Source organism: Lacerta agilis, chromosome 14, assembly GCF_009819535.1.
Source record: "Lacerta agilis isolate rLacAgi1 chromosome 14, rLacAgi1.pri, whole genome shotgun sequence".
Classification (NCBI taxonomy): Eukaryota; Metazoa; Chordata; class Lepidosauria; order Squamata; family Lacertidae; genus Lacerta; species Lacerta agilis.
Window position 1 is genome coordinate 26,322,223 of NC_046325.1, and position 142,669 is coordinate 26,464,891.

Sequence of the window (142,669 nt, forward strand, 5' to 3'; positions counted from 1 at the left end):
ACAACGTGTCAACTAGTAATTAATGTCCCAAATGTCCTGGCATTACTTCGTCCTGCGTCAGCACTTGCCACAGATTAAAGTTTCCTTTTGTAATGGGATAAAATTAATTTTTAATAAAACGCCCGGCATATGTGTACAGCACAGTATGCGAGCTCATTTTAATTCAGGGTGAGCTTAAGGTCTGTCAGCTTTGGTGGAGGGCGGAGAGGCGAGGAGTTCATCTAAGACAGGGGAGAAACTAGAGGTAGCAGGAAGTCAGAAACACTGTGTGTGGATGAACCTGTTCCCTGCCTCTGTTTGGTGGCCCTAACATCTGGGACAAGAAGCAGAAGGCCATTCTCCTGCCCCCACTTTCACCTCCAAATTGTGAATCAGTTTGCAACCTGTCTACTTTGATTAAGTTAAAGGGAACTGCTAAGAACTCTGAGCTCCTTTGAGGAATGTTGGAATCTAACTACATGAGTTAAGCCCCCAGCAGAGTTATGTTGCTTATATAGGAGGTATGGGGAACCTTTACTGAACAGCAGCTCCCATCAGCCCAAGCAAGCACAGCCACTGGCTAGGGATGGTGGGAGCCGATTTTCAGCAACATCTGAAGGGACAAAGGTTCCCTGCACTTGTACTTGAGTGTGACTGAATTCTGGGAAAGTCGGACAGAATTTATTTGGTTGTGTATATGCAGATATGGCTGTACATATACAGTGGTGCCTCGGTTTATGAACTTAATCCATTCTGGAAGTCCGTTCTTAAATCGAAACCACTCTTAAACCGAGGTGTACTTTCCCTAATGAGGCCTCCTGCTGCTGGTGCCCTTCCACCATTCCGCTTCCGTTCTTAGACAGAGGTAAAGTTTGCAAACCAGGACACTACTTCCGGTTCTGCGGAGTTCGTAAACCGAATAGTTCATAAACAGGGCTGTTCTTAAACCGAGGTACCAAGGGATGCGGGTGGCGCTGTGGTCTAAACCACTGAGCCTCTTGGGATTGCCAATCGGAAGGTTGGCGGTTTGAATCCCCGCGACGGGGTGAGTTCCCGTTGCTCTGTCCCAGCTCCTGCCAACAGAGCAGTTCGAGAGCATGCCAGTGCAAGTAGATAAATAGGTACCGCTGTGGCGGGAAGATAAACGGCATATCCGTGCGCTCTGGTTTCTGTCACGGTGTTCCGTTGCGCCAGAAGCGGTTTAGTCATGCTGGCCACATGACCCGGAAATAAATGTCCAGGGGCCCTTCACCTTTACCTTTTACATTTACTATTAGCAGAGCCAGTGTAGAGGTTAGGGGACAAGACTACCTGCTGCCGATGAGTGGCTTGCCTGGGTGTCCCCCCACATTGGGAGGAACCTGTGGTAATTTGACAGAGAAGCTCTTCAAGCATACAAATCAATACCGATTTGTAAGCACAATGTGCCTGGAGTCCTAAGGGTGCTCACCTGGAAGATACATCCTTTAAGATCAGTAGGACTTACCGAAGGGAGAGCTTGTTTGGAGTCAGAGCATTAATGTGACTGACACCATTCTTATTAACAGAGGTTTTCAATCCCAGTCACTTAGTCAGATGGGGTTCTAGCCCAAGCTGGGGGGTTCCAGACAATCCTTCGGATTCTTGTTAAAAGAAACAGGCAAAGTTCATTTTTTGCAGAAGGCAAGGCAAGGCAAGAATGTTCTTGGTAGCACCCTGGACAGCTCTGTGTGGTGCTAAGGCTGGAGATTCCTAAGTACAGGCTCAGATGTTGCTTCAGCAACAGACCATCCCAGACCGGGACCTTCAGAGAGCTTCAGCACCATCTGGGTGGTTAGCTCTGAATCCTCTTTCAATTAATAGAGCATTGCCTTCTTCAGCAGCCACTGGTCCCAATCATAGAACTGTAGAGTTGGAAGGGACCACAAGGGTCATCTAGTCTACCATGACTGACCACCTCATCGAGGAGCCCCTAATAATTTCCAGGGGGACACCATGAGTGGATTCCTGAGATATCACTTTAGTCTCCTTGTGCCTTTCAGGCTTTTATGCAACCCTAAAGCTGCTTTGCATGCAGGAACTTTTCCTGCATGCAGATTGCATTTGTTGGGCTGGGGTGCTCAGTTCTCTGCGCTCCCCCCTCATCATCTCCCCTCCCCTACCAACAAAGTTGATGACTATTCTGTAACAAAAAGAGACACATTATGTTCCATCAAAACAGCCCAAAGTCATAAAATATAATTTAATTCCTCGAGGAGGGTGAAGCTGTAAGTGGTAATTATCACAAATGTTCTTCTATTTTTATGCTAACACTCTCTCTTCTCTCTCCCCGTAACTAAAATTGCCGCTGCGGCAAAATGCAGCTTTTACCGCCAGCTACAAAACCAGCATGGGGGTGGAGGGGGAGGCATTCCAGTATCCCTGGATCCACGAGATGAGGGTCAGCAGGAACCAAAATGAGATGAATGTCGCTCGCATGTGAGAAAGCGGTGATGTGGGGAATGGGTCTACACGGAAGGGTTCCCTTTCCTTATGTCAACAGGATGCCCTCCAGGTGTCATCAGACTCCAACTCCCATTAGCCAAAGCCAATGTGTCCAATGATCAGGGATGATGGGACTTGTAGTCCAGTGAGAAATGGAGGACGCCACATTGGCTACCCTTGGTGTCTCTGACCCGCCGTTCCTGCCAAATTTGCAACTTCAGCCTCTAATTAGTTCTAAGCAATGTGGTGATTGCCTCACTTAAATGATAATTGGGGGGGGGAGGAAGGAGAACACCCCTGGATGCTTCTCCTGAGTTCCCTGGATATTCCTCCAGAGTCCTTCTGGCCATTCCCATTCTCTTGAGCTGACACTCCAGCAATGGGAACCCTTGCTTGTTGCTGGCCTGGGCTAGTGGAATGACCAACTGGAGTTGAGTGATCTTCAGAAGCCGGTGCAAGATGTCAATCATTTTTTTACTTCCCACAATGCCCTGCTGTAGCATCACTCTGGGGCAATGGGCAACATTTTTAAGGGTGGGCCGGTCACATGCCCTGTGAAAACCAAGCCAAGGGCAATGGGTGGCTGGTCAGGCCCAATTGCATAGTAGCTATGGAACCTTGGCACCTGCAAAGACTCAAAGTCGAGGGCAGCCTTCCCCAACCTGGTTACCCTCTGGAAGTTGCTGAACCACAACTCCCATCAGGCCCAGCCAACATGACCAATGGTCAGGGATGACGGGAATTGTAGTCCAACAACATCTGAAGGACACCAGGCTAAGAAAGGCGACGTGGATGCCAACTTTGCTGCCACATAAACCCGGACAACACCATTACTGGTCCCAACAACATCAAACATACCATCTCAGGACTATTTAATTGCTCATCTTCCAACATTGTGTATGCAATCAAATGCCAACAGTGCCCTTCAGCTCTCTATATTGGACAAACAGGCCAAACCCTATGCCAAAGGATAAATGGACATAAATCTGATATCAGGAATCACAAGACAGAGAAACCAGTAGGAGAACACTTCAATCTCCCAAGACATTCTATAAAAGATCTCAAAGTAGCTGTCTTAATACAAAGAAATTTCAGAAATAGACTAGAAAGAGAAGTGGCTGAATTGCAACTAATCACCAAACTTAAAACCATGGTCTGAACAAAGACATTGGATTCTTATCTCATTATACATAACAAAGCTATCTTTAGCCATTTCACCCCTTGCCTTTCCCTGCAAGACTAATTGCAGCCGTTAAGAGTCATCAGCTGATCACCCATTCCCACCACCCTTCTGAGTAATACCCCTCCCCACTCCCTCACTATATTTAAGGATCTGGTGACTTCTGTTTCAGTGTATCTGAAGAAGTATGCTTGCACACGAAAGCTCATACCAAGAACCAACTCAATTGGTCTCTAAGGTGCTACTGGAAAGAATTTTCTATTTTGTTTCGTGGAGGCTTGTGTTCACATTAGCATTTTTTAAAAAATAAATCATGAGGACGATGTATCTCTAAAATTCCCTTAAGGCAAAACAGGGGTGTTGTTGTTTAGTCGTCTTAGTCGTGTTTGAATTTCCATGACCTCATGAACCGGAGCATGCCTTGGAAACTCTAATTTTCTTCTCAAAGCTTCTCCTTTTTTATGTCCATGGAGTTTTCTTTGCAAAATACTGGAGTGGGTTGCCAGTGCCTTCTCCAGGTGGATCACATTTAGTCTAAACTCTTGGCTAATACCTGTCCGTCTTGGGAGGCCCTGCACAGCATAGCTCATAGCTTCTTGGAGTTATTCAAGCCCCTTCGCCACGACAAGACAGTGATCCATGAAGGGGAAAACAGGGATAGACTCTGGTAATTTGAGAACAACAACTGGAGTGTATGATCGCAGAAAGATGCATGGCCGAGAGTGCAGACAAAAGAACTGATGGGAAGGAAGTCAAATGACCCTGTGGCTGGTATGGTTTGAGAGTAGTAGAGGGAGGCCAATGGACCCTGAAAGCAGCTTTTGGCATCTCCATGGAAGAACCTAAGCAGATCGCGTCGTGCTCTTATGCAATCACAGGCCCCGTTTGGGGCTTGGGGGAGAAGTGGTAAGAGATCGTGCCGCATACTTGTCAGGCAGCAAATCCTGTCAAAGCAAAGGTGGGGGAGTAATCTCCGCGGATAAGTTTTTCTGCAGTTTCAAAAATCAATGAAATATTATCTAATAGTTCTTAAAACACACACGTGAACGCACATGCAGCACTTGTTGCTATAACAACCGTGCGGCCTTCTCTGTCTCCCCTGTGCAAGCTGCATCTCATGTCACAGCTTCAGTCAAAGTAAAGGGAAAGTTTTCTTTCCCCTCCTATCTTCAAATGTAACCAGTCTGTCTTCACAGTTAGCCCTTTTTTCATTTCCCAGAGGTTTTAGCTCCCTGCTCCTTCTAAATGCCCATATCCACAATTCCCAAATCTATTTCCCCTCCACCTCTGACATTTAGTCTTCCGTCCAGTCTTGTATCTCTCGTTGCCTCGCTGACATTTCCCTCCAAATGACTCACCGGCGTCTCAGACTGAAAATGGCAGCACCTCAGAAACTCCACCATCCAGGAAGGCGGCTGAGGCCTGGGCCTAGCAAGCGCCATGTGACTCTGCTTAGGCCTCAGAGTCACCGTCCATCGTTGAGCTTACCCAGGCTATCTGCTTTATGGCTGGATGTGGCCAGCTTTTGGTTGGTGCCATGGTGCTGCTGCTGCTGCTGCTCCCAAGCTCTTGCATTGTTGTTGTTGTTGTTCAGTCATGTCCGACTCTTCGTGACCCCATGGACCAGAGCACGCCAGGCACGCCTATCCTTCACTGCCTCTCGCAGTTTGGCCAAACTCATGTTAGTCGCTTCGAGAACACTGTCCAACCATCTCATCCTCTGTCGTCCCCTTCTCCTTGTGCCCTCCATCTTTCCCAACATCAGGGTCTTTTCTAGGGAGTCTTCTAGTGAGCACTCAGGGCTGATTTCTTTAAGAATGGATAGGTTTGATCTTCTTGCAGTCCATGGGACTCTCAAGAGTCTCCTCCAGCACCATAATTCAAAAACATCAAATCTTTGGCGATCAGCCTTCTTTATGGTCCAGCTCTCACTTCCGTACATTACTACTGGGAAAACCATAGCTTTAACTATACGGACCTTTGTCGGCAAGGTGATGTCTTTGCTTTTTAAGATGCTGTCTAGGTTTGTCATTGCTTTTCTCCCAAGAAGCAGGCATCTTCTAATTTCGTGATTGCTGTCACCATCTGCAGTGATCATGGAACCCAAGAAAGTGAAATCTCTCACTGCCTCCATTTCTTCCCCTTCTATTCGCCAGGAAGTGATGGGACCAGTGGCCATGATCTTAGTTTTTTGATGTTGAGCTTCAAGACCATATTTCAAAAAACTAAGATCATGGCCACTGGTCCCATCACCTCCTGGCTGGTGAGCTAGCCAATGTACTGAACACCTTGCTTGCCACTGACTGTGGGACATACTTACTACAACCAATCCAGCAGTGATGTGAACCGTCATGTTCATGTGTTCCACGCTTGCCCCATTCACACAGAGTTATGGTCTAATCGGCCTTCGTCAACCTGGCACCCCTGAGACGTTTTGGGCTGATGGACGTTATAGTCCAAAACATCTCAAGGATACCTGGTTAGCCAAAGCTGGCCTGATTTTTATAACAACAGGTGAGCTGATCTCTCCCTCCTCACTTTCTAGCACTTTAGTCAGAAGTGAGCCATTGGAAAACGTCTGAAGTCAACCAGTTCAAGGTGATATGGTGTGAGTAGTGGGCAGAGTTCAGCTACACATACATCTCTGTGGGCAACTTATTGTAAAAAAAAAAAAGGGGGGGGAGATCCACTCTGCCTTCCCCGTGGCCCCCCCCCCAATACTGGACACAACTCAGCGTGCCTGCTCAGAGGCCACTAAAAGGCCGGAACAAAGGGAGCCATGTTAGTCTTGTTGCAGCAGGAACAACAAAGCGGCACTTTAAAGACTAACACATTCATTAAGGCGCAATCTATCCTGGACTAAGTTCACACTTCATCAGATAAAGTGGACTCTAGCCTTTGCGGTTCTTTCTAGGCAGTGAGATGGGCAAAAGAGCAAACCCCTCCCCCCACTGCTTAATTGGCAAAGCGCATGTTTTCTTTTCAGATGCTTCCAGATTCAGCTCCCAGCACCTCCGCTTCCAAAAGGAGTAGTCAAGGAGCACGTTCCCTCAAGGGTGATCTGACAGGGTCCGAATATCAGGAGCAGGTAGAGGCGCCGCCGGATTAAACCCTGTGGAGGCCCCTAGGCAGTCAAAACCTCTCCTGCCCCTCGCAAATTGTCTTCTAATACTTGATTGTCATATTTTTCAGTATCAAATCAATACTATCTTGATCTGTTGTTGTGGGGGCCCTAAAAAGGTGTGGGGCCCATAGGCCTACTCTGCCTATTTTGTAATCCAGCACTGAGTAGAGGCAGAGATAAATGTGGTTTAAGCCACATCCCCTCTTATATCTTAAACCCCATTCTCTCTATTTTCTATCACTCCCTCTTATTTCTGCCACCTCCCCCCTCCTCCATCTCTCTGTATTATCCGTTTCAGTCACAGGCCCCTCTCTTTCTTATTTCTGTCACCCACTTCTCTAACCCACCATTCCTCCCCACTCAGCAGAATACCAGGGGAAGAGATTATCATTTTTGCCTGATATCTGAACTGATCACTCAGCAGAAGGCTTTGGATATTAAGCCCCAGGGCCCCATGCAGATGTAAGTCTGCAGGCTGTCTGTCCCTGGTTTCAAAGGAGAAGGCAGAGAACAAGGCTAGGAAATAACTCTTCTTGAGACACTGGGCTACCCATCACAGTAGGCAGCAGTAGGACAGATGGACCAATGGCCTCATAAGGTGGCTTCCTATTTTCAAGTCATCACCACTCACCCTTTTGGGAAAGGCAGCTGGAGGATGTGCTGGGGCTAAGCTCAGCTACCTGGCTCCTTAATGCACACGGGTGGCACTGTGGTCTAAACCACTGAGCCTCTTGGGCTTGCTGATCAGAAGGTCAGCAGTTCGAATCCCCACAATGGGGTGAGCTCCCGTTGCTCTGTCCTAGCGCCTGCCAACCTAGCAGTTCGAAAGCACGCCAGTGCAAGTAGATAAATAGGTACCGCTGTGGCAGGATGGTAAACGGTGTTTCCGTGCACTCTGGTTTCTGTCACGGTGTCCCGTTGTGCCAGAAGCGGTTTAGTCATGCTGGTCACATCACCTGGAAAGCTGTCTGTTGACAAACGCCAGCTCCCTCGGCCTGAAAGTGAGATGTGCATCGCAACCCCATAGTCGCCTTTGACTGGACTTAACCGTCCTGGGGTCCTTTACCTTTTAACGCACATGCATGACTTACTCAGTTCAAATATGCACACTAAGTGGAAATGCTACTGCTTACCACCCTGCCGCCGCCACCCAGACACAAACACATGCACACCAGAATTCCTGGTTTATTTAAAAAAATATATGCACAAGTAACTAGTCCAAAGCTCGAACTTTTAAACTGAAAACAAAATACTGTCAACTGACCCAGAGGTCAAAAAGCTTTCTGGGCTGGGTTCCCCTCGCCCTTTGTCAGCTGCAACCCTAATCTTAGTTCAAAGTTCTGTTCCCCAGGATTACCTGGAGGGCTGATCATGTGTAGGGGATACTCACCGTGTAAGCCAGCCTTATAAGAACAGGCAGGGAGCCTCATAGGACTTCAAAACAGCACTCTGCAAAGAGGCTGGCATATATATATATATATATATATATATATATATAGAGAGAGAGAGAGAGAGAGAGAGAGAGAGAGAGAGAGAGATATGCTGCCTTCACGCTTTCAAGCTTCTCTCCAAAGCTGTGAGGATTGTATAACCAGGCAGGTATAATTGGCAGGCTTTCTCTCTCCCACCTCCAACTTTTGTACTACATGCGGGCAGAGTGTGCCTCTCCAGAGGGCCCTGGGTGACTCACAGCTCTGCTGTGCCCACCTGCGATGGGCTCTCTGGATAGCAACGGATGGGAAGTTCTTTTGCTCGCTATCCTGGGGAAAGGGGAAATCCTCAAAGAGCCGAAGGAAAAAGAGGCAAAACACAGAAGCATGTGAAAGGATGTTTACTAGTGTGAGTCAACACTGGGCATTTTAAAACCACAAGATTGTGGTGATCTCTGGAACATCTCTAGTGGCCTTTCAGGTGTTGATGGGCCATCTCTGGGGCTGGATTTAGATGGAAAGGCCCTAGGCTACTCCACTTTTGAGGCCCCTCCACATCCCTCACCCTGACAACTAGAAGAAAATGGAAGAGTGTTATAAGCCAAGGATGATGATGGGAATTTAAAATTTAAAATTCTGCAATTCACAATTTCTCCTCTAAAGGACATAAGATATTATTGTTAAATACCATGGTGATTTTTAAAAATGCATAAAATTAACACTGGAAAACTTTTGCAATAACTGAACTTTGTAAACCTTTTGTGGGGTCCTGGGATTGACAAGGCATCTGACCCTGGGCAGGCTGGGTCTTCCTATTATATATGTGCTGGGATTGACAAGGCATCTGACCCTCACCTGAATCTCATAGCTCTCCTGATGAGTGCTTTGGTCTGCCCACCAGATACCAGGCACTCTACTATTCAAATTAGGCCCCCGTGTTTTTGTTACAATCCCCTTCTCAATTAAGTAACCTGCTCCTCTTCCTTTCACAGATATTTTGTTGCCATTTGCAACTGTAGCTGCCTCTGATTAGGTATCATTTAACTCTTGGGGGAAATAACTAGCATCACCCATCATGTGCATAGAAGTTGCTGAACCAATTAACCAACTAGAAGAGTTACTGTTAATAGCACCAGTTTTGGCTTTGGGAAGGCTGCGGGGTGAGGTGTCCAATGTTGCTGAGGGCCACCAAAAAGGCCTTGATGGCCGCATGCAGAAACAACAAGTGGGACTCCCCCTTCTCAAGTCAGGATGCATCGTACCCAAGATGAGGCAAGTTTTATTTTGGCAAGCTGAGGCAGAAAATCCCTCTCACCCTCACAGTAAAAGTACAGCAACTATAAATTAGTTAGCCATTTGATGCCCTTTCATGACACCCAGAATTAGCTGCCTGAGGCAGCCGCCTCATTCTAGCAAATGGTAGGGATGGCCCAGCAGAAACAAACAAACAAACATAGAAGCAACCCCAGAGATGGAGTTTTCTGAGATTGTTCAAGCCTTGCATTGGCCAGGAAATGGTGTGCCTGAGTGGGAATCCATGAAAGACTGCTCTTTGAGGGCTGGTGCAAAGGAAGGAGCTGCCTGCAGGCAAACAGACAAACTAGAACAGCCTATGATGAGACTGTATTTCAGTGGTAGAGAAAGCTCTATAATCCAGAGGAACAATAGCATTATTAAATTCCACTTAAGATATAATAACATGTATTTTAAAAAATGGAAAGTTACTCTTAGTTTATCAAGTGCCTTATTAAACATTATATACAACCATGCAGGAAAGAAAAACCCAACAGTTCCCCCCCCCCCAGAAATGCAGCTTGGGGAGGGGAGATTTCGAAAGGTAGGCTGGAGGCTGTTTAACCCTTTCCCCCACCCGCTGCTTTTCCGTGCCAAGTCCCATCATGGCCCAGCTGCATATTTACTCACAAGTAAGCCCCAATCTACTCTGTGAGGCTTTCTCCCAGCAAAGTGTGCATAGCATTGCAGCCTCTGTGGCACAAATCAGGGTGGGTGGGAGAGACTTGTGCTGCCACAAGCCAGATGTTGTCAGGGTACAACTTCCATTATCCCTGACCATTGGGCATGCTGGTTGGGACTGATATGTGTTACGAGCCCAGCAACATCTGAACAGCTAAGGTTCCCCATTCGCAATTTAAACGTTCTTCATTAAAGTGAAAGAATACAGATTTTCTGGGTGCAGCTTTTTAAAATATAAAATATATTCAATTATACAGGTGAAACTCGAAAAATTAGAATATCGTGGAAAGGTTCATTTCTTTCAGTAATTCAACTTAAAAGGTGAAACTAATATATGAGACTCATGACATGCAAAGCGAGATATGTCAAGCCTTTATTTGTTATAATTGTGACGATTATGGCGTACAGCTGATGAGAACCCCAAATTAACAATCTCAACTTTGGGGTTTTCATCAGCTGCACGCCATAATCATCACTATTATAACAAATAAAGGCTTGACATATCTCGCTTTGCATGTCATGAGTCTATCTCAAATATTGAACTCCAGTAGCTAATGAAAACAATTGCTTACATAAACAAACTTTTCCATGATATTCTAATTTTTCGAGTTTCACCTGTATATAGGCCTGAGTCTATACATAGCTCTGATAATAAGGAATGCATGAACTGTTCAGTGTCTCTCACATCTCTCATACTCTCCAGGGGGCCCTGGCAAATCATTGCCTTTCAGGGAAATCTTAGGAGTTGTGTCATTTTCCTCGTGTGCAGTCGCACGTGGTGGAGCAGCGGCGGGGAGCTAGGACATGTTGTCAGACTACCATTCCCATCCCCTTCACTACAGAGTTCTGCAAGGGCAACACAGAGATGAAGGAGAGGGAGGGGGCTGCCAGGCAGTGACAACCTCCAGATTGGTTGTAAATAGGGAGGCCGGCTGAGAGCAGACTGGGTTCAGTGGGTCAGTGCCCCTTTTGCCCCAATGGACCCTCCTCCTCTGGGTAGCTCCCACTGGCTGCTTGCTCCTTGGTTTTGCCTAGCAAGAGCAAGCCGATGAGGCAGAGGAGCAGGAGCAGTTGGCAACACTGACAGCATACCCTCCAACATTTCCCCAGTGAAAACAGCGATATCCTATTCCATAATAATGATGATGATGATGATGATGATGATGATGATTTTATTATTTATACCCCTCCCACACATCTGGGCAGCTTCCAAAATATATAAAAACATAATGAAACATTACATATTAAAAGACTCCCCTATAAAGGGCTGCCTTCAGGTGTCTTCTAAAGGCTCTAGAGTTATCTCCTACTTATCTCCTAGGCTTGGGGGTCACATAACCCGCTACTGTCCAATGAAAATAGGGACATCCTAAGGAAAAGCGGGACATTCTGGGATCAGATCAGAAACCGGGATGGCTTCTGTAAATCCTTCTGTAAATCCTGGGCTGTCCCTGGGCAGTAGGGACACTTGGAGGGTTTGTAATAGTCAGCGGGTAGACTAGTGGGTGTCTAGTGGGTGTTTTGCGACCCCTCACAAAACCTGGAGCCAGCACTTTCATTAAATGAGCTGTAGCGATATTTTCCCCATTTTGTCCAGCAGAGCAAGAGGGCATCTTAATTATAACACAGAGAAGGCCGCAGCCTGGAATCCTCTCTCATTTGCCCACATCCCTCTAAAAATATATAAAGAGAACAGACAGATTTGCTCCCACACACAAAACTTCTTCTTCTTCTTCTTCTTCTTTTTTTGACAACAGTCCAGGTATGTTGAAAACAGAGCGGAGCTTCTGGCTGGACGTTTCTGTCAGGGTAAATATTTTTCTTCTTGCTAGAACGGTTGGAAGCCAGCCATGGAGGCAGTTGAGTTGCCTTGAAAAATCCCAGAGTTTCAGCTGCTGAGGGACTTTCATCCCTGCTTTTCTGAGCCAGGCTAAACGTTCTGTAATGAATCGTGCCCGCCAAGTTGTGGGATTTTTCTGCTTCTGGGAGATCCCTTGGAAAGGGACAGAGATCTCGGAACCTAGCAGAGTTCTTTTTAAAACAAAAAACAAAAAAAATTTACCACAAAACATTTACGAATGGGGGCACTGGGGTGGTAAACTGTTTTACCAGAATTCTGACGGGGACTGCCATAAGTTAGAATACTGGTTACCGGGATAAGCTTGGACCCCTGTGAAATTTCTAATAAGAAGATTCGGTTGGGTTTTGCTCATGCACAGAGCCTGACGGCCATACATTGAAGTGGGAAATGATATCCCCCCCAGGTTGTTAGATTGGCTTATGGCGAGGCTGTCTTCTCCTGTAATAGTAACTAATAATGTTAACACATTCCCTAACTGTTGATAGGTCCACAGACTCATTTTCTCCTCCTGAAAGTTGACTTCTTCAGAAAGCCTGTCCTGTTCCAACCAGCTTTGTCAGGGATGGCCCAACCTGTTTTGCCACCTGAGGCGAAATGAGAAGGTGCCACCCTGAGCACACGCAACACAAAGCGCAGCCCACCCCCCAATGAAGCTTTGCTTACCTGGGTCACACAAGATTGCACCGGGAGCCGCCATAGCCTCTCCTCTGGTGGCAGAGGAAGGGGGCATGGCAGTGGAGGCGCCCCTTGGATTCTGCTGCCTGAGGCGGCTGCCGCAGTCTGCCTCATGGACAGGCCGGCCCTGAGCTTTGTGTTAACCCAGGGATGAGGAACCTGTGGTCTTCTAGATAATGGTGGACTACAATTCCCATCTTCCATTGCTGTTGGCCATGCTAGCTGGGGCTGATGGGAGATCAAGTCCCGCAACCTCTGGAGGTTCAAAGGCTCTCCATCCCTGCTCAGAAGGGTCAACAGCACCCAAATCCCACCCTCTTGAACTTTGCAGAAAGTGTTGCGTGTCGAGACCCCAAAGCCGCCCTCCTGGGAATGAAATAAAAACACCAGGACACAGAATATAAGGTTAATGTTATTGGGCAAATTTGGCCACAACTTTATTGGTTACAGCATGTGAGCGGTATTGGCTTAGGCATTGAGTGGACCTGACTATATCTGACTCCTGCCCGCAGAGCAGGAAGTCCAGTAAGGGTAAAGCACTGATAGGGGGAGCCCCGTCGATTCAGACCAACTCGAGTTCCCCCTGGGTTCCAATGGGGTCGTGGCATGGCCCTAGCCCCGCCCCGGGCTTCGGACAAGATCCCACACCCCCGGATTCCTTTAACGAACTACCCTTAAGCTTGGAGGGGCAGGCGATGGCCAGGCCTCCCCTCCCCCATCATTAGGTCACTCAATGCCTAACCACCACCTTACAAAGTTGTGACGATTGCTAAGTGGTAGGTGAAAACCAAATGGCCCAGCCAATCTGCCAAGTGGAAAAATTCCTACCAGGCCCCTGACAAGGGCAGGTGACCAACCGAAGTCCAAAGCAAGGCCATAGTGTGAAACCTGCCTACAGGGAAGGGAGGGAGAGTGGGAGATCCGAGGAAGCGAGCCGAAAGGAAGTCTCTCGGCTCACGCCTCACCTTTTGAAAGGGAGCCCCCGCCCAACAGGAAGTGGGGAGAGCGGCTCCGCGGTCCACCGCAACTCTGCCCCACGAGGAAGTGGAGCGGATTTGTCGACACAGATATTGATTGTGGGGGGCAACCAGTTTCTTATTCTTTCCGAAGGAGAATTCAAAACAGCCTATACCAAAGTAAGGACATTTGTGATTTAAGTGTTCCCTTTCTGGATCAGAGCATTCATTTTAAATAGAGCCCTAACTATTTGAAACGGTGGGCATGTTGTGTTTGAAAACCATCCATTTATAATCCTTTTGCTTCCTACTGCAATCACTGGGACTTAAAAATACTAAACACTGGCTGCATTGTCCCCCTGCCACTGGTAAGCTCTCTGGGGCAGGGTCTCACCTTGGTTGCTTTGCACAAAATAAATGCTACTAATGCTAGTAGGCAATGGGATGTTAAAACGACTTCTCCAAGCATCAATGAAATCCACAAAGGGAAATGTTCTCACACCTCCGTCGCCTTGGGCAATGCTGTTGCCCTGACTTCTCCTTCTGCCAGCACCAAGTGTTTTTCCCCCCTCCTGTTGGGTCACAACCAATTCCTGGGGCTTATTTTATTTTGTCAGACGCCTCCAGAATAAATACCCAAGCCAAACAAGGAACGATGTGGCTGTTGGGTTAGAATGGGCCACCCGGATTAAACTGGAGCCTGCAAGCTCACTAAGCTTGTTTGTGGAGGTGGCTTCTGAAGCCAAGGTTTTCCAGTTTGCTGTGCACATCTTGCTTGCTGTAAGTCAATGCCACAATGTCCAGAGCGGCTTGCGCCCTGGGCAAGCTGTTTTAGGGGGGCACCACCATTTAATGGAGTTACTGGGCACCAGTAGAGGGCAAGGTGTTGTATCAAAGAATCGTAGTGTTGGAAGGGACCCTGAGGATCATCTGCTCCAGAGATTTACAGACTTTCCATGTTGGTGACACACTGGTTAGACATGCATCGTTTCACAACACAGTAATTTAGTTTTACTAGCAAACCGGAGGTTAAACTAACCCCTTTCCAGCCCCGCGAGGAGCGTGACACACACTGCAGCCGACACACTAACGTGTCGCGACACACGGTTTGGAAAGCTCTGGTTTAGACCAACCCCCTGCAATGCAGGAATACGCAGTTGTCCCTTACGGGGATCGAACCTGCAAACCCTGGTGTTATCAGCACCACACTCTAACCAACTGAGCTATCCATTGTCACAGGCTGCAGTGCTGTGCACATTTGCTTTCACGGGTCTCACTTCTGAGCAAACATGTATAGGATTGTGCTGACAGCCTCTGTTTCCCGAGGAATGTAGAAATGAAAGACAATGGAGAAAAAGGTGGTGACAGAAGATTTTAAAAGGCAGAGCATGACAGACAGAAAAAAGTTGAGCCATGGGTGAGGGCTTTGGCTGCAGGCTGGGCTATATGTATTGATTCTGCACTTTCATCACACAGATCTGATGTCGAGCACAGAATTCAGTACCCTAACAATCTTAGTGGTTCACCTTTACTCTTGTGTTTATTCTTGCCTTTCTGATATAAACTTAGTGACCCAAGTAAAGCCCCTCCAGACTCATGTTTTATTATGGGTGTATTCTGCAACATGGGTGTATTCTGCAACAGTGCTTTGCTGGTGGATTTGTTCTGCTTTATTAGTTGTTCTGTGATGCTTCCTCAATGCTACCATGCTATTGCTTGTCTGGAGGGGCTACAGTGGGACCAAAAAAAAACCCAACCAAGAACATTTGTGACATGGAAAGTTAGCAGATTTCAGCAGGATGTTACAGGATATGCACTGGTTGGAAATGAAGCAGTATAAGCACCCGAAAAAAATTGCAGGTACAAATAGTATTGAAAGCAGGATGCTAATGACCGCCCCAATGGCATTGTTGTTGTTCAGTCGTTCAGTCGTATCCGACTCTTCGTGACCCCATGGACCAGAGCATACCAGGCACCCCTATCTTCCACTGCCTCCCGCAGTTTGGTCAAACTCATGTTGGTAGCTTCAAGAACACTGTCCAACCATCTCATCCTGTGTTGTCCCCTTCTCCTTGTGCCCTCCATCTTTCCCAACATCAGGGTCTTTTCCAGGGAGTCTTCTCTTCTCATGAGGTGGCCAAAGTACTGGAGCCTCAGCTTCAGGATCTGTCCTTCCAGTGAGCACTCCGGGCTGATTTCTTTCAGAATGGATATGTTTGATCTTCTTGCAGTCCATGGGACTCTCAATACTCTCCTCCAGCACCATAATTCAAAAGCATCAATTCTTTGGCGACCAGCCTTCTTTATGGTCCACCTCTCACTTCCATACATCACTACTGGGAAAACCATAGCATAACAAGCATAAATACTCATTAAGAACATGGGGAAGGGCCCTCGCTCTGCTTTTAATGTTTTGTCTGCTGTTTTAGGTATGCTGAAAGTAGCCTGAAATTATTTAAATCATCAAACAAAATAAAAAAGTTTATTGCGGGACATCCCAGAACCCAGAGAAGAATGTGAGCAGGTTTTTTTGGTCAGCGTTCCATACAAACTATAGCTTTAAAGCACATTCAAAGTACATTCTTTCCCTCAAAGAATTCTGGGCCCTGTATTTTTACCCCTCACAGAGTTCCAATTCAACTACAGGTCCCAGAATTCTTTGAGGGATAGAATGTGCTTCAAATGTGCCTTAAAGGTACAGTGTGCACCCAAGGTTTCAGTGCCTTTCATATCTCCAATAAATGACAGAAGCAGAATAAATGAGTAAATCTCAATGGCTGGGAGCCTTCATTCCAGGTTATCACATTACAATTTGTTTTGCATCTATCATCCCCCACTTGAAAATGGACAAAGGGGTCAAGCGGATGTTTGAACTTTGGACAGAGACTGTACAAATGCCCAAGTTTTGTTATGAGAGTAGGAGAGGACTGTGCTCCAGGGAGATATCGCATCACAGTGTTTTTTAAACCTTTTTCCTGGATGCTTTGAAAATGGGGCTCTTTCCGGGGGGAGTGTGTCTCCAGTTGGTTTGACTTGAGGGCATATAAGGGGTAATTGTTTCTCCCTGTCTAGGATATCCCTTCAGATATTGCTGGACTCCCCGCTCCCATCAACCCAGCATGTAAGGGATGATGGGAATTGTAGTCCAACAAAATTTGGAGGGCCACAGGCCATCCATCCCACATTTCTCTGGTGAAACCAGGGATGTCCTATTCGATGAGAATAATAATAATAATAATAATAATAATAATAATAATAATACACTTACCCTTCTGATTGGGTGCCCCAGCCACTCTGGGCAGCTTCCAACATACCTTAAAACATAATAAAACACTAAACATATAAAAACTTCCCTATGCAGGGCTGCTTTCAGATGGCTCAGGAGTTGGATAACTCCATACCCTCCAACATTTCTCTGATGGAAATAGGAGCATCCTAAGGAAAAGTGGGACATTCCAGGAGCAAATCAGAAACTGGGATGGCTTCTGTAAAGGGTCCGGCTCTGGCGTTTTAACCCATTCACGTGAAACCTGTTGAATTCTGCATCTCTCAGAATTAAGGGCACTATTTTCTCAGCATTACCTACCCCACCGGGTATTTTGTGAGAATATAAAAAGAGGCTGTCGAGAAGTATGTACGCCACTTTGAACTCCCTAAAGAAAGTATGTCTGCGCCCCCCCCCATGTACCTGCTGTCATATGATGTCACACCTATGACTTCAGGTACGGGGCAGGTGGAAACACTGTTGCCCATGCACAACCAGGAGCCTTAAAGCCTGCTCCAGATGGTGTGTCAGCAAGGGAAAGCAGCCTTGGGCTTTACCACCCATTGGCTGGTGGGAGCTGGAGCCGAATCTTGCTGTTCAAGGAAAGCCCTCTCATAGCCAATGCCTGGCATAGCTCTTGCTCCCAGGTGTTCGTAGGCTGCTTGCGGTCACCCACTGATGAGAGTGAGGTGAGAGCACAGGTAGGTAGTTAAAAGAGCCTAAACCCATAACCAAAAAAAAGTGAGGATAAAATTTGCACGTGCCCCTTTATATATACAGAGATGGATTTAGGTCTCTGAGCAAATTACACTGGTGGCTGGGGTCTCTGATTCACTGTTTGCCCTGCAGTTCTGCAAGCAAAAGTTCTTTCTCTCTCTTTTAAAAACTAAGCTTTTTTAAAAAGTGGGATGGAGACAAGGGTAGGAGTATGATAATCCAGTGCAAAAGATTTATGGACCAGGAACTGCAAGATCAGGGTTCTAATCCCTACTCAGTCAAAAAACTTCACTAGGTGGCCTTGGGCCAATCAGTGCCTCTCAAGCCTAGCCTGCCTCACAGGGTTGCTGTAAGAGTAAAATGGGGGAGGAGAACCTTGAGCTCTTTGTGTGGGGGGGGGGGTATATAAAACATGGGTTGTGAATGTAAAAATTACCATATTTTTCTGTGTATAAGAAAACGTTTCGTTTTGTTTTTGCTTTATTTGTGTGGGGTTTTTTGGTTAAAAAACTTTGAGATCGATTGCCCCCCCCCCAAAGGTGAGAAACTTGCCGCCACTATCGATCGTCTGGATTTTCACTTCTAGAGATATGGCAGCCCTAAAGATTTTGTTTTTATTTTTAAAGAAAAAGGTTCCAAAAAAAAATAGGGGGCATCTTATACATGGAAAAATACAGTAATAAATAAAAGGTGCCAGCACTAAAGCACTCTGCACATGTTCAGAGGCACTCTCTTTTTCTTCCTCATTATTTCAAACCTTTCCATTTCAGTATGTCCTGGGGCTGAAGACCTGAACCTAAAGAAAGGGGGATCCTCTCAGGCTAATGAATCGAAGCCTTGCCAAAAGAGCCAACTTTGGGTGTTTGCTTTCTTTTCCTGGTCACCTCCAGAGCTCTGCTCGTTCACACACACAGCTGAAGGCGGTGCAGTTGGCATCTTTTGACTGGCGTCCTTTTAATGGGCACCCAGCCGAGGGCTTGTTAAGAGGCTGAGTCCTCCTGTTGCCCACCTGCCTTGGGAGAAGAGGATTAAATAATTCAGATTGCCGCTGGAGAGCAGCCAGCTGCCCCTCCCCTCCCCTCCTCTCCCCACCCCCTCCCACCTTCTCTCTTCCCTGCCTCCTCCTGCCCTCGCGTCTCTACCTACACAGTTCCCCAACGCAGCAGGAATGAGGTTTGAGCTCAGCTACCCTCAGTTGCCTTTCGCAGAAAGGGAAGTTGGCACCGGGCACCTCTGCTGCTGTGGCTGCTGTTAAGGGGGGGTCCGTCTCTCCAAGGGAGCTGGATCCAGAAGAGGGCTGCTGGCAAGAGATCAAGAGACCCCCATCCCCATCCTTCACAAGAGGGGCAAAGTGAGTCGGGGGGGTCTTCCTTGGCGTAGGCTGGAAGAAGACACGGGCTCTGCTACAATGGACCCCAAGGAGAGGAAGAAGATCCAGTTCTCTGTGCCTGCTCCCCCTAGCCAGCTGGACCCCAGAGCGGTGGAAATGGTAAGGGGGACAAGGGTTAGGGTCAGGGTGGCGGCAGAGGCGGCTTGGGACTTAGGGATCAAGTTGCTGGGAAGTGTGAGCTGGCACTGATTTGCCAGAGTCTCTCGCATGCAGTCTTTCAACTTGCAATGCAAATAAGCACATCCAATGTGCTCAGAGAGAGAGACAGAGAGAGAGACGGGAAACACAGGAACTTCGGTCTTAAAAATATATATTACAGGGAAGGAAGACTTGCTGAAATCTGTGGGACTTATTTCCAAGTCCTCAGGTTAAGTGCGTCTATGAAATGCCCTTTGTACGATGCATATTTCTTATATTGAATGTTTGTGTGGCTCCCACTCTGAGCATTTTAGTGCTCCCTTTTTAAAAAACGTGTTAAGAGTTTTCTTGCGATTTGCATCATTGCAGTTTTAACTTTTTGTAAGCCTTCCCAGAAACCTGTTGAAGAGTGGGGTGTATGGACCAGCTAAGTAAGAGAATTGAGTATTTGAAGTGAGATAGGAATGAAGCGTTGTGTATTTACGTAGGGATTTAAGTGACTTGCATGCAAGTAACACCTGTGAATGCAAGACCAAAATGAACTAATGAACCCAACCAGGAAAATACAGTTAATGCATTTGACATGCACTTTATTTCCTTCTTCCACAGGTGCACATACATGCCCAGATGTGCCCTGTTCGCTCTTCTTGCACAACCACCCCTGAATCCAAGCTTATTTATAAAATAGGCACTTTTTTTCACGATGGACATTTAAGTATATATTCCTGCACACCCCACATTCAGTGTGCGTCCAAAGTTTCTTTTCATGCTTTTATTTTTACTCCAATGAGCAAATTCTCACATCAGGTGCAAATCCCGGCTTTTCACACTTGCCTTTGCGCTTTCTGCAATTTCACACTTAAACCGTGCAATCAGCACTTTGAAAATTGTAACTTTTGTCCAGTTTTTGTTTTTGTTTTTTTTACAACCATGGTTTCTGGTCCTTATGGCTTTGGAAACTTCTCAGTGGAAGTGTGAGGACAAATCCTGGCGGAATCTCTGAAATCAGAAACAGGGCTCTTAAAAACAGGATCTCCAGAGATCAGGGGGTGGAGCTTCTGCTCTCTACTCTTTGCTCCTCCCTGTGACCAACTGAAGACAATGTGTGATACAAAATATGCAAACACACCATATATGTGTGTTTGCAGATGCACACTTATTCAGAATTTGAGTTACCTAGATGCAGATTTCACTCTCTCTCTCTCTCTCTCTCTCTCTCTCTAATTAGTTAATTCCACATGCCCACATAGTACTTGTATACATAGCCTCCAGCCAGAAGTTTTTTGTGAGCGGCATTGAGCAAATAAGTCACTGGCTTGCAAATACTTACAGCCTATCTCTTGGGTTTGTGTATGTAAGGATATGCACACCCACATCCACACATGCACAATCACAATGTAATTTGCACACTAAAAGTGCTACAGAAATTATTATAATTTCTAGGGCCACGATCTTGTAAGAAAGATGCACTTTCGAGTGTGAGAGTTAAGCACGTGTTTAAACCTTTCTCATGGAAACCAGTGGAACTTAACTGTATCAGTGTTGACGCTATCAACTGTACAGCATGTATAACAGTGAATCTCCCTTTCTCCCTGTTCTAGCCAATCCATGCTCTGTGTGTGTAAGAGAAAGGGAGATTCACTGCCTTCCACTGGAAGGGACTCCGTGGGGCATCTAGTCCAACCCCCTGCAATGCCCAGTGTGGGGCTCGAACCTATGACCCTGAGATTAAGACTCTCATGCTCTACTGACTGAGCTATCTCAGGAGACTGTTAAATCTTTGTAGAGGGGTACTAACAGCAACCAAAGCAAAGGAGAATCTTTTTAGACGTTTGAAGACTAACCAATATATGGCAGCTGGTGTAAGCGGGGAATGGATTATAGAAAATATATTGCACAAAGCTGTCAGCTATATATGTATACATTCCATGAGTGCAGCTGCACAAAATTGTAAATATGAAATGCTTCTTGCAGCGGGTGCAGCTTAATAGTTAACACCACCTTCTACTTTGAAGGGTCCAGCCTTCTCCAATAACCTCTTACTGCAGTGGAGGTAAAGGTAAAGGACCCCTGGACATTTAAGTCCAGTCAAAGGCGACCATGGGGTTGCAGTGCTCATCTCACTTTCAGGCCGAGGGGTCTAAACCACTGAACCTCTTGGGCTTGCCGATCAGAAGGTTGGCGGTTCGAATCTGCACAACGGGGTGAGTTCCTGTTGCTCTGTCCCAGCTCCTGCCAACCTAGCAGTTGGAAAGCATACCAGTGCAAGTAGATAAATAGGTACTGCTGTGGCAGGAAGGTAAACAGTGTTTCCGTGTGCTCTGGTTTCCGTCACGATGTTCCGTTGCGCCAGAAGCGGTTTAGTCATGCTGGCCACACACGACCCGGACAGCTGTCTGTGGACAAACGCCAGCTCCCTCGGCCTGAAAGCTTAGGGCCTCATCAAACCTAAATCCGGCTCCTGCCCCTCAAATATTTTATGGGGGACCAAAGGGACCTTGGCTCCTAGGAGTTGACTCCTACGTCTGGGGCTGTCCCTGAATGCCCTTCCCCTTCTGCATCAGGCAATTCACTCACATCCCCTGAAGATGAGGAATCTGACTCCAGAGTCACCATGACAGAAACACATGCTGATAAGAAGGTGGAAAACATCAGGAAGTATTCTTTGTTGCACATTCACAATGATTTGTTCTCATTATGCTATTGGGGCGGTCACACGCAACCCAGCTGCCTGCTCCTGCAAAGTTTTTTTTAGAGTTGGTCACATACTTCCTGTCCAATCGGTACACATCCTTGTAACTCCCTGATGAAATTCCATAACTTTTCATACTACGGATGTTCTGGTTTATTTCTGTCTTGCTTTTGTTACGCCATAGCCCCTCCGGACAGCAACAACACTGGGGGAGAATCGTGGAACAAATGAAAGCAGAATAAACCCACCCCCTATAATCCACTATGATTGTGTCAAAAACATGTTGCAGAGTACGATAAAACAGAGGTAACCCGAAAAGTGATGGGGTTTCAGCAAGAAGTTTCCAAACAGGCACTGACGGAAAAGGAAGCAATGTGAACTCCCCAAAACTTTTGCAGCCACGGGCAAGATTAGCAGGGTAGCATATTATTATTATTATTATCATTATTATTATTATTAGGCTGCCCCAATATCATCACAAGCACAAATAATGAAGAATGCACAGGGAGGGGAAAGGATGTCTTAAGTTTTCGTAGGGAAATTAAAGTCCTTCCAACTCTTCCCCACCCCAATGTTTTCTTGTATGTTGAGCAACATAACAATAATAGATTATGAAGAGTTGAGCTGGATGCTTTTTTCCTCATTCACATCTGATGTGTCTTCATTTCCTCCCCTCTGAGCAGCCAATGGAGACCAGCAGGGACCCAGTCATGTTCTCTGGCATGCAAGGCAGCTCTTGCCAGCCAATTCAGCTGCCTCCTCCCAAGATCCAGGCATGGGCTCCCTTCCCAAGCCACTTACGTAGCCGAGGGAGGCATCCCTGAAATCCGGGCACCTCTGGCAATTACCTAGGGCTGCTGCGTTCAAACAGCACTTTATTCCAGTTTCCTTACCTGATCATTTTTTTTTTGCATTTTACATCCTCTTTCACATAAAGCAAAGGCCACTTCTCTGGCCACCTAGCAGAATCTAGTTGACATTTAGCCACTCATCTCCCTGTTAATTGCTTCCAGAAAATTTCATTTGTCCGCAACCCCGTTAACCTGGAAAACTGCAGGACGAAATGTGGGGTTGGTGGTGTGGTTCTGGCATAGAGGTCCTCCCTGCTGTTTCCGTGTGTGAATCGTGGGGGGGGGGGGACAGAAGTGCACGTGCACATGAAGGGTGGGTGGGTGTGGCAACGGCGTGTTCGATGACGTCCGCTGTTGAGCCACACCACGCCCACCGGTGGGAATGAAATGTAGAACAACACGGTGGTATATCGGTCAAAAAGCCACAGTTTCGTAATGCAGCAGGTTGATGCGATGTGGAACTAATGTTACGGACGGGGACAGAAGTGCTGGCATTTCAGCTAGGGAGACAAATGCAGCCTCTGTAGCTCAGTCGGTAGAGCAGGAGACTCTTAAGGTCAGGGTCGTAGGTTCGAGCCCCATGTTGGGCTAAAGATTCCTGCATTGCAGAGGGTAGGACTAGATGACCCTCGAGGTCCCTTCCAATTCTACAGTGCTATGATTCTACGATTCCCCATGTCTGAATGCACCCTAATTTGCCTCTATGGCCATGGAAGCAACAGGAGAGGCAAGCCAAAAGCAGTACCTTAAATTGTGCCCACAAGGCTGAAGGAGGACAGGGCAGGGGTGAAATTGGTGGTCGCTGTGATCATTCCCAAATCCAGGATTGGGGCCCTAGTTGAAGCTCCCAAACATGCTCAAAGGCTTGTCTCACAGAGAAGATCTTGGGGTAGTTGGCTTGTGAATTTGTACAGGCAAAATTGGCAGGGTCAGTGTGTTCTAAGAACCTCACCCTAAAAAAAAGAAAAAAGAAAAAAAGAATGCATTGCCCATCTTTTTCTTTCTCATATTCCTCTGCAAAACGTAACAAATCCTCCATATGATTTCCGTTTCAGATCCGCCGACGAAGACCAACTCCAGCCTTGCTGTTCCAGCTGTCAGAAACGTCATCCCCTGGTGAGTCTTAATTCTTCTTATCATGCCAGGATGGGGGAAGGAGAAGAGGACAGGTGGCCTGGAGTGTGGACTACTAGACAGGCCTTTGGCCTTTCTTATATACGTCCACAGTGGCAGCATTTGAATATGTATGAACATTCAAAAGTGGTTTATATCAAGTCAGAATGTTGGCCCATCTAGACCAAGAGTGAGGAACCTATGGCTCTTCAGAAGTCACTGGACTACAATCCCATCATCCCTGACCATTGGCCATGCATGCTAGGGCTGATGGGAGTTGTAGTTCAGCAACATCTGGAGTGCAATGTTCCCCATTCCTGATTTAGATCCTTAAGCTGGAGATAGCAGGGGTACAGGCAGGGGTTAGGCAGGAAAACAGATAACAGACTGTATGGCAAAGACCTCCTTTTGCAATAATAATAATAATAATAATAATAATAATAATAATAATAATAATAATAATAATAATCCAGACACTGTTTTCTTGAGAACAAAAATGTGTTTTTTTAAAAAATCTTTTTGGGACAAGCTAAACAACCTTCCTTCTGATTCCTGTTCTGGATTTATAAGATTGCTCCATATGTACGATAAGATGCATACCGAACGTTTCAAAATTGTTCAGATGTCTGTAAACCCCAGTAACCCAAGGCTGTTCTGGAGCTGTTACATTTGATTGCCTTGGTTTTACAGCTTTTTTTTTTTGTTATTTGTACAAATGACGTCAGCCAGAGAACTCTGGTTACAGAGCAACTCAGAAATACAACGCCATAGCAATCCTTTACCCTGCCCCCCAAAACAACCACACCTCTGTCAGGTTGGCTGGTAAAATCTCCAAACTGCAGATAAATAGAAGTTAGAAGCCGAGAATTTTGTGGTTTAGGGGTATAGGCAAATGCCTTGTATCAAGCCAGATGATTGGTCCGTCTTGCTGAATAAAGTCTACGGCATCCTTCGTCAACTTGGTGCCCTCTAGGTGTTTTCAATTACAACTTCCTTCAGGTTGGCGAAAACCGGTAGGTGCTGACTGGCAGCTTCACAGACAGGGATTCTTCCAAGCCAGGAGTCAGCAAACTTTTTCAGCAGGGGGCCGGTCCACTGTCCCTCACACCTTGTAGGGGGCCGGACTATATTTTTTTTTGGGGGGGGGGAAATGAACGAATTCCTATGCCCCACAAATTACCCAGAGATGCATTTTAAATAAAAGCACACATTCTACTCATGTAAAAACACCAGGCAGGCCCCACAAATAACCCAGAGATGCATTTTAAAGAAAAGGACACATTCTACTTATGTAAAAACACGCTGATTCCTGGACCATCCGCGGGCGGGATTTAGAAGGTGATTTGGTCGCATCTAGCCCCTGGGCCTTAGTTTGGGGACCCCTGTCACAAGCCCTACCTGGAGATGTCGGGGCGTGAACCTGCTGCAGCCTTCTTTATGAACCCTCAGCTGTGACCCTTCCCCACCTAGTGCGTTTGTGGCTGGGGTGAGACCCAACCTGGAGTCTGGCTAGTTCGCAGTCTTAGCTGCTACAGTACATTAAAAGGTAAAGGTAAAGGGACCCCTGACCGTTAGGTCCAGTCGTGTCTGACTCTGGGGTTGCGGCACTCATCTTGTGTTACTGGCCGAGGGAGCCGGCATACAGCTTCTGGGTCATGTGGTCAGCATGACTAAGCTGCTTCTGGCGAACCAGAGCAGCGCACGGAAACGCCATTTACCTTCCCGCCGGAGCGGTACCTATTTATCTACTTGCACTTTGCTTGCTACAGTACATTAGCTGCTTAAAAATAAGTGATATATTGCATAAACACATGCTAAACAACTTAAAGATTCAGAAATCTTTTGTAAGGAAAATGCAAACTAAGAACCAAGGAAGGGAAATACCGTCCCCTGTCCCCCCCCCCCGCCCCAACATGGAAAGCAGAGGCAATATCCAGCTGCCCCCCTTCCTCCCCATAACAAGCCTTGCTTGTCAAATTGCATTGCAGGAAAGCTCATCGCTGGAGTTTCTTTCTGTGCTCAAGGTTCCATCCAAGCAGCTGGAAAATAAGACTATGTTCCTCAGTATCTCTCGCTAGAGGGGAACAGCCTTCCAGCCCTTGGTAGTTCCTTCTCTGGACAATAGCCTTCCTTGTTGTACAGGGACAGGCAGGGCATGAAGGACAGAATCTACCTATTGCACGGGCTGATTCCCTCCCAAGGAACATTCCACAACACATCCTCCAGCTATGTTTATGTGGCCAGGAAACTTTCACAGTCGGAACGGTGGGTGAGCAGCGTTGTTACTCAGCTGCAGCTGGAATTTGCCAGTGGTTGGGTCCGTTCCGGAACTCAGAATTGGGCCCCGCGAATGCAGTTTCTCACAGCGCACATTGGGGTGTCTTAACACACAGCGGCTTAATTTCTGAAATGAGACCTTGCGTGCTTCCAGACTGGGAGGCTTTATATCACACATAGTGTTTATGAGCGTGTGATTGACGTATCTTTCGCAAGACCTCTGTATTATTATTATTATTATTATTGGATTATTATACATGCACTGTGCAGAGGTCCAGAGCGAACACTTCCTCTGAGCTGCCTTGCTGAAATTCAGATGTGCCTTTAGTAAGCAGCAATAAGTGGAAATAGAAACACTTAATCAAAGAAGAGTGTGCTGGATCAGGCAAAGCGTCCCGTTCTCACAGTGGCCACCCTGTGAGAAACCTGCAAGCAGGATTTGACCAAATGTGCACTCTCCTCTCCTGTGGTTTCCAGCAGATGGTATTCAGAAGCTTTGTTGCCTCCAACTGGGGAAGGCAGAGCACAGATCATGGATCATGGCCCTTTCCTCCATGAATTGGTCCAATCCTCTTTTAAAATCATCCAGGTTTGTGGCCATCCCTACCTCCTGTGGGAGCAAGATCCGCTGCTGAACTATGCACTGCATGAAGAAGGACTTTCTTTCTTTCTTTCTATTTATTTAATCATTTTTTCGATACAAACATCAACCGCAAAAGACACATACAACAAAAACCATAATAACAATAACACAATTTGACAATTCAGATTTGAATACACTGATATACCTATGACTACACCTTTTTTTAAACAATATTTCCCCACCTCTCTCTCCTCCCCCTACTTCCCATCGCTATCCGCCTTATCGCTTAAATATTCATTCCAGATTTCTTCATATTTATCCATTCTTATTATTTTGCGTCGACATGCAATTCGTTCGTGTGCAGCTAATCTGTCCATATTATCAATCCATGTGCTCAATGGAATCTTTTTGCGGCTCTTCCAATTCATCAAAACAAGTTTTTTTTGCTTCTAATATAGCACGGCACATCCATTTTTATTTTTATTTTGACCCCTTGAAATCTCCCGCGTTTCTGGAATTTCTTTTATCTGTCCTGAATCTTCCAGCATTCAGCTTCATTGTGAGAGGAGAAGGGGGGGGAGGAAAACTTTTCTCCATCCACTTTCTCCATGCTGTGCATCCCATAAGGCAGTGTTTTTCAACCTTTTTTGGGCAAAGGCACACTTGTTTCATGAAAAAAATCACGAGGCACACCACCATTAGAAAATGTTAAACCACCATTAGAAAATGTTAAAAAATTTAACTCTGTGCCTATATTGACTATATATAAAGTAATTTTTCAATTTTTCCCACGGCACACCAGGCAACATCTCGCGGCACACTAGTGTGCCGCGGAACAGTGGTTGAAAAACACTGCCATAAGGAACAAAAAAGGCATGGTTGTGCTCAGGTGAGGAGCAAATGGAAGCAGCGGTGTGGCGACGGAGCCCACCCACAGAAATGTCACATAACAAACAGCCCGCCACAAAAACCCACGTGTGATTGTGGACGTACACAACAAGCATTTTTTTTTTTACTGATCTGAAATCCAGGTGGAACCACTAAAAGGCAGATACATTGGTGGCGGCAATATGTCCACGATGCAAAAACATCTGAGCAGTTCTGCAACAAACTCCCATCAGTGTCAGGAACTAGGCAGAGGAGGAATGTGGTGTAGACCACCTCCCCAGCCTGACTCTTCCAGAGAAGAAGGAGACAGTTCAGAATTACAACAGGGGTTTGAGGGAGGTCACAGCTCAGAGGCAGATGAGGGGAAAAGCTGGGGAATTATGGGAGAGGAGGAGTAAGAAGAAGAAGAAGAAGAAGAAGAAGAAGCACCAGGGGAGCAATAGCTGATGGACTCAGTGTCTTTAGAAAGCATTCAAAGACACCCCCTTCTCCCAGAACATGATGAACCTTGAAAGTAGGAGAGCAAAGAGCTCAAAGGCAGAGGGCACTTTCCAGCACCCATAGCGATAACTCATGAGGAAGTGGGAGCGACGGAGGGGGTGGGGTTTCACTCGGAGCAACACCATTATTCCGAGAGGCCACATTCCCAAGCCTCTCTCTGTGAATATTGAATAAATGCAGATGGTAAGGATTTTTCCTTGTCTTGTCCATTCCTGGCAACCTGCCATGGGGGTTGGATCCTCGGCTGCCTGACAATCAGGAAGCACTCCTAGCCATGTTCATGCAGAGGTTACCTAGGTGGTAATGTGCCCACAGAGACCTTCTGTGCTGCCCACACACTCCCTTAAATTAGACTTGAAAGAAGTGACTCTGTTGTAGCCAGTAAAATGGGTGTGCTTGGTCCTTGGGTGTGGGTGGTTACCTACATTTTTTCACCTGTTTGCAAATGTACCCATGATTGGCGACCCCTTGCTAATGCATTCCCATAAGCCATTGCTTTCACTCTGGAAGATCTAAACTCCAGGTAGCTACATACTGGTGATGGAAAGGAGCATGTGAGATGCAGGATGCTGCCTTGTGCCAACTCAAACCACTGGTCTATCCAACTCAGTGTCACCTGCTCTAACCAAGCAATGGCCCTCCAGGGCTTTAGGCAGGAGTATTTCCCAACCCTGTCAGAAGATACCTGGGCCCTTATGTAAACAACGAATGTGCTCCACCACCGATCTGTGGCCAAACGTACAGAAATGCGTTCCGCGGAGCTCAGGCACATTACGCAAGGTTTTGATCTCTTGGGGATCATGGACACGTTTAATTGGAGAGGCTCTTCTTCACACAGAAGATCTGGGCAGCTCAAAACCAAGACACAAACAGTATTTTTTTAAAACGTGAAGATAATTTTCAGAAAAACAAGATACACAGAGAGAGCACTGTTTATCCCTGGCAGTTGAACATTTTTTTCCAAGCCAAAAGGTCTGGCAGAGGCCCAGGATGAAACCTGGGTTTTGGCTAACCACTGGAGAGTGAGTTCCAGAGTTCCATCTTTCTGAGTCCTCTCCTTGTTCTAAACTCCATGCTCAGCTGATCTAAAAACAGGGATAGGAACCTTGTAGCCCTCGAGATGTTTGCTGGACTACAACTCCCATCTTCCATGGCAATTGGCCTTGTAAACTGGGGTTGTTAGGAGTTGGAGTCCAGCAACAGCTGAGCAGCCAGAGGCTCTCCACCAAAAACATGGTGGGGCAGAGGGCAAAGTGCCCAGATGCATCTTTAAGGAGCTATGGAGAAGAGGGCATTTTAGCAGCCAGGCTTGGTAGTCCTGGCACTGTTCCTCTTGGAAATGAAGCTCTACCCCTATCAAAATACCTTCCAACATTTCTCCAGTGAAAATAGGGACTTCCTATTAAATAATAATAATAATAATTAATAATAATAATTTTACTGTTTATACCCCACCCATCTGACTGAGTTGCCCCAGCCCCCTCTGGGTGGCTTCCAACACATATAAAAACAAAATAAAACATTAAACCTTTTTTAAAAAAAACAACTTCCCTATACAGGGCTGCCTTCAGATGTCTTCTAAAGGTTGTATGGGTCACTTATCTCCTGGGCTATGGGGTTGCATAACTCCATACCCTCTGACATTTCTCTGATGAAAATAGAGACGTCCTAAGGAAAAGCGGGACATTCCAGGATCAAATCAGAAATCGGGATGGCTTCTGAAAATCCGGGGCTGTCCGTGGAAAATAGGAACAATTGGTGGGGTGGGTCTGTGTTCCCAGTTGCTGATTTTGAAGAAAGGCCTGTGCGTTGGATTGCGAGAGGGGTGGCTTCCCCACAAAAAAAAGGAACGGTTACAAAAGACTTTTGGCTTGCACTGACTTATGCCCACCAGTAGCTCAATTCACCAGTGGACCCCATGAAGCTTCTACAGGGAGGCAGCTGCTCCCACGCTAGGCATAATGGATTTAACCAGATTATTACTGCTGAATAGGAGGTAAAACATTCCAGCCTCGTTCATAAATCCAAGCAACTGAGCAAGTACTCTCTGAACATGACTGCAGGCAATTCCATGCAGCAAAGCTGTTTGCGTAAGGGGCTCACTGTGCTGTTTGGGGTGGTTTAAAAACATGCTGATGATCTCCCATGGTTTGCAGAGGCGCTGTTGAAATCAACCCAATGCGGGGAGCCAGTCACACAAATAGATTGCTGTGCCAAGCTGCCTCCGCACAGTCAAGTTGCCAAGTGGTCACCTGCCTGGTTGCTGCTTGAATGCATGAATTAGACGCCCTGTGCCACCAGCACAACTTTGACACGAGGCGCCTATGAGCGCGAATCAAGCCCTTTGCACCTCTCCCGTTGTCCTGGAGCAGGCCTCCGCAACCTGGTGGCCTGCAAATCCCATCAGCCACCGTCAATGGTCAGGAATGATGGAAGGTGTCCTCCACGACATCTGGAGGGACACCACATTGGCTATTTCTGTCTCAGATTGAGGAAAATTCAGGTTGCAATTCTATGCCTCTCTGTTGTTTGTTTTTACTGACACTTCTCTCTTTTCTTGTTTCTTTTCTTGTTTCTTCACCTGTTCGCTGCAGAAGATGAAGGTTCTCCATACCAGGTCAGTACCACCAGTTATACGTAGGCGAAGAAGGCATGCAAAGGAAAGGAGAAGTTGGGTGAAAGAGGATACAAGGGCATATCTGGTTTAATAGTAATTCCTTGTCCCCAGAGATTCCTGGAGACGTTGGGTTGCCTGTCATGCTTATATCTCAGCTTTCTTCCATCCTGATGGAACGGAAGTGGCACAGGCAGGACTCCTAGGTGCAGGGGTGTGCAGCGAAATTTTTCGTAAGAGTTAGGAAGAGTTAGGGCCAGAGGCGCCAGCTTGCAAGTGCAGTGTAAGGGCAACATTGTGGACGCATGAGTATTGCATTTCCCTCCCTAAACAGGGCAGAAGCTTCCTGGGCTTTGGGAAGGAGGTGCCAGGCCTCTGACAGGATGCCAGAGCTCTGCTGCCTCCTTCCCAAAGTTGGGCAGGCTTTGGGAAGGTGGCAGGAGGGCTCTTGGACCCCATCAGAGAGAGAGAAGCAAGTAGCATGTCCCCATCATTCTTTTTTTTTTTTGGGGGGGGTATACTAGGTGCCTCTTAATCAGAGCCGGATTTAGGTTTGATGAGGCCCTAAGCTACTGAAGGTAATGGGGGTCCTTTATATGTCCAGCTGTCCTTTGTCAACAACAAATTGTTGTTGTTTTTTCTGTTGAATATATGCTATAGTAATTTATGGACCTAATAGGTATCTAAAGCCATTTGCACATGTTGCCATGTAACCAGTCCATACAGAATGTAGGCACCCTATATATAGAAATGAGCAAACCAGTGATATTTTAGGGAGCAGGCTAGCAGGCAGCGCCCATTACTTACATCATAAGAGCCTACACAACACAAAACACTGTTGCTGTATGTAGGTTTTATTTTATTTGTTTTTTTATCTTGTATTTTGGAAATGTACATCCAGTTTTCCCCCCTTTAAATTTTTTGGGGGGTCCCAAGAGAGTGTGGCCCCAAAAAATCAGTGCTGTGCAAAAGCTTCAGCCCTCCATCTTAATTTAAAATGGCGCCCCATCGTAGCCAAACATGGACAGAAACCTGCTTCTTGACCTCAGGAACCATCATGAAGACTTTGGTTCAGATATCTCAAGAGGTGTCCAACAGATAGCATTCCAAAATACACAGTAAATTTCACAGTAATGACACGCCAGCTTTCTTTCAGGGAAGCTTGTCACCCATCATTGATTTCATTGTCTACATAATGATAGGATTCTGAGGTGCCCCAATTTTCTCCAGAACACATTCTGAAAAGCATTGCTGCATTATATTCTGGAGGAGTATGTTATACGCCGCCCAAAACAGTGTGCATTTTCACTCTGCACACGTGTGTGTGTGTGTGTGTGTGTGTGTGCCTGCCAAGGAAGGAGGCTGCTTCTGAATAAGTGTGGGGTGCTTTCTACCCCTCAGTGCTGTTGAGTAAGCACAGCCAGCCTCCCCCTCCAAGTATCTATGGGTGTGAGGAGGCAGAATTCCTGAATATGGAGGAGTGGTTGACTTCCTTACTGCTTCTCTGAACAAAGGCTTAGAACATTTTCAGGTGATCGGTTTAACGTGGAAATCAAAACTCTGGCTTTTATGCAATCAGCGGGTGGGGAAATGGTTCTGCTTGAGGAATATTGCATTTTCGCAGCGTTCAAGCTTCTGCTTGCATGAGTGTCAGAGACAGCACATGAGAGCCAGTGTGGTGTAGTGGTTAAGAGCGGTAGACTCGTAGTCTGGTGGCTTCGTGTCTCTGCTCCTCCACATGCAGCTGCTAGTTGACCTTGGGCTAGTCACACTTCTCTGAAGTCTCTCAGCCCCACTCACCTCACAGAGTGTTTGTTGTGAGGGAGGAAGGGAAAGGAGAATGTTAGCCGCTTTGAGACTCCTTCGGGTAGTGATAAAGCGGGATATCAAATCCAAACTCTCCTCCTCCTCCTTTTTCTTCTTAAATGTGGGGTGGGAATTGTTGGTTCAAGGTGAGTAATTCTTGAAATAGGGGGAAGTTGAGGTTTTGTTTATTTGCTAATTAGTGGATCAAGTGTATTTATTTGTTTATCATTTGGGTATTGCTAATATTGTTTGCTACTATTTATGTGGCTTGTTCCCCCCCCCATAGATGTTATATGTAAAATTAATGTATGATATGATACCCCCCTTTCCCCTATAATATTATGTATTGTGTACTTTTCTTTGCTGTAAATCACTTGGAGACCTTCAGATGACAAGCGACTAATAAGTTTAAATAATAATAATAATAATAATAATAATAATAATAATAATAATGGTGAGCAACTCAGGGTTTTTCCACACCTCTGCTTGCCCCGCTGCTCCCCCACCCCCAGGGAAACTCTTTGGCGCTAAATCCAAACAAATGGCAATTGGGTTTTCTGCAGACTGCCGTTTGTTCCGATTTAGCTCTAAAGAGTAAGGGAAAGCCTGGAAAGCATGGGACAAGCAGAAAAGATACTTGGACCCGTGCTTTCTAGGCCCAGGACAAATGGGAGTGTGGGTGAGCCTTTAGCTTCCTGCGCTGTGCTGAATAGCAACCCTTAGCTTGCAAAGAGGAAACTCACAGGAGAGCTGGAATGAATTAACCCAGGAATTCTCAGACTTTGTGCCAGTGCATGCTAGTAAATTATTGTGGCGAGGTCAAGTAAATACGTAACAGAACCCAAAATACTTGATGAGGGGTGCCAGCTCAAATAAAATAATCACAAGACGCAGCGCATGCACACTATTTGAATGGCAATGCCTATCAACTGGGGGGGGCAGGCCCCCTCAGATGTTTTACTTGGGAGAGGGGTGAAGGGACCTCAGCCCTAGTTGGCTCCTAGGTACTTGATACTGTGGAGTCTGCAGCAGTGTAGCTAGTCGCTCAGGTGCCCAGGGACAGGGCAAGCCATCCATGGAGGCGGGGTGAGCTGGGTGAGGCAGGGCGGGGCTCTCTGGGCGGAGCCTGCATGGAGTCTGCCCACCGCTCCCTGTATGAGTCCCTGCTCTGAGGTTGCCTCTTTCCACCAGCCTTCACTGGCTCGCTGATTCTCCCTCATCTCTGCAGCAGAGCGTTCAATCACACTTGGCACAGAATCACAGCAGAATTATCCACCCTCAAAGCAGGCTGCACATGACTGGCGTCTCTGCTCAGGTCGGCATTGCTCAGGTTGGCAATTCATTTAGATACTTCAGCAGGCATCAACTCTTGGCAACCTGTGAGACAGTTGCTGGGGCCCCAGCACTCTGGCAGACCCATTGATACCTTGGGGTCCATTATTATTATTATTATTATTATTATTATTATTATTATTATTATTTTCTGGCCTGATGTTCTGAAAATCAGCAGGTGTCTACATCCAGCCCCCTTTTCCCCACAGTGCCCCCAACCTAATATCACTGTGAGAAATTAAGTGTGCTTAGACCCATCAGCCCAGTCCTGCTTGGAGCTAAGGAAGTCCATCGGGCCCACTGACAGAAGAGGGGGCCCACCCAGGGCCCGTTGCCCAGAGCCCCCACAAACCTGTCAGACACAGGAGAGGATAGAACCCCTTGGAGGGGAGAAGTAAGGCTTTTGGATTGTAAAAGTTTGTCCACATTTGAGCATTATTTAGCTGTTAATCAAAATCCACCCCTGCACATATTTACATTTGTATAGGAAGCAAAACTTTGGTCTTTCCCATTCATACCAGTAGGCATTCCCTTTTGTGTTTGTCCTTGCCTTCTCATTTGCTGATTCTATTGTGCCAGTTAAGTACCTACAGGGTGTGCGTATAAGATAGCTGTGCAGGCACCTTGGTGGTTTTTTTTTTTAAAAAAAAGAAAATTCCCCACCCAAGAAGTCTACAAAAGCCCACACTCAGGCTATTGCAAATTGCTTGTACAGTTTTCTGTAAAGCTGAGGCATAGGAGCCAACTGCTAGGGACCACCCCCATAAAATATTTCAGGGGCTGGGGGGCCCCCAAAGTCATTGGGCATTCCCATTCAAATGGTGTGCTGTGCCATGGCTTGTGATCAATTATGTGGTGCGGGACTTACTTGCCCCCTCCCCAATACAGTATTTTATTCAGGTTGGCATCTCTGACTGAGGGATCAAAAGAGTGTGTGTGTGTGTGTGTGTGTGAGAGAGAGAGAGAGAGAGAGAGAGAGAGAGAGAGAGAGATCTTCTAACACACCTGCAAACACACAGTAAACTCCATTGTGTGCAAACCCTGAGAGTGAAGTCAGAATGAGTGCTCAGTCAACAGTACATTGGTACCTCTGGTTACGAACTTAATTTGTTGCAGAGGTCTGTTCTTAACCTGAAACCGTTCTTAACCTGAGGTACCACTTTAGCTAATGGGGCCTCCTGCTGCCGCCGCACCACCGCAGCGCAATTTCTGTTCTCATCCTGAGGTAAAGTTCTTAACCCGAGGTACTACTTCCGGGTTAGCGGAGTCTGTAACCCGAAGTGTTTATAACCTGAGGTGTTTGCAACCCGAGGTACCACTGTAAATAGTCTAACCTCCCTGCATACTCTGCGCAAACAAATTGGGTGGGAGGGATGCTCAGTAAGCAGGTCGTCTGCAAGCAACTGTTTCCCAAAATGTTTTTTAAGATGGAGAGGAAAGAGAACAGCGGCACAGCTGCCCTCCTGCCACACAGGAAGGCCACCCCTGTGGCAAAGCTGACACCCCCTGTGCTTTGAACAGCAGCCTGAAACTTAAATCCAGCACGTGACACTTTTCGCTGTCGCTTATCTCCCACACTCGGAAAAGCTTCGCCTGCTAAATTTCTGTGTCTGCCAAGCCAGCTGCAAAAGATGAAATAGATGAGGCAGGCACCCTGTCCGTTGGTGTGGCCTGAATAATTGCTCTATTGTTTTTTGAACTGAGAAATGAAAAAAACCGAGAGTTCTAAAAAGTGGCAGAGAGACACAGGACACAATTTGAACTGAATGTGTGAATAATCCTGTTGCTGAGGGTAGGGAGAGAGAACTGGCTGACTTTGGAAGGCAGAGGTAGACTTTTCCTTTCTTCAGCTGCTAGGTATCCTTCAGGCTCCCCCATTACAGTCCCTCCAAGTGTCCCTATTTCCCAGGGATGTCCCTGATTTAGAGAAGCCATCCCAGTTTCTGATTTGACCCTGGAATGTCCTGCTTCTTCCCTATTTTCATTGGAGAAATGTTGGAGGGTATTGAGTTATTCGACTCCCGAGCTGCCTATATATGGATTTTTTTTTTTTTTAAATGTTTAATGTTTTATTGCATTTTTATATATGTTGGAACCTGTGCAGAGTGGCTGGGGCAACCCAGTAAAATTATCATTATGGAATGGGACGTCCCTATTTTCATCGGAGAAGTGTTGGAGGGTTATACCATTATTTCAATAATAGTAAGCGGGGGGGGAGGGGGATAATGAAGGCCAGAGGATTGCAACAACTGTGAGACTCTGCGTCTCTTCATTGAATGCCCTTCGCCTGGGCATTGCAATCTGCAGTTCTGCTGCGCTAGAAGACTTTGGAATTTACTCAAACAAACAAAGAATGCCCCATTGGAAAGTCTGGCTCGTGAGCTTATCCCACCCCTCTCTCACACACACAAACACACCCAAGCCTGCAGAGGAAATTTATTCCTGCTTGCATTTTTCCATGACTTCCCCTTGATCTTCAATCACATTAAATTCCTCTTTAATATGCGACAAAGTACTGTTCTGGAATGGGATCCTGGGGACAGCAAGTCAGGAGCCAGAAGCTTAGTGCCTTTGAGAAAGACTGGCTGCTTTTCAAACTCTCCCCATGACTTGTCTGTTGTTTTATCAGATTATCCCTTTAATCGCTGAGTGTGCCTCCCCATTCCCCATTTGGCAGCTATTTTTTGCTTTTTTTGGAGGGGGAGGGAAAGGTAAAACCCTTGGCAGAGGTCAGACAGAATGCATACCTTTTTCACCTGTTTCCCAACCCCAAAATGAGCAGGGAACATGGACATTTTCCAAAATGTGATCAGAGCTTTCGTCCAGTGAACAAAAAAAAAAAACACCAAAAAAAGGAAAGGATTTTGCTGGTTTCCAGAGCTGGATAGCTAGGTAAAGGCTAACTTACATAGCAGTCAAAAACTGCTTTGAAAAAAACTTTAACTGTGATTAATCATCTGGGTTTTAGCTCATTCGAGTAATTAAATGTAAAAGTTATTTCCAAAACCTATATATTTTCAGATTTCTTTTTTTAAAGGCTACTGAAATATTTAAGCTACCAAAAGAACGTGTGAGAACTCACAGTTCAATGCAAAAGAAAGGCCATCGTTTTTATATATGTAAAAAAAATAAAAATCCTTCCATTCTGTATTACAGTTACATCACAAGAACCAAAATAACCTCAACAAAGTGTGAACATAATTCTCAGCCCTGCCTTTCAAATATTTCCATCACCAATTAAGCAACTAACACTTCAGTTGCTTAATTTTCTGATTAAAGACTGCAAACTTAGTAATGCGGATCTTATTTATTTATTTTTAGTTCCATTTAAGAAGCCCCCTCTAACGCCATAAACCCTCTCCCTTCTCTGTGAACTGGAGTTCAAGGGAGGAAGTGGGGCCAGTGAAATGACCTGCTTCGGGCAGCACCAGAGAAAGGAGAGAAGAGTGGGATGGAATAGATGAAGGCGATATTTAGTGTCTAAATGATGCAGCAAGGAGACATTTCAGGGGAGGAGACTTTCCTGAGGGCTCTGCTTCAGGGTCCCACAATGCCTTAGGCCAGCACTGGTGAGAAGGACAAAAACAGATTCTCTTTTCCAAGAGAAGCACACTTCCTGCCACTTCTGAGGATCATTCCTAGGACTGTTTCAGCAATAACCCTGCTCCTGCTTTTCCCAGAATGCCTCTGTCCACACCGCCCCTTTTGTTTTCCCTGAGGTAAACAGGTGTCCTCACTATCCTCCAAGTATTACCAATGTGGGTCAACTGCCCTGTACCAGATTTTCCTCCTTGGGCATTCCCCCCCACCTCCAATAAAACTCTTTACTGTTAAAAAATAAAGCTTTACATTTTTTTGTTGCTGCAGCTGTTCACAGCCACTGTTCCCTCCATCTGCTGCTGCATTTATTAACTTACAATAATGTTTATTTCACTACTTATTATTACATTGATATCCCATTTCCCCTTCAAGGGAAGCTCTTTGGTGTGGCGCATGGTTCTTCCTCTTTCCCCATTTTATCATCAAAACAACCCTGTGAGGTAGGCTAGGCAACTGGCCCAAGGTCAACCAGGCAGCTTCATGGGTTGAGTGGGGATTCGAACAATGATCTCCCAGGTTCTAGTCTGATGTGCTAACCATTACACCTCATAGGCTCTCGGGGTGCTGACTTGAATAAAATATTGGGGTAGTCCAGGTAATAACCTGCCCTGCATAATCGATCACAAGATCACACAATTGATGCAAGCCATTTGAAAGGCAAGACCCATCAACATTGGGGGGGCAGTCCCTTCAAATATTTTATTGAGGGTGCGAAGGGACCTCTGCCCTTCGGAGTTGGCTCCTATGAATGCTCTCCCCCTGTCAAAGTGTGTGTGGTTTTTTTAAAAAAAAATAATACTTACTAAGTTTCCATTTTATAACATATACATACAATCTTTGTTTTTTCACAAAGTTCATGAGCTCAAAGGAGCTTGAAGTGATGTGAAAAAACAAAGTCAAAGTGTGTTTTTAAAGGCTTTCTTCTCCATCACCATGTGATTTCCAGCCGATCAGGGATAATGTTGTGAATGTGATGGTGTCATAGCACCATTCTGCGCAGCATTGCCCTCTTTCATGGCATGAGGGGAAAGTAAACGCATCTCCACTGCCGAGGCATCATGTTCAACATGCTCTTCCTTGACATACGACGCTACAGTGAAACCATCACACGCAATGTGTAGGCCTGGTTGTCTCGGCAACAAGGATGCCTTCTCCCCCCCTCCCAACAAATCCTCACAGACCTTTTTGTATATGATTTTCTCTCCGCCACCCCTATCCCACACGAAAGGTGAGGCACTTCTGTATTAAAAGCACTGCCTGCCTCCTTTGGGCTCAACGCCGCTTTCCAAATCCGTTGCGTTTTGCCTCTGCGCTGTGCACGAGGCAGTCTTTCAGGCAAGGTTTTGAGGCTGCCGAGAACAACATTACAGCCAAAACAAGCACTGCTAAACAAAGGGAAAACATATTTAAGGAAAACCGAACCTAATTCCAGACGCTGCAAAGGAAACTTAAAAATAGCAACTCTCCGATCTCCCTTTGTTTTATTGAGACACCCTGAACAGCTACAGATGGGGACAGGATGCTTCTGGCCCTATAAAAATTCTCTTGGGGAGTCTTAGTTGTGTGTTTTGCTTACACTCATCTGATCAGTTACCATATTTGGCGTTGGGAAGGAAAGTTCACCAGTGTCAGATCAGGATACCTCTGTGTCTTTCCAAACAGGAAATCATGTTATTGGCCAATGGGGCCGAGATTCCTATTCCTTGGAATGAAAGGGGATGCATCATTCCTTGCTGGAAAGCAGAATAGCCAGTGCAGGAGGTTTATTTTCTAGTAGGTGTGTGGCCCAGCGCAAGAGATTGGGCAAGAGATTATCACAGTGACCCCTTGTAAGGAGCCCGTAACTAGGGGCTGAAAGATCGGTCAGTTTCAGTTCTCTCGTCTTCCGATCTTAAACCCAGTTCTCCAGGTTTCTGGAGCAATTTGTTTTGTTAGAGAATTGTATCACAAAATTCTGACAAGTGCAAGTCTTTAAGGATAGCTGAGTTTTGGCTCTCGTGTTGTTTCAGTTTGATATATGTGTCCTTAACTCCAAACTGAATCGACTTTCCTATTTCTCCCGGTGACATGGCAGTAAACACTTACGCAGAGCGTTTAGGGCATAGCAACATAGAACGTTAAATGTTAAATGCATCATGGATATTAAATTATAGGAATTAGGGGGTCCTTCCAGACAGGTGTGTATTGTGGGCTGACAAGTGCTCCTCGTACATGCAACTTTTTGGCAGAGCCCATGCAACGTCATTGGTATCAAAATGCCAGCCCCTGTTCCTCCTGCAATAATAATAATACTTTGGATTTTCACACATTCCAGGGTAAAACATCTGGTGGTGCTCTCCAGAAGTTGTTGGACTACAACTCCCATCATCCCTGACCATTGACCTTGCTGGCTGGAGGCTGATGGGCATTGTAGTCCAACAACATATGGAGGGCACTATGCTGCCTATCCTATCCTAGACCTGTTTTTGTAATATATAGAAAACAAGCATTTAGAAAAACCTTGCAGGCAGTAGGCAACCCCTTAGAAGTGTCTTTCTCCTTTCTTGCTCTTCTTAGATTATGACTGCTATATTATCAAAAAACATGGTGCGCTTTCCCTGCATCCGAATTATCATTTTAGTTACCTGCAGTTGTATGCAGATTTAACAGATGAACTCATCATCACAGTTAATTGACTGCAGTTTCTTTAATTGGGTTATAATTGGCATTTATTTGTGTGCCCCTCCACAGGAGGTCTGGAGGGTGGCAACATGAGAATGGGCCTTTTCTGTGGTGACTCCGATTGTGTTGGATGCTCTCCCCTGGGAGGGTCACCTGGTTTCTTCATTGCATATTTTCAGGTGCCCAGCAAAAACATTTCTCTTCAACCAGGCCTTCAGCTGTTAATCAATTTATGGCCTGTGTGTGTGTGTGTGTGTGTGTGTGTGTGTGTGTGTGTGTGTGTGATTATCTTTTCCTCCTTTTACTATTATTATATAATGTATCTTGTGTTTTTTGCTGTAAACTGACCTGTGGTCTCTTGGTGAGGGGAGGTATATAAATTTAATTAATTGTGATAGCCGTGTTTAAAACCTACAAGTTTCAGAAGTCACTTCCAGTGTCAAAGAGTTGGGGAGCAGCTGCTGAAAACAAAATAAGAAATGCGTATCCAAACACTCAGAGCCCTGGATCAAAGCCAATAGTTTAATTTAACAAGTGTTTATTATGTTGATTTGTTAAAAAAATAAAATATCGTGCACCGTCACATTCCCCATTCTTTGGGAAATCTTTGGAGAGCTGTGCCTTTGACCTGATGGCTCTGTTTTCTTTTCCCAGAGAGCTTTGGGTGAAGGCTACCACCTTAAAAACAAAAGGAATGCCCCCTGTGTCTACACCCCACCTTCTCTTAAAGGTAAGGTAGCTTTGAATTGTTTGTGACTTGCAGTTTTAAGTATTAATGCAAAAGGGCTGGCTTCTGTCTACCCTGAATTGTCCACCATTTGACTTCATTGGATGCATCTACACACACACACACACAGAGAGAGAGAGAGAGAGAGAGAGAGAGAGAGAGAGAGAGAAAGAGAGAGAGAGAGTCCACTTGCGACTTCAGTCCATACATAATTCCCCAGAAAAACATTGACTGCAAAAGCCACCATCTTTGCAATCTGTTCTTCTTCTTCTTCTTCTTCTTCTTCTTCTTCTTCTTCTTCTTCTTCTTCTTCTTCTTCTTCTTCTTTCTCACAGTTGCATGAAACTCCCTTGCTGCTACCCCTCCCCGTCCCCCAGGCTGCTGGGGAACTTGCAGTTCTAAGGAAACAGACTCCGCACGCACTTGATTTGGATATGTGAGGTGCCCCCTCTCTTCCCACCCTATGGTTTTATTTTTATATTTTTTCATAAAGAGTTGACAACTCCATCTGCTCGGAAAGCTAACCATTCCACAGCAGCGAAGGTGACCTTGGGCACACACAGAGAGAAGGGCTGGGGAGGGAAGGAATATGTGTGGGTGGGTGGGTGGGTTTATGCTTGAACCAGACTTTGCATTACCGGTACCTTGCACCGACTTTCTTCGTTTTGGATTAACAGAACCAAGATGCCAGGGAGATGGGGTGACTCATAGCAGTGTGTGTATGTGTGTACAGTATATAAAAAGGGGAGGTGGGAATCTGATCTGGTCAGCAAGCCAGAACCTTATTCTCCCCTACCCTTTGACAGGTGGCCAGGGTCACCCACCTGTCAGTCACCTGATGATGTCACAGTGGCATCAGGCATCTATACAGTGCTTTGAAGCGCTGCTTATTAACAGGCTTGAAGCTGCAAGAGTTATGACTCCAAGCATGCTTTTTTGCAGGACTGAGTTCCCCCGTGGAGAACTCAGCCCTGAAGCTGATGCAGCAGACTTTTAAGTCACCCATCAGTTGTTGGGTGGTGACTTCAGGACTACTTTCTGCAGGGATCAGCTGCACAGTCAAGTTCCCCATGTGAAGCTTGGTCGTACAGCCTGCCCTACACCTGGCACAGCATATTATGTGGGCATGGTTTGGGCAAAACAGCCTCACAGGCCAAACTGGGACCCGTGTCAGGACAAATCTAGCCTGCAGGCTGGAGATTCCTCACCCCCATAGAAGACACCTTCTAGGGGCTGAGGTCCCTTCAGCTCCCCCAATAAAATATTTGAGGGGGTCACTCCCCCCCCATGTTGATGAGCCTTGCTATTCAAATGGTATGCATGCACTGCACCTTGTGATCACTTATGCTGGGTGGGGCTTACCTCCCCCCCCCCATATTTTATTCAAGTTGGCACCCGTGTTATGAACTATGCTTCTGTGCATTCCTCCTTAAGCCATGCAGCTTTTAAATGCTCCAGCCAGAACATATAAAAGTTTAGTTTCTTTCCAAAAGGTCTCAATTTAAGAACAGTCTGTTCCAAGCGAAGCCCAACTTGGAAGTGGAAGAGGATTAAATGACCCGCTCCCCTACCAGTCTCTCAGTGGCAGTGTGCCCTGCTGTACGGAGGACAGTCCTCTGTTTGAAGGACTTGCAGAGGCTGTCCTTTCAAAGTATATTTTAAAGATAAAGAACCCTAAAAAGCATGAGCAGGGAGGGTCTTGAATTTGCCCATCAACAGCTAGCACCTGAACAACAGCCCGAGCAGGTACACAGATCACCTGGCCTCAGTTTCCCCACCATAGTGAGATAGCTCAGTTGGTTAGAGCATGGTGCTGACAACATCAAGGTTGCAGGTTCGATCCCCGTATGGAACAGCTGCATATTCCTGCATTGCTGGGGGGTTGGACTAGATGATCCTCAGGGTCCCTTCCATGATTCCATGATGTTTTCTCTTTCTCTGTAAACAGAGTAATGATTTCTTCATTTGCATTTATGCACAAAAATCAACATGTGCCAGTTTTATGCAAATCTCCCTCTTTCTTTGTGTGCAATGCATTCCCACTTTTTAAACAACGCATGAGCAGCTTCTTCCGGCAAACAAATATATAGATATGAAAATGTTGGGAACTCGGAACTGTATGCGATTAATGACACGTGAAATCTGAGCCAGAGAGTCCTCGATTTGAGATTAATTCATAACGCTGGCCTGGATCCCTTTAAGTGGGTGCTTCGTTTCAAATGCATTAAGTCAGATATACCCCAAACACTATCAGGCTCCTTTGCGGTAGATGTTGGTATCAAGAAAAGGCCACTGATAATTAATGGCAAATTACCACAATAAGGTTTGTCTTCCACAAAAGATGACCCTCCAAGGATCCCTATTCACCAGGGACAGTCCCGGATTTTCAGAAGCCATCCTAGTTTCTGATTTGGTCCTAGAATGTCCCACTTTTCCTTAGGATGTCCCTATTTTTATCAAAGAAATGTTGGCTGATATGCGTTTTGAACATACCAGAAAGAAGTTTATAATCAGTGTGACTCCCTCCCACAGTAGATGCAAAATTAATGACACTTCTTGGTCATCAATGATACTCCCATTATATGTTTTCAACTGTAGGCTGAATTAAGCAGAACCTTTCCTGGCCTATTAATCACCCAAGCCCCCTTGGTGATTTCCTAAAGGAAATATCCAGGTTGAAATCATTGCATAAACTCTCCCTCACTAGAGCATATTCTGGCATTGTTTAAAAACCTCCCACCCAAGTAGAGATCTGAAGGCTGAAGGCAAAACTTGAGTTTGACTTCAGTAATCCCTGGCTCCCTTGGGAAGGAAACAAACAGAGGCCTTCCCTTTTGAATGGGAGAACTAAAGAACTCTGGTTTGCAGCTACATTTAACAACAATGCAATGAAATCAGAGTCTGTTGAAACTAACATCAAGGTCTCTGCTGAGGAAGGCCTCTCTTTGCTGCTGCCTTCCAAAATATAACAGCGACACAAACAGCTGATGAGGATCACAGATGCTGGTTTCTTGAAAGCGCAATACCTGAAATTTCTGGAGGTATTCCAAACACTTCTTATTACCTACTTTACACACACACACACACACACAGAGAGAGAGAGAGAGAGAGAGAGAGAGAGAGAGAGAGAGATATTATGCGTCAGTGTGTCACTGCAGTTCCTTCCAAGCTCTGGAAGCCAGCCTCAATTTAAATTATGTTTAAACTCGCTGTCGGTCACATTAGGAAAACATGTTATTGGCGTCAAAGTTAAGCCAAGTGTTGGTCCCTGAGCATACATAAGCATGCTCACATCACAGTCTCCTGGGCCATTAATCCCTGGCATGCTAATATTATGCACACAAATGCCAGTGGGCCAGTTCATATGTGAGTCTGAGCACATGGAACACCATACAGGTTAAGGTTTTTCTAAAACATGCCCCACATTGTACTTAAACTGACCCTCATACCTCCAGCACCTTGTACTTCTGGCTGTGCATTCCCCAGTGTTGCTGATATCCATGCAGCAGGAGGTTGCCACTGACTTCTTACCACCGACTTTTAGTTCTCATTGTGTCGACTTTCAACAGACAATCCTTACTCATCCCTTCACAAAATCAAACCCTTTCTTTTTTGCTTTGACACATCGCCAGGTAGAAATGAAAGGCAGCTCGAAGCATGGATGCGTGCACACACACAGAGCTTTCGATCCTGTCGTTTGCATTTTCCAGTTTTAGCACTAAGGTCAGCAGCAAGAACGTCCACTCTTCCCCTCCCCCTGAGTGACAAGTGGCACTAACTTCCCAAACGGAGGTTGGAAGCGCCAAGGCAGTTGGAGGCCGATGTGTTTGACAACAAAGCCCTATTTAAAGACCTTCCCTTGTGCTGCGTTCCTCTTCCCACAATCTGCTGTTTGTGTCGTGAGCGCTGCCAATAATCGGCAGCGTTTCCTGCAGAACGCAGCCTGGAGAGGAGGGCATCCCAGGAGAAAGGGAATGGCTGCAGCAGGATTCTCGACTCTCTCCAAGGCTCAAGTCCACTTTTGGGTGGTGAAGGGGAGGACAGGGAGGGGAGAACTTGTAACGAAGTTCTGCGCTAGGAATTCTCTATCCAACTTTGAGTGTTTGAGGAAGGCGGGTTAAAGTGGGAAATGATGCAAAGAGGATGTTGTAAGAATTTAAGGTTATATATATATATATATATATATATATATATATATATATATATTCATTTGATGGGTTTTGTGGAGGGCAAGAGGAGGTAGGGGGCAGGGTCCAGGATGCTCAGATTACTGCCACCAGACCTCCCCTTTCACGATGTGTCCATGATGTATGGAGGGGTGGTCTTGAGCTGGAGGGGGGCAATTTCAAAAGTCTATATAGGAGCTTGCGCTCCATTGTTCTAGGTCTTTTGCTTGCAAAACACCCTGCTGCAACAGTTTCTAATCAGCAAGGCCTTGCTTTGGGAGACTCGGTATTGTCTTTGTCTTTGTGCTGCGTTGCCGGGAAGGGGCTCTTCCCGAGGTTATGGACTCCCTTCTGGAGACGGACCCAGTTACAGAATTTTTATAACAAGGAACAACTGAAATGAACATAGGAATGGGGAAATCAAAAGAGTTTTACCTACCGGTATATAGAAATTAGGCTGAGCAGAGCGCTCTAAAAATATGCAAGACGATTACTATATTATTAGCTAAGATTATGATTGCGGATGCCACTGGGCTGTCAGTAATTTGCAGGCAGGATTCAAGAGTGTGGTGAAAGAGCTCTGGACCCCCTTCAAATGTCCTTTGTATTGTGCATTCATGGAGATTTCTGCTCATGATAGTATCGGGGCAATTGTACACCACCCCACTGTCAATATTGTTTGTGCCTGCAGATGTTTTGGGTGAACATAGTCCTTTTGCTCCAATCGGGACATGTCCAGTAGCTTTCTGCTTGAAATCCTGCAACTTTTTAAATATTAATAATAATACCGTAAATGTTCCGTGGCTGGGAGGGGGTGGGAGAGGGAATGTCCTCTTTTCATTGCACTATAGCGCAGGAGTACCCTTCCAAACCACAATAATGCAGGAGTGCCGTGGTGGCACTGCGTAGCAACTAAAAAAGCTGACTGATGTGTGGGCAGTCCAGTATAAATCCACCACCAATGCACTATTATTGCATCCAGGATATTTGGCAAAATACTGTACATATGCAAAAGCAAATCCACTTAAAAAAAGAAGTTGTGTTTTTTTTTGCCATGCAGAAAGATGACAAGGGAATGCATTGAAAGGTGGGGTTTGAAACAGTGACTAACAGGAAAACTTATAAAGACCCCACAAGCAAATCCGAATGAATGCTCGTTGTCATCCAGCCACCCTGAGAACAGATTAGATCAGATGTTCAACAAAGACTGCCAAACCCCCACATAGCTCAGTTGGGTGGAGGATTAGGCTTGTAATCTCAGGGTCGTGGGTTCAAATCCCATTTGGGGCAAATGATCCCTGCATTGCAGGAATTGGACCAGATGGTCCTCATGGACCTTTCAACTCTTTGATAAGCTCTGTGGAAGGAAACTGGGATGAATGCCAGTCATCATACATGCCTTTAAACCGGGGGCAGGGAGCTGTGGCCCTGGGAAGGGTGTGAATGTGGCCCTTCAGGCCTCTCTGGGAATTCTCCCCAGGAAGAGAAGCTCACTTTGGTTCGAGCCAGTGCAGTTTTTAGATAGGTGCCTGGGTCGTGTCATGGGTCGAAGGCGAACTCCCATCTCACGAGCAGTGGATCAATCTGCCGTAAGCGGCTGGTGCCGCAAACCTGACTGGTGTTAGGCGAAGGAGTCACAGGCTGGGCTGATAGAGATCAAGCCAGAACTGGGGGGCTGGGGGCTGGAGATGAGCAGTCTTTGGAGTGCACATGCCCCCGGTACTGGAAACGCGCTGGCTGTCGGAAGAATGTGAGAAACGGCATGCCAGAATGGGCTGTGTGTGTGTGTGTGTGTGTGACATCCTTCCTGTTCTCCGACAGGGAATGCTCACTGCCAGTTGCTCGCCCCCCACAAAGTGCTGCACTCATCCATTTCCCGTCAGCCTTTGCTCTCGTCATCACTCCCCCGCACCTATTGTTCGCACCTGTCTTTCTCTAATTCTCTTCTTCTCTCCCCCCACCCCAAAGCTATTTGATCTTCTGAGGGGGAGTTGGCACATTGCCTTCCCACACATACCTAAAGCTTTTACATTGTTCTTCATGGCTGCTGCTTTTAAAGGGGCTCTTATCTCTCCTTCCCTCCCAGGGAGAACTAGGGTGTGGGTAGGGGGGGAATCTTGAAGCCGTGGCGCAAGTAATGAGCTGTAGTCTTGCACACAGCTAGGCTTGTCCGCTCTCCCTTGATGTAAAAGACATAACGATGATGAGATAAAAGGCAAATTGGGGAACTAGAGAGCTCACCCGCTTTTCCCCTGAAAAAGCGGTGTCTAGGAACCATACATAGTCACCTAGCAGTACTGCTCCCTAATCCTTTTTTTTAAAGTTAAAAGTAGTTGTGGAAGCCTGAATTAGATTGGAAGAACTGCTTAACCCTTTGCATTCCAGCCATTTCCCCCACTAAGGAAAAAACAAAAATCCTTCCTCCCCCCCCCCCATTCACAATGCTTTCTCATTCACATGGTGGGGAGGGGAAATGATATAGGCACCTGTCTTCCCCCGCCCCATGGGCACAGGTGGAAATGCCTGCAGATTAGCTCAGTTTGGTAGAGCATGAGACTCTTCTTCCCAGGGCCATGGGTTCGAGCCCCACATTGGGGGGGGGACAGATTCCTGCATTGCAGGGGGTTGGACTAGGCAACTCCAGGGGGTCCCTTCCAACTCTAAAATCCTACGATTCTGTGAAAAGCGAAAGGTGACCAATGCAGAGAAAGAAAGGATTAAGCACCTCCCCAGCTCTGCTGCTCTGTAGATCAGTGATGGCCAAACTTGGCCCTCCAGCTGTTTTGGGACTACAACTCCCATCATCCCTAGCTAACAGGACTAGTGGTCAGGGATGATGGGAACTGTAGTCCCAAAACAGCTGGAGGGCCAAGTTTGGCCATCACTGCCGTAGATCAAACATGCTGCCAACCTCCCAAAGTATCATACTGTACAGCATCTTGCTTGTCCTTAGCAGCATTCCTCAAGCTGTTGCTGATGGGACCCAGGTCCCTGGCTGGCTCTCCCTGCTGTGTTTACATCCCTGCTGTGTTTACATCTGTGAGGTGTGGCATATATGATTCTCCCCATCTAAGCAGCTTACAAGGCTGCCAGAATTAGGGCAGTCCTACCTGCCTCCCCAGGGCATCAATGACAGCATTACAGGTGGAATTTATGTCTTTGTGTGCATGGTATTCTCCAGAGTACAAGAGGAAACGGCATGTTCACATTACTACTTCCTCCACACCCAGTGCTTTTAATTTTCGAAGCCGCATTCACACGGCATTAGCCACAATCCGTATCAATCCTGTAGTTTCTAGTGGGGTAGGAGAGCTGAAAAGAAATTCACATCTGGGCCAACCAATGCACCCCTTTGGTTTCAGATAGCACATGGGTAGACGAGTCTAAAAAGCCCAGGACAAAAAATTTCACGGCCCTCCATCAGCTGATGGTGGCTCACTTTCCAGCAGTAATTTATTTAGCGTTAACTTTGGAAGTGTGTACTTGATTCTCACCAAACGAAGCCTCTGAATACTGTATATATTTTGCTCTAGGAGGCTCAAGGATACTTTTAGGCAAACTAAGATTCTCCATACTTTATTTTAAGACTTTGGGAGGCAAATGCAAAAGAGGAGATGCCCTTGCACCTTCCATAGCTGTGCAGAAGATGGGATTTCAGCCAGGCAAGCAGACGTTGGCGAAATTCCCTCTTCTGCAAAACTGTTCCCTGTCGCATCTGGACTCTCTGATTTGCATGGGTATCTTTTCAAACTCATGTTGCCCTGGCTTCTATCTAGTCTTGGTCACCCCTGTTCTCAATAGCACAGTCATGTGGGGGAACACCCTTTCTGCAGATTTTGCAAAAGTCTGCTGTCAATGGAGGGATGTGGCCTTGTAATCTTAGCTCCATGCGCCCTTTGTCCCTAGCTAATGCAAACACAAGTAACTCTTAAGTCCTCCCTACAATGCACAAATCTGGGATGTCGACATGAGCCTTAGCTTTACGTTCCTGCCCCACAAGCAAGCTGCAGTTTCCCCTTCACAGAGCTACAGTTCCCAGCACCCTTAACAAACTACACGGCACTTTAAATGATGGTGTGGATCTGCCCTACAGCCCTTCTTCTCCTGCCTGCCCCAGGGCTCCAGTCTTTGGCCAGATAAACAGGTTTTTAAAACAAAAACAATCCCTCACCCCCCCCCAGCCCAGCAACCTCCATCAGGATTGCAGGTGGATTTCCACACTGTCAGAGTAAATAAACTACTCGGCTAAACACACCCCTGTCCCTTTCAGTCGAAGGATTGCTGAGAAGCGATATGGCAGCCACCTTCAGATATCTCAAGGGCTGTCACATGGAAGTTGGAGCAAGCTTGTCTTCTCCTGCTCTGGAGGGCAGGATTCAAACCAACGGCTTCAAGTTACAAGAAAGGAGATTCCAGCTGAACATCGGGAAGAACTTTCTGGCACTAAGAGCTGTTTGACAGGGGAACGGCCTCCCTAGGGAGGTTGTGGACTCTCCTTCATTGGAGGTTTTTAAGTAGAGGTTGGGTGGCCACCTGCCATGTATAATCTGGTTGGGATTCCTGCATTGCAGGGGGTTGGACTGGATGACCCTCAGGGTCCTGTCGGGGTTTGGGTGCTGGAGCTCCTCGTGCACGGCCTTGGATTGGTTATGCACGAGGTACCAGTTGCGGGGAAAGTGGCCAGCGTTCCGCGTGCTTTTGAGCACGGTCGCCGGCCAAGCCTCACAGTCTGAAGGATGATGAGTAAGCCAATTGACGACTCCGATGAAGTGTGAGTTCCTAATTGCCTTCTTTAATGAACAGTTGCCTCGTGAAATAAAATATATACCCTGACTCTGAATAGACGGACCAGTTTAAAGAAATAAAAATTTTACTTTACTCCCCCCTTTAACCCCAAAGGAAGACAGACACCGGTTGTATCTTTAGTGGCTTCGGCAGAACCCGCGTAGGCTCGTCCCCTAAGCTAAGTTCCCCTAAGCTTAAAGACCCTGCGCGCCCAATCTTCCGCGAGGCTAACTAAATAAACTAAAACCGAAATATCTTCCGCAATTCTAGCCCTAGGCTAAACCTAAAGAAAACCTAACTAAGGCTAAACCGAATGATCTTCCGCGATCTAACTCTAACTAAAGAAAAACCCATCCAACCCGTCCAGCCCGCTCCTAGCCCCTTAAACTAAACTTGACTTCAACTAAAACCCAACGAAAAGAACATAAGAAGAACGTGCGGTCTCGTGCTACTCCTCCTGCCTAAGCGGGGTGCCTCTGCCTTTTATTAGGGAACAAACGTGACATCATCATTAGTACTTTAACCAATAAAATCACTGTTGCTGCCCTCCAAAAGGGCGGGAAGCAAGTTTAACGCTCATTAACAACTTTGAACATGACCGGATCTACAAAATAAAGGCGGATTAATCTTGTAAGTGAATCACACTATTCATTCATGCTTTCACTTTCACTTTTGCGCGCAATTATACCAAAAGTAAACCTTGAAAAAACCCATAAAATAACCAATTAATTATGAATCCATGGCGGATCCGTGAAACGTATTCCGACATATCATCTTTCTTTTTTTGTTTTAAATTAAATTAATTTTGATTTAGTTATATAAAAAAAAATTAGAGATATCATAAGCATTTATCTTGACACAAACATTACCATTTGCTTCGATATAAACCTCGACATGAAAAGGCAAAGCGTCAACAGTGCTGACAGTGTCCACATCAAGACTGTGATATAAACACCAGCAAAACCATCAACATCCACCCCTTTCATAGGAGGAAATACTTGTACAATAATGTAGCAATAAAGTCATGAAAATAACAAACCACTAGCCAAACATAAAAAGTGATCGATCCGATACACTGTAAACCTTTTAGGCATATATAAATACTTCAATACGTAGTGTAACACAACAAATCACCTCATAAGCATATATATTTTCGCGTGCAGCATAAAACAACAAATTACTCCCCAAACACAAGAGAGGACCTGATACAGGTCCAAAATTAAGAATAACGGATAACGACTGCCCAAACATAAGAGAGGTCCCGATCCGGGACCCAAAATTAAAGTATAACTAGAGCTGGGGCTACATGGCCTACCCAGACCCCTCCCCCATTTTTTTTAAATTTTTTATTTGGAAACTAAGGAAAATGGATAAGGAAACATAAAAGGGTTGTGGCTCTGAGGCTACAGAATCGAGGGAACTTTAGATTCTGGACTTACCACAGCGACCACAGGTAACGGGGAACTAGGGTCCGATTCCAGAGAGGGGATTTAAGCCACCTATGTACAAGTGGTTTTCGCCACAAGAGGGGATTTAAGCTACCTACATAAAGGTGTCCCAGCCAGGATGAGGATTTAAACCATCTACGCAAGGGTTTCCAGCGAAACGAGATGGGAATTAAACCAACTACATAAAGGTCTCCCATCAACAGCAGGAAACAGAGTGAAGGGAAAAGCTGGGAACCTGGTTTACTGCCAAAAGGTAGCATATAGAGGGGTATTCTTCAAAGAAAATAGGGGTACCAAAAGGGTAGGACGCCACCAGACTTGACACATGTATCTTGAACAAATCCGAGAATGACCAATTCTTTGACCAAAGGAAATATTTCAAATAAGGCATATAAGTGTTACCACATTTTGAACTACAACTTTTGCAAGCACAACGTGGAGATTTAGGATTATTGAAATAAAACATATATGTATAAATATGTCTATGACTAGAACTGCACAAAGACGATGCTTTGACCTTACATAAACATTTCCATATCATCAAAGTTGTGACGCTCTAAATGGAAACCATTTCAGAAAAGCTTTGCATATATAAACATCCATATCATTAATTACCAAGCTATATGGAAAACACATGTAATATGCGAGGCGGATATTTCAAGAAGCATACAAAGGCAAATATGCAATTTTTACAAGTACAATATAAAGTACAAGACAGGTTTAGAACTGCAAAATGGTGTTGGAGAGGAGGATGAAGACGATGAATGAGTTGCCGGTCGTCTTCTTCTCCGACTACACATGACCATGTAGAAGAAATAGTCCTGGAACTCAGGAAAAGTTCATGGAGCTCAGGAAAGTACTGAAACATCGAGTTCTGAAGAAACAATGATACCTGTAGAAGAAAGGAGGTTAAGCAAGCAAATCAAGGTGATCTGCTAGTGAATGCAGGTATGGGAATAACTGGAACAAATCCAGGCAGCCAGGAACCAAGGGGCTGCCCAGAGGCAAACAAAAGGCATAGGTTGAGGATAGTTGAAGAGTTGCTGCATTTGACACTGGAAACTAGTGCAGTCAAACAACGAGGTGGATATTCTCAACTTGGTTCCTTAGCTCTCCAAGGGCGCACACATCTGGCAGGCACCCAAACAGCCTTTTCTTCAAGGGCAACGGCAGCATACCCACGACCCCAAGTGATGAGTGGAACTGGTCCTCGCCATTCAATGTCAGGCAAGAGGCGATAAGAGACCAAAGGTCGAGGAAGCTGTTCTTCTTTCTTGAAGTGGAGATCCACTGGGGAATGAGGCTTGTTATGTGGAAAGAGAAGAAAATTTAAGGTGAACAGCACCTTTGCAACTGCCAAAGGGATCTCCGAGGCTGGAAGGTGACGTCCTGCGGTCTGTTTGTGGAGCAGAGTTTTGAAAGTGAGGTGTGTCCTTTCAATGAGAGCTTGGCCTGTCGAATTAAACGGAATCCCGTGGGATAGGGAAATATTCCATTGCACACAAAAGTCATTAAAGGCCTGAGAAGCATAGGCCGGGCCATTATCTGTTTTAATGGCTTGAGGTTTTCCCATAACTGAAAAGGTTCTCATGCAGTGCTGTATGACGTGCCTCGTAGTTTCTCCCTTCAGTGCTGTAGCCCAAATGAAACCTGAAAAGGTGTCCACTGTGACATGCAACTTAGACATTGGAGCAAGGGCTGGGACATGTGTCACATCCATCTGCCACAGCTGATTCGCCTCCGTGCCTCGAGGATTTACAGCGTCAAATGGCAAGCAGATAGGAGACTTGGAGCACGAAGGGCAGCATGAAATAATGTCTCTTGCTTGTGACATTGGAATGTTGAAGGTCTTGTGTAGAACCTTTGCTGATTGGTGGAAAGTTTCATGGCTTGTCACAGGATTGTCGAACAAGGAGAAAGCTAGAGTCCTGAGGGCAGCGTCTGCTACTGCATTTCCTTCCACCAGGAATCCTGGAAGGTTAGAATGAGAGCGCAAGTGTGCAGCAAAAAAGGGAAATGAACGTCTCTGTAGTAGTTCTTGAAGCTGTGCGAACAGATTAAAGAGATTTTCGTCCATGGACGGAGACAGATAAGCAACTGGAAGCGATGATAACAGTCTATATACATACTGAGAATCCACAACGAGGTTGAATGCTTCTGCAGTGAAAGTTCTAAAAGCGAGAATCACTGCTGCCAGTTCCGATCTTTGTGCTGAAAGTTGTTTCTCTGTAAACACAGTTTTCCATTGTCCATCCTCCTTCCATGCAAGGACACCATAGGAAGAGGAGCCATCTGTGAACAGAGTTTTTGCAGTGGGAATAGGCTGAAGCACCAACATGGATGAAAGGTGATAGTTTACTTGTTGCAACAAAGTGAATCTTTTGTCCTTAGGAGGATTATACAAGAATGAACCGACAAAATCTGCAATAGCAATTTGGAAACTATCTGAAAACTGAATCAAAGTTAGTACTTGTTCTTGAGAGAAAGGAAGGTAGATGGAAAGCAGATCATTTCCACTCAGGCGAATTGCACGGCCTCTGCACTTAACAAGGAGATCAGCAACAGCGTCCATACTGGGGTACACATTCCTTTGAGGCGTGTGCGAAAGATGAATCCACTCCACGATCGCCACCTTTGAGGAAGTATCCGGAACGTATAAGGCTGCTGTCGGCAATCTTGGTGTAGTGAAGATAGCACATGAAAGAGCGCAGTTGGCTGTTGGCACACGATCTACAGCTATTTGGTGCAGTTTTGTGTTTACCCCTTGTAAAGCAAGACGCATCTCAGAAGTGCATGGAATAACATCTGAAGGAGATGTATGTCCCTTAAGAGCAGAAAACAATGGCGAGAGTTCAGATGTTGGAACTGCTAGAGATTTTCGAGCCCAGTTTATCTGTCCCAAGAGATGCTGCAATTGTGTTAAAGTAAAGGATTCTGGAATGACTATGCTCGGCATCTCTGGCAGGGCTGTATCTTGAAGCAGTCTGTGACCCAAGTAATGAAATGGAGCAGTGCGCTGTACCTTTCCTGGGGCAATACAAAGCCCAAAAGAGTTCAGGATGCGCGTAAGATGCTCAATATGATGCTCTGAGACCTTTTCTCCATGGATCAAGATGTCATCCATGTAATGACAAACTCTAAGGCTGGATATTGTGCTCTGAAAGGCTGTAATGCGTTATCTACAAAGTTTTGGCAGAGAGTCGGCGAATTCACCATTCCTTGAGGGAGTACCTTCCAAGAGTATCTGGAAGCTGGTCTGGTGTTATTGAACACAGGTAGAGTGAAAGCGAACCTTTCTTGATCTGCAGGTGCCAGTGGAATGGTAAAGAAACAATCTTTAAGATCGATGATTGCAAGCTGATGGTTTCTAGGAATGAGGTTAGGGTTAGGAAGTCCACATTGAAGGGGACCCATTGGAACAATTTCTTTCGTTGATTTTTCTCAGGTCTTGAAGCAAACGCCATTTTCCACTTTTCTTCTTGATGACGAAGATTGGAGTGTTCCAAGGGCTATTAGAGGGTTGCACACGATCCTGGTGTAGCAGCTCTTTGATTAGGGCCTCTGCTGCAGCGAGCTTTTCTGACGTCAGCGCCCATTGGTCGACCCATACAGGGGGTCCTTCCTTCCATGTGAGTGGAAGAGCATGTACTGGCGCTGATGCAAAGGCCCACATCAAAAATGCGTATGGACAACAGTTCTTGCTTTAGACAATAGTCTCTACCCCAAAGGGTGATAGGCACATCCATAACAAGTGGACGGAGCTGCACCATGGAGCCTGAGTCTGACTGGAAGGTAATCGGATGCACACTCTGGTGGGCGGGTTCGAAACCTCCGACTCCGAAGACTTCCTGGGTGACAGTCGTTGCCCACTGGTCAGGCCAATCCTTTCTGGCGATCACTGTAACATCTGCGCCTGTATCCAGAAGACCCTTGATCTTTCGTCCACCCATTTCTAAGACGAGATGAGGGCGTTCTTCTGTAATCTTGATTAGCGCCATTGCTGTCTGAGGAGGCAAAGAGTCTACAGGAGCTGTAGGCGTAGAAGTAAGCAAATAGAGTCTGGCAATTTCCAAACCTTTTGTTAGGACACAAGGAACAGTTGAAAATCCTGGAATCAGCAACTGCGATGAATCTGTGATTCGAACTAGGCCTGCAGTCAGTGTGACTGTGGCAGGGAGGCGATCCATCCTAGGCAGGATAAGGCAAATTGAGGTGTCTGGGAATGGACCACGAATGGATGTTGGCAATTGCTGAGCAAACCATGGATTTGAAAAGTAACAGTCCTCTGTTAAGAAGAGTGGTATACCTGGGACAGAAGAAGCTTCTTGTTCTTCGTTGGCAGTGTTTGAAGATATCTTTTTGGCTTCGGGTTTTTTGCACTGCTGAAGTTGGCAACTCTGAAGCTGCTTGGCGTTGAGTTGGCAAACTTGAGGTTCCTCTGTTGGTAAAAGTTGCTGATGCTGTTGAACCTGCTGGCATTCAGTCAGTTGTGCATCAAACTGGCAGGATGGAACTTCTTCTTTGACACGAGGCAGTAGAAGTTGTTGTTCCTGATAGTTGTTTGGTTGTGGCGGGCTGAGCTTAAAAGCTGGAGGTGACACAAAGGTGTGGACATTGTTAACTGGAGTGATGCTTAAGCTTCCACAAGAGGGAGCTGGCTCACTCACTTGCATTCTTGGCCACATGGAAAGTGATCATCAGCTGGGTTGCAACTTGAACACTGCTGTTTCATCAAGGGCAAATGTCCTTCAATGACAGATTGACCTTGATTTGAAGATGAATAAAGCTCAGGAGTTGCGAGATTGATCTCAGTAGGATGTCCTCTCAACGTTGAAGGCAATTCTGCGATCAGAGGCTTGACTGTGATTGCTTGCTGTGAAGCAGGATCAACATCAGCAGGAACTGAAAGGCGGTCAGCAGAAGGTGAACTGAATGCTGTGTTCTCTACTGGAACCCTTTGAATAGGTAAGGCAGATGATGAAACCTCTGGAACCTGAATGCTTGATGAGGTCACATCTTTCTCTGGACATCTGAAGAGTAGATATCTCTCTGGATCACTCTTTTTTCCTGATGACCTGGATAAGGAGTAGCGTTGTTCACCTTTCTGGGATGGTTGACCTTCATGATGTTCTTGAACTTGCACCCTATTGTTTTACCGGGGCCGGGGCGCGGCCCGCAGAACCGTTTCCCTGAACTGGAGATGAGGTAGGTGATGTGTTTTGTGGATTCAAGCGACAATCATTCGCCCAATGAAATCCTTTCTGACAGATGGGACATCTCTCTGGCGGCTTGGCAGAAGGCCTTGGCGTTGTTGTGCACTGCGACCGGAAATGCCCATCGCCTCCACACCCATAGCACTTCTTGACTGGCGTAGAGCTGTCTTGACGTGGCATCTGTACCGCAGCTGCCAAGAGCTGTGCTTTGTAGGAGTGGGTACCGACATTCTGGCAGACGCGTAGCATCTCAGTCAATGTGGCATCTGGACGAGCTGCAACTGCTGTTAGGGCATTCTTGCAGTCATCATTGGCATTTTCAAAGGCAAGTTGTTTTGTCAGCATGTTTCTGGCATGACGATCTTCTATCTGGCGTTCCACTGCAACAATCAGGCGATCCACGAAGTCCCCATAAGGTTCTTTTGGACCTTGCTAACTGCAGCGAATCCTGATACTGAGCTAGCATCTGTGCGATTGGGTAGTCTGCGCCAAGCTTTGACTACAATGTCTGCTATGGTGACAAGTGCAGCATCAGGTATGGCTAGCTGTTGATTGAGATTGGAGTAATGTCCTGATCCTGTGAGCATATCTTCTGTGGCAAGTGGCGTTGCACGTCTGGCTGCTACTTCTTTCCACTCTTGCAGGCACAGAAGAGCATCTGTAGGCGACAGGAAGGTGCGAAGAATCAACTTCCAATCAGATGGCAGAAGTCTACTAGTGGACAGTCCTTCAAGTAAACTTCTAGTATAAGGAGCTTGAAGTCCATTTTCGCGTATGGCTTTTCGCAGTTCACGTAGTGTTTCAAAAGGAATGGCTTGATATCTTGCAGGTTGTCCTCCATTAGCACGAATCACTGGAAAGATGTGCATTGGATCAGCACTAAAGTCTATTTGTCCCAAAGCTGCTTCCAAAGCTTGGGTTCTGCAGATGGGCTGCATTGCTGCTGGATCTGTAGGTGGCATCAGTGAGTTTAAATCTTCTTGATGCTTTCCAAATGATGAGCCACTAGATGGTGCTAAAGAGTCTTTGACATCTGGATGCCTTGAAGATGGCTGACTATGAAGACAAGATGGCTGACTTGAAGTTGGATGAAGACAAGATGGCTGACTTGAAGTTGGATGAAGACAAGATGGCTGACTTGAAGTTGGAGCATAAGGTTGTTGGCTCTGTACTGCAAGTCCTGGCATCTGGATCATCATTGTTTGGCTTTGCTCTTGTCTTGGAATCTGCATTGGCATTGGAGGTGCTGAAGGGTTGGTAAATTGCTGTTGTGCTGCTTGCATTGAAGCTTGGATTGCTGTTGATTGGAAATCAGCTTGCTGCAAAACTGGAGCTGCTGGCTTGAGCGCGGCCTGCAGGGCAGCAGGGTTTGCTGGCAAAAAGGCTGCTTGCTGCTGCTGCTGCTGGATCGCTGGCAAAAGCGCGGCTTGCGATGAAGGAAGCGGGACCGTTGCTTGGAGCGAGGTCCGCGGCTGCTGCTGACTTGAAATCGCTGGCTGGTAAAAGGCCTGCGATGACTGCTGAGCGACTGGCGGTGGGGCAGTCCGCGGCGGGGCTTGAAAGGCCGACGGCGTCTGCTGCACCGGCACAGGCGGCAATGAATCTGGCAATGACAAATTGGACAAGGGCGAGTGCGTGTACGACAACGGGCCTGAACTGGCTGCTGCGAGGGGGCCGAAAATGGCACAACCGCAAGCGGCAGCACAGGGGCACTATTAAAAGCAGTATTTCCTAAATTCACTGTTCCATTAAGCAAAACATTTCTTGGAGCGATTTGTTGAAAGCAGTTTCTTACTTTGCTCCATACTAATTGTACAGGAATTCCGATTTTCGGTTGGCCATAAATTCTAACCCGATCCTTTCCCATGAGGCTAAATCTTTCGTTCCCTCCTTAGGGACCCAGGGACAAATTTCCCCAATGGTTTTAACTAAAAGCTCTACTTCTGATTCAGAGACAGGGTGACCATTTCTTTTCAAAAGGTACAATAAATCTTCACAAAATTTACTTGAGCAGTTGAGAGTGAGGAGCCCATTTTTTTAAACACTTTTCAAAAACTTTTCCTCCCCCACCCGTAGGCTTCTACTAGGGGACACCGGTTCTACCCGTAGGCTTTAACCGAAAAACCTGGCACCCGTAGGCTTTAGCCAGAAAACCTCCACCCCCACCCGTGGGCTTCTACTAGGGGCTACCGGCCCTACCCGTAGGCTTTGACCGAAAAACCTGGCACCCGTAGGCTTTAGCCAGAAAACCTTTCCCTCCCACCCGTAGGCTTTTTCGGGAGACACCCGGCCCTACCCGTAGGCTTTGACCGAAAACCCTGGCACCCGTAGGCTTTTGCCAGACCCTGGCACCCGTAGGCTTTTGCCAGAACCCTTCCCACCCGTAGGCTTTAGGGAAGACCTTACTCTGCCCGTAGGCTTACACTAAACTCCTTGCCGCTCTACCCGGGGACCCCGTGGGGCAAAATATACGCGCGCGACTTCTATTTACACTACTTTGGGTAAGCGGTGGATTCGCGCTACTGCAGCGAAATCCTGGATAAACCGGGCCGTTATACCTCACCTCTCAATGTCTATTTCCGAGCCACTTCCGATATGTTGCCTTTAACCGGAGTCTTCGTGGAAGCGATTTTTGACTACGCTTTGCCTCACACGGGGCACCACTTGTCGGGGTTTGGGTGCTGGAGCTCCTCGTGCACGGCCTTGGATTGTTATGCACGAGGTACCAGTTGCGGGGAAAGTGGCCAGCGTTCCGCGTGCTTTTGAGCACGGTCGCCGGCCAAGCCTCACAGTCTGAAGGATGATGAGTAAGCCAATTGACGACTCCGATGAAGTGTGAGTTCCTAATTGCCTTCTTTAATGAACAGTTGCCTCGTGAAATAAAATATATACCCTGACTCTGAATAGACGGACCAGTTTAAAGAAATAAAAATTTTACTTTACTCCCCCCTTTAACCCCAAAGGAAGACAGACACCGGTTGGTATCTTTAGTGGCTTCGGCAGAACCCGCGTAGGCTCGTCCCCTAAGCTAAGTTCCCCTAAGCTTAAAGACCCTGCGCGCCCAATCTTCCGCGAGGCTAACTAAATAAACTAAAAACCGAAATATCTTCCGCAATTCTAGCCCTAGGCTAAACCTAAAGAAAACCTAACTAAGGCTAAACCGAATGATCTTCCGCGATCTAACTCTAACTAAAGAAAAACCCATCCAACCCGTCCAGCCCGCTCCTAGCCCCTTAAACTAAACTTGACTTCAACTAAAACCCAACGAAAAGAACATAAGAAGAACGTGCGGTCTCGTGCTACTCCTCCTGCCTAAGCGGGGTGCCTCTGCCTTTTATTAGGGAACAAACGTGACATCATCATTAGTACTTTAACCAATAAAATCACTGTTGCTGCCCTCCAAAAGGGCGGGAAGCAAGTTTAAACGCTCATTAACAACTTTGAACATGACCGGATCTACAAAATAAAGGCGGATAATCTTGTAAGTGAATCACACTATTCATTCATGCTTTCACTTTCACTTTTGCGCGCAATTATACCAAAAGTAAACCTTGAAAAACCCATAAAATAACCAATTAATTATGAATCCATGGCGGATCCGTGAAACGTATTCCGACAGGGGTCCCTTCCAACTTTGCAATTCTATGATCTCACCATAGTGTGGAATACAGAACACGTGACCTGTGTGGCTGCTCAGGCTGCTGTCCAGCTGCTAACTGCAGATGGGCGGCTTCAGGGTCCCTCCTCCTCCCCACCGTCCTGGGGTTGTTTAGGTTTAAACTAGAATAGGACCAGGCAGTCCTTCAAACAGAGGACTATCCTCCTTAAATTAGGACACAGAGCCACCCTAACTCCACTATATGCAAACTTCCAATTCGGCCCCCCACCCCACCGAAACCTTAACTGATGAATGATGAGGTCTAAAGTATGTTTGACCTTTGGTAAACAAACAGCAGGGCTTGTGTAAAGGAACGCAAAGGAAGGTGTGTCTGCAAAGAGGGTACGAAGAGGAAAAAGTTGACACTACCAAATGAAAAGCCTCTTCTCAACAAGGAAATGATTCTCTCTCTCTCTCTCCCTCCCTCCCTTGTGGCTATTTTTCTTCCCCAAACAAGGTGAATCACATTCCTCACTGAGGACTAGGTTCCTGCCAAGTTTATTGAACAAGGAAACCATTCCCTCCCCCCCCCCTTTGTGCAAACTTTTCTATAGAACTTTAAGCCAGTTCAGGTGGTGTGGGAAAATTCCCGCCCTGCCCTGTGTGCCTGCTGTACTTTCTCAAAGAACCAATCTCTTCTTTTTTAAATAAATGCCCATCGATGTTCTTTCGATCCCATCAAAACCGAGTTTCGTCTGTCAATTGTTAAGGTGCTCTTATTGTGGGGCAGTGTTTCAATTATCCCCTTCAGAGATTATGTGATTGAAAAAAGGGATAAGGTTTAAAAACAACAACAACTTGCTGATCAGAATTTTCAGCTGTCATGGAATGTTTAGGGACATTCTGATTGCTGAGGGTGAAGGAACCAGATACAGAATTATTTATAACACTGTGGTGGTATCTCTGAGAAAACTGAAAGGTCATTTTGGCTGGGGGGCGGGGAACATTGCAGTGCCCTGGGTCAGGGAACGGAGAATTTCTGGCAGCAGGGGGAGAGTATAATAACTGGGTTATTAATGAGATGATGTCTGCTTTGGGGTTTTTTTTCAGTTTTAACAGACCTGCAGATGTAGAAGCTGCAGCAGTGGTTTCTCTTGCTCCTCTCCCCGCTCAGTCCCTTTACCCCATGCTCTGCTCCCCTCCAGCCAGATGAAGCAAACAAGCTTCTTCTGTGACCCCCCAAAAAGCTGGAGCGGAGGTTGGGCAATCGGACTCGTAGGGAGTGGGGAGGAATGGAGCAACATGGCCACGGCTTCTTGTGCAGTTCTGGATTTGCCAAAGCCACAGGCATGATCTTAGGCTTGTGTGATCTAGGACCCCACAGTCCTGTATTTACAGAAGCCGCCCCAGTTTCCAATTTGATCCTCGAATGTCCCACTTTTCCTTAGGACGTCCCTATTTTCATCAGAGAAATGTTGGAGGGTATGGAGTTATGCAACCCCCTTTAGAATACATCTGAAGACAACCCTGTATAGGAAAGTTGTTTTTTAATGTTTAATGTTTTGTTAGGTTTAATATATGTTGGAAGCCGCCCAGAGTGGCTGGGGGCAACCCAGTCAGATGGGTGGGGTATAAATAATAAATTATTATTATTATTATTATTATTATTATTATTATCATCATCATCATCATCATCACAGTCCCATGGACCTCTCCACCTGTACTCTGAAGTGGTACCACTCAGATATTCAGGTTTGCCATCTCAGAGATGCCAAGGCAGATGGTTCTGTGAGGTCAACCAGGTGATACGTATTAGATTCCATAAATTTATTTCGACCCACCTGCCTTTTAAAAAAATGTTGATTGTTTCCTTGCAGGCCACTTTAATAAATTCTGGCGATTCATGCAAAATTTCTGCAGACCTTTTACTTCCTATTAGGGTGGGAACTTAACACATTGTGTTTTGTTTTTTGTTTTTTTTAAAAAGGAAATTCAGCACCAAGAAGAGAAAAGGGACACGGATTTGCACATGCTAATACATATATAAAATATACCTTAAATAGAAAATACATCTCACTGGGGTGGGAAAGACTGTGTCTAGGTACCTGCCGTGAGCCTGCTCAGTCTGGTTTTTCAGGTGCTCAACTGTTGATAGGCTATTTCAAGGCCTCCTTAAGTGATAGCAGGAGAAGGTGCATTGAGTGGATGAAATTCTGGAGTTGCTAAACACAGCAGAAGACCTGAGAGGCAAAGGGCAAGACAGGGAGAGGAATAAAAAGGACATGCAGGGTTTGGAATCTGGATGGGCTGAGTCTTGCCAGAGGAGGTTGTAAGGATCAAGAGGAAGGAAATAGGATGATAATTGAGGACTAGGGGAAAGAGGTTGATGTGCTCAGAGCATCTCCTTTAGCTGCAATTGTGAGTCTTAATGTGGGGCTGCTTCAAGGCGGGAGTCGGGGGGGGGGCAAGACAGCAGTAATTCACAAGGTGTCAGTGAAATTAAATTCATTATTCGAGGTTCTCCGGTTCCAAACTCCCATTTCTCTTTGAGCGCTCCTAATCAAATCTCACCTGCCGAACTTTCAATCCCTGACAGCTGTGGCAGCGCCTAGCGCAAAGCCATTTGGAATCCAACAGTTCCTGGACGGATGACGACTACCCTGAGGATGTTGAGGAGGACGAGGAAGATGAAGACGAGGAGGAGGAGGAGGAAGCTCAGGATTCAGATGACACCGTGAGGGAGATGCCCGGCTTTTGCAAGCCCGGGGGTAAGCAATGACAATAGTAAGCAGACACACAAGAGGTGGGGGAAGGAGTCTGTGGTGCCAGCAAGGGGAAGCAGAGAATACCCATCTTGAGCTTGGCATGGCTGGGCCTGGCAGCTTCTAGGTAGCTCCTACAGCGAATGAGCCACATGTCTATTTGTTCTGGAGACATTGTGTTGGCTTATTGACGTTATTACCTGCACAGCACCATCTTAACACCATCGTTGCGTTTGCCCTCTTTGGTCAGTATAGTAAGAATGGATAGGGAAGGGAAGGAAAAGGAGAAAGGAATAATAAAACACATTACACTGTAGGAGCCCACACAAAACCCGGGGGGGGGGGAGTGCAGGGGTATTTTCTGGGAATTGCAGAAAATTGTTTTGCGCTGCCTTGAGTCTAAGCACCATAGCAAAGGAAAGGAAAGTTTAATCATTCATCTGAAACCACCACAACAGAGAAAAGGATATGCCTAGATTATGTTCCATAGGAAATACACACACACACACACAACCCTTCAGACTGAAGGCCCATCTAGCTAGTCCAACATCCTGTTTTGAACCACATGCTTCCGGGAAGCCTGCAAGTGGAGTATGGAAGGCCCAGCTTAATAACAAATCATTTTCCAAGCCTAAAATAGATGAATACTTCCCCCACTCATCTGCCTGCACTGCTACTGGCAACAGGAAGCAGCCCAGCTTTCATCTGCACACAAACACGGATGTCAATGCTGCTGGCATACAGAGAGAGTAAGCTGGCCACTTACCCCAGCTTCCATGTTCTTCTCTTCTCTTCTCTTCTCTTTAGCAAACTTCTTGCCTTCGTGGTTGCATGCAGAGAGCCCACTCCCCAATATACCTGTATAGGGGAAGAATTTACTGGAAGCTCAAATTTACGTTGCTCATCTCCCTAGAATCCAGTCCTGCTCCTAATGTCTATTTGTAATCCAAGTCTTGATCCTAACTGCCTAGCCTTATTATGGGTGCAAATGTGGACCCCTCGCTATGACTTCACCACTCCCGCCTGCTCCCTGCCAAGCATTTATTTCCCAGTTTGTTAAAACCTAAATTTGCACACAGAAGTAAATGTGCAAAGATAACCAGCACAGACCTGAAAATATACACCGTCCTCCAATACATCTGAGTTAGTCATCGCAGTCCCATGCAACCGGGGGAATGAATTAGCCATGACTCACTTGGGTTCCGCTGCTCAGCCATGACTCACTTATCTGGATCAAGGCCATCATCTGCAAAGTGAATTTGAAATTCATCAGTTGGGTTTCCTTCAACCCAAAACTTGGCTTTTTGTGGAACTCAGCTGCATGCATGCTGCCTGCCTCTTCTAAATCCTACCCTCGAGTCTTTCTTCACGAAATGCATAGTTCTTCCATTCATTGCCAAATCGTTTTAGCACTTAATTGCTCTTAAAAGGATAGGATATATTCATAGGCAGCAGGTCTAGTAGCCATGACAAGCCAAATGGAACCTCCACAATTCAAAGCAGTATACCTCTGCAGGTTGTTGGGGGGGGATAGCAAGTGATGGCCCCAGCCTACTTTTGACTTCTCAGGGACATCTGACTACCTGATGCTGCAGATACGCCATGTCTAATCCAGTGAAGCAGCAGTGTTCTTAATCAGAAACACCAAAGAGTCTTGTGTCACCTTAAAGACTAACGCATTTATTGTGGCATAAGTTCGAAGGCTTACGCCGTACTGAATTCAGCAGCCGTCGGGGCTCTTGGGTTGTTGTTTTTGCTGCAACAGTCTAAACACGGCTGGTCCCCTTGGAAGTTCTTAATCAAGAAACTGGCTTCTGCCATCATAATGGTGCTGCTATTTAAAAAAAAGTTTTGGCAACTATTGTTTCAGACATTTCTTTTCACTCCACGTCAAAAATAAATAAATCATCAAATTATAATTCTCCGTTTTGGCATTTACCCTCCCCTACTCCTGAGTCTTGGTTGAAAGATAGAATTCCTTCCCCTGACTTCTCCCCATTTCTGCCGCTGCCGCCCCCCCCCCCCCCAATAAAATGGATTTGCTTCAGCCTGAGGTGATAGCTCAAAGGGTGCTCTGGAGATTAGGGAGGGGCTGGTTCTTGAGGTCAAGTCGTTCTCAAGCAGGTGGGCTGTTTCCATGGCGATGCCTCTTCTATTTAAAGGCCTTTCTCCCCGCTGTTCGCCATGTATCCCACTCGCTGGGGGGGTTCGCTGCATGTACTGAATACATTTCCCTTCATTTAGCACCTCTGCTGTCAGGGAGAAAACCTGTAAATGGTTTCCTCCCCCCCCCCAACACACACACACACACAAGCTCCTTACCCCCAATGGGGGAGAAGCTCCTAGTCTCCTAGGAAACCCGTCTTCCTCAGCAGGAAAGAGCTGTGAGATGGGAGAGGTGGCATCTATACAAGGCATCTTTCTCTCTCCCGCCTCCAGCCCCTTCTGTCCACATATTCACTGCCTCTTGCTATATCAGACCAAAAGGTCTGGAGTTTTGCGGGGGGGGGGCGGTTTGCTAGGTGTCCTACAGTTGTTGTTTTTTTTTAAAAAAAGCAGGCTTCTGTGGATTTCATTTCAGATCATTGGCGAAATTGTGGCCACATGGAGCCTCTTTCAAAACTGCGGAGTGAGGGAGGGGGGGGAGGCAGAGAGGAGGACGATGCCAAGTTGGTACGTGGATGTGGCTGGGGTTCATAAGATCCTAGTGTGAGCTTTGTGATCACAAGCTGACTCTCAGGCTGTGTATACACACACACACATTTACTCTGCGTCTAGTGGGCTCCCATCCCAAGTTTGGGAACTGGTGTACATATAACATTAGCCACGATTCATGGTTTCCTGCAACATCTTGTGAAATACTGTGCTGGATGTGTGTGTGTGTGTGTCCCCCCCAACCAGCTTCAGCCTGCAATAAAGGGGGAAAGAACTAGTGCTAACCATGTTCTATGCCAGTGGTGTGTTGACAGCGTCAGTCTGGGCAACCACAGGGACTGGAAACTTGGTTTCTTTTCTTTTTTTTTTCTTTTCAAAATGCTGCCGCACAATTATACTTTTGTGTAGCGCCAGCAGTGTGTACAGGGCACTGAAAAGGCAACGGTGTTTTTGGATCTGGCTGAGATGGCAAAGTTTAACATGTTTAATTAGAGAAAAACCATACTGACATCTGTTAAGGATTGGAAGTTTCGTATGGGCTTTTTGTGCAAAAAAGAAAGCGAACTTGTAATATTGGATTTGAAGATTGAAAAAATACTGGTTTGTAGATGATAGAATGGCTGGATTTTAAGGAATGGATATTATATTGCAGCTTCAGGACAGAAACCTGGAAGTCCTTTGACTGTCTTTCTTTAGTTTTTCCTTTATTTTCCTTTTCTCTCCCTTTCTCTCTCTCTCTTTTTTAATCCTCTCTTCTTCTTGTCTTTTCTTCTTTCCTGACTTCATTCTTTTTTAGACTAAGTAGCTGTTTATCTTAGCATATTATAAAAAAGATACTTTGAAATGTGCTTTTCGGGGGGGCGCAAGGGTATGCATACCCCCCTAAACATTTTGTGAATGTTTACTGTATTTTGTCATTTACTGTATTTATTTTTCCTGATTTGAACTATAAAATGGTGATTTTCTTGCGTCAGTATGAGAGTACCCCTAAACATTTTTTTAAAGAAAAAAGCACAGTATCTATGAACGAAAAAAAGGGGGGAGATGTTTTTGACCATGTCTTCCTTTCCCAACTCATATTTCTTCATTGTCTATTACAGCCATCCCAGTTGGGCCCAGCTTCCAAGGCAGCCTTGCTCAGGCAATGCACTGGTAAGAAAACACCTTCCTCTCATGTCAGATCTGCATCCTAGTGATCTATCCTGGTTGCATAATCAGAGCAATCAGCACTGGAGCTGTCCAAAGTCAACGGACAACCGCCCTGTGGGCTTTGCGTTGTGCAAAAGAGGGTTTCTCTTCCCCTTCCATGATAAACTGCATGTGCCAATAGTCTTGCAGACTATTGTGAAAGTTACAGGAGGCTCTGCCCATCTTTTTTCTTCTGGTTGCCTTAATCGGAACATATGAGGAAGCTCTGGTTAAATAGCGAACAAGCAAGGAGACTTCGGTAAAGATGGCGTCAGGTCAGAAAGTTGACCTCCACAATCACACAACTTTAACCAATTTTAATTTGGTTTTAACCAATTATTTTATCAACCTTTTTCATAACTTGGAACAAGCAAGGAATGCCTGCCAGTCTTACAAGGGAAATCCAGGAGGTGCCAAATCTACATCAAGTGTTTTAAAATGTAGAACTTACAAACTGAATACGCATGATTTATATAGCATTCCATGCAAAGGCATGCCTAGGGTCCCTTGCGCCCTTGGCAAGGACCTCTTTTGTATTCTCCCCCCCAAAAAATCTCTTTACCCGCAATAGCCACATTAGAAATGACAACATTTTATGCTACCCAAGTACGCAAAGCATCCAGAGTGAGGGCGAGGCGAGGAGGAAGGGCTGAAAAATTGGCACGCCTTTGTGCCATGGCGTGAGAAGGATGGGAAGCTTTTCCTGGGTTTATCTCTCCACACTAGAAGCAGCACTGCACCATATACGTATTCATCATACCACCCCCCCCATAGTCTCTATCTACCTTCATACCATCCTGCCACTTTCCCTACCACTCAGCTCCCAGCTTACACAGGTAGCTGAGGCAAGGAAGAGAGGAGATCTCTTGGGTGTTATTAGTCCCAGGTTCCTAGTGGCAGGAGCCCAGCAGGAGTGGCAAGGGAGAAGAATGTTGAAGAGCTCAGCCTCTCAATCAGCTGATATATATATCCCTAGATTATACACTCCTTAGATGCAGCTCAGGAATGGTGTGCTTGAATGCTCCACCTTACCTCCCCCAAAAATCCCAAACCCATATAGAAAAATGTAACACCTGCTGTTTCCATTACTGTATATGGGAGTACTCTTACATGCATTTCCCATCTGCACTCTGAAAGTGGTACAGTCTGGCTGGAGCTGTATTATGGTCCATGTAGTTTGGCTCAGAGTTAAATATATCTCCTTCTGATCCGCATCTGAGATGTTCAGCACTTTGACAGAATGCTAGATTGCTGCTTTCCGCACATGTATTGCATTCACTGGGAATTGTGTGGGCGTGACTTGTTAATTTACTTCCGTTATCCTTGGCTCTTAATAATTTGCATTTTTTCCTTCCATCACTAAATGATCTGTGTGTATACTCTTGGTGTTTTTGATATCGACCACCTGCTTTTCCTTTGAAAGCACAGAGCAGCGTGCATGGGGCTCCATCACAGTACTGACCTTAGCTTCCGCAACGCTACAATATCAAGTGCTCCCAGATTTGTTCATTGGTCCATATGTGTGTGTGTGTGCGTGTGTGTGTGTGTGTGTGTGTGCTGCCTTCTCACTGTTCGGTGTGCATTTGGCAACCGCTGGCTGTTGCTTATGGTCCTTCCAGATACGGCTTAATACTGCAAAAGATTGAAACAAAATTTTAAAAAATCCTTCCAGTAGCACCTTAAAAGGTAAAGGGACCCCTGACCATTAGGTCCAGTCGTGTCCGACTCTGGGGTTGTGGCGCTCATCTCGTATTAGTGGCTGAGGGAGCCAGCGTACAGCTTCCGGGTCATGTGGCCAGCATGACAAGCTGCTTCTGGTAAACCAGAGCAGCGCACAGAAAACGCCGTTTACTTTCCCGCCGGAGCGGTACCTATTTATCTACTGCACTTTGATGTGCTTTCGAACTGCTAGGGTGGGCAGGAGCAGGTACTGAGCAACGGGAGCTCACCCCGTTGCGGGGATTCGAACCGCCAACCTTCTGATCGGCAAGCCCTAGGCTCTCTGGTTTAACCCACAGTGCCGCCCGCACCTTAGAGACCAACTAAGTTTGTTATTGGTATGAGCTTTTGTGTGCAATGCACACTTCTTCAGATACTGCAAAAGATTGTTGTTGAGAGATTGCTGCAAAAGACAACAACCAACAACTTGCATGTGTGAGGAGCACTGATCCCACAATAAATATATATCTGGAAGCACCCTTGGAGAAGATTGCTGTTGCTATAAAACCAGTTGACTCACAAAGATGCTGCAGCCTCTGTTATCCTACCTGATAACGTTGCTGCTGGATGCCTCCAGATTTAGTTAATACAAGACCAACAAGAAAGACCGCATCGTGTTTAATTGGAACACACTTGTACGTGAGTCTTCAGACTAGTGAAAGAAGCACACAGTCAGAGGAGACAACATACCGTTTTTTCGCTCTATAGGGCGCACCCCTCGTTTTAGGGGAGGAAACAACAAACAAAAATTTCTGGTTTTCCTCTTCTAAAAGCCATGTTGTGTTTTTTGAGGAGCAGCTAAAAGTTTTGCAGCTTTTTTGCAAAGGGGGGAAAAGCAAAGAGGAAACCCCCATTTTATGGGTTCAACTCACATTTCCTGCAGCTTCTAAAGGAAAGGGAGCCTTTTCTACAGTTTCCAGACAGATATCTAATCAGCCAGTCATATGTCGCGGGGAAACAACACCCTCCCTCTGCAGCACATTCAACAATGGAGGCCTGGGCAAGGGGGGCGGGGCCTGAAGGGAGCCAGGACCTTATCTCTCTCCCGATCTCTTGCTGATCAGCTGCTGAGCAGGGTCCTTTCAACACTCCCCTTTCTCTTTGTAAATAAAGAAGCATGATCCTCTTTGGCCCCTGGCATTCAGCTCCAGGGACCACCAATCCACTCCATAAGACGCACAGATATTTCCCTTACTTTTTAGGAGGAAAAAGTGTGTCTTAGGAGCGAAAAATACGGTACAAGCGCGAGAACGCACACAATGGGCATTTGTGGGTAGTGAATTTCTCTCTCTCCTTTTTCCTCTTCAATCACCATTGTGGAGCCTGAGAATCTTGGAAAACAAGCCCAAAGAATCCGAGCATCCCGTCTATCCTGCACTCTCCAAATCACAGAAACGGAAAGGTAAATGCGTGTGCGACAACTGCAGGGCTTAAGTGAGATTTATCCCTCGGGTTATATTGGCGAAGGCAAAAAGCTTTTGAGAGTTAAAGATGGCATGGCAGGAGCATCGTTACCCACAGGGTACATAGTACCGGTACTTTGTGCTGTTGTTGTTGTTGTTGTTACCACCCCACCTTTTTCCCTGACGGAACTCAAAATAGCTTACAGATAAAAATAAAAACCACTAAAAGCATAGGGGGGAATCATTTTTAAAAAACAATTAAACATTGATATATTAAAACTATATAATATATAAAACCTTTTAAAACCATACGAATAATTACAATAAAAAACAGCACGGCACCAGCCCTTTCATTCAAAGCAGTCAGTTCCCAAAAGCCTGTTGGAACAAGAAGGTCTTCACCTGCTGGCAGAAGGACAACAAGGAGGGAGCCAGTCTAGTTTCTCTAGGAAGGGAGTTCCAAAGCCTGGGAGACACCACCAAGAAGGCCGTCTCCTGTGTCTCTGCCAAGCACCCCTGTGAGGTGGCAGGAGCAAGAGAAGGGTCTCCCCTGAAGATCTCAAAACCCAGCCAGGTTTGTCTGAGGAAATAGAATCCTTCAGGTAGCTTGGACTAAATCTGTGTAGGCTTTATAGGTCACAACCAGCATTTTGAATTGTGCCTGGAAACCGACGGGTAGCCGGTGGAGCTGTTGTCGCAAGGGAGTCGTATGCTCCGTACGACAAGCCAGGTAAACAATCCGACTGCAGCTCTTTGAGCCAGCTGAAGTTTTCTGAGCACTTTCCAAAGGCTGCCCCCCAAAGAGAGCGTTACAGTAATCCAAATGGCATGTAACTTAAGTCGTGCGTCGCCGTGGCCAAATCAGATAGCTCAAGAAGCGGGCGCAGCTGGCTGTGCACGAGAAGGTTATGCAGGATTCTGATGCTCTCCAAAAAAAAAAGTTTTGAAAGCTGCGAACAATGGCAGTGGTGGGCAACTCTCTCTCTCTCTCTCTCTCTCTCTATCCTCTCTCTCTCTCTCTCTCTCTCTCTGCCTTACCACTGTCAGCTGCCTGTAGGAACTCTTGTCCTTCTCCAGCCACAGTCTCCATGGAAACAGAATCATAGGCAGATTGGTACATATTCTGTGAATACAGAAGAGGACTCTCTAAAATGTTGTGGTGTGTGCCTTGCCTTCTCCACTACAGCCCCTTTGAACAGGAACCTTGTACCATTTTTGAGGACTTAGAGACGAGCGCTTTTTTCCTTTCCCAGAATCCTCTGCTGCACCATATAGTGGCCAAGAGTTAAATGTCAGGGATAGCTGCCAGCCCTGAACATCAAGGTTTCATTGCTTATATGCTTGGGGAAGAAGAGTTTTATAGGCTTGTGGTGGTTACCCGCTGGATCCTAGTGCTCTCCTCTATGATACTACTGGGGATGGTGGACAACGGGCAGGATGAGGCCCACCAAGCCATTTGAAGTGGCCTGCTCCGGTCTTCAGAGATCAGTCTGTGAAAGGCAGAGACAGGGATTGCCTTCCTTACTGCAGTGTGTAAGGCTTCTCAGTTGCACAGAGAGCCTTCAGACACAGAGACTATTAAAGCTGTTTGATCAGCAAGCATGTTAAATATTATATACATACATGACTTAACAGCGAAGGCAGTTGAGGTTTTTTTTTCCCATTCTGTCACTGCAAAGCTTCATGAAACGAGGTTTTGTCCTATCCGCGTGAAATTTGGCATAAAGAATATGCCTTGGGTGGGTTGAGGGCAGCATAATATGGTGAAATTTCAGAAAATCCTGGAGATGAATGACTGAATTAGAGCAGCTCACACTTTTTGCGTTCAGGTTCAGGCACCCCATGTTCCCTGCCATCATCATCATCATCATCATCATCATTATTATTATTTATTATTCTACACAGCCAAAGCATACCTTACATTTGCCCATTTGGGGCTGTTTCCATTATGTCGAAAACTTGTGCCCGTTTCAGGGATCTCCCTTCTGCTGGTCAAAATCTGCTGTGTATAAATCTGGAACCGTGAGGTTTCAGAATTCCCATTCTAATCAGTCATTTAACTAAGAGCCAGTTGTTCAAAACATTCCTCATTGCCAAACACTGGCTCTTCCCAGAGGGAGCTTGCTTCCCAGAAGAAAAATGGCCATCGCCAAGGAGGCGGCTGCTGTGGAAGACGGTGGGTGGGAGAAAGGGAACTGCTGTGCTTGTTTTGGTGTGTGCAAAGTGCTGCAGCACGAGTCCTGGGTGTGCTTGTGAGTGAATTGCTGCTGCATATGTGTGTGAGAGGAGAGTGTGTGTGTGTTAGACAAAGGGAAAGCTGCCATGACTGAATGGGATTTGAAGCCTCTGGCTCCACACACCCACACACCCGCCCCGGGTGATTCCTGCTGCAACTTCTTTTGAGATCTCTGCCCTGTTTCTCAGCAGTGGATCATGGCCCCATACATTTAAAGCAAGTGGCTTTCCCTCAAAGAACCTTGGGAACTGTAGTTTGCCCCTCACAGAGCTACAGTTTCCATGATTCCTGGGGGGGGGAGGGGTTGTTGCAAGCTATTCTGCCTTAGCTTTAGGCACTTAGGGTGATAACAGCAATAGACTGCATGCGAGGCCTGGTATTGTTCTGGACCCATTGAGCCAGCTTATTATCTTTATCATAGTTCGTTCCATGGTTGAAGAACCGTATCAGGACTATAATATAGTCCACTACAGCAAAAGCGGGATAATGTTGAGATAATTATAAAAATGGTCTCCTTTAGAGGGCTGATGTAATATTACTAAGATAATACAAGTTATTTTGACATCTTAAAGGGCAGTATAATTCTTATGTATTATACAGGGTGCCCCCCCCACTCCCACTCCCACCACCAGAGGGGGGTAATGGAATTCACTGAATGCTCTTTTCAATAAACGAAATAAATTCTAGAGGTTTTTGTAACCCTTCAGTTTAAGCAGAGGCAGATTTTTTGGGGGGGGGCAACCGGTTTGGCAGCACTGGGTGCAGAGCCTGGGGGGGGGGCACAAGGGGCATTGCAACAATGAGTTAGAATGGAAGGCGAGAGGCAGGAGGTGCCAAATTTTGATGATGTACAGGGCGCCACTGAAGTGTCAGACCCCAAGGTCCACCACTGGTTTAAATCTTTAACACAATTACTGAGTGTCCTTCTAAACCAGAAAGGATGCAATTGCAAGTTAAGGTACCTGTGCTGGTGTATCTATATGGGGTCTAAACAATATGGGATGTATCAAAACTGAGGCTCCTTAGCATTTCCACGTTTTCCCGTGGCACACAAGTAATTTTTCAGTTCCCTTTCTCTTTAAATGGAAGGGGTATTTTATCCCAGAATTAACTTGCAGTGAGGTGTGAATGCCCTCGTTTGATCTCTGCTGCCTAGAGCTAGTGTTCAGCCTCCAAACAATTCCCCCGCACCTGATCTAGCCAAAGCTGTTAGGCCAAGGGCTCCGGTATTACCAGGCTGAGCATCAGGGAAAACACCCCAGTGCTGCTGTGGAGAGGAGAATCACTCTCTCTCTCTGATCTTCCAACCATTTTTTGGCCACGGTCCGCCAATGTGGCGGTGGCGCCTTCAGGCCACAAGCTGAGGGTTAGCCACCCCTGCTCTAAAGGATGCTTGCAGGGCAAAATATGTTTTGTCACTTCTTGCTCGTCACCGTGACACTTGTTCCCGTCAGGTGGGCAGAAAGTATCCTTTGCTGGATCCGTAGAGGAAGTCCCCAATGAATCTGAGCAACCGGAAGGTGCTGAAGGCGAAGCCCAGGACCAGCAGAACCAGGAGACAGAGGTGGGACCGGAGCAGGGAGACCCGCCACTAACAGGTAATGTAGCTGAACAAAGGAGCTCTGTCTCTGGTGGTTGCTAATCAGCACAGTGCCTAGCTTAGTCCTTGGCTTTTAACATGTTGCATTTCTAGTGTTGCAAAAGGTTTTTTTTAAAAAAAAAAAACTTGTATGTTTTGCCTGTTTGCCTCACAAGAACCCTGTGGAGTAACCTGAGTAAGGCTGAGTAAGGGGCTGATCCATGGGCAGGAAATTTTGTTTATTTGGTTTTTCATATTAAAGTTTTACAATCACATATCCAACATCCAAACAAGATTACAAAGAATCTCCTGGACTTCCCTCCTCCCCTCTGTAGGTCCTATTGTAAATCATATTGTAAATACAAATCTTTTACATCTCCATTATGTCCAAAATTCACCATTGAACTACAAGTGTTATTCCAATCCTACTAACGATTCTAGCTGTTTACAATGGTTTTCAAGATAAATTATAAATTTCCCCCATTCCTTATCAAAATTTTGGTCTTCCTGATTTCTGATTCTTCCAGCCATTTTTGCCGTTTCGGCATAATCCATCAACTTAATCATTCTTCTCTTTCCGTCTCTGGGCCTTCTATGAACTATTTTAAGTTCACTTTACAACGCAAAGGAAAAGTATAATGCTGGTTTAATACTGTGTGACCACCATCTCTCAAACTGGGACCTCTTCAAGAATTTGCTGTGGATCACGAGATTATGCTCTGTGACGTGAGACATGAAAGATAATGACTGACTCAAGCCCCCCTCCCCCCGTGAGTTTCACACCAGGGTAGTGATTTGAACCCTGATTGCCCTGGTCCAAGCCCAGTGCTCCATATTCCATAATCCACACTGGCTCTGGTTTAAAATCATGGCTGGGAAGTGAATTATCTATTTATAACTAAGAGTATTTATCTCCCACATTTGGGCCCTACAGAGTCCCCCACCAACCCACCATCAGCAGGAATGTCTTCCTCACCCTCAGCTTCCCTATACAGTATAGCTTAAAAGTTGCCTTAGCTGACTGGTCTAGAACTACCTGATTTTCAAGGGTCTTGGTCTGCATTCGCAATTAGCCAGGCGCCACTCGGGTTTTGCGACTGGCAACCAGCCCTTTGCGACTGGATGGAGATGTCTGGGCACCCCCTTTGGCGCCTAGCATCTCCACTTGCCTGGCTGCAGTCAGCTGATCTGCCAGGCACCCCACAAAATACCCGATTCGTCCAGCAGCGCAGTCAGATGGACAGGGTGCAAAAAACAAATTGATGATGATGTTGGTGGTGGTGCTGTGGTCTGGGTGATGTTCCATGTCCAGAACAGAAATTAATCCAGTGAATATGATCATTATTCCCTGTTGTTGTTTTCAGCCTACAAACAACACAGAATGATTATGTAATCAGTGGTGTTTCCCCTCCAGTTTGCACCGACTTCCCTTTGCATTGAAATGATTGGTGCAGAATAACATAATGATAATGCAATTATGAAAAGTTCAACCACAGTGGGCAGTGAGACAAACAATGTAGGCTTCATCAGAAGCTGGAGTCCTGCACGCGACTGATAAAGGGTGGAACGGAAGTTGATGCCTTCTTAATTCCCTAACTGTGACAACCATCTCATCCCCTCTTTGCTTTGGATTCTACAAGAGAAGACTACTTTTTAAAAGTTACCGGTAGTTTAGAACCCGTTTTGACTGTCACTGCCATTCAGCAGGAAACCCTGGGAATAGGAGCCATGGGGAAAGAGCAACGGGCTTCTTACATGGAAATGTCAGCACCTTCGCAAATGATGGCTGCCAGAGGAAAAACCATCTTTAAAGTGATTTGAAACTGTTGTAAAATTTTGGCATGTAGATTCCCAAACTCTCCCCCCCCCCAAATGCTTATGTTTTTCCTTTCCTTCTGTAGATCATGTTATGGAACTAAGTCGCTCTAGCTGCGAAGAGAGACCCCCCTGCGCTCTTAGCGCCGAAAACCGTTCCTCCCCACCCCCTATCCACACCACCACCTAGCGCAAGCAGTGAAGGGTAGAGTCGGGAGCTGTCCCATTGATGGAAAACTCTCCTTTTTCACCAAGATGGATTGGATTATTTCCTTTTAACAACTATCTTCTATTTTCTGTTCCAGATTTGTCTTTCATTTCGCAGTGTTTGGTTTGTGTGAATTATTTAGCACAAAGGGAAAGGAAGTGGGAGGGGAGCCACAGTCGCTGGTATCTAAACCCTCCACATTCAGAAGGAATATATCATCTTTCTGACGGCCAGAGGCTGAGCACGAGTGACAAGAGGGTGGCTATCTTTACTGTGCCTTTGCTTGTGAGGTTCCGGGGGTTTGGGGTGTGTGCATATGAGCTGTCGTTGTCCACAGGGCTGCTCGTTCGGTGTAATCCAGGATGGCGGTTCTTAACACTTTTTCACCCATCCAGATCTGAAATTCTAAAACTAATATGTGAGACCAGTGAAAATAACCAGGTAGCTGGCCTGAAGACCATTGTTAGATTTCCAGAAATCAAGTTTGAAAATGCACAACTCGCAACTGATAAGCTGGAGGGGAATATCTGGAATTGATTCACTTCTGAATCCCTGCCACCACCACCTCTCCCTCTCCCTCTCCCTCCCCCCCTCTCTCTCCCTCTCTCTCACCTGCCTCCCCAATGCCCCATTCATCTCTCTGGAAGCTGCAAATTAAAATCTAATCATTTTGTATAGTTGAAACTGCTCTCTCTCCCTCCCTATGTTCTTAGACCCTTGCTCCGCCACCTGTGTATTGGGCAATGCCTTTCCATGTGCCTCTCTGCTCTATTAAAGCTTTGTAAATAAACGAGATGTTTGAAGAGTGTTTTATGGAGGGGTGGGGGGAATGGTCACCAGCCCCGAGTAAGCCAGCCCTTCCTCACTGCATCAGCCAAGAATGACAGAAGGAAAGGATTTCATAACGGCAGGAAGCGTTTATCTTTTGCAAATCAACCCTAAGTGCATGAGCCATGATTCCTGGACAGGAGGACAGGGTTCGGGAGGTAAAAGGCTTAATTCCCAATGATTCCCAATGGGTGGACTAGGATACTCCCAGTCTCTCCATCTCCCTTAAAACAGTAACTCTTGCTGCCAAAAGGCAGACCAGCTAAAACTCTTGTGGTCTGGGATTTTGTGATATATATTTTTTTCTGCAGGAAAGAAATTCAATGGCTACTTAACACTTGTGCTTCCAAGACAGCCGCTACTTTTTTGTGGGAGGAATTCAAGCCGATGTCGGAAATTCAGGTGTACGCAATTAAAACGAATTAAAGGGCTCAGTCACCCTGTGCACAATAAATCTGCTTTTAAAAAGAATCACAACTTTTTACTGTTTGGAAATTGATGAGGAAATGCCTTAAACAGTGGATGGAAAGGTATGTAAATGACCCACAAACCAGGATGTAGGACAATGTTCATTGTTGTGTAACTTCCTTGTGGCCCAATAAACATCAACGCTCAATAAAGATCGGATATAATCTAACTTCTGGGTAAGCTTCCTTCAAGCAGCTCAGGATGCTTACAAATAGGTAAACTGGAGAGGCCCTCAATCAGCAACAGTTGACAGGGCTGATGGATCATTTACAACCTCCCTTCATAGTCTGCGTAAGAGATCCTTACATATTAAATACAGTAGTCACCTGAGTTTTTGATGGGGTGAGGCAAGATCATGATGGCTGCCTGTACACTCCTCCAACAATACCTATTATGTATGTATTAAACTTGAAAGCTAAGCCTGCTGCTTGCTTGTGTCTGGTACAATCATGCACACCTTATTTGAGAACTAGATTTAAATCACCTCCCCTAGCATGAAACCACAGGTATTCCACACCTATCAGCTGATCACCCATTCCCACCACCCTTCTGAGTAATACCCCTCCCCACTCCCACACTATATTTAAGGATCTGGTGACTTCTGTTTCAGTGTATCTGAAGAAGTGTGCATGCACACGAAAGCTCATACCAAGAACAAACTCAGTTGGTCTCTAAGGTGCTACTGGAAAGAATTTTCTATTTTGTTTCGACTATGGCAGACCAACATGGCTACCCACCTGTAACTCTCCTAGCATGAAATTGCCTGTAATTGTGAACACTTGAATATGCAGCGTGAAATTTATACAAACATTTGTCTCCCGAAATGTGAAAATGAAGGGGGAAATTTATGTTTTGAAGCTAATATTTCTAAAATTGTCTGCAGCAGAGCATGGCATCCAACCCCATGCACGCAATGTGGCTCTGTGACTCGCCCGAGCAAACTATGAATCACTTGTTCATCTCTCCTCAGACAGGCGTCCTTGTTTTCTGTCTGTCAAGTGATTGACTTTGTACAACTGTGTATGTCCACTAGGTGTTTGGTTGATTTCCCCCTCCACTGTCCCCCCCATCCCACCCCACCCAGACTCTGCTCTCAGTACAGCTACACAGGAAAAATCTACTCCCTTCTAATACTTTGTGTTAGTATGGAAACAGGTTTTTTCACGCCAGCTCCCAGCTGGGACCGTGCATATAGCAAAGGGACATTGTTGTTGCCAGAGAGCCACTTGCAAGTCGTCACTCGGCCTTCTGCAAGGAAGTGAGTAAAGCCAGCTGGGTCTTGGCACCTACCCCACTTGAGGAGACAAGGGCTGTTTTCATGCCGCCTTAACTGCTCCAATCTTGCCTTCTCTTAATCAAGCTTAGTCTGTTCCTTGATCCTTTCCGGGGGAGCTGCTCAGAGCATGTAGCAGCTTGTTCTCGTTTGGCTAGCACATGGTGTGATGGGATGAGGTGGCAAGGTCTGGATAGTGGAATGGTGCCCAAACCTTGGCGTATTTTTCGTTCTCCAAGGCCTCAGTTGTAGGTAAGAGGGCTGACCGACGTGTTTCAACTTGCCTAGAAAAAGGAATCCACACTCCAAGGAATATCATATGTGAATGGGGCGACTCGGGATAGTTATCCAGAATATAACATCAATATATGTACATAGCGTAGATATGCGCAGACTGAGTGCTCCATTTTCTGCTTCTTCAGCCAACGGAAAGTTCAGCACAGGCTGAGTAGTGTCAATATTTGGAAGAGTGGGAACCCTGAAGGTTCTGGGAAAGTTTCTGGGACTTTCCTGTCCGTGTGGTTTCTCATGTTAGGAAATCCTCGTGCAGAGTCAACATTTCTTTCCCCCCAGCAACCACTTCTGTTGCAACAGGAATCAAGTGCTGCACTTCTCAAAACTGCAAAATCAAGTTGCTAGGACATTGCAGCTCTGGCTAATTCAGCAAGCCCACTGCAGAGGGCTACGTGGAATAGGCTTGCCAACCTGTCATGGAGACCAGCAACTCAACTTCTCCCCACCTCTGCCCCATTTGGATTAAGGTTACGGGCTGAGGACACATAGAATCGTAGAGTTGGAAAGGGGCCCTGAGGATCGTCTCGTCCAACCCCCTGCAAAGCAGGAATAGGCAGCCGCCCCGTATGGGAATCAAACCTGTGACCTTGGTGCTATCAGCATCATGCTCTAACCAACTGAGTAACATGAAGCGACCATTTTGTTCAGTGCTGGATTTATGTATAAGCTAAACAAGCTATAGCTTAGCGCCCCACTCTCTTGGGGGCCCCCATAAAATTTAAAGGGGAAAAAATGGATGTACATTTCCAAAATATAAGATAAAAAAAAACAAATAAAATAAAACCTGCAAACAGCAACAGTGTTTTGCGTTGTGTAGGCTCCTATGATGTAAGAAATGGAGCCTGCTAGCCTGCTCCCTAAAATATCACTGGTTTGCTCATTTCTATATATAGGGTGCCTACATTCTGCATGGACTGGTTGCATGGCAACATGTGCAAATGGCTTTAGATACCTATTAGGTCCATAAATTACCATATAGCATATATTCAACACAAAAAACAGGGACAATTTGTTGTTGGCAAAGGACAGCTGGACATATACAGCGCCCCATTACCTTCAGTAGCTTAGGGCCACATCAAACATAAATCCGGCCCTGATCTTGTTGAAACTAAGCCAATCTAGGTCTGGTCAGTGCTGCGACATGTGACTGCCTGAGAGCCACACATATGCCACATTGAGTACCAACATGGGAAAAAAATGGGCTATAAATGCAAGAAAATAAATAGAAAAATTTGTGCATACCTTATAAACAGATTATTTCCACTCAGTTTTTAAGTTACATTTCAGTTATTTTGTCTATACAAAACAAAAATCATTCCCGAACAACACATTATCCCCAGAACATCCCCCTCTCCTGCAATGCTTTAGTCCAGGCTGTGGAACCTCAGGCCTACTGGGTGCAACTCTCCATGTCCGTCTTTCTGGCCCATGGGTTTCGAACTACACTGTGCCCTCTCTCCCTAGGCCAGGCCCCTCATCTGCCCTGCTCTCTGGAGGCTCCTCCTCAAGTGCTTTTGCCCGGCTGGCATGTGCCCTTGAAGTGTGGCGATGCTTCTTGTGGGCCTGGTTGAACAGATGGCGAAGGAGTGTAGAAACCCCTGGTTTCTGTGTGGCTGAAGTGTAGCCTACCATACAAAACCAGGAGCCCTGCCCTTTTGCCTCTGGACTCACCAACCGCTGGCATGTAGCATTCGGAAGGCTGCCCATCAGGAGAGAACGCAGCCCTCAGGGCAGAGAAAGGTTCCTCACTCTTGCCTTAGGCCTAATGCTCAACAAAAAGAAATGCAGAGCCTCCAAGTGTCCCTGTTTTCCAGGGACAGTCACAGATTATCAGAAGCCATCCCAGTTTCCGATTTGATCCTGCAGTGTCCCACTTTTCCTTGTTGTCGTTTAGTCCTGTCCAACTCTTCGTGACCCCATGGACCAGAGCACACCAGGCACTCCTGTCTTCCACTGCCTCCCGTAGTTTGTCAAACTTCATGGATCACTGCCTCGCCGTGGCAAAGGGGCTTGAATAACTCAGAGAAGCTATGAGCTACGCTGTGCAGGGCCACCCGAGACGGACAGGTCATAGTGGAGAGTTTTGACTAAATGTGATCCACCTGGAGCAGGAACCGGCAAGCCACTCCAGTATCCCAGCCAAGAAAACTCCATGTACAAAAACAACAGGCACTTTTCCTTAGGACATCCTTATTTTTACCGGAGAAATGTAGGAGGGTATGGAGTAATGCAAACCCCCCCCCCCAAGCCAAGGTTATAAGGAACTATACCACCTTAAAAAGCATCTGAAGGCAGCCGGGTATATGGACTTTAAAAAATGTTTAATGTTTTATTATGCATATATATATATATATATATATATATATATATATATATATATAGGAAGCCACCCAGAGTGGCTGAGGCAACCTGGCAGTCAGATGGGTGGGGTATTATTATTATTATTATTATTATTATTATTATTATTATTATTTTGGCCATCCCTATTTTCTTTGGAGAAACGTTGGAGGGTATGCAAATGTGGGAAGCCATACACAGGCATATTACAAAATTTACAGTCCCAAGAGCTCCAGGAACTCCAGCCAAATACTACTAAATTCAATGCAAACCAAATCTTGTGAGGCTCTTTAACTAAAAGGACCTCAGTCCAGCTTCACTGCTTTCCAGTGCTGCAAGCTGTATGGAGACGGCAAAAGCCCTTACAAACCACAGCCTTTGATATGATGTAATCATCCACGTAAATATCCAAGGATTGAACCGAGGGCGGAAAATCTCAGAGGTGAGTCAAGAGCAAAGGTAACTTTACTGCTCCGTCTCCCATCAAAATGAATCACCGAGGAACCATAAACAAATACAGGTTTTTAAATATATAACAGTATCACTCAAGACAAACAAAATTCTCCACGGGGTTGCTGGCTGTTCCCCACAGCCCGACAATCTCTGCAAAGACAGGATCGTCCTGCTTTTTTAAAAAAGTAGAGCCTAATAATCCCACTTGATACTGAATTGTCCCTTGCTAAGCATTTTTAGGGTGTTCCATGCGTAATAAAACTCCTTGGCAAAACTATATTTTGTTTGCCAGTTCGAAAGGAGGAAGCAGAAGTCAGAAACAATCCATCTGAGCCCCACAGCATAAATGATTCTGCTCTTGAAACTGAAAGAGTTCAAAGACACGATAGCCAGCCTCTTTTTCTCATACTAAGTATAACAATAAATCCCACACTGACTGGTGGGTTAAGTAGAACAATAGAAGTCATAGCCCAAATGTCAAAGAGCCTGTCCAAGGGTCTGAGTCATAGGCTGTAATCCTAGTTTGCAAGCAAGTAAAAAGAAAAAGAAAAACAGAATTATCAGCTGTAAAGTTCTTTGGCTCCTCCTCTCTTGTCAACATACTATAGAGCTTAATCAATCCATATTTACAGTACTGTATCAATACATATTAACAGTAAAGGATTACTATGCAATGTAGCATAATTAAATAACTACAGTTACAAAAAACAGATATATAAAAAGTTGAGGAATTTCCAGATAGGTACATTTTCAGTTCAGTTTAATGATGTTCCCCTTAACAGCCATCTATTAGTAATAATTCCACCAGGCTGCTGCAGAGACAGTGATGGGGCAGCCGGGCTTACTGCATTCATTTGGCTCCTCCTTCTGGGCAAGCCACTTGTCTCAGGCAGTGATTGGGATGAACGGTGGTGGATCGGTGTTCCTCTGCTAATCTGCAGCTGCTTTCACCTGCCAAGCCACTCAGTGCTGCCATTTTGTTTGCTTGCTGGATCCGACCGATCCCTGCCCCACACCGCAATCTCCACTGCAGCACTCTCAAAGGCCTCTACAGATCCCACAGTTCCTTGTGAGTGAGGTGACTCTAGCACACGCGTTAAACTTTAAACAGTATTTGCGGTTGTTGCAGCAAACATGGTTTAAAGTTTAACAGTAGTAAACAGCAAAGCATTATTCTTTGGGACACTTTCACTGTGGTCTAAACCACTGAGCCTCTTGGGCTTGCCAATCAGAAGGTTGGCAGTTCGAATCCCCGCAACGGGGTGAGCTCCCTTTGCTCTGTCCCAGCTCCTGCCAACCTAGCAGTTCGAAAGCACGCCAGTGCAACTAGATAAATAGGTACGGCTGCTGCAGGAAGGTAAACAGCGTTTCCTTGCGCTCTGGTTTCTGTCACGGTGTTCCGTTGCGCCAGAAGCGGTTTAGTCAGCTGGCCACATGACCCAGAAAGCTGTCTGTGGACAAACGCCGGCTCCCTCAGCCTGAAAGCGAGATGAGCACTGCAACCCCATAGTCGCCTTTGACTGGGCTTAACCATCCAGGGGTCCTTTACCTTTTTTTTACCTATTCTTTGGGACCACCACTGGTCACTCCACGGCAGACGGCACAAATTAGGGGAGGTGGGGGAGACGGGCCAGATGCAGCAAGCAAACAAAACAGCGTGATATCTATTTATTGCATTACTATCCCACTTTTTTCTCTCCCCCCCCCACCCCCCGGTTCTTCCCCATCTCATTTTATCCCCCCACAACCCTGTGAGGTAGGTTAGGCTGAGAGGCAGTGACATGCCCAAGGTCACCCAATGATCTTCATGGTGGAGTGGGGATTTGAATCTTGGTCTCTCAGGTCCCAACCACATGGATCATGGCAGAAGATAGCCCAGGAGGACTTAGACATTGTTGTGCTACTGCCAATAAAGCAGCAGCAAAAACCATTTCAAGCCAGAAGCGGCAGCAGGAAGAGCAGGGCCACCTTCCTCATGTGGCACAATGTCTTGAGGCAGCCCTATCCTCCTCTCTTCCTAAACCATCTCCATTATAAAGACTGTTACATTACTTTAAGAAACGGTGTCTGACTTTGCTTTTTCTTTTCCTCCCTGTCCTTTTCTTAAGACTGAAAGCCTGCAAGCAAGACTCTTTTTGCTTTTTGTCTTAGTGCAGCACTTTATTTTATATGCTTCCTAAATAATAAATAATAAGCAGTCAGCTTGATTTTTCTGGCAAGCAACATACCCGGCAGGAGAAATAACCTCTCCATGAATCTTCCTTTCACTGCAACAAGACAATGCATCCACTCCTTGTATCCAATAAATGCAGTGTTTGTGCAAAGAGCTGTATGGGCCAGGTGTAAGTAAGTAAGTAAGTAAGTAAATTTTTATTTATACCCCGCCCTCCCTGGCCAAGACCCAGCTCATGGCGGCTAAAGGCTGTTGCATTGAGGCGAGGAAATTGTGAATCAGTAGTTTCCTGTGTCTGGAATACCTTCCTCAGTAAGATGTAAGTCCACAGGGATTTGCAAGCATTCCAAATTCACACATTGAATGCTGTTTATCTTCCAGAATGGGTGCGCAACTTTGTGTAAATATTGCATTTCTCTCTCAGCATATGATTGCCATTTGGCCAATCTGACGCCAGAGCAATCAGGCTATTTATTTTTAAAGCTCAGCTATGTAATTGCCCAATGAAATGGTATACGAGAGGGAGCTTCTCCTTTTCCATGTGTTTTTCTTGGTTACAATCAGAGTCTTCTAACCATGTTGCCTAGTAAGCATTAAGATTTCCATGATAGGCAGTGAGGGCCATCAATGTGGAATGCATGTATGAAAAGCCGACTTAAAATAATGGCGCCTTCTGCAAGGGACCTATTCCCAAACAAACAGGGATGGCATTAGGCTGCATATAATGAAAAAAAAGTTTATTTATATCATTTTTTATAAAACAAACACCCACAGGGTTACAGAAAACACACACCTCTAAACACAAAACTTCATTATGTTTTTGTTTGTGTGTCTGCAAACGCATGGCTGACAAAACAGAAAACAAAATTAGGTAATGATTCAGCTAAATATTCTGACTGCTACCTTTGTCAGTAACACAGCTGGATTTCAGACTCCAGGCTGCATGCTAAGGTGGCAATTCTATAAAATCTGGAGGCAGAATTCTCAGGGAGGAAACATCTGCTGTAGAAATGGAAGAGAGGCTTACAATGTGCAATCCTATACATGTTTAGCTGGAAGTAAGTCCCACTGTATCCAATGGAACTTACTGGTTCCTAAGCATGCTTAGGATTGCAATAAAACCTGATCTCCCTTTTCCCCCATACTGTACGTATAAAGTCTGTGGATAATCTATATGGATTGCCAATGTTTTAAGACCACATAAAATGATGCCATAAACTAAATGCTGTGTTCTTTTCTTTGCTGTGACTGCATTGTATTATTATTATTAGGGGTAAAGGATTTCAACCATAACTGCACATTGAAAACACAGGTAACATTTTCATTTGCTTCATTTTCACCATGACTATGCTGAATTTCTGACTTACGTGAGCCATGTTGGGATTGGTCTGAAAAGCAGGTTAAAACTAAAGAACAGAACTTGAAATAATATTCTCCCAGATTAAGGCACTGATTTAGATATCTCAGGACTCAACAGTTCCCCCCCCCCTTGCAGGAAATGTTCTTAAATGAAAATGTTGGGACTCCAACCCCCTGCAGCCTTAGCCAGTGTGGCCAATGGCTCAGGAGTGATGAGAGTAGTAGGCCAACAATACTTGCAGGACCATAAACTCCCCATCCCTCTCTTTTAACAGGGATGACCTATGCCATCAAAAAGATTTTTATTTATTTATTTAAAGAAACATTACGACATTTATATCCCACCTTTCCTCCAATGAGCTCGACGTGGCACTCCCCACTCTCCATTTTATCCTCACAACAACCCTTTGAAATAAGTCAGGCTGAGAGGTGGTGAGTGGCCCAGTATCACCCAGTGAGCTTCATGGCTGATGACATTTGAGGTGTCCAAGGTCTTAGCCTAGCACTCTAGCCCAGGGTGGTCCAGCGCATGGCCCAAGGGCCGCATGTGGCCCTCAAGGCCTTTTTCTGGCAGCCCTCACCAACATCTGAAGCCTCCACAGCATCTTCCCAGAAGCCAGGCAAGTGCAGCACTGGACTTTGGGAAGGAGGCATGAGGGCTCTGACAGGGCCTTGGAGTCCTCCCACCTCCTTCCTAAAGCCCAGTTAGCGCTTTCTCAGTTTTGGGAAGGGGGTGGGAGGGCTCTAGGAACCTGCCACAGCCTTGCACCTCCTTCACAAAGCCAGAAGCAACTTGCTTACCAGTGTTGAGAAAGCAGTGGGATGGCTGGGGGGGGGGACCAAGTTTTGACCTTGCTTCCCCCCCCCAACCGCTGTGCAGCAAGGCAGTGTGTGGTCCATGAGTTCTGTGCTGAAGTACTTTTGCAGACCACTTGGTTTGAAAAGTTGGATCGCCTGCTAGCCATTGACGCCACACTCTGTCTTCCACGTTAAGTTGCTATTCAGACAACATATTACTTACACTTTTAATACATATGCAACCTTTAAAAACTGCCTATAAAATGTAGAGCTGCAAAGCTTTCAGACTAGCAAATAGGAATGTCATTCATAATAGGCACCTGCATAATTTTCCAGCGTGAGGAAAGGAATAGACATACAAAACATGTAACTAGAACTGTATTAATAATGAAAAAGTCCAAAACTTCAGTAACAAAGCAACAGGCTTATATGTGCATAGGTTTGTGCAGAAAAGGCGGGGGAAAGGCCATGTACCGGTATATCTTTCTTCAAAATAAATAAACACTTGTGAGCAGCAGCTGAGATAGCTATCTCTCTAGCTGTTATGAAACAGAAGCTAGAAACATATGTGGTCTTGTACAAACTTGTTGATCACTTTCTAAGAAACAGTCACCTGCCGTTGCCGATTTCAACAGAGACACTTAACAACCTCATCTCACAGCCTCCCTGATCTATGTTTGTGTGCCATAATCGAAACGGTTTACAATTTGTGCTCACTCCGTCCTGTCTTGTCTTGCATAAGCAAATCTTTTCCACCTCACACTCAGCCCCACCTACAATACTAATTGGAGTGGAATTGATTTAAAGAGTTGCCTTGTTGTCACTTTACAGTATGAAATACATTATGCACACCTGGTAGTGCTGCTGCTATTACAACTGAACTGGAAATGCAGTATGTCTCACAAAAGCCTAGTCTCTTCTTCATGCACACATGCAGATTACATCGCATACAACAGGACTGGGGAACTTGTAGCCTTCCAAATGCCATTGGTCAGGGATGATGGGAGCTGTAGTCCAAAAGCAACAACACATGTGTCTTCCCTCTCTCCCCCTTAATACAAAATGCTGGGGACTAATCCCCAGGCAAGTAATTAATTTCTCCCCACCAACATCCGACCCAGAGATCACGAGTTCCCCCCGAAAATCACAACCCACCCCTATGCAACCTCTCTTCCAGTCAAAACAAAACAAAATAAAAAAATTCCTTCCAGTAGCACCTTAGAGACCAACTAAGTTTGTTCTTGGTATAAGCTTTCGTGTGCATGCACACTTCTTCCAGTTAGTTGATCTCTCACACACGTGTACTTTATACACACGCAAGTAATTCGTATGCTTAGCCCTCTCTGCTACTGTGTGTCCCAGACACCTAATAGATCCGTTTCACAAACTTCAACCACTTCCCGCACCTTTTCCTTCCAAACGGGTCACATTCCTCCATCCCAACGCAACCACTCCATTCTTTTTGTATTTATGTTTTCCCAGCTGCCAAACCCCTTTGCTCCTTTCCCCTTCCCTCCAGCCAATAAAAGTGTCTCATTGCTCCAACAACTACCAATCAACACTCCTACCGCACTCCCGCCCTCTATCAGACAAGTACCTCCCGCCTCCTCTTCTTTTTCTAACCAATCACTGCCACAGCCTTCACTTTCCAAGAAACCAATGGGCGGAATCCCGCCCAACGACCTGAACGTTTCGAGTCGCGTTCTAATCTCTCCTCTCTTCCCCCACCGTAGCCAATGAGGGATAGGCAAACGGCTTCCTTCCAACCAATGGCGTAGCTTCCTCCTCCCCACCCCCCCACGCGCCTGCCCTCCGCTGTCAACCATTTAGCGCTCTCTCTCGCTTCCTGCTTTCCACGCCCCCGCTCTGACTCCGCCCCCTTTTGATCTCTCTTTCGGAGAATGACTGAGGGAGTGGGCGGGAGCGCGTGCCGGCTTGTTTTTTTTTCAGGTCACGCTGCGATCACGTGATAGGAAGTAGTGTCCGGTCCGAAGTAGCAGTTACTTCCGTCTTTTTTTCTTTCCCCTTCCCCCCCCCCCATCCCTTGTTCCTGTTGCTGAGGGGAGGCTGAGGCCTTTGGGCAGGCAGGGGCCGATCAGGTAAACGTCTAGCGATGGGGGAAGCCCGGCCTTGCTGTGTAGGATGAGGAGGTCTGGGGCATTTTTATATATCTATAGATAGATAGATATAGCTATATATTATTGTTACGACGAGAATTAATACTTTGAATTTTGGTGTGTTCAGAACGGTTCACATGCATTAGGTCAGGAATCCTTAACAACAGCCCTGTAAGGTAGGTCAGTATTCATTGTCCTCATGTTGTAGCTGTGGGTCTTTTAAGGTGTGTGTGTTCATGTGAGGGTGGCTTACTTCTGTTTTGGCCCTGAGGTGAGATTTCTGCTGGGGGCTTCCCGAGTCTCATAGCTGCGATGTTATTAACCTACATACTGCTGCTATCATAATAATAAAAATTATGATAAATAAAAACCATATTGTTGCAGGTTGGGGTCTATTGCAACAAATAATGGCGCCTTAGAAGATTAACCTTGTTTATTGTGGGTTGAGATTTCCCAGGCTACACCCCACACTTCATCAGGTGACTTAAGTGTTGCATGTTGTTGACAGCTACAGGGGCATGGCAGTACAAGGAAAATAAATAGTGGGGTCAAATTTGCATAGATGGGGAACTGAGGCTTGGCATAATGAAGTTCATGATGGATCTAATATTTGCACTGGGGACTTGCTGATTCATAGTTCTATGTCTTACTTTGAAGCTAGATGTTGCCATGGGCGAAAAATGGCAAAAACAAAAGAGAGAAGAAGCTAGATGTTGCCTAAAGCGAAGGACTGTCACCAAATAGTATTTCTAATAAAATAGTTATAATTATAGTGCTCATACTTTAGTCATCCTTGCATCAACCCTGTAAGTTTGCAACTTTTGAAACACTTGCCATTTTAGTCTGTTGCAGGAAAAACAGGCTTTTGCTACCTAGAAGATTTATCAGAAAAATTGTAGCGTAAGTTCCTGTGGAGCAGAACAGTTTGCCTAAGGCCTCCCAATGGCTATGATTGTATGTGGGACTGTCAATCACTATGTAGCACTTGTAATGTGTATAAGCACCTACTTTAGAGTTCTTCTGAGCAGGGGTGTCTTTATTCACATAAAGACTTCCAGGTCAGACAGTAGAATTATTATGCAGGCTTGAGCTTGACCACATGTGATTTTAGGGTGGAAACAATGAAAAGAAGTTGAAGGAATCTTTTAATGCATGTGTGTTTGGCAATGAAAGGATAAGACATAAGAGGGAGATAAACTTGAGTAGACTGGGGAAAGGAGAAATGCTTATTTTCCTTAAAAAGTACAGGAGACAGGAATGTCCCCAGAGATCATCTGATGAGTAACAATCAGAACATGCAAAAATGGCTTGGCAAGTGTCAAGGAAATAGCAGGTGTAAAGCAAGTAGCACAAGTGGCATCTGCCGTAAGAACTCAGTAAGGTAGATCAATACTGTTACCACAAATGGGAGCTCAGGTTAAGAATAATAGATTGCCTTGGATCAATTTAGTGAGTTTGTGGCAAAGCTGAGATTCTGCTGAGGGGTGTGAGAGGCTTCCTGGATCATTGCTTTTAGTGTCTCAACCAGCATGCTACATTATTAAATGTATCTTTCCTCCAAGGAGGTCTCCATCCCTTCATATTATCCTCACAGGTTAGGCTGAGAATTGATGACTGCCCCAAGGTCACCCAGTGAGTTTTATGGCTGAGTGAGGATTTGAACCCTGGTCTCGCATGTCCCAGTATGACACACTAACTTATGTGATAGCATGCTTGTGCAGGGCGAGTGCTGCTTCCTTGTGTAGGAGAGATCAGGTTTCAAAGACTTTGCTTTCTTCCTAGCAGAACAAGGTAAATTACCACCATGCCTGTTGCCCAGCTTGTTCTCTCTCTCTCAGCATCATTTTTGTCTCATCCACTGGGAGACAGCAACTGAGTCAGAAAGGTGTAATACAGTAATTATAAATATATATTGAAGATAAATGGAAAACATGCCAGTAAATCCTGGATTTGAGATCAATTAGGCAAAGAAGTTTAAGATCTTATTTTTTTAAAAGATCTCCACCCCATTCGGTTCCCAGCTTTTAGGAGTGGAAGTAGGAAGTGATGAGGTGATGTCAAGAGACGTTTTGGCCTGGATGTTTGAAGAAGCATAAATCTAGGGGAAAGGGGTGAGCACCTTTTTATGGGAGCAAGGATTGTGGCTCATGCTTGGATTGACAAACTTCTTCTATTTGTACATGTTCCTTGAAGTCCCTTTGGTTGAAAGGTGGGGTGTTGAAAACAGATACCAGGGAAGGGAATTCTACTAGCCGAATCCCACTGATTAAGATTTGGATAATCAGCCTCATTGTGCATTGTGAACCCCATGGGAACAATAAGAGAAGTGTTGATATTAAATTGGTTAAACTGTGTGGAGAGGAAAACTACAGAAGTAGCTAAGTAGGTGAGAAGCTGGTGATGAGATGGAGGAAAGGGGCAAATGATGGGCAGAGGTGGGGTCTCAGGAGAGCCTGGGTTGGGATATTGGCCTCTGAGGATGGGGATTGCAGGAATTGTCCAGGCTTGCTGTCTCCTTGCAGCTTGAGCAGGTAAGTGTTATTATTAAAAATCCAGTCTAGTCTGAGAATGCTCTTGTTGTGTTATATACCCTGTGCATGTAAATTGAATATGTTTTCATAGTCTTTTTCCTTCTAAATAAATAAAAAAGTTATTTACCAAAAAAAATGCTCTTGTTGCTGGCTGAAGTCGGCCCTGACCAGTTATTGAGAACATATGAGTCCTTTGCTGTACCATCCATGCTGATTTCTCATTTGCTTCTCGGCTCAGTTTGGATCGCTGGTTATTTATCTTTTAAGGCCGAAATCCTGTACCTAACCAGGAAGGGAGTCCCATGGAACTGCTGAGGAAACATACAAAGCATTTCACTGCACAGGCCCTAAATGGCAAAGAACCAAGATGCCGAGACTCCTCTTTACTCTAGGCGAGTGGTTTTCAACCAGTGTGCCATGGCACCCAGGGGTGCCTTGAATGATGGCCAGGGGTGCCACGGGCAACACTGGCCTCTTTCTTTCCCTCCCTCCTCTGATGCCCCCTCATGGCTCTCCCTCGAGGAGAGAAGGCTGAGGGAGCACTCCACAAGGGAGGGTGTTGAAAAAAGGGTGAGAGGCTGCCAGCTCTGCAGGCAAGGGGTGACATAACTGGGCTCCTGAGCCCCACAGGGGTGCCGCAGAAAGAATGGAGTTGGTCAAGGGAGCCATGGACTCAAAAAGGTTGAAAACCTCTACTCTAGGCTAGCCTTCCCTTGCTGGCTGACCAGAGTAGGAATCCAGCACCTACCTTGAGGAAGGCTGCCAACTGCTTCTTGCCGTATTTACATGGCTGTTTTCTGAGGTTAAGGGAGAGGCCTTGTACATCTGTGGCTTGTTTAGCAGGAGCATGTGATAGGAACTTCTTTGTTGCTGAATGCCCTGCCCCAGAAGATTGATTTGACTGCCTTCCTGATGACTCTTTGTTCCAAGCTGAAGACTTTTTGTTGTTGTTCAATAGTCTTTCAATTTCTTATAAGTTTTAAATGTGTGTTCTTGATCATCCTTTTTGCCCGCTTCCTAATTGCCATACTAGTGGGTTTATATTTTCTGCTGGTTTATGTATTTAACCTTTAGTTTCTGCATTGTTGCCTCGTGCGCTTTTTATGGTGTTGAATCACGTATGCGCCATTCTCTAGCACCTCATTGAGTCGGCAAAGCAGGACAGAAATAGTGAGGGAATAGTTACCGGTATTTTGTTGGGTGATGCGTTGGTAGCTTTGAAGGAAATGTTCCAGAATTGCCAAAGGGAACTTGAGACTTTGTATGCTGACGTTGTAGGCTAAAGAGGAATCAAATGATTTTTTTAAAAAAAAAACCTGATAAAAAAGAGCAAACCTTGACTACAGCTGGGAACTAGCAAAGAGAGGACTTGAGTAACAATGACACTAACATTAAAAAAACAAACAAACCAGCAGTAGATCAAAAGGAAGTGCCCTAAGATCTGCTAGCAAATGGCTCTGAGGGGAAGAAATGGAAAAGTACAGGGAAGAAGTAGAAAGCAAGTATACAAAGCCCAGGTAATAATGGTGGAAGGTTTCTTGAACAGGTCCAATCCACTAAGACTGACTTGTAGATGCAAACCCTGCGGCATACCACTAAACTGCCAGACCTAGTAGCATAACTGTCCCAAAAGCTTGTTTTTCTCAGATTTGCAGGTGATAGCTAGTTGACTGCCATGCAGTGAGGAATGTAATTGCATAGCCTCCTTTTGTAAAAGTTGGACCTTCGGGGCATCTTTGGGTGGGATGTTGAAAAAAGTCACACAAACCTATGCAGGATAATTGTGGCGTGACATCCCACATGACAGTTGCATGTAGCAATATGCCCCATGCATGATGAAGACTGCAATCATAGCCTCACTTACCTGGGAGTAAGCCCCATTGAATTCAATAGGGCTTCCTCTGAGTAGATATGGGTAGAATTGTGCTGTAAACCATCCAAATTTTGCACCACAGTTGTGCTGAATGCCAGTGCAGGTATCGTGGCTCATATCTTTTCCTAGAAGAAAGACCTCAAGCCACTCCAAAAACCCCTCTCCCCCTAGCCCCATGCTTGGCAAATTTGATATTTGCAAATTCCAGCTCAAGCTGATCTGCTGTTGAACTAATATGCATATTGGAACATAGTTAACTGGCTTTTGGACTTTTTGAATGTTCCAATTCAGTTGTCTGCTGAAAAACGGTATCAAACTATGTTTTACCAGAGAACAACCTTAACCAGAAACCTTTAATAGGAATCTGGTTTTAATATTCATATTCAAGAGATTTCTTTGGTTATCCTTCAGTTCAATCCTTGGGTGGAACCTTGAACCTGGAACACAGTTCCAGGTTCCTGCCTGCCTTCCCTTCAGTTGCAGGATCAGGGACTCAACGGCTGCCTTGACAGATAACCTTGGGCTCCACTTAAGACCTTGTGCTTTCGGGGGGCTTTACTGCAGCTGCTGGATTCTCCCTCCTCATCACCATTACCAGCTCTGAATTCTGCACTGTATTTTCGTTCCTTCGTGGTGTAGCTGATGGGGAAATGTTGGTTGTCTGAATTACACATCCCTCCATGAGTGTTGATTGGCTTGAGAACTGACGACATTTACCAGGTTTTAGCCAACTGAGAGAAAATCCTTCCCAAGCAGCTTCTGCAAGCTAATTCATCAGTCATAGTAGTATCTTAAGTGGCTTTAAATGGGATGCGGGTGGCGCTGTGGGTTAAACCACAGAGCCTAGGACTTGCCGTTCAGAAGGGTGAGCTCCTGTTGCTTGGTCCCAGCTCCTGCCAACCTAGCAGTTCAAATCAGGCAGGGTGTTACCCAAAGCAGAGGCTGTGTGGATAAGGAGGAAAACGACATTCAGTTTGAAGGTGGAGGTTGCAGGCTGGCTCAGTTGTCTGCAGTTATTAAGTTGATGTCTAGGATTCTGGGATGAAAAAGCAATGAGTGACCCCCATGTTTGAAATGTAAAGAGTGGCTGTTACCCAGATCTGCCTTGTTTAAACAGGAACACAGGCAGATGCTTCCTACAGGCAGGCAGATAATTCTAGCCTAGATAATGAGTCAAGCGGTGCTTGGAGCACTGCGTCTATCTTTACAGTTGATGTGCAGTTCCCTCTTAGCAAAATGACTTTCATCAATCTTAATTCAGGAAGCTGCGGTGACAGCCCTCAACCCACCCACTCCAACTTCCTTCTTTGGGAGACAAGAGAACAAGCCCAGTCGGAACTATGCTGATAGGAATAACTAACACCTGCCTAGCAAGTGATCACAAAGAAGAGATGGAAGGTGGCGTTCCTGTGATTAGGCCTGCTCAGAAAAGAGAGAAAAGGACTGTTGCTATTGTGGCAATCACATATATACAGTTGATGCAAGAAAGTTCAAGCCCCAGGTGTCTCCCATGTAGCAGTGATGCTATTTGTGTATACAGTCGTACCTTGGATCCTGAACACCTTGCGAGTCAAATGCTTTGGTTTGTGAACGTTCTTTGGAACCCAAACGTCCGATGCAGCTTCCTGCAGCCAATCGGAAGTCGTGCCTTGTTTTCCAAACCTTTGGAAGTCAAACGGACTTCCGGAGCAGATTCTGTTCGACTTCTGAGGTGCCACTGTATACAGGTTATGAGTTGTGTGAGTGAATCAGCCTTCAGGATAACTCTCTCCTCCCCTCGGATCCCTTGTCAGTGGCATTGCCCTACTAACAAAGTGGAGACTTGAGAGAGGAATGTATTCTGCTTAACAGATATACTTGGTGGGTTGGTTTATGCTGCCAAAGAAAATTGAGTCCGTTCAGGTCCTCAACTCGGTTCTTCTGGGGTTTAACAGGCTTGTTCCTCAAGCAGCGGGGTAAGAGGGTAGTGAGCAAACGCGCTCATCTGTTTTCAACCTCTTTGGAAACCAGTCTCCCACCCAGTCTTCTAGACCACAGATAGCATGCTTGCTTGCTTGTTTTAAAACTGGATTTTATTTTTGTAAATCCTATAAAGCATAATCTAAAACAGTTGGATTTTCTTCTAAGTGCCAATGTCAAAAGGGACCGAACTGAGTCAAGGGGGGGTGAAAAACAAAACAATCCAGTTGAGTTGACAATGATTCAGTCACATGCTGGAGGTACAACACTGCTACTGTTAACACACTCTCCAGAAGAAAGGGGTGAGTCAAGAACTTCTGGTGTGAAGAGCTGCCCTGCAGGATCAGAAGAACGTCGGTCTAGCCCAGCATTCTCTTTGTAGTGCCGTGCAGTGGTTAGAGTGTGGCCCTAGGACATGGGAGAGCAGGGTCAGTTGCTGGCTCTCAGCCTAACCTACCTCACAGGGTGTGTTGGGAAAAATGGGGAGTGGGGGCAGATTATGTTCAGCACCTAGAGTTTCCTGGAGGCGAGGGAGGGAGGCTGTACATAAGTATATTTCTCACAGGCCACACAGGTGCCTTTAGGAGTTCACAAAGGGGGTGTGAAGGTCTTATCCTAAAAATACTTAGGAGGGGAAACTTATTTTTTTAAGAACTCTCTTTTTTCAGTTTTTCCAACAGAAAAAAATGGATTTTGGAAGAGCCATTAAAAATGGTTCTAAGGAATATTTTTGCTCTTGGAATGGGTGAAATGTTATTTGGCATTAGGTTTCTTTTGTTTACTTCAAAATTGGTGGTTTCTCTTTTCAGCCTTTTATTTCTCTCAGATGGCAAAAATCAACCCACACGTGCTTAGGTAGCATGCGGTATAACAGTTTTTCAGCTTGCTGAGTATGTTTGCTGTGTTGCTTGTACAAAATAAGGCAGTTATATCTCAGGAGACTGCAATCCTGTCCTAAGGATGCTTACCTGGGAGGGAGCTCTACGAAATAGTCTGGAATTTTCTTCCCCCAACCTGGGTGACCAAAATCCACGGTCCTTTAACCTCTCTTCTTCATGGATGCTGTATACCTGTTCTGAAAAACCCTCGTTCTCCTGCCTTTTGGCCAGAGATACACTTGGGCAGGGGGTGGTAATGAGTAATTTTACTGAGCGATCCTATGACAGCTGCTTAAGTGGTGTTCAGACTTCTGCACAGAGCGAGGAGATGGGTAGAGGCACCGATGTGTATTATTCAGGAATCACAGATGGCTGAACTTCTTATTTTGTTTGAGACGCTTGGGTCTCCTGCAGAAAGTGGAGGTCCCAGTTCTTACTCAGTTATGTGAAGTGACATTTCCGCCCCCTTCAGATGAAGCTAAGTGGCTCAAGAGTCTTATTTGCACAGGGGTTGACACACGCGTGCATATGAAAAGGCGCTTGCATGTGTAAATTGTGTTGGGCTTTTCCCCCCTTGCAGAAAGTTTACAGTTGGAAGGTCTAATCCTTTCTCAGTTGCTGCTGTCATATGTTTCTCTGGCAAAAGCTACTGCTTGGGAGATGAAATTGTGCGTGTGCATATTCATTCTTGGGAACTGATTTTCCATCTTTAAAACGTGATACGTGAAATGTTATTTGGATGTTTCACTTTTCATATGTCTGCAGGCCCTACTTTCTTATTTATGGGACCCAGCTCTGGGGGGAACAAAGCACAGGGATCTTCTGACATATCTAGAAAACCTGCGATCTGGCTGTCATACTGTGATCCGGGTGAGGTGGCTGTGTGGCTCGTGTTCTCCAAAGATGGTGGAAATTAGAGAGAAGCAGATAGGGTTTGGGGGGTACTTGGCCATTAGCTGCTGCTGGAGTCTAGTTATTGCAAAATCTTTTTCCAGCTCTGCTGCCTTTTGGGTAGGGAAATTGAATTAGATGACCTTTGGTTCCTTCCAAGTCTCTGAACCGCCATCTGATATAACAGTTGCAGCTATTGTGAGTGAGGGCCCAGTTCCCTCAACTCCCATCTGGGCTTCAAGGAACAAAAACTGGGATGAGGTAGACCAGCGTTTTCATGCTTCCTTTTTATTCAACCCAGAAAAACAGATAGCAAAAAAAAAAGGAAAAGAAACATGGTGTGTTTGAGAGGTGTAAATAACTCTCGGTTTCTTGGCCGTCACTACGTGCACCCAAAGCATTAACCTGCGTTTTGGTTTCCTGCTGGGGACCTTGATCCCGTTCTCTTTCCCTTTTCCCTCTGCTGCCAGAATACCAAGACGATCTCACTTCCCTGTTCTTTCTCTCCAGCCCCCCTACAACCCCCACTGCAGATGAGCCATTGACAGAGTCACGGATGACACGTCTGCACGCGAGAGCCAACCCTTTCACCCTCCTGCCTGAGGATGAGCAAGCTGTGGGGCTTGCAGAACGGTGACCTGGAGCAGAGTCTTCCCGCCATTGCATCCTCTCTTTCCCACAGCCCGGGCTTCTCCCCGCACCACTTCTTCTCTCCCGAGCGGAGGCGAGCCATTTCTGACGTGCGCCGGACCTTCTGCCTCTTTGTGACCTTCGATCTTCTCTTCGTCTCGCTCCTCTGGATAATTGAACTGAACGTGAGTTGAGGAGCTGGCCTTTGCGAATAAGGTTTCCTGCTTCCCCCTGGGGTTTGGCTAGACAAGGATCCCAGAAGTGGTTGTCCCTAAACATTGTTCATATAGCGACGGCAGTGAGTCAGGCTCAGTTTAAAACAGAACAAAAAACAGGGAGCGCCTCTCTCTGAGTGGAGTCCACGCAGGCAGGAAGCAGTGTGCCAGACTCCTCCGTGCTGGTTCCCCTCACCGCCTCTGCCGTGAGCTGTCAGTGTGCTGCTTACATCGCAACCCACATGTCTGTCCGTTGTCAGGGTGAGTCTGCTCAGGTGGTGATGCTGCTTGGGCCAAGAACAACCCATGAGATTGAAGCCCCATTCAAGGTTTCTGCACACGGCGGAACTGTACACAGTGAACAGGAAGTTGGGCCGTGCCAGGTAGCCCCATCCGCGTGGCATCCCCATGTACAGAGCAAACCGTTTAAAGGGAGGAAGTCTTCACACAAAATTCTTTTATGGCATCTGCAGGCTCTTCACACTCGGGGTTCAAGATCACAGGGAAGCCTGTGCGATCATGCTGAAGTTCGCCCCCTCCTTTCAGACCTTTGTGTTGCATGTGTGTATGTGGCGGGGGGGACGACCTGCTGATCTGGCTGTCCTGCCCAGCCACTTAACGGCTTGAAGAGCCATCAGAGATCTAGCCGTCACCCAGTTGCAAACCACTCTTAGAAATTAGCCGTGTGCTGGGTGCCTTTTGCAAGTGGCGCAGGTCCAACTGCAACCACACAGAGATCTCTAGATTCCAGGTTGGCAACTGACATCTCCATCTGGCTGGCCTCTCCAGCTTTCTTAAGCGGAAGAGCTTATTCATTTTATTTATTTCACACCTTTTCCTCTGATGAGTACATGGCCCACCTCTGTCTTCAGTTAATCCCTACAGTGACTCTGTGAGGTAGGTTAAGAGGCAGTGACTGGCCCAAGGTCACTCAGTGAGCTTCATGACCGAGTGGGGATTTGAACCCTGGTCTCCCAGGTCCCAGTCCGACATGCTAACCACTACACCGCACTGACTTCCTGGAGTACTTACGCTATGGGCCAGCACTATAAGTTCAAGTAGGTAGATAAATTTGGGGAAAGCAAAATGTCACTTAGAGAAGAATCTGAAATATTTCCCCTGAAGCTTGCATTTGTTTTATTTGATGTTTTGATGTGTTATAAACTGCTTTGAGAATTTTTTCTTTTAAATATAAAGCAGGATAGAAATAAAATGAATAATAATAATGTTTCACTAAAAAGAAAATGTGCCTGGACATTCCGTTGTGGTGACTGCAACCCAAGTTTAAGGTGCCATTTGGCGATATTAGCTTATATACCTGAGTTTCTAACACTGTTGCAAGTCCTTGTTTTACTGCTCATCTTTAGGTAGAAAAAGAGTGAACTCTTCTTCCTCCCCTTCCTATTATCCGGGGGTTCATTGTGAGCTCACTTTGGCCTCAGAAGGAGTAAACCAAATCAGAGGCTGAACTGAGCTAGCAAATTGTTAAGCCCAGATTTAAATGATAAACAAGCCTGAGATAAGCAGTGAGTCATTGCTTAGAACTGTTCTAATCGTTGGGCTGAAAGGAAGGATAAATCCAAATGTTGTCCTCGCCCACAAAGTAACCCACACAAATCTGGACCAGTGCACACTGCAAGCTTGTGGCAGGAAGGCCAATGACTCAAGCAAGTGACCTACACGCTATGGAAGCGGGAGCCAATCTGACCTTGCAGGAAAAACTCCTGACCTCACACATTTTCAGATGGCTCAACTAAGCGTCAGGAAAACCCTGCCCATTAAAATAAAGCAATGCTATGATTCCCCTGGAAGCAGTGGCTGCTGGCACCAGCATATTAAAAATTCAGAGGTGAGGAACCTCTAGCTTGGATCCCAGTTTGACCTGTGTGGGTGTTTTCTCCAAGCCATGCCCACCTGTCCTACATGTGATATCATATGTGATATTTGATGCGGGGCAGTAGAGACATGGTTGGATCAGCTGCACAACCGAACTCTCTGTGGGAGCTTGACTGGTCAGCTGATCCTCGCAGAAGGTAAAGGTAAAGGGACCCCTGACCATCAGGTCCAGTGATGTCCGACTCTGGGGTTGCAGCGCTCATCTCGCTCTATAGGCCGAGGGAGCCGGTGTTTGTCCGCAGACAGCTTCCGGGTCATGTGGCCAGCATGACAAAGCCGCTTCTGGCGAACCAGAACAGCCCACGGAAACGCCGTTTACCTTACCGCTGGAGCGGTCCCTATTTATCTACTTGCACTTTGACGTGCTTTCAAACTGCTAGGTGGGCAGGAGCTGGGACCAAGCAACGGGAGCTCACCCCGTGGCAGGGATTCGAACCACCAACCTTATGATAAGCAAGCCTTAGACTCTGTGGTTTAACCCACAGTGCCACCTGGGTCCCTGATCCTCGCAGGAAGCAGGCTTTAAATGGTCACAGGTCAGAGCACTGCATTAAAAAGCCCCAGGCTGGCATCGTGGTGTGTCTTAATTTATTTGACTTCAATCTTGCCAATCTGCAGGCCACCAAAAGCATCCAGGAGAGTCTGAAGTATGAAATCATCGAGTACAGCTTTAAAACGTCCTTTTTTGACATATTTGTAAGTATCCTGACAAACTTGTCGCTTGCAGTAATAGCCAAGGGGAGACCTGGGGGTGGGCATGGCAGGCGGAGTGCAGGGGGAATGACTTTGCCAAAGGAGCCATGAGGTCAGTACACAGGCAGCTTCAATAGTCCGTGCATTTCACAGAACGCCTTGTCTGTTGGACCCCACCTGGATAAGAGTTCTGTGAAAGCCTGAAAGTTTGCCTATTCTTGGTGCCAGTTGAGGTTGATTCATAAGAAGAGATTTTAACTTCTCTGCGTTTTTGAGACCTTCACAGTGGCCTTCTCATGATTTGCCTCTTGTGTTCCTTCTTATCAGCTCTTGGCTTTCTTCCGATTTTTGGTGCTGCTCCTGGGATATGCTGTCCTCAGGCTCCGCCACTGGTGGGTCATTGCGGTAAGAAGTCGACTTTTTATCTTGCTCTCAGAAACGTACATAACATTGAATTGCAGATGTGGTTTGCTTGCTTGCTTGCTTGATTTCTTGATTGCTTGCTTGTTTGTTCATGGGCTTCTCTCTTCTCTCCCCATCCTCCAGATCACTACATTGGTGTCCAGTGCCTTCCTGATTGTGAAAGTTACCCTTTCGGATGTGAGTTGCTGATAGCAAACATGGGTTCTACTCTAAATCTTTATGGTCCCTTTCCAAAACCTCGGAGCAAATTGCAAGCCTTTAAAAGCAAAATTTCAGGGTTGTTGTTTTTTTTTTAAACCTACTGCTTGTTGGTTTGGGGGTACAAATGGATGGTTACAAGTGCTTTGGGTATAGTTGTTCCACGACAAATACTGGAGATCATTTCGTATGAATCATGTTGTCTCCTCTTTTTTTTCCACCAACAGCTGCTGAACAAAGGGGCTTTTGGCTATCTCCTGCCCATCGTTTCCTTTGTCCTTGTCTGGCTGGAAACATGGTTTCTGGATTTTAAAGTCTTGCCCCAAGAGGCTGAGGAAGAGCAATGTGAGTCTGTGTTGAGTGAGGATGGATGAATGGAATAAATCTCCTACCCCGGGAAAATTGGTTTTGACAGCCCTGCTAGTGTCATGTCCCATGTGTTGTGAGGGGGGTGAGGGTGGCAGCACTCAGGAAGCAGATGACCTTAAGGGTTCGTGGAAGCAGGTTGCTGTATTTACAGTAGGTATCGCTGGATCTGCATTCTGATGCCTCAAGGCCTTTTAATATGTTAGATTAGTCCTATGCGGGGAAAGCATTGGAAAGCAAAATAATGCAAAAGATTACTCTTCCGTTCTGTGTCTTTGGGGTTTTGTTTTGTGTTTGTTTCTGCATGTTGAGAAAAGGGTTTAAAGATGACAAAACTAAGCAAGCACTTTGCCACGATTGGATTAGGGAAACGCTCAGGGTTGCTTGGAGGAGAAAAGCTCTCTATTGCATTAGACGCTTAATTGCTTTGGAGATATGATAGGCAAAGAGGCCATCATTCTCCATGTAGATAACATGTCTTGTCTCCAGCTGAAAGGTTGAGCGGGGAAGCAGCTTGGCCAGCTCCTAAAGCGTGGTGATAAATCTGCCTATCTGTGCAAAGGTGTCTGAGTGTGTTAAGCGACAATGCACTGCCTTGTTTTTGTGCAACAAAATGTCCCAGTTCAGAATACACCGAGTGCATTTGCATACATTGATTAGGTTTCCTTATGGCTTTCTTCCTGTGATTCAGAGTTTGCAATGTGTTAAAGCGTGTAGTGAGTCAACGAGGTGAAGATATTTCCTAGTATTCTTCCGTAACCATGAGGGCTAGAAACTTGTGCAGGCACAATGAGGTTGGAAAGGATAACGAGGGCGATCCATTCTGTTCCATATGACTCTTGTGGTCTCCCTCGACAACCTAAGGCCCACGTATTTTAAAATGCCAGGCCAACATCCTTCTGCCAGCTCAGTACTTGGTTGAGAATCTTCAAATTGAAGTTGCTGGAAGTGAAATGCTTCGACATGTGTGCTCCTCTCACTGAGCTTAGCTCTTTCCCCCTTCTCACACTTGCTCAGGCAGATCTTCAGCTCAAGTAAGGAGGCCAGCCCAGTCCTGGTTATCTCCTCTCCGTTCAAGCTTAGGAGGCCAACTTTCGCCTCTTCTCCAGGGCTTGTGCTTCACTGATCTTCCATTCCAAGCTGCTCTCAAACTAGCTTCCCAGTTTGCCCTCAATGAAGTTATTGTTCTCAGTTTATTAAGGGAGGCAGAATTACTGAGACGATTGCTGGCTCTTCTCAAGTACAGCTTTGCCCTTTCTCAAACAGCCTTTCCTCCCTCGTCTGGGGGTCACAAAGGTTGAGCCAGGGATTTGAAAGCAATGAAATATAAATGAGCTGATTTCCCCCCCTCCTCTTTCCAGGGTACCTGGCAGCTCAAGCCGCTGTGGCCCGAGGACCCCGCCTTTATTCAGGGGCGCTTTCAGATGGCCAGTTCTACTCCCCTCCAGAATCCGTTGCAGGTAATGACATTTCTTCCAAAATGATGTATTTCTGAAAGTCTGTCTCTAACTGAGCACTGGTAATAATAATAATAATAATAATAATAATAATAATAATAATAATAATAATAATAACTCACTCCTCTCTTTACCAGTCAGTTAATGTGTACAGAGTGTCATATGAAAGTTGCAAACACACGAGATTGCCACTCCTCTTCTGAACTGCAGTAATCTAAAGCTTGTTTGAGCACAGCCAAGTTCTTTTAACTTCTATGTTACAAGAAGGGGACAGTCGTAACATGTACATCCCATACGCCCCATTTCTGCAGTATCCATGCTTTCGTTCACAAGAGAGAGGGAGAGCACAAAGGGTTATTTCATGAACTCTCAGCCTATTTCCCGAGAGATAGTAGTGTGTTGCAAGAAATACATGGACCAAAAGGTCCTGTGGGCTGTATATTCCTGTCCACACAGGAGGCAGCCCACTGCGTCTTTGCATGATCCAGTGTTCTGGCCTTACTTGTCTTCTGCAGAAGTTGAATTGGGAAGAGGTAATTCTGTTGCATCTGCATTAGGTGACACTGGGATCTGTCATTCGGTCTCAATGCAGAGATGCAGCACTGTTGTTCATCCTCTGAGGAGGCTACCTGTTGCATCTCTGTGTGAATTACTGCTCTGGGCTTCCAGTCAGGCAGCACACTTAAGACCAGTGACTCAGGCAGAAACCCAAGAGAATTGGCTGCCTGGAGGTGGGTAATTCCTACTCTGGCCATTGGATGACCCTTGCTCAGCAGTCAACGGACAGTTAAATGCCTGTCATTCCTAAAGATGAACTTGTGTGAACAAACAGCCTTGAAATTGTGCAATGCTGCTTTGTATCCTATGCTTAACAATTCCAGATCTCCCATCATTTAACTTGTAAACGTCTCTTTCCCCCCGCTCATTCTCTAGGATCAGATGACTCAGATGATGAACTTTTGGGAAAGAGGACATTAACTGACCAGGTATGCCCAGTGGCGTAGCTAGCCACTCAGATGCCCAGTGTGTCCTGCAGCCAGGGGCGGAACAAGCTGCCCATGGGGGCAGGGCGAGCCAAGACAGGGCGCACTTTGTGGTGTCTCTCCGCAGCCTTCCCATTCAGCTGTAGGGCAGCTGAAGCGGGCAGACGCAAGGCCAATGCTGCTCGAAAAAACAGCGCGGAGCTTGCAGGCAGTCCGCCCACTGCCTCCCCCTCAGGAGAGAGCGTGGCTCAGGCACACTGCAGGCCCTGCGGTGTGAGGCCCAGTGCCCCCCCCCGCCTCACCCAGCTACGCCTCTGCATTAGGCAGATTCATGGAGGAGAGGGCTATCAAAGGCTACTAGCCGTAAAGGCTGTGCTCTGCCGGCAGAGTTGGAGGCAGCAATGCTTCTGGTTTCTGGAAATCACTCGAGGGGAGAGTGCTCCTGCAGTGGTGTAGGAAGGGGCGTGCGGTGGGTGAGGGAGTTATTTTTTCAAAAACACGTATTTTTGCCATTTTGTCACCCCCCCTCAGTGATGACACCCGGGGTGGACCGCACCCTCCTCACCCCCCTTCCTACGCCACTGGGTAAGTCTTATGTGAGCTGAGCAGCCTCAGTTTCCAAAGATTGCTAGTGTAGTCAGAAATACACCTCAGTGTTGTGGGGGCTGCGTGGACGGCATCTCGCAAACGCAATTGTTTCCTACAGCTCATTCATGCCTTATAGGTAGGGTTTAATAGACCTTGACCTTGTTTCCCTTGGCATAGGAAGGTTGTCCCTAGCCACAAGCCCTTGTTTGAACGTTGTTACTTTCATTCGCAACACGCAGGTTACATTCCGTAAACGTTTCAGCAGATTACGTGGCCCACCAAAATGGTTATCGCAGGCACATACTCTGTTTAGCAAAAGAGGCAATGAGGGGCTGGTGTGTAACATAATGGCTAATTGCATGGGCCCCGGTCTAAATTTTGGCTTGGCTATGAGAAGAGGCTGGGGTAACTCGGCTAATCCACTGTCTCTCGGCTTCCATTTGCCCCTGATTTATATTAACCCCACTGTCCTCTTTGGCTGCCATGTTGATAGGTAAAGGAAACCAGAGTAGGCTTCAGACTAGCTCCAGGTGGTTTGTGGTGGTGAGGTGTTGCTTGTATGTGCTCACACCCAGTCACCAGTTTTGTTAAAAGCAATAATTGCATTTCATAAACGACATCATTATTATTATTTATGCACAGGTTTTTTTGTGTATTCATACATTCTTCCAAAAGTTGTAGCTTCTTTAAATAAGATTCATTTCTGCACGCTGTGTTCCTGTTTTTAATGCATGGACACTTCATAGTAACTATAATATAATTCCCACGCTTATGTTCCCAATGTGCTCCGGTTTCCGGAATCGATCTGTTCAATGCCTTCAGTCATCAGTAATTTTAGATAGGCCTGTACCACTCTCACAACTTGCAGTGAAACTGCAGACACAACAGTAGCGCATCCATTATGTTATTTAGGTAACATGGATGCACACGCAATGAGCCTCCTCCTTGTCTTTTGGTAAAGGTTCAGATGACTGTCAGAAAACATGGATTGTTTCTCTTGTTCTTTAACCAACACACAGCCTTGGAGACTTGATTATAACTAATTTTTATAGTTAGTTTATCAAATTGATTAACTACCCTCAAACTCTGTGAGGAGAGTGTGAAATGCTTCAGAATTCTCAGAATCCCAAGCTTTGTTTTGTGAACGTCAGGTCTTTCTTTCTTTTTATAAGAGAGAAGTCTGTTTCATGATGTATGCATTGCTCTCATCTCCTGGTGGCCACCAGGGGGCAGCATTAAGCCAGAGAAGCTGGTTCTGAATTTTCACTTTGAGCATCCCAAAAAAATTGCTTTGTACATCACCATACATTGCCATTTGTACTGACAATGCAGAAATGCAGTGTTAGAATCAGGAAAAACATTGGTAGTCCATTTACAATTATACTTTGCCAGACCATTATTGGTTTTTTTCAAACTTATAGGTCAGTGTTGATGTGGTTTGGGTACTTGCCTGCATCCTGGGAGGACCTTATCCTGCCTGCAGGTAGTTAGTGCTCACTCCATGCGAACAGATGATGAATGACAGCCAGTACATACATATTATAAGCCACACTTACATACTTACCTAGTTGAATTGCAGCAGCTCTCCCTCTGGTGAGCCAGTGTGGTGTAGTGGTTAAGAGCGGTAGACTCGTAATCTGGGGAACCGGGTTCGTGTCTCCGCTCCTCCACATGCAGCTGCTGGGTGACCTTGGGCTAGTCACACTTCTTTGAAGTCTCTCAGCCCCACTCACCTCACAGGGTGTTTGTTGTGGGGGAGGAAGGGAAAGGAGAATGTTAGCTGCTTTGAGACTCCTTCGGGTAGTGAAAAGTGGGATATCAAATCCAAACTCTTCTTCTTCTTCTTCTTCTTCTTCTTCTTCTTCTTCTTCTTCTTCTTCTTCTTCTTCTTCTGCTGCTGCTGCTGCTGCTGCCAGGTGGGGATGGGAAGAAGCAGGAAGGCAACATTGAAAGCGAGCTGGGGTGCGGGGGGTGATAGGCTGGTGGAGAGGCTTGGTTTCACTCATTTCAATGGGTCTACTCTGAGTACAGTCTCATCTGCACTATGCATTTAAAGCAGTATCATACCACTTTAAGTAGTCATTACCTACCCTCCAAAGAATCCCAGGAACCATAGTTTATTAAGGGTGCTAAGAGTGGTTAGGAGACCCCTATTCCCCTCTAAAGAGCTACAGTTTTCAGAGTGGTTATTCCCCTCTTCTGAGGATTAGAGCCTAGGGCTTGCCAGTCAGAAGGGTCAGTGGTTCGAATCCCCGTGACGGAGCAAGCTCCCATTGCTCGGTCCCTGCTCCTGCCCACCTAGCAGTTCGAAAGCATGTCAAAGTGCAAGTAGATAAATAGGTACCGCTCCGGCGGGAAGGTAAACGGCGTTTCCGTGCGCTGCTCTGGTTCGCCAGAAGCGGCTTAGTCATGCTGGCCACATGACCCGGAAGCTGTCTGCGGACAAATGCTGGCTCCCTCAGCCTATAGAGTGAGATGAGCACCACAACCCCAGAGTCGTCCGCGACTGGACCTAACGGGTACCTTTACCTTTACCTTTACCTTTAAAAAACTACAGTTCCCATGATTCTTTGGGGAAAGCCATGACTGTTTAATGTGGTATGGTACTGATCTAACTGTATAGTGCAGATGGGGCCTGGGACTAGCATTGGATGCAACTCAGAGGATGTGGAACTGGTGGTTTATCCCTAAACTGTGGACTGTTTGTCATAGGAAATGAATTAACTGTTAGTTTTGTCCTAGGAAAGAGAATACATCCAACAAGGCAAAGCAGCAATGGAGGTGGTCGACCAGATCTTGGCCCAAGAGGAGAACTGGACATTTGAGAGATGCAGTGTAAGTTTATGGTTCCTGAAAGATGACTTATCGCCCTTGCTGTGGGGAGGGCGGAAGCAGTGTCAGTCTACTGATCAGATTTCGAAAAGAAGTAATCGTCTATTTTAAGCTGTTACAACCTTCCTTCAATCACGTAATGGATAGGGCTGTTGTGGTCTCCCTGGGTGTAACCTTAGCATGTTTTCGTTTAAGACTCTTGGGGAGCCTTGCCATGAGATGAGAGAGCCTTGTTCTTCAGTAGCTGCTCTTTTAAATGCCTCCCCCACATGGTGATATAGCGGTACTGCATGTATTTTGCACACCGCTTAAAAGCCTATTCTGCAACTAAACGCCATAGAAAATTGGGGTGATGACTTTTAATTTTCAAAAAGAAGTAATGCTGCAGTTGTGTGAGTCGACACCCCTCCTCCCCTCTTGAGATTATTTATTTTAAGATGCATATTTTTGCTATTCCTGGTGGGTGTTTTTTGGTTTGTTTTTTTTTGCTATTCCTGCTTTTGCTATTCCTACTGTGGTTTCTACCTTGAACTTGTGCATCTTCTGATAGCAGGACAGAAACATGGCGCTTAGAGGAGAGGGTAGAATATTAGCATGCTGTTAACCTGCCCTGTGTCCTAGCGATGGGGCAAGAGGCCTAATTAAGCGCTGGAAGTTCTCACAGTGCTGCAGAAAAGCTGGTTCTGCCCTTCCACTATGGAACTAATGTGCCCCCCCCCCCACCATGCAGGAGTTTGGCGACACAGTTCACTCTCTGGAAATGCCATTCTACGGCAAGGTGTTCATCCTGAAGGTAAGTTGCCGATGACTTGCAGAAGTCACTGTCTTCCTCCTGCACCTTCAGTTAAAAAGAGATGGGGGGGGGTGGAGGCTGTTGCACAGGAATTAAAACCTGGAAGGAGTGTTGCTTGTAGGTTTGAGGGAGAGGAAGCAGAATGGATGAGGCAGCCATCCATTCTGTCTGGATTCCTCTTTGGGGATATTGGGGGGCGGGTGTTAATTTGCTTCTAGCAGCGAAACAAACTTTTGTTTCCACTTGCTGTGCCAAGCATGAACTGAACTTGTGTTTTCATATTCTGGGAGCACGGAATGTGTGCTGCCCGGTGGAAATAAGACCATTGCCACGGGGTAACTAACCTTCCCAGAGATCATCCTTTAGTTTCCATTGGCTTGGGTTAATTTCATCCCTCTTGGGAAAACTTCCCCCTTGGAGAACTTTCTTTTTCAACAAATCAGGGCCGGGAACCTTTTTTCAGCACAAGGTCTGAAGTCCCTTCGGCATTATTTACTATGTTCTGCTTGCCAGCAACAGATGAGGCCAAAGTCACAACCATACATCCACACGCTCCCCCATGATTCACACATCAAAGGAGTCTTCATTTAAATGACCTTTCATGCATTCTCCGTGCATTGCAGGCGTCCCCATGCCCTGCAAGGCGTAGGAAAAACCACAAGGCAAAAATAAGGCATTTCCATCCATTTTCATTTATTCCTTCTATCCATTCTTGCTGCCCCTTTCCCCCGTATTCAAGGCTCTTTAGCACTACTCTTCAGAGGCTTGGGGGGGGGGGCAGCTTGTCGCCTCTTCCAAGCTAGGTTCCCTTTGCATCCCTTGGAGGACTTTGTAGACGAAACCCGCCCCCCCCCCCAGAGGGACAGGGCAGAGCTAGTAAAAGAGAGCTGGGCGATTAACAAGCCTCCCTCCCTTGCAGGCAATTCTACAGTGTCCTGCCGAGATAGTTTACCAGGAGATGATTCTTCAGCCGGAGAAGATGGTCCTGTGGAATAAAACCTTGTTAGCATGCCAGGTAGGTCTTGGCAAACTCAGCTGCTAATTACTTATCCCTAAATTTTAACTCCTGGCTTTAGTCACTCTCGATCTCTTCTAGTCTCTGATGAGGGGCAACACTGCTGTGAGTTGTTGTCTGTGTTGCCCACTTAGGGAGGAAGTTTTGGGCTACATTGAATTGTATATTGAGGTCCTTCCTTGATTTCTGTTGGACATGGCAACCTTTCAAGTTGTGTCCTGTCCTACAATTTCTGCATACTTCCTTGAGCTCTCAGAAGCTGCTTGTGATGAAGCTGCCCCTGAGTGCCTTGTTTCACCTTTCTTAGCATGAACGGGGAAGCTTTTGCCCCTTGGGAGTTTGACACCATTTGCATGACTGAGGGATGGGTTGCTACTTCTGCACTGTGTTGTGGGATTTCTTCCTGAAGTGCCTGCGGGGGAAAGGGCACGCAGGGCAAACAATTTTGTAGATGAAACGGAACTGATGTGTGGCAAAATGATATAATAATAATAATAATAATAATAATAATAATAATAATAATAATAATAATAATAATAATATATTTTATTTGTATCCCGCCCTCCCCAGCCAAAGCCGGGCTCAGAGCGGCTAACAACAGGTAAAAATAGCACAGTGTACATAAAATTGCACAGTCAATTAATTAAAATACATTCTAGAATCAATTCAGAATCAAATTAATGGCAACCATTTAGAAGCACAAACCATCTAATGGGATAAGCCCAACCTTGTTTAAGGCTCTCTTGGCATTCTGCAAGGCTGTTCGTGGTGCAGCTTTTAGATTTTGTTTTCTTGCAAGCGTGAGTCCTTCTGTCCTAGTTGATGTCAAAGTCCCACACGGAGCCCTACACTCAACTGAACCAAATGCTATCACATTTCCCTCCCATGTAACTGGGAATTGTTTTTATGAAGGTGCTAAACATTTCCCATCAGGTCTCTTTGTCTTTCCCATAGGCAGTATTCCTGGATAGAGAGAGACTGTGTTTTCTTAGATAGATTTATGTCAGCAGAGGTAGAGGGAAGCATCTCGTTTTTTCTTTCTTTCTCAACAGATCTTGCAACGGATTGATGACAACACAACTGTATCCTATGATGTGGCAGCTGGTGCTGCTGCTGGCGTTGTGTCACCCAGGTGAGTTCTGGTTTGGCCCCGACCCTTAACAGTCCTTTCTTTTTAAAGGAGGGTGGTGACCTCTTGTTCTGTGTTCCCAGGGACTTCATAAATGTGCGTCGGATTGAGAGAAGGAGAGACCGGTACATTTCATCAGGGATGGCGACAGTTCACAGCGCACGTCCCCCTACTTCCAAATATGTCAGGTATAAAGAGTCCTATGGATGGTGCTTTGATCTGTTTTAGGTTTCCTCCGATGCACTGGCTTAAATCGTACATAAGTCTTTAACTTTTAATTTCTGAAAAATAAAAAGTTTCATGGACAATCCACCTGGACAAGACATAATGCAAATTACACCAGCACTTCCCAAAATGAAAATGAGACATTGGATACTTCTAAAACTGTGTAGCCTAGTATGTACAGTGGTACCTCGACTTACGAATTACTCGACATACGAATTTTTCGACTTACAAATGAAAAAAGTGCCCGCACGCCTACGAATTTTTCGACTTACGAATGGACATCCGTTGGCGGTTTTAGATGGGGTTTACTCGACTTACGAATTTTAGATGTGGTTTACTCGACTTATGAATTTTTCCGAATTTTTCATTTCCAATGCATTCCTATGGGAAAATCGCTTTTTTGACTTATGAATTTTTCAACCTACAAATGTGCATTCGGAACAGATTAAATTCGTAAGTCGAGGTACCACTGTAATGTTAAATGAGACGACATGAAACTATATGGTAGTTTTGTGCATAATTTAGGGGACTCCTCAGATATTTAGAAATAAAATTTTTTTTAAAGGTGGGGGACAGGAATTAACAACCTGGTTAACCAAGGTTATGCTGAATGTCTTCCAGAAGCAACAGAATGCTAAGCTGGGGTGGGGAGAGAGGGATTTAGCCTGGCTGAACCTCTGATTGTTTAGTATCCTGGAGAGGTGGACATTAGGTTCAGAGGAATCTGCACCACAGGGCTAAAATACCCCTTCCCTGTACTGTATGGGGAAGTTTTAGGAGGAAGCAAAGGGGAAAGGGCACCTTTTCCCTTTCTCCTTCTCCAGAACTGAACCTGAACTCTTCAGTGCTAAATAGCACAGTAAGGGAAGGTTTCACGAGGATGGAGAAACAAGAAAGGTGTTTTTGCATGTGACTGACAGTCAATAACCCTTGATCCCTGGGGAAGTCGCGGGTGTTGAGGTGTCCACTCAAACCAGCTTTTCAACAAAATGGTTCTTCAGTGCTTCCCAGGTATCTAGTCCAACTTTGGCTCCCAGCTGCTGTCTTGCGATGAGCAGAGCTCTTGCCCGAGCGTCAAGGCCCCCCTTTGTTGTTCTCAGAGCCTCTGCCTCAGGTGACCAGCCAAGGTGTCTTTGCTCACCAACTTCATTTTTCTGACTAATAGCGTTAAAAAGTCATTGGCCTTTAGCTCAGTGTCTGTGTAGCTGTTGGGGGGAAACTGTGAGAAGGGCAGTGTACATTCCCCACATCGCATGCGCATGATGAAATACAGTGTGCCTTGTCTCTTTGTCTTGATCAAGCTGATTGGATTTCTAGCTGACTTAGGATTTCTTTTGTAAAACTTGCTTTCGGTGACAGCAAATACACTCCTCCAGCAAGACAGGAGCTTGCTCTTTTAAATGGGAACTGAGGCGCTCCCATAGAAATGCAGCACATGCACAGATGCTCATGGCTTCTGAAGTTATTAATGGCCTGGCCTGGGCCCAAGGTATCTGTAAGAACTCGTTCCTCTATGGCCCATGCCATAAAACCCCTGCTGCATGTATCAGCATCTTTGGAAAGGTGCTCAGGGAGGGGTTTTCTGTCTCATGGTGCCATATTTATGGAAGAGGAGACCTGCCAGGACCTTCTTTGTGCTGGGTTTCTTTGTAGGGGACTGAAAAAAAATGTGTGGCTCTAAAACAGTATCAGGAGGGGGGGAATTTCAATTACTCATCAGAGAGGGGGAGAAATTGGTATGTGCTTGATATTTTCATGATTTCAGAGTACATTGCTTTGGGCACTGGATTTTATATATCAAGCCCAATTCTTTCATGGGCAGCCTTCCAGGGGATGCATGATGGGGGATGGGGTGGGGCCACAGGCAAAAGTAGATGGGCCAATGGGTATGCCTCTTGCAGATATTCCACCCATGAAAAAGCCAGGTTTCTGCAAAACTCTTCCGTTCTCCAGCCAGACAAGTGAGAGGCATGATTGCAGTTCAAGGACACATTCCAATCAGGAAAGAACACTTCCGGGCCAAGCCAGGGGAGAGGGGGCATGGCCTAGGGAGTCCGGAGGGCCAGGTGGAGAGACACAGAGGGCACATTCAGCTCCTGGGCATGTGGCTCCACACCTCTGTTCTAGGTAATAGCCAGCTATTAAATTGCTTCTGCCATGACAACTTCCCTCCCTGTTGTTGGCTTTTTCCAGAGCGGAAAACGGTCCGGGTGGTTTTGTTGCCCTGAAATGTCCCACTAATCCGAACCTCTGTACCTTGTTCTGGATACTCAATACAGACCTCAAGGTAAGGCATGTCTTGTCCTTGAGTGTTTTCATTTGAATGAGCCAGATTGTGATCATTTCTCCTGCTCTACTACTGTTATGTTTTGCTTTTTAAATGGCTTGCTGTCACCTCCAAGGTCTCAAACCTTGGAAACTTCCGGGTCCTGGGTCCTGATTAGATGTTTTTCACGTGAATCAAATGGCAATGTGGCCCAGATGCTCTAGTGCCGTTAAAATCTAGTTCTGCTCCCCTCTGATGAATGTGGTATGTGGTTGTACTGCTAAGGATCAAGATGTTTCTTGGAGAATGGTCCCAAGTGAGCAGCGAGGGCTGCTCTCCCTCCAGAATGCAGAATCAGACCGATTGCATAGCTTTGCTAGCCAATGAGTGCCCTGTTTGGGGATATAACTTGGATCTGATAAGATGAAAGAGAGGCGCTGAACAGAGGACTATGCAGGGAAGAGGGAGATTTTAAGGAGACTCTACGCTGAACCACCCTGAGATCTATGGGTATAGTTGCAGTATACAAATTTAATAAATATTGTAGTAGTAGTGGCAGTAGTAGTAGTAGTAGCAGTAGTAGTAATATTATCCTGTGGTGTTTATATGCCTAACACAACAGTGTTACCTGTAACAAAATGTTGTGGTGTGACTGACAACCCACTGACACAGTTAAGGATTATCATGCTTGCCAGCTGGGATCAGAAATTGCTCAGTTCTGCAGTTCCTTTCTCTGTGGTGTTCTCTTAATCTTATGGTTCAAGAGGAGGAGCCATAGCACCATTGTAGACCGCATGCTTTGCATGTGGAAAAACCCCAAGTTGACCCACTGGCATCTCCAGGTAGATTTGGGGAACGCGCTCTCTTATGAAAACCAGGAGATATACTGCCCAGTCCGTGTGAACCACCCTTGAGGTAGGTGGACCAATGCATTGATTCAACATAAGGCAGCTTCCTATATTCCTGTGTTCATTTCTACTGCCCCAGCTTAAAGAGAGCAGTGGTTGAGCACATGCTTAGCGCTGGATGCCTCAGGCTCATTTAGTGGCATCTCCAAGCAAAGGGGATGTTGGGTAGCAGGGCTGGCAAAGACCTGAGAAATGCTGCCAGTTTGGGCCAGGCAGACCACTGCAGCTTCAGAACCTGTATCAGTGTTGAAGATGCTTCTCTGGCTTCATCCTTTGTCTCTTCTTGCAGGGCCGGCTTCCCCGCTACCTCATCAACCAAAGCTTGAGCGCCACCATGACGGAATTTGTTTTCCACCTGCGCAAACGTGTTGTGGAGGTCATGGCGAGGTCTTAGGTTCTTGGAACTCCTTGCTCTGATGTTGCCTTTTGAGTGTGCTCAAACCCAACGAGGTCCAAAGAACTGGAGTATCTTTCTCCTTCTCCTTCTTCTTCTTCTTCTTCTTCTTCTTCTCTCTTCCTGCCAGAGAACAAAGACAATATCTCACAGCTGACGTTCTGGATCAGGCTGAAGAGCCTTTCTCTGTGTCTTCAGGTTGTCAGCCAGGTAAAGGGCTGAAGGTGATGACCAAACGGCAAGAGGGAGGTCGAGAGAAAGCAGGTGGTCCGTGCCCAAGCAAATTGGTGAGAAGCGCCAAGGTGGTTTCTTCGAGCCTTTCACTGATGATCAAAGTTAACATTGCTACTAGAACTTGAGCCATGTATGGATTCCGATGTGCCAAATTCCTTCATGATCATGCTTCCAGAATCTGCTAAGTGCTTACCTGTATAGCCCCCTTCCTTTCTCCCTGGTGTAATCATGATTTGTATGTCCATAAACTTACCCAATTGCCTTCCATGGCGGGACAGAAGAACACCATCAGATAACCTGCACACACAGTCACACGGCTGAGGTGCAGCAGGTTGAGCCAGAAAGTGTCCCAGGCACTGCTACTGGTCATCCACCTTTTGGCATAGCTGTGACGGCGTCAGGAGGTTTTACTGCCCGAATGTTTGGACAAAATTTGGCTATTGTATGCTTGGTAATGGCCAGAGAGAATGAAATCTCCTGCCCCCTGTCAAGTACCTGGTCTTCAGTGGTGCTCCAAAACTGACTCCTTGGCTTGAAAGCATTGCTGTTCCCAGTTCCGTGTTGCTTTATTTTCCGGTTTTCCCTTCTGCCCATGAGTAGCAAAGACTATAAAATAAGCTTCTGTAGACTAAACTGACCCAGTGGTTGGTAGGTGGTTCCTTGGTTTGATTGTGGCCTCATCATTCTGGAGTAGGCTTTAAATGTTAGTAATGGAGGCCAAGATCTGTAATCGGTTCTATTGACTTGTTAATATATAGAGAGGCCAGAGCCCTTATCTGCCACTCCAGAGTGTGTGGGGGGAGGGGGGGGAGGAGCATCCTTGGAAACTTCCTGCCTATCAGAGCTAAGCATTGAAAGCAGCCTGTTGTTTCATGAAGCGTGAGCTGGGTTTGCCATAGAAGTGAGACTAGTATAGACCTATCACCAGAGCAGATGTTTATGTTAACCTCCTTCCTTCGCTCCCCAAAGTCCTTAAGTTGCCTTCCTCTGCTCTCCTGCATTCGCTGTTGATAACCAGTATTCTCCAGGTGAAAAACTACGTATCTCATGAGTCAATCTTCAGAGCCTTGAGTTATTGAGTTCTGTGTCTCTCTCCCCACACACCCTGCCTTGCTTGGGTGTAGAAAGCTGGAGATGTGGTGGACATAACATCTACAGGCCTTTTGGTCTGCCATTGACTGAATTTGCCTTGAGTGGAATCGACATTTCTAATCCTTTCAAAGGATCAGCTTTGGGACACAGAGGAGGGTGGGGCAGAAGTGAAATGCCTTTGCTTCAACATAATAAGTGCAATAATCCTGGCACAGAGCTAACATGCAACTTACCAGAAGTGTCCAAAGTTCTCGGCCTCGAATGTCAACTGTTGTCCAAGCCATTTGGGTTGAACCACACTGACTCCTGTGATTCTCCACTGCAGCGGGACAGCTTTCCGCAGAAGTAGTATGGGGGATTGCACAGAGATTGCAGCCTTAAGGCAGATATTTTGTGTTCTCTCCCATCCCACTGCAATCTGGCTCCTATGTGGGGGAGATGACTTCTCGAGCGATCCCTGCACTTTTAAAGGCTCTAGAATCAGAATTAGTCTTGTAGCAAGAGTCACGCGTGGCTGCTTGCTCACTCGGTGCATTTTAAGACCCCAAGGCAGGACTTGAAATCAAAAAGGTTGAAATGAAAGCAAAGAAATATATTCTGCACTGGATTTCTTGGGGGGAGTAAACTGCACGCCTGGCTTACACAACAACAGGGCAACTAGCATGTGTGCCAGACCTGTTCTTGCAGGCGCATTTTCAGCAGTTGAGCCACACACACCCCTCACTTTTGTATACTGGTTTCTCCCCTTTGCCTTGCCTCTGTTTGTGTGTTTTGTGCAGTGGGTGGAACTTTTAGGAAGTCCTGTCCCCTGCATCTGATATCTTTGTGGGAATAGGGAGGCTTGTAAGAAGCTTTTCCTATTGCGGGGGGGGGGGGGGGGGGAGAGAGTTTCCAGACACCACAATAGGCTTCCATGGATGAAAAAGAGGCTCACCATCCAGGGAAGTTGTCTGAAGTGACTCGCTTTACAATATTTCTGCATTTTTTTGCCGGCATCGGAGATTTGCAGGAGTTCCCATTTCTGAGAATCGGCTATTAATCTCATTAAAGCGCCTTGGGTTGTTCGTAAGCATTTCAAATGGACTGTGAAAAGGGAGGCTTACAGACTTCATGAACCTAATGCACAGAGACTCTTTTCTTCGATGCGTGCGTGGGGAGTGGACCTGCACACCTCATTTAAAAAGCCACTTGAATAACACATATGCCTTTTGCATTGATTCTTCGTTACTTGATCTAATAAAATCTAGTGACAACTTTCCTCTGGCTCAGTGTGTCTTTCTGCCTAGCATGGGATATCCCTTCACTTTCCAATCTCCATCCATGAAGAACGGAGCTAATCTACCAACTCAAAAATACCACAGTGAGGATACGACTCTTTTACCTTAATTTCTGAGCCCTGTGTTCCAGACTAGCTCCTGCTCCTCCTCTCTTTTAACTTATGTGAGCTGCTTTGGGAGACAGTAATTATCTGGAAAGCGGAATAAAACAATTACACAGTTTACTGGCGTTTTGGCAGCATGATCGCAACCCTGCTTTCCCAGGAGCAAATCTCCGTGTGTTCGTTGGGATTTCCTCCCCAGATCATTTGCCTGGGAATTTCAGAGTGTTCTGTTGCTTTTGCCCTAGGAGTAATCCTGGGAAGCAGATTTAACTGTTGTTCAGCATTTTACAGATGGAAAATTCTAATATAGAGAGTCTGGTCTGATAACACCAGTTAGCAACTTAAATTTAGAAACTGCTCATGGGTGTAGTCTACTTGCACAGCTAGTGTGCCGCCCAAGTGGTGAACTTCTGCAGGGTTGCAGCTTTGAAGATCTTCTGTCCACATGAGTAGATTACTACTGTGAGCATATATTTTTTAGCACAAGATGGGATGTTGGTCTTCCAGTGGAAACAAGTCCATGCACTACCCAAGGTCACGCAATGAGTTTTATTGTAGAAGTGGGGACGTAAAAGGCTAAGAACTGCAAATGGGTTTGTGGTTATTCTATTAACCCTGGGCAGAGTAAGGCTACTCTAAACAGCCATGACTTCCTCCAAAGACTTCTGGAAACAGAGTTTTTAGTGGACCCCTCTTCCTCTCCCAGAGCTACAGTTCCCTGTCACTATGACTATGGATCAATTGCGGGTTAATCCACTCTGGTAATTGGGAAGCCATGACTGTTTTTAAACTGTTATCATAGTACTTTAAGGTGGAATGTGGCCCGAGTCTAACTCCAAGGGTGGCCCAAGACATGTTGCTTCCTGAGGCAACGGGCAAAATAGCCCATACACATGCTCTTTCCACCTCTATTAGCCAACTGGGCTGGCCACTGAATCCTACTTCAGTACCAACAACAGGGCAAAGCACAGACCCTAAGGCAGTCATAAAGGGGGAGGGCAAGATGCACAACACACAACTCTCTTCTCCAACAGAAGGAATGGTTGGGGAGCTCAGGAAGAAGAGCTATGGGGCACCACTGCCTCCTAGCATATGCTGCCAGAAGCAGTCACTTCACTGGTTGCAAAAGGAATAGATGGCGGAATTTCTCCCAGTGGATAACGCAGTGAGGCCTGGGTTCTTTCTGTTCTGCCTTTTCGTGCCTCTGCTCCTTTGGCTTCATGTGGCTCCACAGTGCCTCGCAACTCATCTAATCCTGCGGTCTCTCTTCTTGAAGATACGAAAAACAAGCCTACTTTTCATTCCATATAAACACGAAGGCAACATACAATACACTATTTCACACTCTGCAGTTTGTTTTAAAGGCCTTAAGCTATGGCGGAAGGGGGAGAATCTCACATGATCAATGCTTATGACGTGCAGATGATATTTAAAGAGAATTCATAGAACTCCTTTGCCTTCCCACCCCCAGCCCCCAAGCAGAGTTCCTTTACTACTTGGACTTACGTCTGCCACATCCATTTTCTTTCCATCTTCTGTTTTAGCTTTGGTTTTTATCGCGTTTCAATATGCTGGTCTCCAGCCTGTCTTAGCATTTACAGTACTTTGCAAGAGAGAGAGAGAGGGAGATGAATTTCTGGTACAAAGTTTGCAGCTGCTGTTGCCCTATAGAAGATGAACTGGAGAAGAATCCATTGGTGGTTGGGTATGTGTTACAAATTAGCTTTTTCGTTTAGCAAGCCCCGAGCTTCCGCCAAATTTATAATAAGTTATAATAAGCAATGGCGGACAACGACATAAATTAAGGTGTGTTCTGCTTTCAAAGTGATGCTGTATGGAAGCTGGCAATTCTGGAATCCATCTCTCAGGAGGTGGGAAGTACAGAATATTGCTGTTTGGGGCCCCAGTTGGCCAGACAACCCCACCCTTTCCCAGGATATTCCATTTCATCCCCACTCCCAACAACCAGATGGCATTTCCTTCTTCCATTAGAGTTCTGTGTCTTAAATATTTCAGTTCTAAATAATAATAATAATAATAATAATAATAATAATAATAATAATAATATAATAATTTATACTCTGCCCATCTGGCTGGACTTCCCCAGCCACTTTGGGCGGCTTCCAACAAAATATTAAAATACAATAATCCATCAAACATTAAATAGCTTCCCTAAACTGGGCTGCTTTCAGATGTCTTTTGCAAAATCTTAGCATTCCCCCAAGCCTGATGAAAACCTCCACCTCCTGCAATGGTGTTTTGGTTATGTAACTTACAGGATTCATCATGAAAGGATTGTGCCTTTCTTGCTTTCACAGTTTAGCTACTGTTTCAATGTACAGTGCTTTGTTTGATTCACAATCTTTGTGTGTGCCTTCACAAAAGCCCTCTTGAATTATATGCACACTGTAATTCTAGGGCTGCAACATTAAATGCTTCTATTAATCAGCTTTTAATTAATTGGTCTACTTTAATTGAGGGTGACTTTTTAGTTTGAAAAAGTGTTGTGAATAAATGTACGGAGCAAGGCTCAAATCCAAGGTTTCCAGCCCCAACCTGGTGTCTTCAAGTCTAAAGAGATGCATTGCGCCCACCGCAATGGTAAACCTGTGCCCAGGCTGTACTGCTTTGGACTGAAGTTGCAGGAATCACAGCATGAAATAAATGTTGTTTCTGTGCATGAAAACAGTTGGCTTGTCAGGGAGAAGACTATGCCTCTCCCTCAATATGCTAGCTGTCTCTGTGCAGGGACTGTTTTTGTACAGAGAACAGACCCTCCAAATGCCCCATTATCCAGGGACAATCTCGGATTTACAGCTGTCCTGGTTTCTGATTTGATCCCGCAATGTCCCGCTTTTCCTTAGAATGTCCCTATTTTCATTGGAGAAATGTTGGAGAGTATGGAATAGAATGCTCCTGGGGCTTTTTTTTCCAGCTGGAACTTGCCAGCACCTCTCAGGTGGGCGCCATTGCATTCTAAGAGAACGAGGGAGGTGTTCATGGTGAGTTCCAGCACTACTTCTTTTCCTAGAAAAATACCACTGGACTTCCCTATTTTTGTTGGAGAAATGGTAGAGGTTATGTGAGAAGCATTTGCCCATGTGATCTCCCACTTTCAATCCAAAGTGATAAAGCCCAGATACCAGATACAGTACCTCGGAAGCTGCCTTCTACTGATCCAGACCATTGGTCCACCATGTAGCACAGTATGGTTGACAATGACTGGCAAAGGTTCTCCAGGGTTTCAGACAGGGGACAATCACAGCCCTACCTGCAGATGTCGGAGATTGAGCATGTGTTCTACCACTGAGTAACTTGCTGAGAAGTAGACCCAGGAGTCCTGTCTCGGTTTGAAGAGCAGCCATTGTGATGATGTTTGTTTGTTTGTTTGTAACCTTTCCGTTGTAGCGACACGCTTCAGTATTTCAACAAGTTGCAGAAACGACGGGAATTAGAGGCTGTCAACTTGTGGAATGAACCAATGGACAAGACTCACGTGGAACGGGATGATGATCATAAACTCCACATGTTGCTGGAGAAAAGGTCAAAAACGCGCCGGGGATCAGAGGTATGCTATTCTTGCGCACGGAATATTTTTGTTTGGGGGAGAATTTAATTGCAATACGTTTTCCCACGTACAGTCTGGTATGGTTGGTTCACCTGGAGGAATAAGTGCCAGACAAGGATGTCCACAGACAATAATTATTGTGTATGTGTGCCCATAAACACAGTGCTGCATTGATGTAAGCATTAAAATAATATAAACCATTTTCTAGTTTTTGTCACACTCTAGTGTGACCAACAAATAAAAACCAGCATAGGGCTATGCAGGTAGGGTTGGCTAATGGCTTCCATTGAATTATATTGGGCCAAAGGAAACTTCTTGGGGGAATCCAACCCTTTCCTGACAAAAACAGCATCAAAAGGAGCAGTGATGTACCCCTTAACTGTCTGCCACATACAGATGAGCTTCTGCTGTTTGCATCCATGGATGAGAGCAAGAAAAGTGATGCAATGTAGACGCAATCTGCATGGGTGGCATGACCTTTAGCAATAGGGTTCCTCAGTGGGGTGCAGTGTGTCAATGTACATGTAGGCGCACACACAAAGCAGCCCTTTAGAGATCCCTGTAATATACTGTATAGGCCTTTCTCCACACATACTTTACATGATGGTGGGCATTTTGCTGAAAAACGTAGCTTAGCGGTTCATTCTTTTGATGGTCTCCTTTATCCTGACAAAGGACTACCGACGCTTGAGCTTTGACATCATCGCTCACCGGCAGATCCGTCGGAAAATGAAGGACCGATGGAAGCAAATCCTGGAAGTCTTGGGTATGGCGTCCTTGGGAGATTTCCACCACAGACCAAACTGGAGAGTGTTAGGAGAGCTATTATCCTTACTCGCTTTCATTTCTCTCAAGTTTGGTTTTAGTGTTCCACGACTAAAAACTACTGGAGCCTTCTCCCTGTTGACTTTGGAGGGGGGAAGACTATTATTTACCTAACCTTTGCCACTGTGGGAGCAGGATACTGGATTCCGTTCCTATTCAACAGGGCTGCTCTTGTTTATTATTTATTGAGTTGGTGTTTAGAGTGGATAAGGGCATAAATCAGGCTTCCTCAACCTCGGCCCTCCAGATGTTTTGAGACTACAATTCCCATTATCCCTGACCACCGGTCCTGCTAGCTAGAGATCATGGGAGTTGTAGGCCAAAAACATTTGGTGGGCTGACGTTGAGGAAGCCTGGCATAAATGATCTCTTCCCAATATAGGATTCAAAGCTGAAGCAGATGGGCTCCTCACTGTCACGTCCAGCACCTCATATGAATCCCTTCACTATCCTCAAGAGGCCCGCAGGATCCACACTGCCCTGGCTGAGCAGACAACCATTTTTGGCTGGCATCGTGGTGGTCCACCCGAGAGATACCTCTTTGTCATTGTAAGTAGAGGAAGGATTTTCTTAAATCTGAGTCCCCAAAAATAGACGGAAAAGTATGGTAATTAAATAAAGGGTGTGCCAGCTCTTGTTTCTTCTTCTTCTTCTTCTTCTTCTTCTTCTTCTTCTTCTTCTTCTTCTTCTTCTTCTTCTTTAAAGAAGGCCAAATAGTTTATTGGGAACTATTTTCTGCAACAAAGGGTGGATGTCTCCTAGGCCAGAAAACAGTCACAGCGGAACAACAATAAATCACCTTATCTCCTTTCCCCCCTTTTGAATGCTTTTAGACTCAGACTTCCCTTAATAAATCTAATATTACATTTTATTACCAGATGCTTAGTAGTTAATTACATACTCCAACCCTACCCATTCAGTACTAGGCCTGTGCTACTAAGAACCTGGGAATCTCCCTCGTAACAGAGGCTCCTTGAAGTATTTTGACCCCTGCCCCAAACAGGGACCATTTGTTTGGTTTATTTTATATGTGTTTCCCTCACATCCTCTGACTTTTAAAAGTGGGGTAGAAGCAGTTGGCAAAAATCAGTTTTTTTGTTTGCTTAAAGATTTGGGGGATCCCTGACCCCTCCGTTGACCCAAGGATTGCCACTCTTTCTTCTTCTATTATTTTACCTCACAATTACTGTGAGGTAAAATGTAATTGAATCCAATATTTACTGCTGGCTTGGTGTGGTCATCATTTTCTAAATTTTCTACTTCTTAGGTGTCTTAGGTCACCTTTTTTCCTTTATTTTTGACACCTTTTCTCCCCTAGGACAGGCTGCTTCTCCTTGATGTGGGAGATGAATTCCTGTCAGCAGCTCGGCACTTCTACCCCGTGGAGTACGAAGAGGACGAGGGATCTTCCAGCGATGGAGGGCCTACAACACCTGGTCCTGTCTTGGTCACAACGAGCAACGAAGCTCAGGAAGAGATGGAGGAGGGCATAGATGGGGATTAAGCCGAGGAGAAGGTGGAAGAGAGACAGGCACTGAAGAAAGTGCAAAGAGGCGGGCACAACTCAACCTTTGGATGGAAGAACGAATGCATTCAGAGTAGACGACTGAACCGCGAACCTGTTGGAAACTCCCTTTGACACAAAGAACTTGCGCCCCCATTTCCCGTTCACGCTTTACCCCTTTTCTCCTGTATTAATCTCATGGGTTAACAAATTGCATCGTTTCTCACGACTCTCAGTCTATAGTTTTCTATAAAACAGCAGGTGAACATTTGGATGGAAAGACATAAACCCAAACCCGGAGCTGAAATGTTCTCCATGGCCAAAAATCTGGGGCTTTCCCACACTGCCTTTATACCTTTATTTTAGGCTTTGCCACTCACTCAAACAAACAAACAAACAATTTATACCCCGCCCATCTGGCTGGGTTGCCCCAGCCACTCTGGGCAGCTCCCAACAGAATATTAAAAACGCGATAAAATATCAAACATTCTCAGGGTGGTGAACAATAATATCTCCATATTTTTCCAGGGTGTTTTGTCCTGCCTATGGCAGGGCCAGAAGCTGAGATAATAGAAAAGTACCCAAAGCGACTTCCTGTCACAACACATCCAGTCCATATCTCTTACATAAGGCAAGCATTCTGTCTGCAGCAGGGACCTCAAGCCAGAGACCAAATGTCTCTAAGCCTCCATAGAATGGCTTCCCAAGTCACACCCCTCAGCAGCCCTTCTCCACATCCTCCATGAGTCCCTTGGCCTGGCTGGAAGGTATCTTTGAGCCTCTTCCTTGCCTGTATGAGCTGGACTTCAGTTAGCCATGAGACTTTCCATGGAGTATAATAAATTACGTATATGACATAGAGGACTTGCAAACTCGTTTTAGCTGAATTCACTTCAGATTCCTTTAGCACCGAGTGTACACAGTTCTGGTCATAAGGCTGAGGGTGTGGAGAGGCTCCTCCTGCAGTTGTGCTGCGCATGCACCAGAATGTGAAATTCCAGTCTACAACTGAGCACATTGAGAGTCTAGACTTGCCGTTCATGTGTTTGCTTTTAAAAAATAATTTATAGGCCTTAGGTAAAGGTAAAGGGACCCCTGACCATTAGGTCCAGTTGTGTCCGACTCTGGGGTTGTGGCACTCATCTCGCGTTACTGGCCGAGGGAGCCGGCGTACATGTGGCCAGCATGACAAAGCCGCTTCTGGTGAACCAGAGCAGTGCACGGAAACACCGTTTACCTTCCCGCCGGAGCAGTACCTATTTATCTACTTGCACTTTTGACGTGCTTTCGAACTGCTAGGTTGGCAGGAGCAGGGACCAAGCAACAGGAGCTCACCCCGTTGCAGGAATTCAAACCGCCAACCTTCTGATCAGCAAGCCCTAGGCTCTGCGGTTTATAGGCCTTAGTGTGGTTTAAAAAGGGGATGGGCTGTTGTTCCCACTCTGATGCACTGTACAAACTATCCCAACCCACCCACCAATTATTAGCAGACAGGAGAAGCCAGATATATTCAGCAAAATATGCCAATAAAGGCCAATTAGCTCAATCTGCATGATTTGTACAGCTCACGGGTTTGGGTGTTTGGCACAGAAAGTGAGTTACCCTGGTGCTCAGTGTTTTTGGGGCCAAGGCTGTTGAGCTGTTTTTAGTTTTGCCCAAAGTTGTTCAATTTTTATTTTTATTTTTTGCAAAATCTTCCCCCCCCCCAAAAAAGAGGGAATTTTAAAAGCTATTTTTAAGGAAGATCACTAAAATCTAGACTTCCGACATGGGTTGCCATACCTCCGGATTTTCCCAGATATTGACACTGTTTCCGACTGCCGTATTCTGACTATGTATGGAAAATTCTGGATGTATGGCAACCCTACTCTGTGTGAGAGAGGAAGGAAGGGCAGGAGGTTGTTCTAAGTGGGTTTAATGTACACAACATAGGCATAAAAATTGGGGGGGGGGGCAGTTACCCCACCTCTGGATGAAGCATAAGCCCCAGATTCCCAGCTTTCACTTTGAAAAGCGAGTGCTGTACATGTTTAGCAGTTGTAGAACCAGAGATACAAGGCAAAAGGTGCGGGCAGTATCCCTCTCTTTTGTTTCGAGAGAAGCTTGCCTGCTCCTACCTTTCATTTATGTATGTTTGCTTATTTGGAGTATTTTAGGGATGCAATATATCCAGGATTTGTCCGTCAGAAATAGCGTCCGGGTGCAATTTCCAAAAACCGCAGAAAATCATTGCAACCCATGTTGGAAGTGTGGATATTATTATTTTTTATTTTTGGAAGTTTTGATTTTGATTTTCCTTAGAAATAGCTCAAAAACTTCATATGTTTTTTACATTTTGCAAAAAAAAAAAAAACTTAACTTAGACAAGTTCGGATTTTCACTTTTTGAAATATGGCAGCCTCATGAGAAGAGAAGACTCCTTGGGAAAGACCCTGATGTTGGGAAAGACTGAGGGCACAAGGAGAAGGGGACGACAGAGGATGAGATGGTTGGGCAGTGTTCTCGAAGCTACTAGCATGAGTTTGGCCAAACTGCGAGAGGCAGTGGAAGACAGGAGTGCCTGCTCCATGGGGTCACGAAGAGTCGGACACGACTAAACGACTAAACAACAACAACAACCCTAGAGTATTTGCTTTCTCTGCCGCACCTGCAAAAAAATAATCCTGTGGATGTCCATGGCAAACTACATACATAAATGTTGCCCATTGGCAATGCCTGCCTATAAAATGTTTCCCCCCACCCTGTGCTTTCTACAAGAAGGGTTGTTTTCTCTCCTCCTCCTCCTCCTTTTCCCTGTCCATTTTTGTGTGTGCTTCCAGGCCACCTGTTCTCCTGTCATCACCCTCTTCTCTCCAATCTCTCTGTGTACAACCTGTCCCTGATATACAAGCCGCCCGGAGCCTGGTGACAAGGATTGCTGCTGTCCCTGTCGCTAATCCCCCTGGCTCCTGTTTCTAAATAGCAGAGTCTCCGTTTGCGGGAAACAAAAGGCCCGGCTGGGGAAATTTCTCCCTTTCTTCTCCTTCCTCACAATATTCCAAGCATGCGATGGACCCAGGGCGGCTTTTTCCTGCAGTCTGGATCGCAGGTTTCAAGCATCCAGCCTAGAGGTTGGCGAGAAATGTTGGAAACGGCTCTACTTGTCCCTCTTGGCAGAGACATGCAAACACATATATCTCTTCCTGTCACTATCCTTTCTGACAGCTGAGAACTGCTAGGTAATTAATGAGTCTTCTTCTCTCTCCCCCACCCCCCACCCCAGCTCATTTAACAACTTTCCTTGTGATGATTTTGTTCTTCCTTGTCAGGGTTTCTGTGGTTTTACACCTTTCACAGGAATCTCAGGCCTCTTGGAAGGGATACTCCTGCCTTTGTGTACAGATGCCCATGTTAACTGTTGCACCCTGGTTTTGAACTGAAGAGATTGAAAACAGAATCAGTGAACTGTTAAGTTGCAAGGGGGACCACGAGGGTCATCTAGTCCAACCCCCTGCAAAAGCAGGAATCTTTCTCCCAACATGGGGCTTGAACTCACCACCCTGAGCTTAAGAATCTCATTCTCTACCGAGCTATCCAGGGTCAAGTCACATACCGGTAATGCCTTTATATGAATACATTGGTGCAGCCACTTTTGTAATATCATATACCCATATCATAGAGCTAGATAATGTGCTTTTTAAAAGAACACAACACAACTGTGTAATGTTCAACTAAACCTGCAATCCAACATACCCACCTCAGAGTAAGTCTCATTGGCCTCAGAAGGACTTACTTCTGATCAGATTTGCATAGGATCACACTGTAAAATGATGAAGGGATTGGAGTATCTTAGAGCACACTGCAGGGAGCTAGATAGAAACTCAGTCCGATTTGGTAGACCACAGTCGGAAGGGATGGCAACATGCTCTCCTTTGACTCTCCCTACAAAAGGCAAGTGGGAAGGGCTAAAACCTCTCCTTCCTGCTGGCCCATTGCCTTCTGAGGCACAGCTGATGATCCTTTGCATGTGGAACTCCTTGCCCCAAGACTTCTCTGTGTTCTACCAACAAATAAAAGCTTTCTTTTCCCAGTGGCTTTTGGTTCTGCTGTGGCTCGATTTAATTTAATTTGTCAGCCAGGGTTTGTTGTATTCTTGCTCTGTGCTGCATTTGTGTTTTTACTGATGGGTTGTTGGTTTTTTTGTATGCCTTTTAAATTTTTATAAGCCGCTTTGAGCAACTCTTTTTTTTGGAGTTGGGAAAGCAAGCTATAAATCTTTGTATAAATAACAAAATGGCAATAAGTGTGTGTGTTTTGTTTGTTTTCCCCAACTGCCTAAGCCTTAACAGTCTCTCTCCCTTCTTGGCCCTGAGCAAAGGTCAGCATATTATGATCCTCACTATGGGAAAACAAATAGCTACTCCTCTGTTTTTTTGGCTAGGGGCCTTGTAGAGACAGCAAGCCAAATTATATCCCCCCCTGGGCCACAAGTGTGCTGGTAAGCCTCACACTGATGCTTCACCCAACCCAGTCTACAGCTGCCTCCCCCTCCCCCTTGCACGTTGGGTCTGTTCAACGTGAGACGCTCTGTACGGTATCTGCAATGGGCAAGCAATGTTCTCCCCCCAAAATGGATGGGGAAGGGAAAGCAGATGCGGACTCAGTTTCTGTTTGGCTTGGAGAGTTCGTGGGTTTGTCTATGAAGCTGTCAGCCACCCTTCGGCGAGACCATCCTGAACTCTCCCAAATTGTCTGATCTCAGAAGCAAAACAAGGACGTCCCTGCTTAGTACTGTACTTGGATGGAAGAAGGTCCGTCGGCCAGAATACTGTTGAGAGAGAATAGGTCCGCTCTGCTTTGTTTGTTTGTTTGTTTGGTTGTTGTTGTTGTTTGTGGGGATAGCCAGCAGATGGGACGGCCAGTAATTCTGGAGTTCCTGCTCCCACTGCGCCGTGAAAAGGTCCGTTGGCTATGATCTGAAGGTTTCTGTTGTGAGTTCTGAAGGTTGCTGGATGCCTCTGAAGGTTTTCTGCAAGTGTCTGGAAGTTCCGAAGATTCCGCAGGTCTCCAGAGAAGAAGATCGACTAAACTAGGTAGTGGCCAAAACTTAGACGGCCAAATAAAAGTTTTTAAATAAAATGAAATAAATGCTAAGAGACTGCAGTCTGGTGAAGAAGCTCTCAATTGCTCTGTGTAGCTGGTTTTGGTTTTGGTTTCTCTCTTGGCTTGCCATGCTCTGATGTTCTCTCTAGCTTGTCTCGCGCATTCTCCACACACGCTACAGAGAGCGGAGGCTATTTATTGAAGATTCAAACATCGCCATAACAGTTACACCAATCACAACCTTGTCTCTATGCTAGCTTTTGGGCGGGAAACTAACTACTGCCCGTTATATTGGCCAAATTGGCGCGCTTCGCCCAAACGCGGAGGGATCCATGCAGCAAAACTCCCTGTTGGATCCTTTGTCCTTCCTTCCTAATGCGGAAGGACACCTAAAGTAAATCCAAACAAACAGGTGCAATAGCACCTTTAAAAACATATTCCCACTGTTGTTGTTGTTGTTGTTGTTGTTGTTGTTGTTGTTGTTGTTGTTAAAAGTGGAAGTCTGATATTTTGCTACCCTGTACAGATCAACATAAATAACATCATCATTATTATTGCTATATTTTCTATATTGCCTTTCATCTGCGGATCACAGGGCAGTTTACAATTTAAAAACACAAAAATACATACCATAGGTTACACATTTCATACCACCTTTTTCTGTGGTGTCGCCCCGATTGTGGAATGCTCTCTCTAGAAAGGCTCACCTGGCACCATCTTCACATTTCTTACAGCACCGGGCAAAAACATTCCTCTTTACCCAGGCCTATGGCTATTAAATAATCTATGGCCTGTGACAGTGTGAGGGCGAGGACTGTCATTATGATCATTATTTCATTATTAGGCTGTCCATCAGTATGCTTGTTACTATGTTTTTTATCTTTGATGTTCTGTAATGTGTTTTTAATGTTGTATACCACCTTGGGATCTTTTGATAAAGGACGTTATATAAATCGAACAAATAAAAAAAAATAACAACAATTTAAAAAAATATTCACTAGGGGCTATGCCCCTGCTCGCTTTGCTCTCACCACCCACCCCATCTCTGCCAAAACCACCCTTATCCTTATCCTTTACATCTCGCCAAACTTCTGCTTGCAGGCTTGGGCCACCTGTTTTCCTCCTCACCGGCCTCTATCTCCAGTTCCCTCCTTTCCTCTGATGCTGTTGCAATGGCCCAGCAGAGCCCAGTTTTTCACCACGCTGCAGTTCACAGCAGCACCTGCTGGCGGCCACACAGACAACATCCTTAGGGCAGTGTTTTTCAACCTTTTTTGGGCAAAGGCACACTTGTTTCATGAAAAAAATCACGAGGCACACCACCATTAGAAAATGTTAAAAAAATTAACTCTGTGCCTATATTGACTATATATAAAGTAATTCTCTTGAATTTTTCAATTTTTCCCACGGCACACCAGGCAACATCTCGCGGCACACTAGTGTGCCATGGAACAGTGGTTGAAAAACACTGCCTTAGGGAAATATGTAATGGGAGAGAAAAGCACTTCATAACCTTAATACTTTTTAAGTGGAAGCAGTGTACCAGAATGCAACATAAAAACTGGCATCTGGTTGGCCACTGTGAGAACAGGATGCTGGACTAGAAGGGCTACAGGCCCAATCCTGCAGGACTTTAATCATGTTTTTGTCTGAGCCCCATAATACCTTACAATGCAAAAGTCACCTGCCTGCTGTGTATCAACGCTGTAGTGTCCAATCCTGCATTGGTTTTAAAATCTGTGTGTGTGTTGTCGTTAAAGATGCCCTCCCCTCCCCAGTCCCTGTAGTTCTCCTGTAACATTGTCCTCATACTTTGCATACTTTACAAAATGAACTTCACCAACTGCAGCATAGCAGGCTGTCTGATAAAACATGGCCTAGTAGGCTGTCAAATGCGTGGCACCTGGGAGCAGAGCAATACCTTTATAGCCATTCCTAATCCTGCTTTTACTGGGGCATGGCAAACGTGAATCCCCCTTAGGGGAGAACGTGTTTAATCCCACCCCACCAATTTCCTCTTGCAAATTCCTCTGAGACTATTCTCCCCTCCCAAAATTGGGAGAAGAGGTGAGTTATTGGGCAGGGGGAGGCAGGGAGAGTTATGCTGTCTCTCTCTCTCTCTCTCTCTCTCTCTCTCTCTCTCTCTCTCTCACACACACACACACACACACACACACACACACACACCAGCCTCCTGCAGCTGTTCCCATGGTATGGTCTTAAGGCACAGAAGGTTGCCACCTTGCTGAAGCTAAGTACCGGTAGATCTGTGCCTTGGATGGGTGATTGCCTGAGAACCACGTGCCTGAAAAACCACACTGATGCCACTTTGGGTTCTATAAAAGAAAACTGGAACATAAATGTATAGGGTTAAAAAAAAGGTTACCGACCCTATCTCCTCACATTACTGGTACAAGACAACCATAAGGTTTCGCAGCACTGGCTGCCATTTTTTTACCTATAAAACCATCATTAAATGTGGGATTGGCTGTAACTGTTGTAATGTGGGGATCACGATTCAGCAAGTGATTTCAGCTCCGACATAGCAGGCAGGAGATAGCTTCTTCATGTAACACTCTTTATTCAGACAAACAAGACTGGGGAACTGAGGAGAGGGATGCTACATTTATAGGGACAGAAAGACTGGCTAGAAAGGATACATTTCGGAGGGAACAATCTCAAGCAATCACAAAGCTGCCTTTTGGTGGAAACCAATAAGACTGAGGATCCAAATGCAGCAACTTGAATGAACCAATAGTGGCTGTTCCTTCTGGAACAGGAAGGCAGTTACTTCCCCCTAATGTGAATACAGATATTATAACCCTTGAATAACACAACAGTATATAACAGTATATAACACAACAGTAACCTTGCACCATAAGTCTTATCTTAACTAGGGCTTAACTAGGGGGACATTACTGGGATTTCAAAGGTGGAATGGAAGTCGGGGGGGGGGGAATCTCCAAAGGGTGGCACTTTGTCCTGGATCTTAGGCAAGTCAACTTTCGGGGGGGGGGGTGTCCTGGTTTTTACTTTTTGAAATACAGCAACCCTACCTTAACTGAATATCTTATCCACAGTTAATATTCCCCATACCCAATAAATGAGATGCTTAGATAATAGAGTGATTCATGTTAGTTCATTTTGCTGCGGTTTGTAACTTTCTCAGCCCCCCCCCCTCAACCCTTTGGGTTGATGAGGGAAAATGGGCAGCAACCTGCTGGCTGAGTTTCGGGGGAATCGGCAGGAGTGCTCTACCCAAACCAGAAGTCTCCTGTTTCCTCTGCCATCCACACCACTTTCCACGTGTTGGATGCTCTGACCTTTGGTCACGTTGGAGAGGTTTGTGCTGTTATGCTAGGAAGTGGTCCCACGTGGAGTGGGGTGCTTTAAAAAGAAAACTGAGGAGGGGGGGGAAGAGCAGCACACAAGAGCAGGCAGTTGCCGCCTAGAAGGTTGTGCGCTTGGTTGTGTATGTGCTAATCTGCCAGGATCATCTTTTTATGGTTTATTTCATGGCCTTTGGAGACCACCACTCTCGCCCTCCCTACTCACCTGCTGCCACCCAAATAAACAAACATACAGTTTGCTTCTCCGTCCAGAGAAGGACATGCTGATAGTCCCTTGCCAAATCCTTATTCTATTTTTAAAGCTCAAGCCCATTTAAAGACGAGAGAGAGAGAGGGGGGGGAGCATCTTTCCAAATACAGAAGTACAAGAACGCTTTTAAATCAGGGGAAGCTGATAAGAATGTGTGCTTGGGAGAGGAAAGGAAGGTTCTGCTCTGAGTTATGAGAGGTCAACATCCATAAAGTTAATGGGGTGGGTGGTGGTGGTGGTGGAGGAGGGGGGCAAACCCTGATAAGGCGTATTGTTGATTAGTTACCAAAATGTCTATCATGATGGCCTGTATGTATGAAAATGTTATTTGTTTATTTTTTTGGGGGGGAATAAACAAACGGCCTAGATTGCTCCATTTCAGACCACAGGTGTGTGCTCTCATATGCAGGTCCTCTTTCAAAGGCAAGATTCCCAATTTGCATTTTTCAGGACAATACCAGACCCTCCATGTGTCCCTTTTTTTCCAGGGATAGTCCAAGATTTACAGAAGCTGATCCAGTTTCTGATTTGATCCTGGAATGAACCGCTTTTCCTTAGGATGTCCCTATTTTCATCGGAGAAATATTGGAGGGTATGGAGCTATGCAACCCCTGAGCCAAGGAGATAAGTGACTATACAACCTTCAGGAGACATCTGAAGGCAGCCCTGTATACGGAAGGTTTTTTTTAGTGTTTAATGTTTTATTCTGTTTTTATATATGTTGGAAGCTGTCCAGAGTGGCTGGGGTGGAGTATTATTATTATTATTATTATTATTAAACAGGACATCCCTACTTCCATCAGAGGAATGTTGGACGGTATGCAACACACAGACCGAAACCCAGGCATCTTTTGAAATTCACACTTCTCTGAATTTTGCAGTGGGGCTCTCCAGCTAAGACATATGTACCAAACACACACACACACACACACACACACAAGCTTTGATAAAGTGTGCATATACTGTAAATGCATATGATAGTGAAAAGAGCATACAAACTGTGTTGTATGAAGGGGAATTGCTTGACAATACTGTGCATGTTAGGCAAATTTGCATGCAAAGCTGTGCGTACCAGGGGAAATTCTCGTCAAAATGCTAATGAATTTTCACGAGGTCTTTTTAAAACATTGCCAACGGATGTGGAAAATGGGGTTTAAGACTGGGAAAACTGGAAAAGGAAACACTACTTGCTGCTCTCTGTTCCTTTTTTTTTGCAGCTGTAGGAGGTCGGTGGTCTTCAGCCCTTTCAGATGCTGTTGCTGCTGTTGGGTTTCACCTTAGACCAGACCATGGCACGCACAGCAGTGGGTCCTGACCCCCCAGTGTCCTACCTGACAGCATCTCTTTTGCTCTAACCCTTCAGCAGTGCCCCCCTCCCCCATATATATATCTATAAATAGTATTCAGGAATCCTGGCTTTGAGCCTGCCGAATCGCACTTTCTTCCCAGTAGAATCGCTAGAAGGATTTGGCAGCCTTGTTGGTTTTGGGTTATATAACTCCCTCCCGGCCCACTCCATACCTTGTACCATTGCCAAATGCCCTGGCCCTGCTCTGGCATCACGAACCTGGCCCAAAGGCTTGGATTAGCTGTCCCATCCCTTCCTCCTCCTACCGCAGGGTCTCGCCCACATCCCCAAGGGGCCAGATCACCAGGCCTGCCTCGTTCTGCCCACCATCCTCGTGACCTTGGGCTCCTCACGGGCAGAGACATGTGAAGGCTGGGCTGCAAAGGGTTGCCCGAGTCTGTACATATCAGGCTATCTTTGGGGTTGGTTGCCAAGGTCTGCCCTAACTTTGGTTACTGTTTGTAAGAGACAGTTTGGTTTCGGAGGTTGCTAGGGAAGGAAGGAGCTTGTGCATGGAGTGGGGTGGTTATTATCTGAGTACAAGTGGGACCAACAACAAAACGTTGCACTGTGTTCCCCTTCAGTGTTCCGGCCAGCCAGCCATGCCCTCTTCCAGGATACCATTCCCTCCTGTTTTCCCCACTTATGTATCCCGAGTTAGTAGCCATTACACATCCCTGAGTATGCTCAGGTCCTCTTTGCGTGCTTCCCTCAGGCCACTACACAGGTTGCTGGACAGGATGAGCCACTGAGATGACCCCACTATTCTTATGACAAATGTGGCACTGCCCAACCAACTTTGGCCTGCCCTCGGCCAGCCCCTACCTGACTGCCTGCCTTCTTACTCACAACAAGCCCAGAGGGTATCCTTCCTTGCCTGCCACCACCGTCCTCCTTATTCTCAGAGTTGCCCTTGCGGAATTCAGCAGGTGGACAAAACTAAAATGAGTTAGTCCTTCCAGTAGCACCTTAGAGACCAACTAAGTTTGTTCTTGGTATGAGCTTTCGTGTGCATGCAGACTTCTTCAGATACCGGCACCTGTTTCTCTTTAAAAAGGGCACTGGCACGCCCTACCATTTTATTTTATTTTTTGGCACCAGACACTGCTGCCTTGACTTCTTTGGCCATGTGAAAATTACAGGAACAAGGCTGCTTGCCCCATTCCTGCAGTGTGTGTGTGTAGGGGCTTCCGTTTGCACAGTGCAAAATGTTCAGAGCCCCAACAGAATTCTGGGATATGTTTACACATGTGACAAACCCGAATGTGATCCACCCTTCCGAAGGAGGTAAACACATTCCACGCTGCTCTCGCCATCCCTTAAGAGCACAATGCCAAGGCATGGTCTTCTCAGACAGTAACCCCCTACAAAAGTATCTCACGCTGTTAGGCTGAGTGGCTGCCTTGGCAGCAGAAGCAACAAAGAGGTCTGCAGCCTAAGGAAAACAACAACAAATATAGGACGAAGCTGCCTTATACCAAATCAGGCCATTGGTCTGTAATGTGTTATTAAAAAGGGGGGGGACACACATTCCACAGAAAACCAATCCCTCATCCTTCAAAATTAGGAAATATTCTCTGAAGAAACAGGCACTTTATTTTTGTACATAGGTCAATACCAATGTCATCTTGGCAACCCCAAATCCTGGGAAAACCTTTTCTTTTCACCTACAAATCCTTCAAATCCTGTGTATGAATAGGAGAGGTCTGTGACAATGGTTTCAGAAACTAGGGCATTGACCATTTCAAAAGAATGGTCCAAACTGGCCTGGGTAATGCATTCAGCAAGCTCAAATTTCTGTTGTAGACCACCTCCTTCTATAACAATTATATGATGCTTTTGGGTGGTCTTTGGCTAAGGACTTGGCCAATTTCTAAAATCTTTAAAAGTTGTTACACACTTTTGTTCTGGTTCCTCACCATCGTGAAAGGTGGTGGTGGTGGCACTCTGTTGCCACACAAAAATAAAGATATACCTTCCTTCTTTCTACTGATTCCTGCCTCCACCCATTCTTCTCTGACTAGTCATGGACATAGGGGACTCTGAGTCCCTTGGGAGATTTGGGCTGTAAAAGGCAACCCCAATTTTTTGTATAACTTAGGGTGGATCTTCACACAAGGAAAAACAACAACACTTTAAGTACCTTAAGTCAGAAATTAAATCGTTATAACAAAGAAAGAAAACACTATGGGAAATAGTTAAAGGTAGGTAAGCCGTGTTGGTCTGCCATAGTCAAAACAAAATAAAAAATAAAAAAAATCCTTCCAGTAGCACCTTAGAGACCAACTAAGTTTGTCCTTGGTATGAGCTTTCGTGTGCATGCACACTTCTTCAGATATGGTAAATAGCAATTTTATTTTATTTTTTTGATTTTTTTGCTCTCCAGCACCATATGGTGCTGCATGTTTATAACACGTTCAAAACACTGTTTTTGACTAATGTAGCTGAGTCCATAGTCCATAGTCCACAATGACTGGCAGTAGCTCTCCAGAATTTTAAACAAGTCTTTCAATCTCTGTCTGCAGGCACCAGGGTTTGGACCTGTGGCCTTTAGGATACAAATCACAGGCTCTGCTACTGAGCAGCCCTTCCCTTGTGGCTCCTTTAAGACTAGCAAATATATTGGGGCAGAAGGAGTTGTCCACTTTACTCCACAAAACCTTATGCCACAATCCAGTTTTAAAGTCTTTTAAGTTGCCGCAAAACTCACTGTTTTTTCCACATAGGCTGGAGACAGGCGTAGGCCTTTCCAGTGAACTCAACGGCTGCATTCTGAGGTGTTTCTTTTTCAAACTCCACATGACTTCCAATTCTAAGCCTGCCTTCAGTCATAGATTTACTCCCTGGATATGTCCTGGATATCCTTAGGGAGTCACGGATTTCAACAAGGGTCTACATGCTTTGATCATTGTGAACATGCGGTTAGCTAGCTATAAACTGTTAGCTAGTGAATCAGCTCAGGCACATTTTCAACAACGGAGCTCAGGGGATTTGTGGAGTTGGGTGGAGATTTCAGTGAAGGGGGGAGGAAATATTTGCTGATTCAAAGGTCTCTTCTCAACAACATCCAGGACGGTTGCAAAAAGATGTTGTGACTTAAAAGGACATCTTGTGATCACTTTTTGTGTGTGTGTGTCTCCGTGGGTTGTATTTAACTAACTTTTACTCAGTGTATACCCATGGGGCTATACTATGTTGTTAGTTGAATACAGCCCATAATAATTGGGGAGGTCCATCTTCCTGTGCAGTACCTGTGTGTATGTGTGTTTGAAGGGGGACTTCCATTCACACATCCTGGTGTGGGGCTGGCTGTGATGGAAGGGTGCTTGTTTTGAGGGTGTTTTACCCCTGGTAAGTAAGGAGGATGTTGCAGCTCCAGGAGGGAGGGATCCCAAATGGAGACACAGAAGCAGCTTAATCTTGCCCCTTCCCGCTGTTTCCCTACTGCAGTTCTTGCCCCCTGTGGGCTCCTCCTTCCACCGCAAAGTCCCAGCCATGTTCATTTGTAAGGGTAAATAAACCATGTTACTTTCCCTCTTTCCCCAATGGAAGTCACGCGAACAGCTGCATGCTCCTTGACCAACGCAAGCTGGACTGAACCAAACTATGCCACCCAATTCCATGTTGTGTTTCCGAAAGCAGCAAGGTAAGGTTTGCTTGGTTTTGCTTTGCAGGTGTGTTGCAGCATCAAGTGAACTGAGAGACTGATGTCTGCTTGCGAGGTGGCACAGAATCAGTGGCCGACTTGGCTTTCTTCGTAGCTGGGACACCAGCTTCCTTTCCTTTGCACCCGTTGGACTTCTGCGTCACTCTTAACACCCCTTGAGCATGAAAAAGAGAGGTGAGCAACTTTGACAGGCAACCTGACAAAGATGCAAGGTCTTCGAAATTAAGGAGGTCTTTGAAATTAAGGAGACATTTTTTTTTCCTGTCATTCCCCTCACTTTTATTTATCTTGTAAGAATACAATAAATCACCATACAGCCTTTGACTATGATTGATTATTTTTTTACTTTCTTCAAAAGTAAAGCAAAGGACAAGAAATACAGGACATGGGGGTATTCACAGCGGATTTCTCTACAATTCTTAATGATTTGTCTGTAGTTTATCATACCCTATGGGGAGGAGACAGGTGGGATGAGGTGTAAAACCAAATCTCTTTTCTTGAACCTCTTCTATCCAGGCTAAACCCTCTTCCTTTCCTTCTCTATTAGCCCCTTAATTCAACTTTGGCTCATCTTCACCTCCCCAAGATGCAGATGTTCCTCATTATATACGCACTAGGAAATTTTTACTGAGTCCCCGTACCCCATGTGGGGAGGAGGGTAAGAGATTGCCACCTCAGAAGTTGTTTAGTCCCATTAACGCTCTCCCCCGCTCCTCAAGTACAACATTCGGATTCCTCTCCACCCGCCAAACACCTGCGCAGGCCACATCGGCTGAAACAGAACCAGGAGCACTGCCAATGTCTTCCATACTCTCTCACTTGCCGCTCACTTGCCTTCAACCTTCCTCTTCTTTCTGCAAGGAACCCTCGCTCTCTCCTGCTAAACTCACGAAGCAGGGTTCCCATCACCATCCATCTACAAATGGTGTTTCACCCAGCTATGTGAAACCACAGGGACGAGGGCCCTTCACCTCCATGAGCTGCTTTGTGTATGATGATCTTGTCCTTATCTTTTCCTCTCTGCTTTAATTCAAGGGCTTCCCCTACTCTCCCTGGGGAGATAGTCCTTTTTAAAAATAAAAATAAACACCACCGCGATGCACGGTGCAGAAAGGAAAGCACTGGTGGCGGACGTGCACGGTGCTGTACATCTAATATACACATTTACACACAGAGATAGTCCTAGTCCTAGTCCTTGCCCCCACCCCCACCCCCAAGAGTTCTCCATTGGAGTCATCAAGGTGGCTTCGATCCTACCAAATCTTTTCTATGTCCCTGGGCCCCTTCGGATTGTCCTCATGCAGCAACAGACGTGGGGAGGGGGGGCACCCCCCACCCCGAGGCATCCAAGCCAGTTCCCGAAGGAAAGTCGTTGCGTTGGGGGAAAGGTCCCGGACGCTCAGCCTCTCTGGGCATCCTGAGACATGGAACGGGACAAGGAGCGGGGCAAGCCTTTCTTGAAGTCGGGGCAGGCGGGCTGGATGACGAGGGGCAGCTCCTTGGTGATCTCGGCCACAGATTTCTTGTCAAGACACACGCCAGTCACCGGCAAGGACTCCACAGACTCTGAGGGGGTTGGGGTGAGCTCCCTGGCGCTTAGCTTGGCCGGTGTGAAGATGGGCAAGGGCAAAGGCCTCTGGTAGGGCAGGTGGTAGGAGGTCAGAGGTTTGCCCAGCAGACCCAAGCGAAGGATGCCCCATGGAGACCTCTGCACTATGACCCGGGCCTCCTGTTGCTGGCGGTAAGTTTCTCTGCGCTGTTTGTCTGCTTCAAACCGAGACCAGCTGCGGAGAGAAGGAGCGGAGAATTAATCATAGATTCACCCCACACAGCTCTGCTTTAGACCCAAACTTTTTTCAAGGAGAGCCAGATTTGGTGAAGTGAGCATGCGTGAGGGCCAGCCAGCGTTGTTGGCGGGGGTTTTTTAGGATTGAAGTTGTTGAGCTTTCGGAGGGATTTTACCCCAAACATGTTGAGCTTTTTTTTTTTTTACATTTTTACCCCAAAGTTGCTGAGCTTTTCTTAGGTTTGAAGTTCTAATCTTGAGCTTTTGGGGTGATTTTACCCCAGGAAATCAACTGCGACAGGGGCTGGATTAAAATGACCGGCAGGCCGAATTAGGCCTCCCAAACGGACTTTGGACATGCCTGCAGCATCTCCAGGTGGGGCTAGGAGAGACCTCTGTCTGAATCCCTGGAGAGCCACTGCCAGTCCCTGTGGACAGTGCTAAACTAGATGGCCCAGTGGGTTTGATTCAGTTTAACTCAGCTTCCTAGGTTCCTATGCTCTTCTTTTGCTGGAAAGGTTGGCAAGCAGAGACTAGGCAGCCACCTGACAGCGATGCCCTAGCTGCATCTGGTGATACAGATCCCACGCTGAGCAACACCTCCTTCTGTTATTCTATGCAGCCCAAAGCCCCCTCTCCCAGCCTTAAAACCCCACACGCCTTACCATCCCAGCCCTAGCCTGGCAAATATGATTAGACTGCTTCATACCAGGCGAAATACTTTATCCCCTGATTTCGTACTCTCATACAAGTGTGATATCCTTGCAAAGGGTTAGAAAGGAAAGGGGCAGATTAACCGGAGGAGAGATGTATCACTCAAAACCGAACCACCGCAATCACTAAAAGCAGAGGCTCCGCTTTCATTGTCAGAGGTGAGCAATGCAGTGGCCACATTGGCTGAGGGCACCAAATTATTCAGGAAAAAGCAGGAAAAAGCAAACAGCACCTGGAAATTAGCTCTGAAAGGATCTCTACAAGCTGAGTGAATAGGAAATGAAATGTCCAATGTGCCTCAATGTGATGCAAAAAAAAGCCCCTTAACTTTATACACTGGTGGGTCCTGAGCTGTCTCCCCCTGCCCCTCCTCTTTGACAGAATTCCCACATGTCTGGCACCTCCAAGACTTGACTGTATCATAGAGTTGGCAGGGTCTCCAAGAGTCGTCTAGTCCAACCAGTGGCATAGCGTGGGGGGTGCAGGGGGGCCCGGCCGCACCGGGCGCAACATCTGGGGGGGGGCGCGCTCGCGCTCGCAGCTCTCTGCCCCTGCCTGGCTCACTCACTCTCTCTCACTGCAGTGCTGGCTGTGCGAATCCGATCCGAGCCGCCGGGTCACCACCCACTGTGGAGGGGGGGTGCCACGCGTGCGGTGCGGAGAGAGAGCGAGGGACTATCCACGGGTTAGGGGGCGCAAATTACTTGCCTTGCCCCGGGTGCTGACAACCCACACTACGCCACTGAGTCCAACCGCCTGCAATGCATGTTTAACCTCTACCAACACTTGGCTTTATCTAGGCTTCCTTGGGAGGATCCAGCCAGTAGACTTCTCTAACAAATACAAAGCCACCTGGCTGGATTATAACAGTTTGGACCAAGGCTATCATCCCAACCAGACCCAAGCCCAACACTCACCGTTCCTCAGGCCTAGCGGTGAGTGAGAGGTCCTTCCATTCCGCACTGAAGGATTCCTTCCGGGATGTGTCTCTCTCTGTTACCTGGCAGCTCAGCTCGGCTGCGGCCAGGGTCCCGGAGCTGCGAAGGACCACACTCTTTCCGTGCATTGTTGCGTCTGGGCTTCTGCTTGAACTAGGATGAGTTCTCGGAGCCTCCCTTCAGTCTAGTCTATTGTCCCTGCTGCTGCGGGTGATTTATATAGGTTTCCTGAATGCCGATCCCAGAGGGGTTGGCATTCAGAGCTATATCGGTCTTGCAAAGTCACTGGTGGAGCATTCTGATACCGGACACCTTCCCCTCCCTTCCCCTGGGCGCGTTTGCTACTGGAAACCAAATCTGTGACGTGACAATATTTTTAATACATTTTTAACCCTGTCATTTCCTGGGCAGCAACTTGTGGCTGTCGACGGGTCGTTTCGTTAATTTAGCATGAAAGATCAAAACATGCACTATTCTGAGATGGGAGCTGGAGAGACGCTATAGAAATAATGTTCATTGCCATTTAGTTCGGTGCTTCCAATCTGGGCCCACTGGAAGCCAAGATACGAGGGTTTCTTTCGATTCTCAAGAGGGATGCCAGGTCGTCGCCTAGAGAAATATCTCTTTCAATTGCTGAGGCTCAGCTCCACAAACATATGAGACACTCTCCCTTTGTGGTTTCCAACAACGGGTCTGTCACTGTGAGAACAGGATGCTGGACTAGATGGGCCGTTGGCCTGATCCAGCAACCTCTCCTTATGTTCTTATGACTGCTATTTAGAAGCATTACCGCCTCTAACTGTGGAGGTAGGTCATAGCGACAGCTTTCGATAGCCCTCTCCTGCATGGATTTGTCTAATCCTCTTTTAAAGCTGGTCTCTGGCTCCTCCAAATATTGAAGACACAGCAGTATTTGACAGTCAGCACACAGTAGTATATGCATGACACTGTTGAATAGAAGTCAATATTTAGTATTTGACAACTTATGGGTGCCCATATTCGTCACCTGCCAAAAGAACCAAGTCAACAATGTCTAATGCAGTTGGAGGTTCACAACTCCTCAATGGCAAGCGGAGCATGTATGGCACACCCTCCAACATTTCTCTGATGAAAATAAGGACACCCTAAGGAAATGCATGACAATCCACAATCAAATCAGAAACTGGGATGGCTTCTTTAAATCCAGGACTGTCCCTGGAAAATGGGGACAGTTGGAGGGTCTGAGATCTGGATTCTAATCTTTGATCAGCAGTGGATTTTACTTCCCTTGTAGCATCTGTAAAATGGGAAATCACTTCAAGGGTAAGTAGTGATTTCGAAGGAGGCTGAGGATTTCATGTGAAATCCAGTTGATTACTAGGGAAAATGCGAATGTTTAATCCCCCTGCTTTCTCTTGATCATTCTTCATCTCAGATGGGAAGGCTTTTTGAGAAAATACTTGGTTGCCGGAAGAAGACTGCTGTGACATGTAGCCTCGTCCATGTTGATAATGAGAACGCTTACCGCTATGATCTCATGTGCTGCAGGTATACTGATTTCTGTAATGTACACAACCCTGTATATGATCTCATATGTTCCTACAATGTCACTATGCAGACATGAAATCTCAGCAGAATTTCTGGAACTTTCTGGCTTTGGAGGATGAAACGAACTTCGGTATCCTGCCTCTGACGAAGAGAAGTTACGAGCAATGGGTTACAGGATTTGCCGGCGGGAGAGGTTTGCACTGAGCCAGCACAGCTGAGTAATGACGAGTCTGGGGGATGAAGTCATGGGGAAAGAAAGATCTTTCCACCCACTCATCCCCCCTCCCCTCACTACCCCACTCTGGTTTCAGGAGGACCAACAGCCCTCCCTCCTTCCCTTTTTCTCTCTCACACGGACACAGTGCCAGGTTCAAAGGCACTTTCGATCAGCCCCAGAGACAGAATGTCAAAACTTTGGCATAACGGGGAGAAAATGTCCCGAGTGGACTGAGCTTGTACAGGGTGAGGTGGGGACAGGGGGCAACGTGACAAGCCGACTGGGCAAAAAAGTCACTCAGTAAGGAGTGTTGTGGGCAGAGAGGGCAGGACTCTGGATGCGCATGTCTCTGTGTGTGTGCAAGAGATTGCGGGAGGCATTGGTTGGAGGGAAGGCAGAGGGTGCCAAAGGAAGAAGGAAAACCAGTGAGTGGTGTGTCGGGCCTTGACCAGGCAAGAGGACTGGGCTCAAATCCTGGCTACGAAGGTCACTTTAGGCAAGTCACCCTCTCACAACCTAGCCTGCCACACAGGGTCATTGTGAGGGCAAATGGTTAGAAGTGTAGGCATGCATACCCTCCAACATTTCTCTCATGAAAACGGGCGTCCTATTCCATGATAACAAGAAGAAGAAGAAGAAGAAGAAGAAGAAGAAGAAGAAGAAGAAGAAGAAGAAGAAGAAGAAGAAGAACAACAACAACAACAACAACAACAACAACAACAACAATTTTACTATTTAAATCCTACCCATCTGACTGGGTTGCCCCAGCCACTCTGGGCAGCTTCCAACATATACAAAAACATAATAAAACATTAAACATTTTTTTAAAAAACCCTTCCCTATACAGGATTGCCTTCAGACGGCTCGGGGGTCAGATAACTCCATACCCTCCAATATTTCTTTGATGACAATAGGGACGTCCTAAGGAAAAGTGAGGCATTCCGGGATCAAATCAGAAATGGGGATGGCTTCTATCTATCAATCTAGGACTGTCCCTGGAAAATAGGGTCTGCGTATGCCATCTCAAGCTCCTTGGGGGAAAAGATGGGGTAACAATGTGTAAAGCAAAAAGAACCACATTCATACCATACATTTAAAGCACTATGTGCCACTGTAAACAGTCATGGCTTCTCCCCCAAAATTCTGGGAGCTGTAGTTTGTTAAGGGGGCTGAGAGTTGCTAGGAGAACTCTATTCCCTTCACGGAGTTACAAATCTCAGAGTTCTCTTAATAGTAAAAGCCACTGGACAGTCTCCTCTGTTGTAGGAGGAGTGGGGTGCTGTCTAACCTTCTGCCAGCGAGGCTCTTCCCTGACAAATGGCACAGACTCCCCCTCCCAGCCCACCCTAGTTCCTGACAGTAATGTGGTTATACTGGATGAACAGCTTCAATAAAGTGTCCTTTCAATAGAGTTATTAAATGACTATCCAGTGCGAGATAAAGCAATCCGTTCCCTCGCCCCCAGCGTTGCCAGGACCTCCATCAAGCTCCTGGAAAGGTCTTCTCAATTACTCCACGGCGGGCGGAAGGGTGTGCGAGAGAAATGGCCCCAATTTAGAGAGGCCCCTCAGGCTGTTTCTGATGGTATCAGCCCAAAGTACTCGGGACTAATTGCATTCGGTCAACCCGGGCTATAAAGCCGCTCACCCAGAGCCGGTTGCGTGAGCCGGACACAGCCAAGCATTTCCCCAGCCATGAGCGCCAATGGTGTCGCGGCTGTGGCCGAAAGCTACCAGAAGTTCAACCCTCGGGCCTACCTGCAAAACAACTACATGCCACCCCGTGCCAACTTCGCTAGCGAAGAGTTTGCAGTGCCCTGGAAACTTCGCTGCCTGGCAGATGCCTTTGCCACAGGTAGGTAGACCTGTAATTGTTTTCCTTTGCAAGCAGGAGATGCCTGGGTTTCAAAGGTGATCTCCCTTTGTCTCGTATGAAAATGTTCTGCCTTTCCTCTTGACAGGGCCGGCCCACCCATGAGGCAAGGTGAGATGCCCGCCTCAAGCGGCAGGATTCACAGGGGGAGCAGATCCCAATACAAACCTTTATTCTTCCCTTGTTCCCGATGTAGATCTTCATTCCCCGCTTCTTCCCTAGCTGGGAGGCAGGCACCATTTAGTGGTTCAGCCTCAGGTGCCAAGATGTCTTGGGCCGGCCATGCCTCTGGGTCATTCTTACCTTTTCATTGACAACGTTACCATCCATCAAAAGTAAGCTTTCCAAATGTGGAGCTGTCTAAATTTGAAACAAAAGTGCATTGCAAAAAAGAAAAAAGAAAAAAGAGCTCCTTTGTAAACTTGGAGGGTGGGGGGTAAAATATTTTGCAAAACCTGAGCTATGGCCTTCCAGGACCTCAGCATCTTTCTAACATTAA

General features: G+C 46.0%; 5 protein-coding genes across 6 annotated transcripts in view; 4 read left to right on the plus strand and 1 right to left on the minus strand.

Annotated features, from left to right (window-relative positions):
• The first annotated feature begins 18,728 nt into the window (after positions 1-18,728).
• PPP1R1B (protein phosphatase 1 regulatory inhibitor subunit 1B) lies at positions 18,729-76,362 on the plus strand. Of its 2 annotated transcripts, XM_033169834.1 has the most exons (10): positions 18,729-19,113; positions 23,751-23,811; positions 30,652-30,674; positions 40,725-40,800; positions 48,100-48,107; positions 62,613-62,775; positions 66,526-66,576; positions 69,662-69,733; positions 73,425-73,568; positions 75,451-76,362. In XM_033169834.1, the coding sequence occupies exons 1-10, from the start codon at positions 19,033-19,035 to the stop codon at positions 75,552-75,554; spliced, it is 783 nt and encodes a 260-aa protein (XP_033025725.1). In that variant the 5' UTR covers positions 18,729-19,032; the 3' UTR covers positions 75,555-76,362. The 2 variants fall into 2 exon arrangements, with proteins under 2 accessions (XP_033025725.1, XP_033025724.1); XM_033169833.1 differs by lacking the exon at positions 48,100-48,107 and having other exon boundaries at positions 19,052-19,113; positions 62,604-62,775.
• Positions 76,363-87,564: 11,202 nt separating this feature from the next.
• STARD3 (StAR related lipid transfer domain containing 3) lies at positions 87,565-114,017 on the plus strand. The gene is made up of 15 exons (XM_033169244.1): positions 87,565-87,654; positions 96,315-96,619; positions 99,164-99,241; positions 99,566-99,643; positions 99,785-99,838; positions 100,087-100,204; positions 101,587-101,685; positions 102,616-102,668; positions 105,996-106,088; positions 106,816-106,878; positions 107,798-107,893; positions 108,946-109,025; positions 109,106-109,210; positions 111,441-111,534; positions 112,711-114,017. Exons 2-15 carry the CDS (start codon positions 96,410-96,412, stop codon positions 112,813-112,815), a joined length of 1,326 nt encoding a protein of 441 aa, XP_033025135.1. The 5' UTR covers positions 87,565-87,654; positions 96,315-96,409; the 3' UTR covers positions 112,816-114,017.
• Positions 114,018-117,019: 3,002 nt separating this feature from the next.
• Positions 117,020-121,836, plus strand: LOC117059442 (melanoregulin-like). Its single transcript, XM_033171184.1, has 5 exons — positions 117,020-117,227; positions 118,931-119,090; positions 119,766-119,856; positions 120,298-120,464; positions 121,234-121,836. Exons 1-5 carry the CDS (start codon positions 117,151-117,153, stop codon positions 121,417-121,419), a joined length of 681 nt encoding a protein of 226 aa, XP_033027075.1. The 5' UTR covers positions 117,020-117,150; the 3' UTR covers positions 121,420-121,836.
• Positions 121,837-135,619: 13,783 nt separating this feature from the next.
• On the minus strand, positions 135,620-138,751 carry TCAP (titin-cap). The gene is made up of 2 exons (XM_033170380.1): positions 138,534-138,751; positions 135,620-136,900 (listed from the first exon to the last, which is right to left on the minus strand). The coding sequence occupies exons 1-2, from the start codon at positions 138,680-138,682 to the stop codon at positions 136,516-136,518; spliced, it is 534 nt and encodes a 177-aa protein (XP_033026271.1). The 5' UTR covers positions 138,683-138,751; the 3' UTR covers positions 135,620-136,515.
• A 3,175-nt stretch (positions 138,752-141,926) lies between these two features.
• Positions 141,927-142,669, plus strand: part of PNMT (phenylethanolamine N-methyltransferase) — a 6,585-nt gene continuing 5,842 nt past the window's right edge. Inside the window, exon 1 of the mRNA XM_033169681.1 lies at positions 141,927-142,152. Within this exon, the coding sequence (XP_033025572.1) occupies positions 141,993-142,152 (160 nt within the window). The 5' untranslated portion in view covers positions 141,927-141,992. The remainder of the gene's footprint in view (positions 142,153-142,669) is intronic.

Bases quoted from the DNA above. Each gene is read 5' to 3' on its own strand.
- PPP1R1B (XM_033169834.1), top strand. From the start codon at position 19,033: ATGGACCCCAAGGAGAGGAAGAAGATCCAGTTCTCTGTGCCTGCTCCC. The intron at 30,675-40,724 runs GTCAGTACCACC...TTCTTTTCCCAG, and splicing joins ATGAAGGTTCTCCATACCAG to AGAGCTTTGGGTGAAGGCTA. The intron at 69,734-73,424 runs GTAAATGCGTGT...TGTTCCCGTCAG, and splicing joins CAAATCACAGAAACGGAAAG to GTGGGCAGAAAGTATCCTTT.
- STARD3 (XM_033169244.1), top strand. From the start codon at position 96,410: ATGAGCAAGCTGTGGGGCTTGCAGAACGGTGACCTGGAGCAGAGTCTT. The intron at 100,205-101,586 runs GTGAGTCTGTGT...TCCTCTTTCCAG, and splicing joins AGAGGCTGAGGAAGAGCAAT to GGTACCTGGCAGCTCAAGCC. The intron at 107,894-108,945 runs GTAGGTCTTGGC...CTTTCTCAACAG, and splicing joins AAACCTTGTTAGCATGCCAG to ATCTTGCAACGGATTGATGA.
- LOC117059442 (XM_033171184.1), top strand. From the start codon at position 117,151: ATGAATTTCTGGTACAAAGTTTGCAGCTGCTGTTGCCCTATAGAAGAT. The intron at 119,091-119,765 runs GTATGCTATTCT...ATCCTGACAAAG, and splicing joins AAACGCGCCGGGGATCAGAG to GACTACCGACGCTTGAGCTT. The intron at 119,857-120,297 runs GTATGGCGTCCT...TTCCCAATATAG, and splicing joins GCAAATCCTGGAAGTCTTGG to GATTCAAAGCTGAAGCAGAT.
- TCAP (XM_033170380.1), bottom strand. From the start codon at position 138,682: ATGCACGGAAAGAGTGTGGTCCTTCGCAGCTCCGGGACCCTGGCCGCA. The intron at 136,901-138,533 runs GTGAGTGTTGGG...TTCTCTCCGCAG, and splicing joins ACCGCTAGGCCTGAGGAACG to CTGGTCTCGGTTTGAAGCAG.